At 35.9% G+C, this 121,896-nt stretch overlaps 2 protein-coding genes across 2 annotated transcripts; both read right to left on the bottom strand.

The window, feature by feature from the left end:
• Window positions 1-2,096: 2,096 nt before the first annotated feature.
• On the bottom strand, window positions 2,097-87,854 carry LOC129743267 (uncharacterized). The gene is made up of 3 exons (XM_055735247.1): window positions 87,660-87,854; window positions 83,866-83,997; window positions 2,097-3,401 (listed from the first exon to the last, which is right to left on the bottom strand). The coding sequence occupies exons 1-3, from the start codon at window positions 87,852-87,854 to the stop codon at window positions 2,097-2,099; spliced, it is 1,632 nt and encodes a 543-aa protein (XP_055591222.1).
• A 12,084-nt stretch (window positions 87,855-99,938) lies between these two features.
• LOC129743265 (uncharacterized) lies at window positions 99,939-103,361 on the bottom strand. The gene is made up of 4 exons (XM_055735246.1): window positions 103,304-103,361; window positions 102,077-102,213; window positions 101,304-101,429; window positions 99,939-99,968 (listed from the first exon to the last, which is right to left on the bottom strand). Exons 1-4 carry the CDS (start codon window positions 103,359-103,361, stop codon window positions 99,939-99,941), a joined length of 351 nt encoding a protein of 116 aa, XP_055591221.1.
• Window positions 103,362-121,896: the final 18,535 nt, after the last annotated feature.

The following is a 121,896-nucleotide window of genomic DNA, read 5'->3' as shown; positions in this document are numbered from 1 at the left end:
AGTTTCTAGCGCCATTGAAGTTGGTTCCATTGTCAGAATAAATATCTGAAAGCTTTCTTCAACGTCCCAGGAATCTTCTAAGCGCCTGTAGAAACCTATCTGTTGTAAGGTCAGTCACCAATTCTAGGTGCACTGCCTTCGTGGAAAAACAAATAAACACCGCTACATAAGCCTTTACCGAAGGTTTACGCGGCGCATGGCGTAAATAAACCGGGCCAAAATAATCAACCCCGGTTTTAGTGAATGGACGTGATTCTCTAACTCGTGCCGCAGGCAAGTTTCCCATGAATTGCTTCATAGGCTTCGGGCGCACTCTGAAGCATTTCATGCATTTGTGAATTACATTTCTAATCACGCTCCTTCCTCCCAGGGGCCAAAACCGCTGTCTGACAGCGCAGAGTGTAAGCTGAGGTCCAGCGTGCAGCAATTTTTTGTGGTACGATTCGAAAAGTAGTTTGGTGAAATTATGATTCGCGGGTAGAACCATGGGGTTTTCTGGGAACAGCTTCGCCCTTTGAGCTTGACTTTAGCTCATCCTGGAAGCATTCTCGCTAACTAGGCGTACCATAACCATTTCTGTCTCTGACAACTCCGCCGCTTTTAGAAACCCAGAAATTGGACCTTCTTTTGACTTTCGAAGGACTCGAATTAAGCGAATCCAAATAGCAGTGGAACGGATAAGTTTCGTATAGTCGGAAAAGTGGGAAATATACCAATTGTTAAACTCTCGGCTAACCGAGGTGGTTGCAGTTACCTTTTTGTGCCTCCTTTCGTCTTCGCCTTCTTCTTCAAGCGTGCTGACCGAGGCGATAGGCCAGCTCTCCATGCTTTCCGCTAACCATTGTGGACCATTCCACCAAAACTCTTTGTAAAGAATCTCCTCGGGTAGAATACCACGAGAGATTAAGTCCGCAGGGTTCTGCTTTCCTGCTACATGGTTCCATTGACACCCTTCGGTCATGGTTTGAATTTTGCTTACCCTGTTGGCCACGAAAGTAGTCCAGGTTGACGGCGTAGAGGAAAGCCAGCGTAGAACACATGTAGAGTCAGTCCAAAAGAATGTCGTGACTTCGTCTTTGAGGGCTTTTTTCACATTGGCTACAAGCTGGGCCCCAAGCAATGCTCCACACAACTCTAACCTCGGAATACTTTGCGACTTCAACGGTGCTACGCGTGACTTCGATGAAAGGAGAGTTGTTTTCAGTTGACCTTGGGAGTTCTGGCTGCGGATGAACGCACAAGCCCCGTACGCCTTTTCTGACGCATCAGAAAAACAGTGGATCTCAAACAGAACAGGGTTAAAAATGATAACGCATCGATTTATTCGGACCTCATTGCGCGAACTGAGTTGCTGGTGATATTTTCTCCAAGCTTCTTCAATCATCAACGGTACTGGTTCATCCCAGTCCAATCGTTATAATTTTTTTTTTATAATTTCTTAGCGGCCCGCCACACTCCCCCACACCAAGAAGCTCAAATGAGTCCCCTGGTAATGGACACTAACTGTTCTCAGCATGTCTGACAGCAAAAGGAAAAACACAAACGCGAACAAAAATTTACTCATGCTGAGAACTTTAATAATATTGTTACTTAGTGCGAGGAGATGTTACGTTACAAAACTTAATAACAACATGAATCTCAGTGGAAATAATATTTCCTTTTTATCGTTGATCTTTAGCATCCCTTAACATCCAAATTTTCTGCATAAAAATCTTAGCAGTAGCAATTACGGCTCCAATGAGCCCCAGAGGATCGAAAAGCATAGCAATAACGGACAGTATTCGCCTTTTAGTTTATGGTCCAATAGATTCAATGGCCGGAATACTGAATTGAAAGCTGAAAACATCTGATGTGGGCATCCATGTCAAACCGAAAGTCTTGACCGATGGATCAGGATCCAGGTTTATACCTTCCGGGCATTTGATTGCCAAATTGTCTTCAGAAACATTCTTCAACACATCAGGGCTGTTTGAGGCGTATTTTCTCAAACGAAACCCACCAGAACTCATCAACGCATCAAGCTGAACTTGCAGCTCACTCGCTTCTTCCACGGTATCCGACCCTGTAATGACATCATCCATGTTAGTAGGTGTCATTCAAAACAGCCCTTGCTGCAAGTGGAAAAACTCTTTCTCATCCGTGGCTAAATGTTGTAACGTTCTAGTGGCTAGAAATGGAGCTGGTTTGGTTCCGTAGGTGACTGTTCGCAGTTCATAGATCGATAATTCTGCCTTGGGAGATGATCGCCATAAAATGGATCGGAGAGGACGATCATCTTCAGCGATATTGATTTGCCAGAACATTTTCTCAATGTCGGCAACAACCATAACCTGTTTGGTTCGACAACGGAGGATAATCGAGCATAAGTCATCCTGAATAACAGGGCCATTCAAGAGTCCATCGTTTAACGATACTCCACTTGAAGTTTTACAAGAGGCGTCAAAAACAACCCTGACCTTTGTGGTGGTACTGGCCTCTTTAACAACTGGATGGTGTGGCAAAAGACAACGCTTGACAACTGATTTCTGACATGACTCATCTTTCAACTCAACTATCTTTTGCATGTGACCCAAATGAACATATTCCTCCATGAATTGTTCGTACTGCTTCCTTAGGTTTTCGTCCCTAGAAAGCCTCCGTTCCGTCGCCAGGAATCGTCGCATAGCGATCTCCTGTAACTCGCCTAATCGATCTATAATGTCTTCATTTCGCGGTAGAGAAACTGTGTATCTTCCGTCTGATTCGCGTTTCACAGTTTTCGAGAATAAGCTCTCGCATCTGGCTTCCTCTGTCGAAAGAAAATTGGTTGACTCGACCTTCTCACAGAACCAAAATCGAGCCACCATGGCTTCCAGAGGGTCTTCAGTAATCGAAGTATTCGAGATTACTTGTATGGCTTGCCGTGGGGTCGGCAAACCTTCGCAGACTACCCAACCAAACACTGAATGATTCAGTGAAGGAAGTTGATCGCCCAAATCGATCTTTTCTCCAGTATGGAAGAAATCGAAGAATGATTCGATTCCTAGAACAATGTCCACCTCACTAGACACTGAAAACGAAGGATCCGCCAATTGGATTCCGTCTGGAAATCTCCAGCCTTTTGTTTGTACCGTTGTTGTAGGCAAATTAACCGTCACCTTGGGTAAGACAAGAAAGCTTATAGCTCGCAAAAACTCTGAAACTCGTGATCGAACCGTGGCATGAATTCTCTGCTTGACCTTCGTTGCTGCCTGACCTATTCCTATTACGCAGATTTCTACCCTTTCTCTTGTGGTTTTCAACCGTTGGCTCATTCGCTCCGTAAGAAGATTGCTCTCTGAGCCAGAATCTAGAAGAGCTCTTGCAGGGTACTGATTACCAAAATCATCTTCCAAAACAACTACTGCTGTAGCTAAGAGAACCTGTGATGAGCGTTGAGGCGCAGAGTTAGAGGACAAAAGATCTGTAGCTGCCAGGTTCGTTACTTGAAGAGCTGATACCAACTGTTGTTCTTGGGGTTTCGATTCCTCTGTACCTTTTCGAAATCTAGAACCTCTAGATTCTTCCTTGTCTGACCTAAAACAAACCAAACTATGGTGGCGACCCTTACAATGGCGACAAGAATACCTCGATTTACATTCTTTGGCCCTATGACTCTTGCTAAAGCAATTTCTACAGAGCGAATGACTTCGTAGCAACCCCTCTCTATCCTCAATATTCATGCGCTGAAAAGCCTGGCATTGAAATAATGGATGATTCGCTTGACAAGCAACACACGCTCTACCAGACGATTGGAATGAACTGAAGCTACTCCTAGTAGGGTAGGTGTACCCTCCTCCGTCGTATCCCTCTGATTCGTCGCAATTCAAGAATGCATGTTTTAGAGCCGAAAAATCACTTTCCACTTGAATTGGCTACTTCACATGATAAACTTAAGCTTGTGAATTTATTTTCTATCACAAATTTGTCACTTTTAAAACTATTTCTTAATTTATTTGATATTGAAATCGCGAAGTGAATTGAATTATTTGTGCACTCCGCCATATTGTAAAACGAACTTAGTGATCCCCCCAACGTGTTTCTTTATTTTATCGCTCCCTGTCAATGCATATAACGATCAAAATCATAAAATTCGACAGAAAAGTGTTGAAATAAAATTAGAAAAATGGTTTCAAACTAAGCTGAACTATATAAATTTGTCAATATTCGATTGAAATCGAATCGCTCGGGCCCCATAATTCGTCGTAATTTTGCGACAGGAATAGGAAACCGTTTTGCAAGAATTGGAATTAGACCGGTTCATTTTTACTATTTTTTGCTGAACACAGTCGGACTCATAGAAAATGGAAATAATGGATTTCCAAGTTATCACAACACAATACAGTAATTTTGTTTATTTTGAAGCTAGGAACTTGATGCGCTGGGAGATAAGTGCAAAAAGTCTATTTATATTGATAAATTACTTGAATGTATTCAGCATTGCTTATAATGCATGGTTTCAAATGAACAAAGAATTGATGGATTTTTTAGCTTAGTGGTTGGTGTTTTACAAATAATTTACTAACAGTATCGTGCATAATTTAATAAACGTTTGAGTGCACGCAAGAATATCTCCAACTTTACACATTTCTAACGTTCAACTCCAATGAAATTGTTTCTTCAAAATTATTTCATATTTTAATATTTGATTATTTTTGGTTCTTTTATCTGATGACACTAAACCTTTAACAAGTGTTTGAAACTTGAGATACATCAATTATTTGAAAATTAGACTTTTTAAGCTTCTTGCATTCAAACTGCAATATCGCACATACGACCAAACGCTTTGCTCAACAGAATGGTCTCTGAGAGATCCTTGAAAACTAAAACTAAAACTTCTCCAGTTTTCAGAAATTCTCTAAATGGGGATCAACTCGAGGAAAAAATTTCAATTCCTGGACCGAAAACCTCGATTTTTATTGAATCTTTACGATGCATGGAAAAACGATGAAAAAAATTCCCGTTGAAGGTCAAAATGACAAGAGAATTTGGATGAATGAATCATTTAAACTTTGAAATAAGAGTTCATGAGTCTCTGGTTTGGATCTCAATACAAGTTTGGATAAAAAATCGGTAGATATGATTTTTTGTACATATAGTCGTTCAAAATTCAACAAAATCAAAATCAATATTCTTATTTCTACCATATAAGTTTTAATACATGACTCATGTTTGCTGCATTTTTATAAATTCTCAGTAAATTTTCAACAAAAGATGTTTTGTCGTTTTTGACATATTACAATTTGAATGAAAAAAGTCGAAAAGTTTAATTTCAGTTGGATTACTCTACGTCATTTCCCAAAAATTTGAACCCAAACAACGAAATGTTAGCATAACGAAGCGTCAATTTCCGAAAAAAACATTCTTGCAAAAACTTTTATCGCTCGCAAAAAAACTTGAATAGATGAGCTGAACCAGTCTAATGCGCATTACACGCATCAACGTGGCTTTGCTTTGTGTCGATATCCTTCGCCAGGGTTCCCACATGCATAAGAATACACATGTTGACAAAACGCAAATGTGATTCTGCCTCTCCTCAAATGTCTTACTATTCAGTCTCATTGCGTAGAAAAACATATAGTACTATTAAAAGTGTTGATGTTCTTTAAATATATGCAATTACTTTGTAAATTTGTGCCATGTAATTTGTGAAAAATGTCTGTTTGAATGTTATAATATCATATTTTACGGACAATTCCTGGATCATGGCAGCCCAGTCCGTTGGAGAGTGTGTTGGTACAAAATACATTTGCAGGGTGGATTCAATTTGTAAGGTCTAATATTGTGCTGCCTGCAATTGCCTTAGCCAAGCAATGGTACCTAGATACAAAAACGCTACCTTGGGATTTCTTGGCAAGTCCATTTTATTGCGACTCAGATCTGATTGGAACTTTGCAGTTATCCTGCGCGGTTGATCCGTGCGAAGTAAATAATCGCATTTGTATGAACCGCAACCGCAAAATTTCAAATCCATCCCTCATGAGGGAGGAATAGTTCGAGACAATTTCGGTAGAATTGAATAGAAGGTATAATACTTTGCTGCCTGCAGATGGATTAGCCAAGCAATGGTAGACCTTTTTACAATAAAGCTATCCTAGTTTCATAGCTTATTGCGACTGGTTACTCGAGAGAACTTCTGCTGTGATCCTGCGCGGTTGATCCGTTCGATGTAAGCTGATGCTAATTGCATGAACCGCAACCGCAAAATTTTAAATGTATTTCTGAAGAGGGTGGAATAAATTGAGACAATTCCGGTCTCCTTGTACGACGGAATTAGGAACCTGGTACGACAATGGAGGATCTTGAATCAGAAAAATAAATCATAAATTGACTCAAAAGTACGTAATGGATTGATCTATTTCCTACATAGTTTCATAAAACAGTATTCGAAATAAAGTTTAATGAATAAATATCAGTTTCAAATCAACATGCAAGGCAATTCTATTGAATTAATGAAAAAAGCTTCCTTAAGCCGTTGTCTTAGGTACACTTACCCTAGTATGCTTAATCCTTGGGGCTGACTGTGGCTGAGCTGACTTAGGCTCTACAACCTTAACTGGAAATGACTCTAAGACTCGCACTCTTCTGCGAAGAAACTCCGTCAAATCTTGTACAACATCTTGGTCCTTGGCGGCAGAACTTTCTTCGCATCATCTGCGTGTCGCAGGATCGAGACGCGAGGAGAGAAGGTGAACCAGAAGAAGATCCTTGTATTCTTCAGGTTGTATGATCTGATCTAACGTCTGCACAATTCTCTCGAATCCTTCCAAGAGAACTTGCAGATCACTGACGGATTCCTTTGTCAAAGAAGGGAGCTGAAACAGACCTTGAACTTGGTAGACCCAAGCGATTTGGTAATTGGTTTTTGTGATCTTGATAGGGTCAATAAGAGCTTTTGGTTTACAAGGTTTACAGCCTTTAAGATAGTGAAACTTTTCCACTTCCGGTAAATCAGTCTTCCAATGAATGAGCGAAATATATAAATCCCTCAAACTTAACCATTCTTCAATATTTCCATTAAACGTTTGAAGTTTGATCTGAGGAAGTCGAACATGATCAAGAGTTGGTTGCAATAAGGAATCATTCACCCTAGCTGTACTACTCAAGTCCGGTAATTGAGTCCGTTCCTTAAGTTTTTCCAAGAAAGGCCTTTGAATGGTAGTATTTTTCGCTAAACGTGACTCTTTCACGCTCGAAAAAGGTTTCATCTAAGTCGAAATCATCATGATATTAAATTTCAATCAAGGTATCATTTAGTTTTTCCCACAGATTATCAATTTTCTCCAGTCGAATCTCAATTTGAATCGACGAGGAATCTTCTTGAAATGTTTCAACAAAACGCCAAATGTCACTAAACGAGGACTGAATTTGTTTAAATCTCATGTTCAAGACCTTGAAGCTTGGAGCCACGAACGATACTGATGGTTTCTTTGTGCTAGGCATGATTGGTATTGAGAACTAAATAATCCTTTTTTTAAATTCCGTAAATTTTAAGTTCTGACTCAATCCGATTCAACCTCTGAATCGATTATTACCGACCATTCAAATTCCGAAAATACACAATTGAATTCCGGAGCAATCCGATTCTAATTCAGAATAGATTCAATTTCTGTCTATCCAATTCGACCTCAGAATCGATTCAGTTTCTGATCACGTAAAATCAGACCCAATACTGACGTGTAACACAGTTGATTCTGATTGAAGTAATCACTGACAATATTAAACCAACTCAATTCTAATGCTGGTCAAACAATTCCAACTCAATACAGTCACCAAATGATCAAATTTGGACTGAGTAAATCCCAAAGGATCAATTTCAGCTTGATTACCAACACTTCCAGTCAAAATCTGACTCCAAACACAAAATATATAGTTCAAATTTCGAACTCAACAAAGTATAACAGCTCACAATTCGATTCAAACATTCACAAAAATATGCGTGATTCAATTAACCATTGATTAAAATTATGATATTCCAATCACCCTTTAGTTTGATTTCTTATAATTTAATTATTTGCCAATTCGTATAAAATACTACTTACCCTCGGTCCACTATCTAGCGAGCGACCTTAGTTTTGATCAGCAACACCAATAATAATGAGATACTTCCTCTCACTATAACCATTGAGCAACTTCAATTCATGAATCTCAAACAGATGATCAATCACACAATTCAAGTAGCAGGAATTGTTAACTATGTAGGTGCTATCCCATGCACGAACAACTACAACCAGGGTAGCGGCACCACTAGTAGGCTCGATCAGACCTTCTGAACAGCAAGCGAACTAATTTCAACCAACCAGGACACAAAGTCCTCAATGTCCAACAGACACAATCTGACAAAATGGAGTCAAAGGCCTCCAGCCAATAACGACAGGGATACGGTGGTTATTAATGTTGGAAAAGGAATTACTTATCGTTAAAAATTGTATTTTTGGAAAAACCAACCAACAATATTTGTTTTTGTAAATGCACTTACACGATCCAAATCGCAATGTAGTTGTTCCTCTCAGTTGTAACCAGATTCCAAGGGGTTGGTGGAGGGAAGGAGGGGGCCGGCGATGTTCCAATCACCGGGTAATTCTAGACCAGTCGACCGTCAAATTTGGCGATGTTCCAATCGCCTTGTTCCGACCTCTTCGGAATCGTGTTGGCCGACACCGCACATGCACCGATGTCCTAGCCCGTATGTAGATGGCCAACCAAGGATGGATGATGACCGCGAACCACACTTTGTTTAATTACGATGGCGCTACCCAAGCCAAGCCCATCGATAAAGCACAAAGGATGTATTGTTGCTTCGCGTGAATAGTTCCAGCCGGGATTCTCGATGGCGTCTTTCCCGGGAACCCGGGAACCCGGGAACAATAGCTTCACGGACGTCTTCCGAAGGCAATCGTGAATCCGGAATTTAACGTTGATTGGCCCTCATCCGGCTCGAAGGACCATAATGTTGGGGGATTGCCGAAATACCTTCCTTTGTTGTTCCTGGTTCCCTTCCGATAGCAGCCGGGGAAGTGTTATTCAACAATCCAACATCGAAACGGGCGGGGGTTGCTGAACGGGACAATAGACGTATATTCCGGGTTCTTTTCTGGTCCTAGTTGGGGTTCCGGGTCATCACTAACAAATAACACACACGGCAGATAAACTCACAACATATATTGAACTTAAATTACAACAGTAAACTTATAAACTATTGAAATAAACTGGCCAGGCGAGGATTGCCTCAACAAACGCTGACGGTGATGGTTCTATGCATAGTGATTGCTGCTGGTTTGGGGTGGCGTCGCCAGACCGATGTGCGATGTTTTCTCATCGGCGCCAATCGATTGCTCTCCTCTCGGTCGCGTTCACTCACACAGGTCAATGCCGAACATGTCAGACTGCAATGCTCTTCGTTGCTCTTCCAGGCCGACTGAGTAGCTTAGAGAGCTTTGGTTATGTTTCATATCCAGTAGCGTACCGAGGGTTGGTTATTTGCTTTCGAACAGAAACCTTAATTGCTAAAGTATCTTCATGAAACTTAGACCGTTTTATAATCATTTTTGAATATTTGTTTAAATTCATTTAAATTCATTGCAAACATTCTTCTAACTAACAGCGAGCTAACTTGCTTTGATTTTTCTTATTTTCTGAAAAACTGTAAAAAACATCCATTACCGTTTAATTTGGTGGGACCTTCTACATTACTTCCATCTGAAAATTGCTGCCTTGTAAGTAGAGTTGCCTACCCGAGATTTCCAGGAGATTGATCAAGAATTTCCCGGGAATAAAAAAAACAGGAATTTTCAGATCCCGAGATATGTTTAAAAATCTTGGAAATTCCCGAAGCAAAAAAAAAAAACTGACAAAGATTCTTTTATATCAAACAATTAATAAATGACATATTTTGAAACAAATCATCTTACGATTGGCAAATTACACTAGTCTACAGCATTTTTGAACTCAGTAAACTGAAGGTCATTTCCAATGTGAAATCGGGCGCTGAATCCGAAAATGAAATTCAAAAAAATCTCAGTAGAACCGTTTTTGAGTTATGCTCCAAATATGAAATTTCGAAAAAATTAAAAAAGTTCTTGTACTTAGATTAAAATATCTCGGACGGCATAACAGTAACGTGAAATCTCTCTTTTGCATATTGAAGGTGAATAAGTTTTCTATCGATCATCTGAACACTGTTTTTGCGTTTGACCAACAGTATTGTTGATATTAGTGACTTTATGAGAAAAAAAATTATAAAAAACGCATTTTTTTAGAGAAAATTTTGTTTCAACGAAAGTTTTACACTCGATGGTAGCATTTAAAAAATCTTTTTTTTTTGCGCTTAAATGTCAATTTAAAACAAAGATTTCAAGTGGTTATTTATCAAAATCGGTTGAAAATTGAAGAAGTTATGGCTACTTTACCATAACTGTAATGTTTGCAGTTTTTAATAATTTAACGAACCGCAGTACACTTATCATAGTATAGGAAGAATGAAACATGATTAATCTCACTCGCTTCTAGTCAAAATTATTTATTAGCATACCAGAAGGTCACATGCCAAGTTTCAGGAAGATCTGACCATAGGGAAGGGTTGCTTGAGTCACAAACTTGAATAAAATTTTGAGGTATTTTGCCCGGAAGGAACGAAAAATACTGGTTTTTCATCAATAACTTGTTTCATCACTAGCTGATTGTTTTTTATGGTTGATTTTCTTGAAGCCCAAGTTGATACAAATATTTCACCCGAAGACTGCAACTCGATTGGATTTGAAACAGAAAAGTTATTGCGGTTCAAAGATTGTATTTTGGTCGAAAATTGTCGTATAAAACGCAATGCGTAAAAAGTACTCATTGCGTGTTGGACAAAATTTGCGGCGCTTCAAGCGCAATAACTTTTCTGTTTCAAATCCAATCGAGTTGCAGTCTTCGGGTGAAATATTTGTCTCAACTTGGGCTTCAAGAAAATCAACCATAAAAAACAATCAGCTAGTGATGAAACAAGTTATTGATGAAAAACCAGTATTTTGCGTTCCTTCCGGGCAAAATACCTCAAAATTTTATTCAAGTTTGTGACTCAAGCAACCCTTCCCTATGGTCAGATCTTCCTGAAACTTGGCATGTGACCTTCTGGTATGCTAATAAATAATTTTGACTTGGAGCGAGTGAGATTAATCATGTTTCATTCTTCCTATACTATGATAAGTGTACTGCGGTTCGATAAATTATTAAAAACTGCAAAAATTACAGTTATGGTACAGTAGCCATAACTTCTTCAATTTTCAACCGATTTTGATAAATAACCACTTGAAATCTTTGTTTTAAATTGACATTTAAGCGCAAAAAGAAATAAGATTTTTTAAATGCTACCATTGAATCTAAAACTTTCGTTGAAACAAAATTTTCTCTAAAAAAATGCGTTTTTTATAATTTTTTTTCTCATAAAGTCACTAATATCAGCAACACTGTTGATCAAACGCAAAAACAGTGTCCAGATGATCGATACAAAACTTATTCACCTTCAATATGCAAAAGAGAGATTTCACGTTACTGTTATGCCGTCCGAGATATTTTAATCTAAGTACAAGAACTTTTTTATTTTTTTCGAAATTTCATATTTGGAGCATAACTCAAAAACGGTTCTACTGAGATTTTTTTGAATTTCATTTTCGGATTCAGCGCCCGATTTTACGTTAAAAATGTTGGTCAGTTAATCAAGTTCACGTTTTTTTTTTTTGAAAATTTTGTAAACTTGTGTTATTAGTATTCGATTTAAAAAAAAATGTAAATAACAATAATAATTTCTCACTGTTTGAGTTCTCAGTTCATTGGGATGAATTTAACTGATTGTGACGTAGTAAAAATAAGCGTGTGATCAAAAAATGTCTTTCAGGTATCATCATTCTCTCAACGATATTCGTGAGGACTGGTTTTATCGCTTCTGTCGCGAACTATAAATAAAATATTGAAAAAGGATTTACGCGAGTTTGAAGGAAACGGGCGGATGGAGTTACCACAATCTGAAAATCAACAAGCTTTTTTGAAAATCCTGAAGTCTAACTAACAAATTTCTATCGATAGTGAAAAATCTTTCTCAATTATTTAAAAATTTTGCAGCAAAAATCAGTCAAGTATGTCTGTTTAAAGTTTTGGGTTTTATAAATGCTAATCGAATTTTAGAGGCATTAAAAAAGTTTGAAATTTTTTGCAATACTACTCCCTAAAGAAAAATAAAAATCCATAAAGAAAGATAAAGTTTCGAATGCAGAAGAGTGGTTAAATCTTCATTTTCAATTTTCCGCGGGATCTCGAGGATTCTTGGGAAAAAGATCGTTAGATTATGTGATTCCCGAGGACGCTAAAATAGCCGGAAAATGGACACTCTTCTTGTAAGGGACCATTCAAATATTGCGTAACGCTTTAAGGGGGGGAGGGGGTATAGCAGTTTGTTACGCTTTGTGGATTTTGCTCGCGAATTGCATTACGTTATATTTGAACGGCCCCTAAGCGTAAGACCTTGAATCGTTATTGTGATTTATACCAAGTGTTCTTTATTTCTGTTGGAATTTTGAAAAACATATATCCACTTTATAAATCAGCCCTCGAAGCCCATCCCAAGCAACCAAAAGTCACATATTTACTTGAATGAATGCATTGAAAGTTACATATTGGCTGACAAAGAGAATCAACTGCCCAATTCCCTTTAGTGAACTTTATGTACTCATTAATAAACTTGAAAGTTGAAAAACTGATTACTATGTACGTTGTATGTGACTTGTTTTGCCCAATTCCCAATAGTGAACTATATGTGCTCATTAACGAACTTGAAAGCTGCAAAAGTGATCTATACGTACGTTATACGGGACTTAAGTCACATAAAGGGCACAAAAGTGCTCAATACGGGATTTGGTAAGTCACATAAAGGGCACAAAAGTGCTCAAACGGGATTTGATAAGCCACAAAAACTGTATTGATGTGCTTTCGAATCAAATCACCTCTTCGAGTTTTAGTTTCAGTTAGAACAACATCTAGGCGTGGTCTTGTGGTAGCGTGTTCGATTCACACCACGAAGGTCGGGGTTCGATCCCCAAGCCAGGCAAGTTTTTTTCAACAAGTAATTTTGTTATCTTATTTTGATCGCCGCTGGGATATATTCTTATCTAAGTTTGTGGCATATCGGCAAATTGAAAATCTAATTAGAGAGCAATTAAGACAGACATGAAAATTGATAGGTGGAAAGGTCAAAGCTAGAGCGCTTTGGGTAGAAGAAACGAATAGATGGTGAAACTGTGAGCTTAGGGCATTGTTTTTTATCGACAGCATGAAACTGCTTGTGTGATTCTTTACCCAGCACCTGCTGGCTGTTTGTAGTAAGTGACGAAGAAGCCACATTGCTACCCACAACCAGCTCAGATGGGTCGAACACATGAGGTTGCGTTTCTTCTACCCAAAGCGCTCTAGCTTTGACCTTTCCACCTATCAATTTTCATGTCTGTCTTAATTGCTCTCTAATTAGATTTTCAATTTGCCGATATGCCACAAACTTAGATAAGAACAAGTAATTTTGTACTTGAGTAACCATTCTGATGCGATACATGTAGGAAATTTAGGAAAGAAGCAATTGAGCAATTTGTCGAGTTTGAAATCCGGCGCGTGGCATCATGGCGGCACCGGTACAGAACACATAAATAATCAAGAGAAAGTGATATGAACCGAAGTCAACGGTTCAGTTGAGATAGAGAGAATTTTTTGCTTATTTTGCGATTTTTTGAAAGCTGAATTAAGAGGCCGCTGGAAGCTGAATAGAAGATCATTAAGACTTGTTTTGGAACTTGAAAGTATCAATAGGAACTTAAATTTTGAGCTGCATAGAACGTACTTCATATCAATGATGGGGCTGAGTAAGCGTTTTTGTACCTGTTTTATGGGACTTTTGGTTGCTTGGGATCTTTAAACACAAAAACAAATTTCGACAAAGAGTGTAGATTACATTTAATGTTGTCGATTTCATTTATAATTTTTATTTTCTAATACAAATGAAATAGCATTCCGAGAGTTGATTGACGAAAGTTTTTTACATTAGTCATGTGATTTTCTATTTTTCAGTTAAATTGCTCAGTTTTGAAAAGTTTGTCATAACCTTTCGAAGAAACTTAGAAAAATAACCTCAAAACCCAAAAATCCTATACCTACTTGAACGTGTGCTTTCAAAGTTTGAATTTCGCTGAACAAAGGTTCGAAAGGGAATCGATTCCGAATGTTCTCGATTGCGAACATAAAAGTTAAAAAATGTTCCTCAAATAGCCTTTTTGTGACATGTTAATCACATTCACTATATTCAGCTATATTTGTTTGGCTTGTAAGTACATCCAGAATTAATCAAAAATATAAGCAAACCCACAGCTTGAAAAATAATTTCATTTTTCATTTTTTAGAAAATTTGGGCCATATAGATTAGCGGCACGAAACATATTCTTTGACTCCAAACAGCCGGGTACATCAAGATGTAAAATTAGGTACCATTTGCGACTTAAGTTATGTGCAGGTATTTGAAATATAATTACAAAAAAAAATTTTTGCTGAGTATTTTGTTTTGCTTCCCCTCTCTAGTAATAAGTTATTTTCTGAGCTACTATCGGTAACCATCAAACAATCATCATTCGATCTTAATGAAAATATTGCGAATAGACGGTGTCGAATCATTCGACGCTTTCTCAAACTCGCTGACGATCATGCTAAAAATGATAAAAAGGTTTTTTAAGCAAAAATCATACAGAACTTGAGAAGTTGAGTTGACTTGCCAAGATTTTATAATTTGCTCTACAGAACCTACTGCAGAAGAGCCTTTTTAGGCTACTTAGTGTAGTATTGGAGTTAACTTCTTTTTGTTGGAAACGTTCCAATCGGTGTGACACGAGGAACGTTTCTGGAGAAATTCTGGTCACAACAATTCCAACTTCATGCATACATACGACATACATTTCCATTTCACCTTCCAGCCATGTCTCGGGGAGGCTTTTATTGGAACTAATATAATTCATAGCAAAACATGAGCATATTATTGAAAATGCCAAACTCTTCACCTCTCTCAATTGAACCCGAGTCGTATTCAATATGACGGTGAGAATGATTCAAAGACATTTCGAGCCTTGGATAGCGATTGTTATAAAAAATTATTGAATGATATTATTTTCGTTAAATATAGTTAACTTAGAAATAGTTTATCTATATATATAAAAATGAATGTTTGTCTGTCTGTCTGTTCCCTATAGACTCGGAAACTACTGAACCGATCATCGTCAAAATTGGCATCTGAGGGTTTTTGAGGCCGGGGATGGTTTCTGTAATAGTCAAAACTCCATCCGACTTAAGGAAGGAGAGGCTTCCATACAAAATTTGTAGTTTTTCGAAACAAATTAAAGTCATGACATCCATTTTCTTGAGATTTTTTTTCCTTTGGGCGGTTTGTTTTTCGTCTCTATGGTAGAGGCGTCGCGAGCCAACGTCGCCAAAGGAAAGTAACCCAGGCATAGCATACTGATCAGTAGGAATATTTTGGCGCGTATTTCTCAACCAAGCATATTTTCTTTGAGGTGTTTGTTTTTCGTCTCCATGGGCGAGCAAACGTCGTCGCAAGAGGATAGTAACCAAAGCACACTGTTCATTGATTGCTGGAAAATTTAACAATAAGGCGCCTGTTTCTCAAACACGTGGGGCGATATGCAACCTAGATGTGTTTTTTTCTTGCTTATTTGATTTGTACACAGCACGTGGTAATAAATGACGCCTAGATGTGACACGGATTGGTATTTTATCAATCGAATCAAAACCAATTGAAAGATTTGCAAAAATACTTCCATATTTTGTTCGTGTTAATGTAGGTAGCATTCGACTTTTCATTCAAGGAACATTAGAACATGTTTAAACGTTCAACTTTTTCCGTTAAAAAAAATTAAAAATTATGTTTTCTTCTAGAAATTGTTACTTCGGCCAAAATAAACAACTGAAACGAATTTAGAAATAAAAATGGGAGCTTTTTATTTTAAATAATTCTGAAAAAACCATCGTACTTTTTGCTTACATACCAATTCAAGTACGTACTTAACATGAAAAGTGTTTTTGTGTTACATGGCTGCATAAAATAAACTTTTGATCCGCTTCGTTTTTGAAAAGCAAGTCTTTAGAACTGATATTCAACTGGACGCAAAAATTTTAAGAGAACACACGGTGGGGCAAGGGCAAACGTCGAACTTTTAACAAATTCATCTTCAAAATGATTCAATAAGATTCAATGGAAAGACCAGAAGGGGTATTCCGAATGTTGAAACTGCAGCGGATATTGAAAATTCTTAAATGTCTTTGTAAATGAAGGTCATTTGCTTTGAACAGCATTCGTTAAAAGTGGAATAACAAACATGAATTTATATTGCAGGAATACTGCAGATATATCAGTGAAATTTGATAGAACAAAAAACAGGAATTCGTATTAAATCCATTTTAAAGCCATTACTCTGACACATCTGTAAATAAGCTTTGCATTGACACTTGCCCCAATATACGGGACAAATGTAAACTTAGAAATTTGTTTTTGCCTACATTTTTGAATATTTGACTTTCAAAGAGAAAATAAAAAAAACGCTGAGAACTTATTTAGTGATGCAACTGATATTTTTTTTTAAATATTTATATGTTTACCGTAGTAAATTTATTTAAAAAAAAAAGAAATTTGCACTGTATTTAATACATAACTAATTTAATATATTTTTCATTACCATGATAAGTGCTGCTTGGGTATCGAGCCTGTTTAATTTGCCTACCTTCTTCAAGCAGTGGGAGACAAAATTGAAAAAGATGGGAGAGCTCCCAAAAAGTTTTTTTTGGGTACAGAGTACAAATTTCAGATCTTGAAAAACGAGTTTAGAGTTCAAGTTTCAGTAAATAATATATACCATCGTTGAATTGCAATTCAGAACTGCAGCTGCAGCTCTCATTTCAAAGTTGTTGGTTCTGAAGTATGATGAGGTTTGATTTAAAAATATGCTCTCTAAAATCTAAATTTGAATAAATTTTTACAAATTACATTTATTTCCGGAAGGTGTAGCAAAGCACAACGGGTCAGCTAGTACATCGATAAATAATTCTGAAAAATGAATCACTCTAATATTGAGTAAAATATTGTACCCGAACACGTACAAAGTAACGCAGCCTGGGAAATGATGTCTTGATTTTGTTTCTGCTACCATTCATTCATTTCCGAGACTGTGTTCCATTGAACTGATGTATGGGTCCCAAGTGTTCTGACTGATTGCTTACATACTTGCTTGCTTGCTTGCTCCATCATCATCGACATCATCGTTTCGGGTTCACAATTTAGTTTCTTCATTAGAGAGACGTTGGCATTCAATCAAGGTGTTCGAATTGAGCACACAAAACATTCGGAGGACAAGTTGAATGCAAAAAAGAGCTTCAGCTTCGGTAATGAATAAGATATGATTTATCATATTTTTGCATCTCAAATGCAAGTTCTTCTGAAAGCAATGATTTCCAGATCCAGCGATTGGGAAGGGACGCAAAAAAGGGAAAAATAAATTCACTCACTTAAATGTCGATGTCGATGTCGATATATTTTGCCTTTGGGAATAGGTATTTCAATTTATTCTTGTCTTCAGATGATGACTCGCATGCCATTGATTAGCATGTTGTTAGCAATGCAATGATGTCAAGTGGAACATATCTCCACAAAAATTGTTCATCAATGAAATATGTAAAGACATTCAAGACTTCACATTCCCATGTCTAGCTTATTTTAACTTGAGTCGAGAAAATATAGTTTTCATTTCTATTTTATCTATTTTGCTATGCTAAAAAGGCCGGAATAAATATCGAACTCCTCTTATATCCCCCCCCTTCGATTTTTTCGAAAATCACGAAGGAGGGATAAATAAAGCTGAATGTTTTTTTTAATGAAAATTTTGATGAATTCTCCAAAAATTCAAACACTTTAAAGAGCGAAAGTAAAATTGTAGAGAATGGAGATTGTATCACTTTTGTATTAGAAATTTTTTTTTAATTTCGACCTGAAATAACTTATTTTTTCGGTTTCTTATAATTTTGATTGCAAATTTATTGCATGCAAGCTGTTACGCATTTTTTTTTAATTTATTGAAAGTTTGGATTATTTGTTATTTTATTGTAATGTTTCAACTCCAAGTGAAAAAAGAAGGATTTGAAATATGTTCCGGATTAAACTGTTGATTTCAAGTCTTAAAGTTTCTAATAGATTATCTCATGAATATTTCTGAAAAAAAAATTACCCACGGAAATTTGAAGAATTCGGAATAAGGTGAAGTAAAATGAGATAACTTAAAAAATTTTTTTTTATTCATAATCACAATTTCTCAATTTCTCAATTTGTCCTTTTCTTTAATTCTCAATTACTCAATTTCCACATTTCTCAATTTTTCAATTTCTCAATTAATCAATTTCTCAATTTCTTAATTTTTCAAATCTTTTTTAAATTTAACAATTTGTCAATACATATCTGATTAATTTTCCATTTTCTCGTTTTTTCGTTCTCTCATGTTCTCATTTTCTCATTTTCTCATTTTCTCATTTTCTCATTTTCTCATTTTCTCATTTTCTCATTTTCTCATTTTCTCATTTTCTCATTTTCTCATTTTCTCATTTTCTCATTTTCTCATTTTCTCATTTTCTCATTTTCTCATTTTCTCATTTTCTCATTTTCTCATTTTCTCATTTTCTCATTTTCTCATTTTCTCATTTTCTCATTTTCTCTTTTTCTCATTTTCTTTTTTTCTCATTTTCGCATTTTATTTATTATTTAAAACTGAAATTTGAGTATTCTGGGTTGAATAATTCAAGTTGGATATGAGTAGTCAAATTTAAGCCTAGTAGGGCAGAAAATGTATCACTCAGTGAGCCGCTGCGCTCGTTATTCAAACGATGCAATTTCCGTCAATATTTTATCCACGGCAGCTATTCGCCAGACGTTTGCCGAAGCGAGTAAACGCGTGACGTGACACATAGCAATGCAATTCAACTCAACTCACAGTATGGAAGGACCAAAGTTTTGCTTCAATAAAGCTCTCTCTCTCTCTGGTATGTGCGTGTGCACTGTGCATGTGGTGCATTTGCGCCATTTGCGGTCGAGACAACTGCCACCATGGCACTTAAGACCAGATCCATCCACAGACCCACCGGAATTCCATCGCAATGCACCGAAATACGCGGGAGCTGTCGAAAAGATCCACTCTATCCACTGAATGGAAGCAAGTTTGGCGCTCCCTGGTTCACGGAAAACAACAAATGCATCGCAGGAAAAAGAAAAAAAGAGAAACAGTTTGTTTCCCGGGAAACGGAGCACGGATTTGACAAAATAAGGTTTCGAGGGACACATCCTTACCCACATACCTACATATAGCTTCCACTTAGTTAAGCCAAACTAACCACTGCCACTCGAGGGACAGGTGCTGACAGTTATCTGTTCCAAAGAAAGTGGCGAGAAATTTCGAAAATGTCCTTCCTCCTTCGCTTAGAAACTTCTCCAAAACAACTCGAACGTATCTTGGATGCGGTTAAACGTGATGTTGATGTTTGACTAAAAGTTTTTTCCCCTACCGGTCGTCAGATATTCAGATTATTTGTGGATAGAGTGACATTTTCAAATGCATTTATAAATATGGAAAAGTCATCATCAATGTTTTATAGCTGGTAGTTGAAAGGGAAATCACTCTCAAGCCATAAGATGATTGTAGTTTTTACAAAGTGTTGATAACTTTTAAAAATGTTTATTTCACCTTAATTTATGACCACTTATCAACATATTTTTGCATTATAACCTGTTCTGCAGAAATTTATAATAATTTAACAATAAACTGTGAGTTTTATGATTAAAAGTTGCAATGCAGTTCTGAGAATCAACCCACACTCAGCCTTTTTTCTGGCATTTTTGGTATAATTTGTGTACACACCAAAAATTTTATAAAATAAACATGCCAGAAACGCTTGAAGACATAATAATTTTTTGATGTAATCCTAAACGAATCTAATTTTAAATCAATTTGAACTTAAAACACCCAAACATGATAATAACAGTGGCTAGTGAACGGTAGACAATGTGCAACTCGAGGCCCCATACACTCAACCTTCGGGTAGTGGTCATATCACCTCTTGTCTGCAACTCCGATTCTCTACCTCCCCGTGGTGCTAGCTGGGGTGCGAGCAACCTTAGCGGAGATCGGGTACCCAACCCCGGTGGATGCTTTGGTCGCATGCAGACTGAGTCAGGGGGCTTCGTACGCGTCTGTTCTCCATGTCAAGGGCGGCGTGCGGAGTGCAACAGCGTCCTGGTGGTGTTCGGGACCCAAAACAGCAACATCACAACGGTCCTCCTGCGAGATAGTGGGGTCAGCTGCGGGCCTTGCGAGCCTGTGACTACAAAAAAACATAAGCAACGAACAACGAACAACAAATTTCGGATGGAAATCAGCAAAGACCCATGCGACGAAAAGGGACTAGCGATTGGAAACTGCCAATCTCTACATTTTGTGGGCAGTACCCACGTGCTCTCCAACGAATTGCAGAGCCGCATATTCGACATCGTAGCGCTGCAGCAGGTATGCTGGAAGGGCTCCACGGTACAAACGTACCCAGATGGTCGTGCCATCTACCAGAGCTGCGGCAACACACACGAGCTTTTATAGTGATGGGAAAGATGCAAAAGCGCGTGATCGGGTGGTGCCGATCAACTCACGAATGTGCCGGTTGAGAATCAAGGGTCGGTTCTTCAACATCAGCATCATCAACGTGCACAGCCCTTACCTCGGAAGTACCGGTGACGACAAAGACGAATTTTACGCGCAGCTGGAGCGTGAATACGACCGTTGCCCAAAACATGATATCAAGATCGTCATCGGGGATTTCAATGCTCAGGTCGGCCAGGAGGAGGAATTCAAACCGACAATTGGAAGGTTCAGTGCGCACCAGCTGACCAACGAAAACGGCCTCAGATTAATAGATTTCGCCGCCTCCAAATGAATGGCCGTACGTAGTACCCTTTTCCCTTTTCCGCCTCCCACACAACTATACCTGGAGATCACCGTACCAAACTCAATCACAGATCGACCACGTGATATACAGCCGGCACTTCTTGGACATCATCGACGTCAGATCCTGTCGGAGCGCCAACATCGAGTCGGACCATTATCTGGTGATGGTGAAGATGTGCCCGAAACTCTCCGTAGTGAACAACACGCGAAACCGGCGCCCGCCTCGGTTAAATATCGCGCGACTGAAGCAACCTGAGGTCGCGGCAGACTACGCGCAATCGGTCGAAGCAGCGCTGCCGGCAGAGGGCGAGCTTGACGAAGCCCCTCTCGAGGACTGTTGGGATACCATCAAAACAGCCATCAACAGTGCTGCAGAGAACGTCATCGGTTATGTAGAGCGATCTCGACGGAACGACTGGTTCGGCGAGGAGTGTAGGAGGGTAATGGACGAAGAGAATGCCGCGCGGGCGGCAGTAGTACAAAGAGGTACCCGTCGAAATGTGGAAAATCACCGACAGCGGAAGAGGCAGCGAGTCCGAATTTTCCAGGAGAAAAAGCGCCGCCTGGAGGAGGAGGAGGAGCTCGAGGAGCTGGAGCAGCTGCATCGTTCCCAAGAAACACGAAAGTTCTATCAGAAACTCAACGCATCCCGCAAAGGCTTCGTGCCGCAAGCCGAAATGTGCCGGGATAAGGACGGGGGTATTTTGACGGACAATCGTGAGGTGATCAAAAGGTGGAAGCAGCACTTCGATGAACACCTGAACGCACATGCAGGAGATCAAGACGGTGGGGGAAGGTACATCGCCGGCGTAGCCAACGACGAAGAGGAGCCACTACCAACGATGAGTGAAGTTAAGGAAGCCATTCGCCAGCTGAATAGAAACAAGTCGGCTGGGAAGGATGGCATCGCAGCTGAACTCATCAAAATGGGCCCGGACAAGTTGGCCGATTGCCTACACCGGTTGATAGTCCGGATCTGGGACATAGAACAGCTACCGGAGAAGTGGAAGGAGGGGGTTATATGCCCCATCTACAAGAAGGGCGACAAATTGGACTGTGAGAACTACCGAGCGATCACTGTCCTCAATGTCGCCTACAAAGTGTTGTCCCGAATCCTACTCCGCCGCCTAACGCCACAAGCAAACAGATTCGTGGGAAGTCATCAGGCCGGCTTCATGGAGGGACGGTCTACGACGGACGAGATATTCACATTACGGCAAATCCTCCAAAAATGCCATGAACACCAAGTCCCTACGCACCATCTATTCATCGACTTCAAAGCCGCATACGACACAATCGACCGTAACGAGCTATGGAAAATCATGGACGAGAACGGCTTTTCTGGGAAGCTGATCAGACTGATCAAGGCGACGATGGATGGAACGCAGTGCTGTGTGATCCTGCATGATGTTCAACGTGGCGCTAGAAGGTGTTATTCGACGAGCGGTGGGCGAAATGCGGGGCACGATTTTCAACAGATCCAGTCAACTTATCTGCTTTTCCGATGACATTGATATAGTCGGCAGATCATCTGCGGCGATGGGGGAGATCTATCTACCGCAAACTGAAATGCGAAGCAAGAAGGATTGGATTGATGATTAATACGTCCAAGACGAAGTACATGCTGGCCTGCGGATCCAAAACCGACCGAACCCGCTTGTCCAGTAATAACAAGGTCATGATCGACGGCGACGAGCTGGAGATAGTCGAAGACTTTGTCTATCTCGACTCACTGGTGACCGCAGACAATGACACCAGCCGTGAGATCCGGAGGCGCATTATCAGCGGAAGTCGTGCCTACTATGGACTCCACAAACAACTTTGGTCGAGAAGACTTAGCCCTCGCAAGAAGTGTAACCTGTATATGACGCTTATTAGACCGGTTGTTCTCTACGGGCACGAGACATGGATATTGCTCGAGGAGGACCTGCGTACACTCGGAGTATTCGAGCGACGAGTGTTAAGAACCATCTTTGGCGGCGTACAGGAGAACGGAGTGTGGAGGCGAAGGATGAACCACGAGCTCGCGCGACTCTACGGCGAACCCAGTATCCAGAAGGTGGTTAAGGCTGGCCGGATACGCTGGGCGGGACATGTTGCGAGAATGCCGGACGACTGTCCTGCAAAACAGTTGTTCGCTATGAATCCGGTAGGAACAAGACGAGCGGGGGCGCAACGAGCAAGGTGGTTAGACCAAGTGGAGCGTGATCTGGCGAACGTGGGGTGCCCGAGAAATTGGAGAACGGTTGCTATGAACCGAGTGAATTTTAGGAATTATGTTCGTCAAGTTATGTCGTGAGACGGAATACTATGTAAATAAATAATGATAATAACATTTAAAAATAAATATTAAAACTTAAAAAATTATGCCAAACATAAAATTATGTTTTTAACTATTTAAAATCCTGCGCTTCAAAGCATTAATGAAGATGATATCTTGAGATTGTCACCAAATATTATATGGGAGAGTGGGGAATCATGGGCCACTTTTTTTTCGTTGTTCCATAACTTCTTTATTAGAGAAGATAAAATGAAAATAAAAAATGGTATGATTTTCTTCATTTTCAATGTATCATAAGGTATTTTTTAAAAATTTTTAATAAGTTATTTTCCCCAAGTTCAGACTGTTTTAAAAAAAGCTATATTTTTTAGATTTTGAAAAATTGTGGGGAATCGTGGGCCACTAAAGCCAAATTGACCAAATAACATGCAAAGTTTATGAGTTGACCCAAAACTATGATTTCATAATTCATTTCGTTATTTTAAAGGAATTTCAGATGATGATATAAAAAAGAGAGCTGTGTATGATCGAATAGATTCCAAAACCTGGCTCGCGAACGTTTTTGCAAAATTCCTTATGAAGGATGGACAACATATTTTTCATAACTCTTCATTTGGCATGAGAAAACTTGACAGATAGAGAAAACGTATTTTAAGTTCTGAATGTGTATAAAAACCTAAAAATATAGGTGATTCAAGATGTGTGGCCCACGATTCCCCACAAGCTATGATTTACAAATTGGTTGCGATTGTGTGACTTATTGATGTTTCATCAAAAATTCCTTTTCCACGTGAAAGATCATGACAAAACAAAGATCATAAGCGTATGAGCATATTTTTGTTATGAACTTTAGGTTCCCCATCGATGCAATTAGCGGATGTATTTTTAATTAAGAAAGTAAATTTTTCTAATTATTTTCAGCTTGATAAATAAAAGAAGCATATAATGCGTATTTAAGTCAACAACATATAGAAATATATGCTCACGCAAAGCGACGACGATGACAGTTGTTTCGAGATTTTTATCTCAACACACATCTGAGATATTAAAAGTGGCCCACGTTTCCCCATGGCCCTCGATACCCCACTCTCCCCTACACCTTTTCTTTACGTTACTAGATAGCTTCACTGAAAATTTCATCAATTTTTATCCATGAATTCATAAGTTATTCATTAAACTAATGTTGATTTTTTTTTTGGAATACACTCCTTGAGAGTTCCATATCAAAATTCTAAAATTCTCTTCAAATAGTTTATCCTGCCCAGCGAATCGATTGTTTCTAATGCCATAAACTTAAACATTGGTTTGGAATTCTGAAGATGAATAAAAAAATCAATAGAGAAGATGTTAATTTTATAATTCCAGCTAACATGAAATCGTAATAGAAATGAAAATCCAAATCGACCATCATAATCAAGTTGGTATTGAGTGATTTTCTATCATTCATTTAAGACAAGCTTTGCCCAAAAAAAGTTGAATCGGATAGCAGTTTATTCAATTCGTAAATATGTCTCCAAAAAGTTAAGAATCTGCTAATTCGACATTTACGATTTGAGCGAACTGATTTACGATAAATGGACGGTCCTTCAATTGACAATCTATCTGATCTCTCCCTTTTTTTTCTTTGACCGGTTCTTTAAAAGAAAATCTCACCTATAGAGCTATAGCGTGGATCATATCAACTGATGATTTGGCATCGTGATAAGATATCGGACAGACAACTCGGAGGACTGGAGTTCAAATCTAGTTCGAGGATTTTTTTTTCGTTTTACTAAAATTAATTCAAATCGTTTATTTTGCTCTTTTTAGGGAAATCAAATCGTTGGAATCTTGTCATTGTAAATATATCGCTTCCATTTTTGTGGCTATATGCTTATTTGGTAAATTTAATACAACCTTTTCATCTGGTTTATTTGTTTGAATAATTCTGTTGTTCCTGCGATATAACTTCTGAAATGTTTCCTGGGATTTCACTGTACACTAGATTAGGTCATCGATTTTATATATTCATTGTTTATCTATGTTTTATTAAGTTCATATCATTAAATATGAGTCTTATATTTGAGCCAATATGAAACCTATTTATTAAATCTTAATTCAAAATATGCAACTTAACTTGATATTTTAAATATGAAAATAGTTTTTAACTAATTAGATACAATTTGAAACTCCAATGCCAATATCAGAGATCCAACCATAGCTGAGGTTTTTTCTTTCCAAAATCCTTGCAAAATCCAGACATTTGATTTTCAATGTTTTTCAAATAAATATTACAAAAAAGAATTCCATCCGAACAAAATTATCTTCAAATAGTTTATTCGGCTTAGCGATCCAACTGTTTCTGAATCCAAAAACTGAAACATCAATTTGGAATTCTGAAGCCAAATAAAAAAAAATCTATGAGGTAGATGTCGTTTTGTAATTTAACTTTACACTAGATGAGGTAATCGATTTACTATGAGAGAGCACTGCCAAAATATTAATGGCATTTCAAATGCAGAAATAACTACAGGCACATTTTGTTCTCATCAGTCTATATGAATCTTATAATTGAACAAATTTGATTCTTGTAAATTGAATCTAAATTCAAAATTTGCAATAAGACTAGAAATTTCAAATTACTAGTCAAATTGCATATTTTGTTCAATAGCCCACCTTTGGTCAACAACCTGAAATTGTTCAACAACAAAAAAAATTCAAATATTATTTCAATGAAACACACAGACTTTAATTCATATTTTATGCTTTTGAAAAACCATCATGATTATTTTGTTAAAATTTGCTGAAAAAATCAGTTTTTGACGCAGAAATAACAAATTACTAAAAAAATTGGGGGTAACAAAGCTACCAGGTTGGTCAGAAACATTTTCCAAATTTATATCAATTATCCGGACAAGCCTAGATAAATTCAAGCAACCTTGAAAGCTTTTGTTATTATATAAGGAATCTGTTCACAAAATTACGAAACTAACACTCAAATCCGATTTCACTTACTCAATCATTAATAAATCGGATACATTTTCTAGTTTGATTCTATTTTGAACTGATACTGGATTTCATTTTTGAAATCTACTTCAATTCTTAAATCTTCTCAAGTCAATGAACATATTGTTTACACAACAACTCAAACAAAAAAAAATTTAAGATTAAAATAAACCCCTTCAAATTGAAACAACTTGATATCAGGCTTTTAAACATATTTCATTTGTTGAGCAAAGGAATTTTTTATGAAACTTTTTTTCCCTCCAATCATAGGCTTCGTTCTTTTCAAATGGATACAAAAACGCTTCAAATCAAATAATTGATCGTACTTCTTTAACTTGCTTTAAATCCAATGAATCGTTTATAATATGTGAAGAAAGTACATTTTGTATCATTGCTTATCAAAAACATCAGCCCGTTGCTCAAGATCTTAGCACTTTCACTTTCGCTCATTCAAATATGTGACGAAGAGAAAAAAATATAACAGCAAGCACAAAAACAGAATCGGGCGGTGCGGCACAGCAGAGAAAAATAAACTTCCGAGAGCGATAAGGCTGCATTCTTTCACACCACGACGGTCCCGGACTTCCCATTCATTTCATTGACTTTTACGACCGGAAGAATGCGAATCCGAAACAGTGACTGACGACTGCCTCAAAGCCGAGCCAACGCGCAAAACATTCGTCGCGTCTACGTCGGCAAATCTGAACGAATTAATGACATCATATTTTTTTGCACCCAAACGATGTCATTTTTTCCTTTTTAGGCTGGGGATTGTCTGATGCTTGAATTTATTTTAATCTCTTTTTCATGTATTGACTGGGTTGGGAAAACTTGAAACCTAAAGAGATCCAAAATGATAGGAAAGAGTCAGAAAGTATATGTGCGCCACAGCTTTGGTGGAAAACTTTATTTAATCTTCTCTCAATAGATGCTGGAAAATGCTGGAAAATCACCCGCCCAGATTGACGAAGTCGTCACATCGATGCAAGAGGCACAGACAGAGCAGAGAAAAGTAATTTTAGAGTTTTTGCTTTGAAATTCCATTTTTTCATTCCTGCTGACGATGCGGTTCCATTTTCCGAGAAAAGAAAAACAGTAATGTTTTCCTTTCACTTGTACTCGTCTTCTACGGTGCTACAGAGCAAATTCATTGAATTTTCAAGGCGGCGAAGAATATGGATGAAAATTTTTAAGTCCCCCCCAAACTTCCAAACTTGAAAAAGTCCTGGGAAAAATCTCCCGCTGCCAGGAGGAAAGGGTGCCGGAAAATAAACCATCAGCAGCATGACGCAAAATGCGTACTATAGGCACAGCAGTTGAGTTGAGTGTATCTGTTTTGGTTTTTTTTTTCGCTGCTACAAATTGGAATAAGTTTTGATCTCAACTTGGGTCGCTCCGAGACTACCCCAAAACGAATTTCAGTGCGACCAGCAAGCAGCAAATCGTGTACGTAAATTGGGTTTCGTTCGTGGAAATTGGGCAATGGGAAACGTCAAAATGATTTTGGTTGTGGAGAAAAAGGAATGCACACGAGAGAAGAGAAAATGTTTGGAAAATGTTTGGTTTTCTCGGAGCGGAAATTGATCGCAGCGCCAAATTTGCAAATGGTGGTGGGAAATGGAACTAGTTTGTTGCAGCTTCTGAGAAGTTGGGCAGATTTGATGGTTTGTTAAACCCTGATGAAACTTGTTTGGTAAACTATTGCTGGTCATAGAAATTTCTCTTTTCATTTCAAATTAATTTATCCGTTTCTTCAATAAAAAACACTAACGATATCGCTTCTCTGACCCTTTAATGCATGACTTTTTTTAAATGAGAATAACAGTTATTGATTCAGTGATAAAGTAACATTTTAATTCGAATAACAACAATCAACAGCTTTTAAGACGTTGTTTTGAGTATTTTCAAAGTAATGGCCCATCAAAGTTGAAAAATAATTTTTTAAATTCTTGATTCATTTATATGCAATTTTGAATATTTCTTCAAAACCTTGTTAATTTGGTGAAGGAAGGTGTTTGTGATTGATTAAGATTAATAAATTTTATAGAATTTCAAAGCTGAAGAATTAAGAGCGATTTTCCAAAAACAATTGTTTTCAAAAAAATCAATGATTTTGATTTTTGCTATTTTTTGCATACTACGGTCGATATCTCACACTACATTTAAATATCGCAATAAAAACTATGTGGACTAATTTCTTTTGATCTCTTAAATAATTTTTGTGAATACATCACTCAAAAATATCCACGCGTTTTCAAGATATTTTGAACTTGATTAGAGTTGTTTTAAATCAACATTATGCATTGATGGGTCAAATGAAAATATTACATACAAGCTGGATGGCTCTAACTCACAATTCTTTTATTATTTTTTTTTTGTTTGAAATTCATATTAACTATTATGAAGAATCCAAGATAAAAGGTTAATCACATGTTGAATGGTATCAAGTAGGGGAGAATGAAGTATGATGGGTCACTTTTTATCCCATAACATTTTAATTATAAAAGAAAAATTGAAAAAGATTAATAGTCTGAGTTTTTACATTTCAAATGTATCATTTGACAATTTATGTTATTTTTTAACAAATTATTTACTCCGAGTTCTGAATGTTTGAAAAACAGTTATTATGATTTTTTTTTCATTTTAACAATGATAGAATAATGTGGGCTACCAAAGCCAAAATGAACAAATAACATGCAAAGCTTGTGAATTGACCTAAAACTGCTATTTTTTAATTCTTTTATTTATTCTTTAGCAATTTCAAATGAGGAAAAAGAGAGTTGTGTATGGTCGAAAATTTTTAAAAAACCTGGTTCGCGAACGTTTTGGCAAAATTTCTTTTATAAGATTTTTGATCTTCTCTATGGCGTTAACAAAATTGACAGAATATCTTTCATAACTCTTTATTTGGTCAAGATAACTTCACAGATAGGAAAAATGTATTCTATGAATGTGCATCAAAAAACCAAAATATAGGTGGCCAAAATACCCCAATAGAACGTTGCAAAAAATGACTTTTTGCTCCCATATGTTTTTTCGATTACATTTTGGGTCACCAAGCATCAACCAAGTCAGCCAAGGGTACACCTGTAGAGAATATTGATAGATGTATAGTTTAATTTGAGTTAACTGTATAGAAATAATATAAACTGTTTAGAACCTTGATAATTAGCTGAATGCTATAAGATAGTGAAAATACTAACTAAAATAAACATTTAGGGAAGCAGTACATGAAATTAAGTGTGTACGAAAGTTATCAATCATGCTGCGAAAGCTCAATATACCCCGAAACGTGGGCAAGTATAGGTTTCGCACGTTTCTATCATCGTGAGAGAATAAATCCGAGAGAGTCATTGCGTATGGGATGCTTCCATATGAGCTTTTGAGCGTGACTGTTCTTGTTGGTCGACCGGCTTAAAGTCAGTTTGTAAAGAGCTGTAATAAAGCGCGGATCGATTTCGTCGTCGAGAAGCGATAATTTTAGTGAGTCGAATATTTAGGAAGTTGATATTGACGTGTTGATGTTGTAATAATTGTGAAAAAAGAACCATCAGTCACGACAACACCAAGTGTAAAATTTGAGATGATTTGGTTGATTCCAGAGTTGCCGCAATTGTTTCAAATTGGGTAGAAATTTGTTTGGAAGAAGAAATTTTTTAACATCAAATCATCCAGAAAATTCAAATAAGCTTGTAATGAAGTTGGTCTTTGATTTTTGGTTTTGCCTATTCTTAAACTTAATTTTTTGGTAACATGGCAAGAAGCTGAACTCTTCATGAAAAAAAGTGATAACTATTTCGAAATGAAAAATTTGAATCCATTGAAAAGTTAAAAAAAAGGGAAGCCATTGATTGTAAGGGCTATTAATAATTTCATGAAATGTTTTCGGATAGGTTGTATAAGTCCATAAACTCCCTGGCTATGCAAAGCAGTATTTTGAGATTTTTCAATCTCATTATACGGTTACACAGCTTTCAAATAAGAATTCAAAAACACTCAAATTAAAAAAGTTAATCGAAAAAACAAAAAAAATGTATGACATGTTCAGCTCAATAATGAACTGTTCAGAGCCCTATAGTTAACTAGATGGTAAAAAATTATTTATAAGATTTAAATTTGCTGAGCGCAATCAAGTATTTAATGTAGGAGAACATCCTGTAATGGCAATAATATTTTAAACTTAAAACTAAACACTATCCTAAAATTAAACTAATTATAAAGAGAACGAATCTCTGCGATGGAAGACTGCATCGATTTGCCTCTGAAATTGGAGATGATGTTGTTGGCCATCTCTTCGATAGATTCAATGCCCGCAATCCGATGAACATCTTCGGTGCTGTGCCAAGGTGGAAGCCGCAAAATCATTTTCAGAACTTTATTCTGAATACTCTGGATGGCTTTCTTCCTCGTCGTGCAGCAGCTAGATCAAATCGGAACTGCATACATTATCGCTGGTCGAAACACTTGCTTATAAATAAGCATCTTATTCTTCAGGCACAGTCGGGATTTCCTGTTGATGAGAGAATAAAGAGATTTAGTATATTTATCACATTTAGATTGAATATCTTCAATGTGATTTTTAAAAGTAAGATTCCGATCAAGTGTAAGTCCCAAGTACTTCACGTGATCAGACCATTCTAATGAAACCCCATTAAAAGTTATGAAATGATTTTCATTAGGTTTTAAAAATAGAGCTCTTGGCTTATGGGGAAATAAAATAAATTGAGTTTTGGAAACGTTAGGAGAAATTTTCCACATTTTCAAGTAAATCAAAAAGGAATTTAAATTTTGTTGCAATCTACTGCGTACCCCCCGTAAATTTCGACCTTTGGCTGAAAGCAAAGTATCATCAGCAAATAATCTTCTACCCTTTCTTTCTGGTACATCAGGAAGATCAGAAGTAAAAATATTGTATAAAATTGGCCCAAGTATACTACCCTAAGGGACACCAGCTCTAATGGGTGTCCTTTCAGAGCATGAATTTTGATAGCTTACTTGTACAGTTCGGCTAGTCAAATAAATTTGAATAATTTTGGTGAGATATACAGGAAAATCAAATCGAGCTAATTTAGCTACTAAACCTTTGTGCCAAACACTGTCAAAAGCTTTTTCAATATCAAGAAGAGCAACACCAGTTGAACAACCTTCAGATTTGTTAGCGTTAATCATATTAGTTACACTCATAAGTTGATCTGTAGTAGAATGTCCATGACGAAAACCAAATTGTTCATCAGGGAAAACAGAATTCTGATTAATGTGGATCATCATTCTATTCAAAATAACTCTCTCAAATAGTTTACTTAACGGAGGGAGCAAACGAATTGGTCAATAACTTGAAGGCTCTGAAGCACTTTTTCCAGGTTTCAAAATTGGAGGTACTTTGGCATTTTTCCATTTATTGGGAAAATAAGCCATGTAAAAACATTTGTTGAAGATTTTAACTAAAAAATTTAAAGTGCATTCAGGCAACTTTTTAATAAGAATATATAAAATCCCATCTTCACCCGAGGCTTCATATTTTTAAATTTTTTGAAAATCGATTTAAGTTCATTAATATTTGTCTCACAAGAACAAGCATGAAAAACCTGGAATTCGGACGTCAAATTTCGATGATTTAGAAATATTAATCAAGACTAGAAATCTTGACTCAAAACTTATTCCAAAACCTCGAAAACCCATTTCAAGTTCAGAATTTTGCAACGGGGTTTCAAAATTTTCTCAATAGTTTATAGGAGTTCAGTTCTGAATATTTAAATTTAACCCATTTCCAGGGTTCTTGATACATATTACCATACTCAAAATTGCATTTCTATTTTCATATATCGGATTCTGTATCCGGTTAAGGAACCTTGATTTTAAGTTCAAGTACCCATATGAAATTATAAACAAAAGGCTACTTTGTAATCCTGATTTATTTTTTAATAATTTTCTATTCGTGGGTTTATTTCAGCTTTCAGTCACAAGTTTTTGAGTAAAATAATAATATACCAAAAATAAAAAACAAATTTTTTGTTTCATATTCAAATTCAAAGTCCTTTAGCTTAGATAATTCTTATGATAAATTCTTTTATAACGAAACTTCAAAATGGCGATCCTAAATTGAAAACTAAAAATCAGATTCATGATTCGATATTCATATTTTAATTTCGATTTAAAATAAATAATTTAAATTATGAACTCATATTTAAAGCCACAATTGCAGAATTTAAATTAAAGATACATGAATTAGGGCCCTGAAACTTGTTCTTTTAAATTCTGATCGTGAAGATTCGGAAATCAAATTTTTGGCGATTTCAGAAATCGTTTTGAAATTCGGAAACATATTAAAAACTCTTATATAACATTCAGGTTCAGAATTCAGATTTAGTAAGCAGGTTTAAAATTGAGAATATGATTTAGCTTGTAAATGATTTTTACAATCATGATTAAAAATATCAAATGGACTGTTTCGTGGAGTAATTGACAGATCACGAACTTATGAATTTGTTTGTTTAATGAATTTCAAAGCTTCAAATTTTTTATCAAATTTAGTTTTGTACACACAATTTAGCTGAAAATCACAAATATTTAGTATATTTTTAGTTTATGTTTTTTAATTTACAAGTTTTGTTATTGAAAAAAATCTTATTTGTATTTAAACTAAGGTTGCCAGATTTTTTTTTCCTCTCCCATCTGGGCCTAGCAATTAAGGGCATTTTTTCAAAAAAAAAACCTGGAAAAATCCGGCCATGGATTTCAATTTTTCAAATCCAAAACCGGGCAAAAACCGGGCAAAATCTAGGTGTTTTATAAATAAAAAAGCAAAGAAAAAAATGCAAAAAAATTTAAACTAATATTTTATTAAAGCAATAAAACAATGCTCGATTAGTCTTATATATTAAAATGGAGGCGTTTTCTTTGAAACACCATCACGTATAAACGGTCGATCGGAATGAAGTGAAATTTAGTATCCGGGGTTTTTTTTGGGTCAGAGATGATTTGTAAGCAGTCTTCACGGTACAACTTGAGTTCGAAGTGCACGCAAGTTTTTGCACTTACTTGCACACAACTTTCGAGGCGCAAGTTCAACACGCACCCATTTAAACTCACCGCACTCAAAGTGCAGGGTACAAGTTCGAGCTCGTTTTCGAACCCGGGTGCGAACCCGTGTGCGCGCATCCATGTTCAGACTTAAGGAAAAGGAATATAATGCAGAAAGTGTAAGCGCTTGACCATCTTAGGTAACTTTTTTGTTTCAATTCCAATCATGATGCTGTCTTCGGGTAAAACATTTGTCTTGATTTAGGCTTTGAGAAAATTATTTTAAAAAATCAATCGGCTAGTGGGGAAAAAAGTTATTAATGAAAAATTTGTTTTTTGTGCATCTTCCGAGCAAAATATTTTTTAATCTCATTCACGCTTGAGGCTCAATCTCAACCCCTTCCGTTGGTCAGATTTTGCTTAGTTAAAATAGTGACCTTCTGGTAAGCCAATGATTAATTTGAGTTCAAAGCGGGTTAGATTTACCATGTTTTATTCTTCCTATACTAAGATTAGTAACTCTATTTTGCGCTGTGGTTTGTTAAATCATTTGAAAATACTAATATTATTATTATCGTAAAGTAATGTTTGAATACGATTTTGTAATGTTTTAATACGATTTTCACTGAAAAAATGTCCTATATGCTTATTTTTACAATAAATATCGAAAATGTTAACTTTACAACATTTTCATGAATTTGAGTCAGAATCCCAAAGTAAATATGGATTGAATTTTTTTTGGAAAGACACACCAAATTTGAAAAATCTGTGAATACTGTATTCTATAACACAGGATCTGTGACGAAAATATGCTCGAAATGCTCTGAAATTATAAATTATTCTGAGATTTCGGCAACCTTGGCCATAACTTCTACAATTTTTAACCGATTATGATAAATAATCACTTGAAATCTTTATTTTATATCAACATTTGAGTTCCGTATAAAACAAACAATTTTATAATGTTACCATCCAAATCTAAAATCATCAATAAAATTTCTGTCGATGAAATAAAATCCGATTTTTATCGTTTTTTCGTTCATAAATTCATCATTATCATCAACACCAGCCGTTTCAAATAAATAATTTACAAAAAAAAATAAAATCAACAACTACTGTTGATCATACGCTAAAACGATGTTCAGATGATCAGTACAAGTTTGTTCACCTTCAACGTACAAAACAGAGGTTCAAAAATAATGTTTTGCAGTCCGAAATTTTTAAAAATTTGATTACAAATAAATCGTTTTTTTATTTTCAAAATTCGCTTTCCAGTTCGCTGTTTGTTGTATCTCAAAATTTAACAAAATGAAAATAGTTTTAATCGTTCATTTGAAAAATGATTATAAAATTTGTATAGTTTCGATGTTTATTTCAATAATTTTCTTTCAACTTCCATATAACTGAGCTACACATTGAAATGATTGATTTCATTTTTATGTGAATTAGTTAAAAATAAATTGAATCATGATCAATTATTAATAAACCGATTAAAAACTTAAACGAAGTTATAAAGACGGACGCTAAAAACATTTTTTCATGTACGACTAATCCAGTCTACAAACACTCGAATTATCTACTACGGCCTGTTATGAACTTTTGAGTATGATGAACATATTTTTTCTATAAAGGAATTGTGTAAAAAATCAATAAAATAAATAAATGATGCGAAATACAACTATAAAACCAATTTATAAAAATTGTATTAAAAGGGCCTGTAAACTTCATATAACAAATTAATTATAGAACAAATAAAACAAAATATATGTAATTCTCAATTTGGTAGGTATTCAATAAAATGAGGTATTTCAATTTTCTAACATCTTACCAGTGGTAAGTTAGCACAATGAAATCCATCCAACGAATCTTCTAAATAATTCTGAGTTTTATTTATTTTCCTGTTTTGTCAGTTTCAAAGTGAAAATATTTTATGTCAGTTTTAACCCTCCTAAGTTGTTCGGGTCAATATGAACATCATGCCAATATACTGAAAAACTGGGATTATTGAAAGACCAACTATGTTCTATCAAAATGATAATCAAATTAACGACAAAAAACTAAAATTTAATTTATCAAAATCGGTTCATTAAAAAGGAAATACAGCTAAGCAAAGCCAAAATTGGATGTCGTTTTTTAAAGTAAGACTTTTTTTAAGCGGAAGTTACTAAATGGCGGTCAAAACATTCATTGCATCCCAACATATCTAAACATCGTCGGATAGATGTACACTCTTGACAAGTCCAAACATCAATTAAACATTCAAATACAGAAAAGCTGCCACAAGTTATGAGTATTTTAAAAATATATATTTTTTAAATTTTTTTCTTTCTGAACCAGTTTCCTCAAAGCTTGTAATACATATCGCCTTAATTTTGAAATGTTGAGTAGCTTGAATAAATAACCTACACAATGAATATAATATCATAAAAATCGGATAACATTTACGGCCGGGGGAACGTCATTAAACTGCAACTCAAATTTCCCAGAAACGGATGTTTTGCGAACAGCTTTGGAAGGTTAATATTTTGCTCATTTATGCCATTTGTGATATTTTTGCCATTTTTGAATTTTCATCTTTTTTTGTCAATTTAGCTATTTTTGATATTGATTGTTTGGTCGTTTTTACATTTGTGTCATTTTGATAGTTTTTTCATTTTTTTTTCATTCAAATTTTTCAAAATTTTCCATGTTTTCTACTCGCCATGCGATGATTTATCCATTTTATGATTGCATTTTTTAATGCCTCAGAAATATAAACATTGTTTTATGAGATTTGCGGAGCGAGAGTTGCAATGGAAATTTCCAAACATTTTATCAAATCACCGGTTTTCTGAGAAACAACCTAGTTCCAGAAAAACAAATTTTCGGTAAAAAATTTTTTTTTAAGAACCAACCATATATATTTGAATCGGTTTTATAACCCCATACATAACTCCAAAAATGTTCAAAAAACAGCAATGAAATTGATTTACATACGCACAAACGATAGAAAAACTAACTGAAGAAAATAATTCATACCACATTCAACACCCAGGCATACACAGGCAGACACATTCAATTTCAGTTCAGCCAGCCACTGTGAGTACAAAACTCGGTACGAACCCGAAGCGAACCAGAGCACGAACATCGGGGAGCGCACTCGGGTACAAAAAATGTGCTCGAGTTTAGGTTCGAACTAAACCCAAGTACAAGCTTGTGTGCAAGTTCAGAGAAAACTTGCGCATGGATTTCCGCACTCAAGTTGAACTCGGTACATGTTTTCGTGAAGACTGTTTGTAAGTAATAGCCTCGAGAATCTCACTTTTCATGGAAGAGGGGATATCATGCAAAATCAACTTGAAATGGCACACAACTCGAACAATTTTTTAACGATTTTTAACAAAACTCACGATCACCAAGAAGTTAAAGACGTGTAGATGAAGTTATATATTTGCCAGCGATTTATGAAGTAAAAGGTAAAACGAAGTTTACCGGAGCAAGTTTAATATAATTGTAGACTTCCAACAACTTTTTGGAACACTTAAATATTTAAAGTAAATCAGCAAAATTATTCGAAACAACCGTTGAAAATTTCCATACTCTTAATCGATTTTGCTGAAACTTACTTCAAAACTTTGATTTTTGTTGGTTTCTTTATGAAAATTGTGAAAAAACCGGGCAATATCCGGACATTTTTCACGATATCCGAGCAACCAGGCCGAACCGAACTTTCTCGATATTTTGCAACAAATATCCGTGCAAACCCGGATAAAACTGGGCAATCTGGCAAGCTTAATTTAAACAAATGTCTTCCGTAGAATTATTACTATGCAATTCATTTTTAATACCAAATATTTGTTGGTAAAGAAACGTGTAGCTGATCTTCTACTTAAATATCTGCTCAAATTTTTTTATTTTTCCAGTGGATTTTGAACATTATTAAAACAAAAGTTTTTTCAAAAACCAAATTTCCTACTGGAATCATTGAATTAATACTTTTGGATCAAGCTTGTGAGAACCAGATTCGAATCGAAAAAATCAAACACTTACTTTTATTATTGAAACTTTGATTTGTTTTCATCGATATATTGAAAAGGTTTGAGTTTGCTGAAGAGTTTGGAAGATTAAATTTATTAAATTTTGTTAAAGAAAAAACTTATTTGAGCCTATCCAACAGGCTCTTGAACAAAATGATCAAAACCATCCACGAAAGTTTTTTTTTTGTTTCGTTTAAAGTCGTTTTACCATCTTTATGGCATTCGCGACTTTATCAGCGTTGCAGTTGGCGGATCGTTATTGAAAAACTATCCGGTACAACTGTGTTCGATGTTTACTCTTGGGCTCGAACTCGCGGACATCGGCTCAGGAGACAACAGACTTGCCAACTGAGCTATATCACAAGCCACATACACGAAAGTGAATGGTGTATTTTGTTACGAAGTTTCATTACATAAATTAAGCCAACTAAAGCTTAGTTCTTTTAGAAATGGGACAGTTACAAATGCCTGTATCTCAAAAACCATTCGTTTGAACGAAATACTTTCTATGAAGGAAAAGTAGGCAATGTTATGATATTTCATGAAAAAATTTGAAAAAAAATATTTACCGTTTTTTGTAAAAGAAATTTCTACTTTATTCTTGGTGTCTCCCATTGGCCGGCGCACACTTTTTTCTGTCATGGTATTGATCAGTTTCTCCAACTTATATTTTGTAAAATCTATATTTTAGGTGGCTTCACCTTCCTTCTTCAATTTCTGATACTTTTTGGTCCAATACTTCTCTGGAAACTGGAAACTGGAAGCATTTTAGTGGATACAGTTGTTTCGAAATGAACAAATTTGGTTATTTTTTATCACATTTTTGAACGTTTTTTTTTCGGTACCGGTTTTACAGCTTAAGAGCTTTGGAACTATCAAAAAATGGCTGTTTGAGGTTGGATTTCAATGAGTCATCACTAGGCAACACTTTCAGCTTATCGGAGAAAATTGTTTTGGACATTTCAGCGATCTACCCTTAGCTTTTCGTTTATTGAAAATTAAAAATGCTGGTATGAGACTTGCATTCCTTGATGATCCTTAACCGTTGTTGCCGATCATCTGCTTCACTCCAATGCTTGATTTGAACTTTGTGGACATTATTGACAGTGTTTGCATACTTATCCACCACATAAACTCAGTAATTCTTTGAATAATCAACGGTTTTTTCAGCTATCAATTTGATAATGACGAATTTTAAAGGAATCTGTGCAAAAATTTTTTTTTCTTTTTCTCAAGCATCGTACATATCTCAAAAACGCGTAAATTTTAAATTTTGAAAAAAATAGGTCGAATAGTACTTTTTACAGGCAACAAAATGCTGTTCAAATTTTTAATATCCAATAACTAGTTAACGAGCTATTAGCAAATGAAAGTGTCCCATTTCTAAAAGAACTAAGCTTTATTTAAAAGATTTATTACGTACTTTCTAAAGTTACGATTTTAATTTAAAAAAAAACCCAATAATTAATTGTTTTAGAGTAAATGAAATATGTATTAGTTTTTTTTATTCATGCATTGTTTGGGCAAAAAATTATAGATTTTCAATAATTTTTTAAAGTATGTCTGATACAAGAATATCTAGGCCAGATTTGAATCCTTAATTGAATGTAGGAAAATAAAATAATTCAAAATTTGTTTATGTTTTTGTTTTAATGTAGCTTTATTAGTACAACAGTAATCTAAGAGCGATTTTACCCAACACTGACCAAAGTTTCTTATTTTTTAACGCCATATCACCTAAAGTTGACAGACAAAGTTGACAAATGTTTTTGATTAAATACGACCAAATCCTATAAAATCACTTATTAAAACATATGCACTAAAAATGCTGTCCTCCTGTGTTATTAATATATGTTTTAAATTAAAATAAATTTTAAGGTTCGTATGATTTTTTTTCCATCATTTCAAGAGTCACAATTTATATAAAGTCTTAATTTCTTTGTCTGAAACAGGCAAGTTTAATATCTTCATTCTCAATCCAGAGTTTATAAAAATGGATTTATTTTTTTCTTCAGAAGCCTTTTATATATAAAAAAAAATTCATCAATATTTGTGGAGTTCATTTTCGAAGGAATTTTCATACACCACAGCTAATAAACGGAAAAATTGAAGTTTTTAAGAATAATTATAAGTAAAAATTTAAAAAAAAAACTGGATCATGAATAATGTTAATAAAACTTGAAAAAATGTTCTAGACCCACCCTTCCCCATCAATTTTTTCCTGAATAATACTTTAGAAAGGAGTCTTTTTTAATGTGGAAAATTTTCAGAGATGCAGATTTTTTTTTTCTGTAAACTCCTTCTTTCATCCTCCTACACCCAATATTCAGCCAGTTCCGATTGGCATTGGAATTTTTTTACGTTTACTTTGGGTGTATTGAGGAATACTTTGCACAGGCCTGCCAGAAACCCTAACAAGTGATGAGATTTCTTTGAATTTTAAATTCCAAAATATATGTACAGCTAACGTGCCAGCAACAATTTTATTCAAGATATTCAGATTTGAAAAACTATAGAGATCAAAGTCATTCCTCTACATGAAATATAGTTGTGGTGGGTTAGACATTGCATTTCAGTAATGTACTTTTTTCATGTGAAAAACTGCAATGAATGATTATTTTTTATACTCCATATCACAAGTAGTGATTAAAAACTTTCAAGGTTTATGTAAAGAAATCCCTTTCAAAATATTAATCTTCGTAAAATATAGACAAGAGAAGCAGCCAAATAAGTCGTGTCGAATTTTGAACACCGACGATAAACATTTTGGGATTGACCTAAAAAACTGACCTGTGCCAAATTTTAGCTCAAGTGGGCTTAATTTAGTGGTGCCTCAAAGCGCTCAAAGTTTTAGTTTTTTGACTCTCGATGACCGCCCAAGTGGGAATCTGGTCTGTTGTATGTAGTATGTATGTAGATAATCCACCATGGGTGCACGGATTCACCGCAGTTTCGCCAACGTATGCGCTAACTTGCATCCTTTAGATTTTTAGTTCGGTCAATCTTCAATGCAAATCATCACATACCCGACACCATGGCTTCGTGTGAACTGTCATGAAATGAAAATGTTTCGTGTAGGTGTTTGTCTTATTTGTAGAACGAGCAAACAGTTTCGCAACCGTATAAAATTCATAACATATTAGTTAAGAATCTACGACAGGTATTCCGCATTCGTGTAGATACCTGCCCAGCCGCCAACTGTTTGTCCGTTCTTATAAAATATATTCAATCAATGAAATAGATGTATGGTAAAATAATCTTACTTTTTTACCTATCTTACCTCTAGACACTCTCAGCTTACCTGTAGCTGGAACCAACCTTGTTCAATTTTATAACCAATTCAATTTCCATCCGATCTTTCACTTTTCCTTACCGCACCTATACTCAGCTCTAATTTTACTGCAGCTTCGCATGGAGAATCCTTCAAATTTTCACACAGATGCCTTTAACATCCCTTCGAACCCGAATAACCACTGAGGTTAATAGGTCTTCGTAAATATCATCATCATCATCATCAATTTTTTCAGACATTTTAGAAGGTCTTCCTACATGTTTTCAAAAATAGGCAGTTATCGCAAACAAATCCAGTGTTCGAAATTTCAAATTTTCAAATTTGACAACTTTGTCTAAACGTCTAAACTCTCGTGTGAAAAAAAAAACTAAATTGTTTTGTTTTAAGATGAAAAAGTTTCAAATTTTCTTATAATGTACTTATTTGAAATTTAAAAAGTCTCGAGCAGTTTTTTTTTAAGTTTTATTTAAGCTTAAGCTATTCCATCACCCTGCGACGGGATACGCGAATCTGATTGTTTCAACTTGTTATAGTTCCCCCACACTGCTTGGGAGGTTTGAGGCATACAATTTGTAGTTTTGGAAAATACACAGATAATTAAAACATAGCAACATTAGGGTTATCAAATTCGTAACGTTACTTAGCTGAATATGAAACTACCATTATAACTTTTTGAGACGCCTTAATATTTCACAATTTACATAATATGTGGAAAGAACATGAGATTAATAAGAAACTTGCTTCACCATCTAGTTTCAAGTATTCGGAAGTAAGAGAAGAAAAAGAAGTAGATTGGAAGTTTCACACCAATTTTCCGTTTCGCCTTGACACACGCTAAAACGAATTTAAAAGTATCAACGCCTGCTTTAATTCGACTTTAAGCCCAGAGAATCACTTCCATCTGTACCGTTGAGCCGTCAACACGTACGCCGGAGCATCGTATCGTTGCTGTGTACCTGCAGGAACATTTTAAATTATTTATTTTTTCCTTACCTGTATTTCAATCAGCACTTTTCAGTGCTAAAATTATTTTCATTTTCTTTTATTCATATTTTCTCTTTTCTTTCCAGCATGGGGAAGTCTTCGGCCGGCTCAAGGGCCGGAAGAAAACGGATTGCTGAACCTAATCCAGGGCCATCTGCCAAAAAAGTTGAAATTTCCAATTCATTCGATGTCCTTCATAACATTGGTGATGAGGAAATATTCATATTTAATTCTGATAAGAGTACTAAGAAACCTTCTTCTTCTTCTTATACTCTTAAAAACGAAAAGATTCCACCAATAACGGTCACGATTCCTGACTTCAATGCCTTTCGAAAAGAAATCGTCACTTCCGTCAAGGATGTGAAGATTTCTTTTCAGATCGGTCGAAGGGGAACTGCTCGTATATTGGCGGAATCTTTTAATGATTTTCAAAAAATTTTAAATTATTTGAATAATAAAAAACACCAATTTTTTACGTACGACACTAGAGGTGATCGTCCTTTTAAAGTTGTACTTCGTGGTCTCACCGGCGATCAGACACCGGATGAGATCACAAATGAATTAAATTCTTTGTTAGGTTTTTCTCCAATTCAAGTAATTCAAATGAGGAAAAGAACCAACACGAATAATACCAGTAGTGTTGGTTTTGCTCCTGAACTTTATTTGATCCATTTTAAAAAGGATCAGGTCAATAATTTGAAAATTTTGGAAAAGGCTCGTCTTATGTTTCATTGTCGAGTAAAATTTGAACCTTTTCGTAAATCCCATACCAATTTTTTACAAAATATTACGCAATGTCGTCGTTGTCAAGCTTTTTGTCATGGCACTAAAAATTGTAGAATGAATGCCAGATGCATGTTTTGCGGCTCATTCGATCATGAAAAATCTAAATGCCTTTTTGGTGGTGATAAGCCAAAAACAGAATTTTTTAAGTGTGCGAATTGCGCAGGTAATCATTCCTCGAATTCTCTAGATTGTCCCGTTAGGGCAAAAATTGTTGCTTCTAGGAAAAACCCCAAAGTTTCCAGAAAAGTTTCTTCTCCTCCTTCCTCTTTTTCGTCTACACACGTCAGACCGGCAAACAACCTGCCTGTTCGCAGTCAGCCTCGGCCTACATTGGAATCACGGCTGGGTAATACCCGAAGTGATTTTAATGTTACCTGGGCTGATTCTGCGCCACAGACTCGTTGTTTATCGTTCTCAGAGGTGGTTGAAAATGGGTTGCCTTCTCCAGGCATAAATAATAAAAATGGGAAAAAACCAAGTCTCAACGTTCATGCGAAGGCTTGGGAAAATCCCCGAAATTCAAATACTTTTTCTTCTCCTTCCTCTTCTGATTCTAACAATTTTGTTGATTTGGGTGAGATTACTGAGGAAAAATTAAAATTTTTGCATCAAAATTTAATGGAAATGATGCAAATTATGTTGAAAGCAAATTCAATGTTTGAAGCTTTCCAAACTTCTTTTAATTATGCTAACAAAATTATTATGACTTTACGATTCCCTCATGGATCCAAATAGATGTTTAAATATTATGAATTGGAACGCTAGATCTTTGCTGGCTAACCAAGACGAGTTCTTTTTATTTTTGAAAACTCAAAACATACATATTGCTGCCATCACTGAAACTTTTTTAAAGCCAGACAATAACTTGAAAAGCAATGCTTTCTTTAAAATTTTACGAAATGATCGACTTGATCGACAAGGTGGGGGTGTAGCTATTGTCATCAATAGTCGTCTCAAATTTAGACTTCTTCCTTCTTTCAATACAAAAGTCTTAGAAACAATTGGAATTGAATTAGAAACTTCTATGGGGAAAATTATAATTGTTGCCGCATATTTGCCTTTTCAATGTAGCGGTGAACAGAAAAATTTTTTGAAGGGAGATTTACAAAAACTCACCAGAAATAAATCTAATTTTTTTATTATTGGTGACTTTAATGCAAAACACCGATCTTGGAATAATATTTCATCAAATTCTAATGGGAATATTTTATTTAATGACTGCTCTTCAGGTTATTATACTGTTGAATATCCTAATGGGCATACTTGTTTTTCTTCAATTAGAAATCCCTCCACAATTGATTTGGTTCTAACGGATTTAGGCGAGCATTGTAGTCAATTAGTTACTCATGCGGACCTCGATTCAGACCACCTTCCAGTAACTTTTTCTTTATCCCAAAGTCCCATTGAAAACCCTTTAAAATCAGCTTTTAATTTTCAAAAGGCTAACTGGGAGCGATATATGAATTTTATTGAACGTAATTTAGATGTAAACGTTCCATTGAATTCAATAGAAGATATTGATTTGGCTGTAGAAAATTTGACAACTTCAATAGTCAATGCTAGAGCCGCTTCAATACCTAAAGTTAAACATAAATTTAATCAACCTTTAATTGATGATGATCTTCAGTTTTTGATACGACTGAAAAACATTCGTCGACGCCAATATCAACGTACTAGGGATCCTTATTTGAAATTAATTTATTGCGACCTTCAAAAAGAGATCAAACGTCGTTTAAATTTCATTCGTAATGAAAATTTTGCTAAAGCAGTAGAGGACATAAAACCCTACTCAAAGCCATTTTGGAAATTAACTAAAATTCTAAAAAAGCCCCAGAAGCCAATTCCTACTTTGAAAGATGGGGATAAACTTCTTTTAACTAATTCAGAAAAAGCTCAAAAATTAGCCCAACAATTTGAGTCTGCTCATGATTTTAATTTAAACGTTGTAAGTCCAATTGATGCTCAAATTTCCCTAGAATTTGATGATATTCTTTCTAAGCAAATTGTGTTTGAAAGTTCTTGTGAGACAAATATTGATGAACTTAAATTGATTTTCAAAAAATTTAAAAATATGAAAGCCCCGGGGGAAGATGGGATTTTCTATATTCTTATTAAAAAGTTGCCTGAAAGCACTTTAAATTTTTTAGTTAAAATCTTCAATAAATGTTTTCACTTGGCTTATTTTCCCAATAAATGGAAAAATGCCAAAGTAACTCCAATTTTGAAACCTGGAAAAAGTGCTTCAGAGCCTTCAAGTTATCGACCAATTAGTTTGCTTCCTTCTTTAAGTAAACTATTTGAGAGAGTTATTTTGAATAGAATGATGATTCACATTAATCAGAATTCTATTTTCCCTGATGAACAATTTGGTTTTCGTCATGGACATTCTACTACACATCAACTTTTGAGTGTAACTAATATGATTAACGCTAGCAAATCTGAGGGTTATTCAACTGGTGTTGCTCTTCTTGATATTGAAAAAGCTTTTGACAGTGTTTGGCACAAAGGTTTAGTAGCTAAATTAGCTCGATTTGATTTTCCTGTATATCTCACCAAAATTATTCAAAAATATTTGACTAGCCGAACTTTGCAAGTAAGCTATCAAAATTCATGCTCTGAAAGGATACCCATTAGAGCTGGTGTCCCTCAGGGTAGTATACTTGGGCCTATTTTATACAATATTTTTACTTCTGATCTTCCTGATGTCCCAGAAGGAAAAGGTAGAAGATTATTTGCTGACGATACTTTGCTTTCAGCCAAAGGTCGAAATTTACGGGTGGTACGCAGTAGATTGCAACAAAATTTAAATTCCTTTTTGAATTACTTGAAAATGTGGAAAATTTCTCCTAACGCTTCCAAAACTCAACTTATTTTATTTCCCCATAAGCCAAGAGCAAATTTTTTAAAACCTAATGAAAATCATTCCATAACTTTTAATGGGGTTTCTTTAGAATGGTCTGATCACGTGAAGTACTTGGGACTCACACTTGATCGGAATCTTTCTTTTAAGAATCACATTGAAGATATTCAATCTAAATGTAATAAATACACTAAATCTCTTTATTCTCTCATCAACAGGAAATCCCGGTTGTGTCTGCGAAATAAGATGCTCATCTACAAACAAGTTTTCCGACCAGCGATCATGTATGCAGTTCCGATTTGGTCTAGCTGCTGCGCGACGAGGAAGAAAGCCATCCAGAGGATTCAGAACAAAGTTTTGAAAATGATTTTGCGGCTTCCACCTTGGCACAGCACCGAAGATCTTCATCGGATTGCGGGCATTGAATCGATCGAAGAGATGGCCAACAAAATCATCTCCAACTTCAGAGGCAAATCGATGCAGTCTTCCATCGCAGAGATTCGTTCTCTTTATAATTAGTTTTATTTTAGGATAGTGTTTAGTTTTAAATTTAAAATATTTTTGCCATTACAGGATGTTCTCCTACATTAAATACTTAATTGCGCTAAGCAAATTTAATTCTTACAAATAAATTTTTAATATCTAGTTAACTATAGGGCTCTGAACAGTTCATTATTGAGCTGAACACCTAATTGAATGAAATAATGTAATATAAATGTAATGATGAATTGATACAAATAAAGACATATTTAAAAAAAAAGCCCAGAGAATAAAGGTAACATGCGAGTCGCTGCCCGCTTCCGTCTCGAGAAAACATGTTGCAACATGCACTTCGGTAGGCGCCGTTTCCTTCGAAATTGGTTTTCTTTCTCCACAAACAATCACAAATTCCCCCGTCAACACTTCATTTTTCGAAGATCTTCCAAAAAATTTCACTATGTGTTTCCGGGAAACATGATTCCGAGCAAACCCTTTTCACCCAGCTCACGCAAATCATTAATTTTCGGTATGAATTTGACTAATTCCCCCGGACCAACTAGGCGCGCGTTGCTACCGAATTCACACAAACTTCACAAATCGATTACTAACTTGCATTTTTGGTTCCCAATTTCTTCGAATATTTGACTCGCCAAACATGATTCACTATTTTAAATATTGAATTCATCTACTCGAACAGCAAGAACGACGACAAAACGGGCGCACACCGAAAAAACGACCGCTCGCGGAGAGAGCACAACACAGACTCCTCCCAAGTGGGAATCTGGTCTGTTATCTCTTAAAAAACAATATTGGCCAAAAATCTACTTTCTAGGATTTGTCGTTTTCCGATAACCGGCCAAGCCTCAGATAGTCCATTTCAGACCAAACTATAACTTTGAGTGCTTTGAGGAACTCCTTGTTCAAGTTCCGATGAAATTTTACGAAGGTATTGGATCAATTTACGAAATGCATATGGTTTCGAAAATAATTTATATGTTGATCACATACAACCCAATGATTAAACAGATTTAATAATGGAATACAATTAAAAAAAAATTCTGTTCGCCACCAAATACCAGTCGAAAAACATTAATGTTTCCATGGGGTTTTCCTTTCAGAAACTGAATTTTTTCGCTCCAGGAACACTTAGAATTAAATCAAATCCCGAGATACAACTCGGCTGATTCATTTGCCACTGTGTTTACTTTCGTTTCAAGGAGTTGGAGTTTTGGTTGAGCTGATCTATACTTCTCAAACGAATCCAACAGTTTCGGTTTCTCTTGTAATAAATTCGACCTTAAGCCATGGAAGACAATCTGTCGAAGTATCTTGTAAAGACTTGTTTTGAAAAGGTTCCTGTCTGAAACCCTCCTTATTGTAATGTTTTCGAAAGCTAGATGTGGAATATTTTTTCTTAATATTTCCAACGATTCCAAAACACAGATTCGATAAAAGTTTGAAAAAAATCTCTCACAACTCTTCAGCCGGTTGCAAAAATCCTCATAATTAAAGATTCATGCTCAACATAATCCGTAATCGGCAGCGTTTTCTTCCGGAAGAAAAAAAAATGATCCGTCTGGGGTTGATTTTTTTTTATTTGCTTTGCTCTGCCAACCGAAACCCAGCCATCATCGTTCAAACGGGCAGATAAACCGGTGAAACAACATTCCGGCACCGAAAGTTGAAAACCATTGACACGGATTCGACTCGAAAGATTTAATGGTTGAACCTTAAGCCGCCCGGCATCCAGTCAAATAGGGTTCACCGAAGCTCGTCATTAAAATTTCAAGAGCCTGGGTACCGACCGAGTCGTAATTTCCGCATCGGCCAGGTCAGGTGGGAATTTTCGACAACGTTTGCTCCGGTCATAACTTTGGCAATGTTCTTCGTTTTCACCTACTTTCAATTAAGGACAAAGTTAGAATTGTTGATTCCATTTGCGAGAGGTGCGATAAAAAGTTGATTTGTGAGCAAGGAACCATTACAATGTTTGACATATTCAAAGTCCGGATTTGGAGCTGTTCCAACTATGGTTCCCAAACAATTTTGGCACAGATGTGAAGTCAATGGCAGAGATTTTGGGGTATGGAGGCGGGATACTTTTTGTTTTGTAGCTCCGCTCGCTTAAAGCAGAATCGGAGAAAAAGAGGGAGTTCATTTGCCGAGGCAATATTTCAAAATTCAAAGCCTGGCCGAGAGTGTTCGAACCTGCCTCCCGGCTCTCTGAGGCTGGAAAACAGCTTCCGAAATTCGGTGAAGTCCACCGGAGAACAATTGTTCTTAGGTCCTAGTTTTTCATTCCCAAAGTACCATACACTTTAGTTCGGATTCGTTGAAACCCCCCGAGAGTCAGCAATCCGCAATGGTTGGCCCAGTCAAAAAGCCTCATTGATATTCACCATTGAATTCGAGTATCCGTGATGCCATTATAAAGTATTGCTTGTGGAAAACGTTCCGTAGCCCAGGAGTTTTGGTTTGCAGGAATCCATAGAAAAAATAAAAAAACAACCTGTTATTGATATGCTAGTGTTGATTTTTTCCCCATAACCCCTAAAAAAATCCAATTGAAGAAAAATGGTTCCCCTCAATCCTCCAATCCGAGCACCGATCATCGGGGGAAACTAATGAAATCGGCTCCCGGGGACTGAATGCATTGTACGGTGAATTTATCGTCCTGCATAGTTTTCCTGTTCAATATTCATAACGTGCCGAGCTTTGGCGATTGAATTTTACTTTCTTTTCCCCGAAACCTGGGCGCTGTGCTTCGCTGTGGCCGCCCTTCTTCTTCGATAAACAAACGGTTCATTGAAAGCCCTTTTTGGATGAGCCATGTTTTGTTTGTTTATTTGGGGATTTTTTCAGAGGGTTCTATAGCTCAACTCCGGGGCACTACAATGGCACGATTCTACAGGTTTTGTTTTAAGATTAGATTGTTCAAATTTGAATTGTTTAGAATTTCAATTCGATTGTGCCCCATCGTCAAACGATAGAAGTTCATTTGGAAGTTCAAAGAGTATAAAATGGACCCAAATTTAGGTGTGAGTCAGATATTTTCTGTTTAGGGTTGGAGTGTTACAGCAAGTTTCGAGAAAAATTGAAATAACGCAACGGTAGTAAGACCCTAAATTTGAGAACCGTAATTTGACAGCTTTTCTGATAGGTTGCATTTTTGTCAGTGTAAAGGGTGATGCGGTCACAATTTGGTCAAGGGAAAACGCGTGTAAATCGGTGAAATCGTTTATTTAACAAATCAAATTAAATTTCTTTTTTCAGTTTAATTAGTAAAAATTTAGGAAAAATTTTCAGTTAGGCTTCCACTTTTCCAAATTCGAATTGCCGGGCCTTACGCTTTACCCCTGCCATCAAATTTTGTACAGCCACCTTGTCCACCTTCTTCGCCGCAGAAAGGCAGTTTGCCTTGAACTGCTGCTCGTCCTCAGCAGTTTTTTGGTCTTATTTAGGTTCCGCTTGACAATAGCCCAGTTTTTCTCAATTGGGCGGAGCTCTGGCATGTTGGGAGGGTTCTTGTCCTTGGGAACCACCTGCACGTTGTTGGCGGCGAACCAATCCATGGCCTTTTTACCGTAATGGCAAGATGCCAAACCCGGCCAAAACAGTACGGAACAACCGTGTTTTTTTTTGAAACGAACACACACATTTGGGTCTCAGTGAAACTTCATGTTTCTTTGAAGAGATCTAAATTTTACTTAAGACTAATCGTACATCTTTCAATGATATAATGGCTAACATTTTACTAATGCTAACACCACCAACCCACAGAAAGAGTACTATGTTTGCCGTGACCAAGACTTGATCTCATGACCTCTGGCTTAGAAGACATGAACGCTATCCTCTAAGCCACGGTCGGCGGCTTCAGTTCCTTCAGGAATGGCAGCAGACGTTTATTCAAACACTCTGTTAAAGTGAAAGATGATTCCAATTTTTTAACCTCACTTTGATTTATTTTCCGCAGGGTTAAAAAGTTTCTACGGTATGAGAATGACAGATTATTCATTTAGTTAATAGGTAGGGTTTTATATAAATTAATTAACTAAATTATCACTTACGTTTAGTGCCTTTGTAAATTTTATCTTGGTTTACAAATAGGTGCTGTAACTGTGTAAAGGATAAGGTCAACCTACAATGTGGTTCGATAACAAGATAAGTTTTTAAGTTATTACCTCGGTCGTAGACCACTCTTACTTATTCAACTCTATAGCAAATTTGATTTGTGGTGTTTAATGAGAAACACTTTAGTAAATAAAGAAATATAAAAAGGGGGAAATTCACGTGAATTTCTTGGTTGACAGTCCCGGAAGATATGAAAATGCTGCTTTTCAAGCCACAGGTACAGATGGCTTGCCAAACCAGATATTTCTTCGCAAACTTTGACAGTTTCATGTGCTTGAAAATATCTGCTACCTTTCCCCTTCCATTTGCCGTAAAAAACTCATGTCCTGGAAGCTGCTTGTAGTCGGCTTTGACGTATGTTTCGTCGTCCATTACCACGCAGTCAAACTTCGTCGACATCTTCGTATACAGCCTCCGGGATCGCGCTTTGGCCGTCGTATTTTGTTTATCATCGCGATTTGGAATCACTACCTTCTTGTAAGTCGATAGTCCGGCTCGTTTTTTGGCTCGATGAACGGTTGTAGACGATACACCCAGAAGTTTCGCACCCGTTCAACAATACGGATTTTCCGTATGAGTTAAAGATCCAAATTTTCGTTCGTACATATATCTGATGTGAGCGCTAAATGATCCGGAGACTCGCAAATGCAAATCGGGCTTTTCTGATCTGGGTTTCGATGTCTTTCTTGAAATCCCCACCAGGAGTTATCTGGCTACCAAGATACTGAAAGCACTCCATTTTCTCAACCTGTTGCCCAGCTACCATGAAACTTGAGAGATTTCCTGTGTTGATCTTCATCAACTTGGTCTATCCGACATTGACTTTGAGACCGGCTGCCTTGGAACTTTGGTTGAGGTCTTTGAGTTCGCTCTACATATCCGGTTGTGTTTGGGCGAGCAAAACAATATCGTCTGCCTGGTCAAGGTCGTTCAGTTGCTCTATTGTTGAGGGATTCCACGGCAATCCTCGGTTCGGTGCACAGTCGATCGATCCAGTCAGAGTCTCATCCGTTACGATTAGAAAAAGCAGCGGTGATAGGATACATCCCTGTCTCACTCCAGCAATTAACGGGATTGGATCGGACAAGACACCGTCGTGCAAGATCTTGCACGAAAATGCCTCGTACTGTGCTTCGATGAGATTGACTACGTCGCCTTAGAGCCGCCGGATGTTTTCGTTGTACAGTTGGTCGAAAGAATTTGTTGATTTGTTCCTTACATGATCGTCCGGATCGGAATCCAGCTTGTTGCCGTCGGAGTGTAGCGACGATTTTCTCCTGGATAATGTTCAGAATCACTTGGCAGAGTACTTTGAGGATTGTACAGATCAACGAAATGCCTCGCCAGTTACCGCACTCTGTCAGGTCTCCTTTCTTTGGGACCTTTACGAGGATACCCTGCATCCAGTCGGCCGGGAATGTTGCAGTATCCCAAATATCAGCGAAAAGACGGTGCAACATTTGTGCTGACAAGGCAGGGTCGGCTTTGAGCATTTCAGCAGGATAATCGATGCAATCGATCCCAAGGGCTTTGTTGGACTTCATGTCTTTGATTGCAGCTTCTATATCAGCCAGCGTGGGCGAGTTGACGCCATTTATGCGACTTACAGTTGGCGCCTTGAGTTGCGGATTCTGTTGATCATCGCTATTCGTGACTCGGAAGAGTTGTTCGAAGTGCTCAGTCCATTGTTTAAGCTGATCTGTTCGATCGATCAATAACTGACCTGCTCGGTCTTTCAGCGGCATTCTTGCATTAGTCCTTGCACCACTAAGGCGGCGAGAAATATCATATAATAATCGGATCTCTCCAATAGCGGCGGCTCTTTCTCCTTCTTCGGCTAGGGAGTTTGTCCAGGCTCTCTTGTCTCGTCTACAAGCTCGTTTAACTGCCTTTTCGAGCTCCGCATATCGTAGGCAGGCGGCTGCTTTGGCTGACCCGGTACATGCCACGTGAACACGACCGCTGCCCAAAACATGCTATCAAGATTGTCATCAAGGATTTTAACACTCGGTCGGTCGGTCAGGAAGACGTATTCAAACCGACAACTGTAAGGTTCAGTGTGCAACAGCTGACCAGACGGCCTCAGACTAATAGATTTTGCCACCTCCAAATGACTGGTCGTTCATATTACCTTTTTTCAGCATCGCCTCTCAAACAAGTACACTTGGAGATCACCGTACCAAACGCAATCACAGATCGTCAACGTTTTGATCGACAGCCGGCACTTCTCGGACATCATCGACGTCAGATCCTGTCGAGGCGCCTACATCGAGTTAGACAATTATCTGGTTATGGTGATACAAAACCCGAATCCCTCCTCGGTTGAATATCGCACTACTGAAGCGATCTGAAGTCGCGGCTGACCACGCACAATCGCTCGAAGCAACGCTGCGGGCAGCGGGCGCGCTTGACGAAGCCCCTTCTCTGTTGGGATACCATCAAGACAGCCATCAACAGTACTATGGAAAGCGTCATCGGTCATGTGGAACGAATTCGACGGGACTTTTGACGAGGAGTGTAGGAGGTTGATGGACGAAGAAAACGCCGCGCGGATGGCTGTAGTGCAAAGAGGCACCCGTCAAAATGTTGGAAATCACCGTCAGTAGAAGAGGCAGCAAGTCTGATTTTTTTATAAGAAAAGCGCCGCATGGAGGAGGACAAGCTTATAGAGCAGAAGCAGCTGAAAAGATTCACAAGAAACACGAAAAGTCTATCAGAAATGTGCCGGGATAAGGACGGGGCAATCTTGACGGACAATCGTGAGGTGATCAAAAGGTGGAAGCAGCACTTCGATGAACACCTGAACGGCGCACATGCAGATGCAGGAGATCAAGACGGTGGGGGAAGGTACATCGCCGGCGTAGCCAACGACGAAGAGGAGCCACTCCCAACGATGAGTGAAGTTAAGGAAGCCATTCGCCAGCTGAATAGAAACAAGTCGGCTGGGAAGGATGGCATCGCAGCTGAACTCATGAAAATGGGCCAGGACAGGTTAGCCGATTGCCTACACCGGTTGATAGTCCGGATCTGGGACATAGAATAGCTACCGGAGGAGGGGGTAATATGCCCCATCTACAAGAAGGGCGACGAATTGGAATGTGAAAACTATCGAGCGATCACCGTCCCTAATACCACCTACAAAGTGTTGTACCGAATCCTACTCCGCCGCCTGAAGCCACAAGCAAACAGATTCATAGGAAATCATAAGGCTTGCATCATGGAGGGACGGTCCAAATCTTCACACTACGCAAATCCTCCAAAAATACCGTGAATTCCAAGTCTCTACGCACCATCTATTCATCGACTTCAAAGCCGCATACGACAAGATCGACCGTAACGAGCTATGGAAATTCATGGACGAGAACGGCTTTTCCGGGAAGCTGATCAGACTGATCAAGGCGACGATGGATGGAACGCAGTGCTGTGTACGGATTTCGGGTGAATTGTCGAGTTCATTCGAATCGCGCAGGGGGCTTCAACAAGGTGATGATCTATCCTGCATGATGTTCAACGTGGCGCTGGAAGGTGTTATTCGACGAGCGGTGGGCGAAATGCGGGGCACGATTTTCAACAGATCCAGTCAACTTATCTGATTTGCCGATGACACTGAAATAGTCGGCAGATCATCTGCGGCGGTGGAGGAGATCTACCGCAAACTGGAACGCGAAGCAGGAAGGATTGGGTTGATAATTAATACGTCCAAGACGAAGTACATGCTGGCCTGCGGATCCGAGACCGACCGAACCCGCTTGTCCAGTAGTAACAAGGTCACGATCGACGGCGACGAGCTGGAGATAGTCGATGACTTTGTCTATCTCGGCTCACTGGTGACCGTAGACAATGACACCAGCCGTGAGATCCGGAGGCGAATTATCAGCGGAAGTCGTGCCTACTATGGACTCCACAAGCAACTGCGGTCGAGAAGACTTAGCACTCGCACGAAGTGTAACCTGTATATGACGCTTATTAGACCGGTTGTTCTCTACGGGCACGAGACATGGATATTGCTCGAGGAGGACCTGCGTACACTCGGAGTATTCGAGCGACGAGTGTTAAGAACCATCTTTGGCGGCGTACAGGAGAACGGAGTGTGGAGGCGAAGGATGAACCACGAGCTCGCGCGACTCTACGGCGAACCCAGTATCCAGAAGGTGGTTAAGGCTGGCCGGATACGCTGGGCGGGACATGTTGCGAGAATGCCGGACGACTGTCCTGCAAAACAGGTGTTCGCTACGAATCCGGTAGGAACAAGACGAGCGGGGGCGTAACGAGCAAGATGGTTAGACCAAGTGGAGCGTGATCTGGCAAACGTGGGGTGCCCGAGAAATTGGAGAACGGTTGCCATGGACCGAGTGAATTTTAGGAATTATGTTCGTCAAGTTATGTCGTGAGATGGAATACTATGTAAATAAAAAAAAAAGTTCTCTATGATGTGTAACAGAAATTTCGATCAAAATATTTTGAAACCATTTAGGCCACTATCTGCGAAGTTGAACTGAGTAAAAAAATCTAATTAAGTTTGTTGAAAAATTACTCCACAATGTTGCAAAATGCTACCATCATCAAGTTGAATGGTTTCTGATCAAAGGTTGAATCCAAACGCGGGAAGAAAACGACAAACGCCAGTAAATTCCCCTGATGGAGTAGCATAACGAACTGGTTTCCCGTGTCCTTTTTTCCAATCTTGTCAACCGAAACCAAACGCGATGAGCATGCAGCAGCAGAAATCCCCATTTGCAGTTTATCACGGTCAGCTAAGCTGCTCAAATTATGAGCTCCCATGATATTGTTCTTGATTTACAACTACTGGCTTCTGAGCGTGGGTGGACGACTGGGCTGAACTGAGCTGGTGTTGCAGTAGAGCAGCCTCCAAAAGCCGATCTCAGCCGTTTTCATTAATCCTGTGACAATCAGGCCAGTAGTGACCACCGATAAATACTTCCTTTCATTCATGTTCCGAAGCCTACAAAAGTGCTGTCAGTCACTCAATGTCACTTTTGATGAGCTTTTGCCAAAACCGCGACCGGTTAGGTTGGATCAAAGCTTCAATAGTTCAACGTTGCATTGAACAACTCAAACATACTAATTTGGTCAGTTGAACTTGCCCATTGAATATATATATAAATTAGATAAACATGAGAAATAATTACGAAGCACAGACGAAATTCAATTTGATCGAATTTAAAGAATCTCTGGAGTAGAAATTAAATAAACTGAGAAAAGATCAATTTTTATGTCTGATTTCTTTAAACTTTTAGTGTTTGTAAACAATAAAAAATAAGATTCCAATAACACATTGGCAGACAACATTTTCAAAATAACAAAAAAAAATCAGATAGGCTCAGACTTCAGTGTTTGATAACAAGAAAAATTCAATGATGAGTCTCCATTTTCTCCAAAAAGAAGGATTTTTTAAAAAAATGACAAAAATGACAAAAATGACAAAAATGACAAAAATGACAAAAATGACAAAAATGACAAAAATGACAAAAATGACAAAAATGACAAAAATGACAAAAATGACAAAAATGACAAAAATGACAAAAATGACAAAAATGACAAAAATGACAAAAATGACAAAAATGACAAAAATGACAAAAATGACAAAAATGACAAAAATGACAAAAATCTCAAAAATGACAAAAATGACAAAAATGACAAAAATGACAAAAATGACAAAAATGACAAAAATGACAAAAATGACAAAAATGACAGAAATGACAAAAATGACAAAAATGACAAAAATGACAAAAATGACAAAAATGACAAAAATGACAAAAATAACAAAAATTGCAAAAATGACAAAAATGACAAAAATGACAAAAATGACAAAAATGACAAAAATGACAAAAATGACAAAAATGACAAAAATGACAAAAATGACAAAAATGACAAAAATGACAACAATGACAAAAATGACAAAAATGACAAAAATGACAAAACTGACAAAAATGACAAAAATGACAAAAATGACAAAAATGACAAAAATGACAAAAATGACAAAAATGACAAAAATGACAAAAATGACAAAAATGACAAAAATGACAAAAATGACAAAAATGACAAAAATGACAAAAATGACAAAAATGACAAAAATGACAAAAATGACAAAAATGACAAAAATGACAAAAATGACAAAAATGACAAAAATGACAAAAATGACAAAAATGACAAAAATGACAAAAATGACAAAAATGACAAAAATGACAAAAATGACAAAAATGACAAAAATGACAAAAATGACAAAAATGACAAAAATGACAAAAATGACAAAAATGACAAAAATGACAAAAATGACAAAAATGACAAAAATGACAAAAATGACAAAAATGACAAAAATGACAAAATTGACAAAAATTACGAAAATGACAAAAATGACAAAAATGACATATTTTTGTCATTTTTGTCATTTTTGTCATATTTGTCATTTTTGAAAAATGACAAAAATGACAAAAATGACAAAAATAACAAAAATGACAAAAATGACAAAAATGACAAAAATGACAAAAATGACAAAAATGACAAAAATGACAAAAATGACAAAAATGACAAAAATGACAAAAATGACAAAAATGACAAAAATGACAAAAATGACAAAAATGACAAAATTGACAAAAATGACGAAAATGACAAAAATGACAAAAATGACATATTTTTGTCATTTTTGTCATTTTTGTCATTTTTGTCATTTTTGTCATATTTGTCATATTTGTCATTTTTGTCATATTTGTCATTTTTGTCATTTTTATTTTTTTCACAATTTTTTCATTTTAGTAAATTTTCTCCGATTGATTTGATTAGTTTCGTCAAATGGATCCATTTTTTTGTTTTGTTTTGATAGATTTGTTCAAATTTTTATTTTTGTCAATGTTGTCTTTTTTGTCAAATTTGTAGATTTTATCAACTATGTCATTTTTGTTGTCAATTTGTCCATTATGTCATTTTTGTCACTCCTAAGAGTTTGGTCATCTTTTCCAATTTTTTACAGTCATTTACATTGTCATTTCTGGTATCTTTTTTTACCTTCATGAAAACTTAAAGAGATTTAGAATATTTTTACTTTCCTTTATTCCATCAGGGATTAAGATCTTGTCTTGATATTTATGTTTGAAAGAAAAAATAACTTTTACTATTTTCAAAGTATTGAATAAATATCTTAACTTTTAACTATTCCAATGCATATCTAGCAAAATAGAATAAGAGAAAAAGAGACATACAGAAATGATTTAAGAAATATCAAACATTTCATCTGGTTAAAATCTGCTCTAAAATATAGATACAAAATAAAGTTACAAAATTACAAAAAGAAAACTTTTAAAACTTTTTCTCAAGAGTTTAAATTACTCATGGTCTTTGGAAAAAATGATTATAATATTGAAATGTACATTTTCTAAATTTTTGGTTTGTTATTTAGTTTTATTTTTTTCATTTTTCACTTATTGCCTATTTTGAATCAGCGCCTTCAAATCTTTAAAATAAGTATTTTAAAATGAAAAGGTAAATGAAAAGTTCATATACCAGTATTTCGATAGCAACTTACTACCTTCTTCAGTGAACGTTTTCGATTGATGAATGTGTATCGTTTCCCTCCCTTATATTGTCCGGATTAGGTAAGCTACTACTAGGTAGTAAAAACCTCCGAATGCTCGGCAGTTGTGCCGTTGTCTGTTTTTTGGGTCTACCTACCCTATTCTGGGTGTTTTCTGGTAGTGCTAAATTATTTTCTACCCGTTTTTGGGCATTGTCAGGTAAATTATTGTATTTCTTTTTACCTAAGAATTTGAACAACCAAGTGTGCCCTGGTCCGGTGTCTCCGTTTAAGAGATGAACTGATTTTTCATTGAAGATTTCAATGCTTTCAGCAACATCCAATTTAAGCGAATTACTATTCAAAGACCGGATCAGCGAGACATTTCCTCGATCAATAGAGTGACCAGATTCACACGTGTGTAAAGCTACTGCAGATCTAGGATTCTGTGAAGGGAGAATTTTCTTCTTTGAGTCAGATCTAGCTATAGCCATGTGTTCCTCGAATCTATCAATCAACTTCCTTTTGGTTTGTCCAATGTACACTTTATCACAGTCGGAACAACTGATTTTGTACACACCAGATCTATGAAGGAACTCCACTGGATCTTTTGTCGATCCTAAGATGGATTTCAGTTGATTATTAGAACTGGTGAACACTAGTTCAATATCAAACTTTGTCAACCTGTGTCGCAATTCGACTGCGTTGACACTGTTGAACTCCATGGACCTTCGTTGAAACTCCTTCTGAATAGGAGTTAAAGTAGTGAAAGATTTCCGTTGAAGCAATCTTTCTTTTTTCCTTATAATGGCTTGAATGGATCTACTTTGGTATCCATTTTTATTAGCCGTTTGGAAAATATATTGAAGTTCCTTTTCTCTTCCTTCAGTTGATAGGGGGATGGAGTTCATCCGATGGATCATGTGGTGGAACGCCGCCATCTTATGCTGGAACGAGTGGTTCGAGGTGCTCGGTATTACCCTCATGGTGTTTGTCGGCTTTCTGTAGACTTCGAATTGGAATAGGCCATCATCTCTCCTTACCAGAACATCCAGGAAAGGTAATTTCCTGTCTTCTTCTATTTCGCAAGTGAATTTAATATTCTTATGCAAACCGTTTATGGATGTTAGAAGTTCCTCTAGAAAATCTTTGTTTACTACACAAAAAATGTCATCGACGTATCTCCACCATTTTTCGGGTAATAAATCTTGATTTTCAAGAGTCTCTTCCAAATGAGCCATAAACAGTTCACACAAGAATGGAGACAGAGGATTTCCCATTGGTGCCCCCTTTGTTTGTCTATAGAACAAATCTCTAAATTTAAAGAAGGTTTGTCCCATACACAAGTCCACCAATTTCTTGTAGTTTCTAACTTTGAGTTTCCAAGTGCTCCCATTGTGTTGTTGAAGCAACCAATCTTCTAACAGATTAGAAGCTTCTTTAACGGGAACACTTGGAAACAAAGCTGAAACATCAAAAGAAACCATGACCTCGTCCTCTTCTATGCCTCCCGACGTAGAAGGTAGTAAGTATTTCACTGGTATATGAACTTTTCATTTACCGTGGTTGAATTAAAAGGAATCTTTCGATTGCTTTGATTCAGTTGAATCATTCAACCAAGTAGGCTCATACCACAACAGAGTAGAAATTGAAAGTTTAAGAATGCAATTTTCAGTTTGGAAAATTCTGGAGGCAAAATTCTACGTTCTCTACGACTTCTCTTTTTCAAATTTTGCATTTTCAAAGAACTTAAAGTTATTCCGCAATATCCCTTAATCCGTAGATTTAGCAGAAAACAGCTTGTTTCTCCAACACGTGTAGAGAAATTTCCCGGAAGTACACAAATGTTCTGTTTATTAATATCCATAACAAAGATTTTCCTTGGTCACATTCCGCCGTGTAGCAATCAAAGATAAAAGAAGGACGACCTGGGAGAGGATAATTACCCAGCAAAGGGATCATAAAAGTGGAGGGGAGCCACGAGCGACCGGAAGTTGGGGAAACGGCCATATGTGAATGGGACCGATGACATGATATTGCGTTATCACATACCTACTTTACAAATTGCTTCCAGTTCCGTCATATTCTCCCGGCATTGTTTCATCTTTGAATGGCACCTTCACTTTCTCAAGTTGTCAGACATTTCATATCAATTCAAGTATTTGCTGATGAGGACAACCCAAGTAACAATTTAAGTTTTATTCCAACCTTAACAGTCCGCTTAAGACTATTTCCTAAAGCTATTTTATAAGCCAAAGCGCATTCTACGCTATTAGCACAACTACTTTAAAGCTAACATATGGCCAAAAGGGACCATTTTGTTAACGTTTTTAAAGCTTATTCTATACGCTATAATAAAACATCCAACAGAATAGTTTTATTCGACCTTATAGACATAGCCTTAAGAAACCTTTTAGAGCTCTTTTAAGACTATCCACAGCTCCTTTAAAACTACGTCAAGAAATCTGATAGGAATTACTGTGGGAGCTCTTTGTTCCGTTTTTTTTTGTCGTGTTATCACTTACTCTCTCAATCATTTGGTGATTGGTAAAGATTCCATTTGAAATATTTTTAAAAATATTCTCATTTTCATTTTCAATACATCTTAGCATGAAACTTCCTGCAACCTCAGATTTCTGGTGAAATATAGACGAAATAGCATTAAAACATAAGCGCGCCTTAAAGAAAATCAAGATTGACTACATATTGAGCATTTTTTTTAATTGAAAAAAATAATCTAAGGAAAATATAAATTTGCTCAAATGATGCAATTTTTGTTTTGCATTGAAATGTATGACCTATACAACAAATAGTACTACCAACATTGTCAAATTTGTTGACGATGTCTAGTTTATAGTATTTAAGTATAATTTCCATCAAGATGGCGTCAGTAATTTCGATTCAATTTCACAATCAATATGGCGATCAGTAAATTAATATTGAAAATCTTAAGGCAGTTGTAAAGCAGTGTTAAAATGGTTTTATGCCGGTTAGAAAAATGTTGTAATAAAACAATTTCAATTAACAGTTTTAAAATGGTTTTAAGAGACCTTGAATCACTGCTTCGTTTGACGTTTCCCTAAGTGGAATACACGCTCATGATGGATTCATCCATCTTTGAGGAAAAGGAGTTTTTTGCAAAAAATGAGAACATTTGCTTGGCAAAAAGTGTTCATGCAACTTTTTGTTTTGTTTTCTTTTGGCTATGATTAGAGGGTGGTCGATTATCTTTAAATACCAAGTAGGTATTGTTATCAAATAATCTCAGACTGTTATGGAATAGATAATTTACTGTTATCAAAAGCCTGGCCTCAAAGCTAAATAATAACCCGCATAAATGAGGATTATAACCAAACGATTTCTGAAATCGTCAAACGACAATTTATGAAACGTAAAAAACGTTTAGCAAATGATTATAGAAATTGTAAAATACATTGCCTTTTAATTATAATATGCAACATATCAAACTATAATGGTTATTGTTGCAATTGGAAGCGATAAAACGATTCTATAAAACGTGCCTCGGTCGGATATTTTGCTAACGATAACCAGAACTGCGTTACGCTTTAAATAAATCGTAATTTTTAATGATCGACCAATGCTTGTGGTCTTCATTCTGAATATATCATCTGAAACATGTTGAGGCTGATGAAAGCTTAGAATGAACATTTTAGCTAGTGATGAAGCTCAATTTCTCCGTCTTTGCTGAGGAGAAGCCGGTGGCTGCAGTCTTCTAGAAATTTTCAAGGGCGTTTCATCCGAAAAGAATTTTGTTAACTCTGGATTGGATGACTTAAATATAGATTAACTTCGCATTGAGAGACAGATGGATAAATAGAACAAGTATTTTATTCGGCGTACTTGTTAATTAATTGTCTTATACATTTATTCTTATCGAATTACAAAAAACGTTTATTCGCAGTGTGTTTTTATTCAATCCCTAAGAATTCAGCGATTAATGATGTGGACTGATTTGCGGTTGATTTGAAATATGAATGCGGATCCAACAAAGTTGTTTTTATTTTTCAGATGAATTTGACTGTTTTAATTTATATCATTTCTCATCATTTCCCCGTTTTTCTCATTTTTGAGTGATAATTCTTTCAAAACAGATTATGCTATCTCAAAAAGAGGTAAAAAAGTTTAAGCGTGTATAAGTTCTTCTCGATTGTCAAATTATCTGTCACTTAGTTTTATCATGCCTACATTGACTGTTCCAATAAAACAGTTTTTCAACTTGGCTTGAAGGCTAGTTTTAAAAGCGCATTGAGCGCATTTTTAAAACTGGTACCTAAGCTCTAATAAAAACAGGATAGTATGTGTATTATTGATGCTTAAGCAATACTTTTGCAACGTTTTTACAACAATCTTAAGATAGTGTTTTATTAAAGTTTTAGCAAAACTTTCAGGGCTCTTTTAAAACACACGATAAATGAAGCATTTCCTATGTTACAATAGAACCGTTTCAAAAATTTGATGCCATGGAAAAGTCTTCACAAAGCAATATTAAAACTCAAAAAAGCCAATTGGCTTAATCTATGTTACTTGGGAACTTTGTCAATTGACCTGAACACGTGTGCATCGCATTCCTATTGTCGTTATTCCAAGGGCAGCACTGCTGATTGCTAACCGATGCGAATGTCCTTCCTTGGCAGCACCGAGGTTCTTATCGCGGACAAATGGAATTTAGTGATGACAATGAAAGATGATGAATGGCATGGATTGTCGCTCCAGATTAACGGGCGGCTCGAGATAAACGGAAACGACCTCGAATGTGCGGGCTAAGTAGAAAAGCAATTGATTGCGTCAATTGTTAGCTTTGGGAGGCTTTCGCGGTGAGAAGGCAAATTAGTGAGCTCGAAACAAATAATTTGAAAATAGCGAATACAAAACAGGACAATCCTTGCAACAAAAAGGTATATTTAAAATCTTTTCAAAACTTCAAATTAAATTGAATTTATAAATGCAAATCTGATTTCCTCTCAGTGGCATTGACCTAGGTAGTTCTACAGACATTTCACGACCTTTGCGATTTCCATAGTCAACAAATTAACTTACGTTCCGTGTGTTTGCTCAAACAATTTTCCACCTCATATGGTGTGGAACTCTGATTCGAAAAATCATGCTTGCACAAAACATAAATCGTCAAAGGTGGTCCCAGAGCCATAGACATCGCATTGCTTCAAAAATCTCGCCAGCAGAAGACAGTTAATGTTTTCACTTCCTATATTGTTTTTTCCGGATATTCCCGAGGAAAATGAGGAGATTTCCGGTTCACACAAAATTGTTCCACCTACTGCTGTCAGTTACGAATGGGTAACCGGTCTAGTTTCAAACCGTCTCCAAAACATAGGTATATTTTGATAGATTTTGAAAATTTGTGAAGTATTAAGTCAATTCTTCCAACACAAATTTGTTCTTGAAAGCGATTTCTTATAATTTCAAAAAATATATTGCCAGAAATTCAATGAAACGCGAATAACAATCAATTTAAATTTTATGCTGGCTATTCATCACTAATGTCGTAAAAAATAAGGAAATAAAATAGGATTTTACGCCAAGGTGATTGCTCAAAACATCCTTACCATTGATTATATTGGATGTTCAAAGAGTATATTCAAAATAACAATTGGTAAAATACTACAGTTGTTTAATGATAAACTGAAAATTTATCAAACTTTAAATATCCGATCAAAATTCCCCCATCGAAGTTTGGACAAGTCGACCTACTCTCAAGGTGCTCAAGATGTTTTCAACTTTTGCACAAAATTTTGTTATTGGGTTTTGAGAAGTAAAGAATAGGGATTCTAATGCCATTTAGATTCGTGGGAAGTCATCAGGCCGGCTTCATGGAGGGACGGTCTACGACGGACCAAATCTTCACATTACGGCAAATCCTCCAAAAATGCCGTGAACACCAAGTCCCTACGCACCATCTATTCATCGACTTCAAAGCCGCATACGACACGATCGACCGTAACGAGCTATGGAAAATCATGGACGAAAACGGCTTTTCCGGGAAGCTGATCAGACTGATCAAGGCGACGATGGATGGAACGCAGTGCTGTGTGCGAATTTCGTGTGAATTGTCGAGTTCATTCGAATCGCGCAGGGGGCTTCGACAAGGTGATGGTCTATCCTGCATGATGTTCAACGTGGCGCTAGAAGGTGTTATTCGACGAGCGGTGGGCGAAATGCGGGGCACGATTTTCAACAGATCCAGTCAACTTATCTGCTTTGCCGATGACATTGATATAGTCGGCAGATCATCTGCGGCGGTGGAGGGGATCTACCGCAAACTGAAACGCGAAGCAGGAAGGATTGGGTCCAAGACGAAGTACATGCTGGCCTGCGGATCCGAGACCGACCGAACCCGCTTGTCCAGTAATAACAAGGTCACGATCGACGGCGACGAGCTGGAGATAGTCGAAGACTTTGTCTATCTCGGCTCACTGGTGACCGCAGACAATGACACCAGCCGTGAGATCCGGAGGCGAATTATCAGCGGAAGTCGTGCCTACTATGGACTCCACAAGCAACTGCGGTCGAGAAGACTTAGCCCTCGCACGAAGTGTAACCTGTATATGACGCTCATTAGACCGGTTGTTCTCTACGGGCACGAGACATGGATATTGCTCGAGGAGGACCTGCGTACACTCGGAGTATTCGAGCAACGAGTGTTAAGAACCATCTTTGACGGCGTACAGGAGAACGGAGTGTGGAGGCGAAGGATGAACCACGAGCTCGCGCGACTCTACGGCGAACCCAGTATCCAGAAGGTGGTGAAAGCTGGCCGGATACGCTGGGCTGGACATGTTGCGAGAATGCCGGACGACTGTCCTGCAAAACAGGTGTTCGCTACGAATCCGGTAGGAACAAGACGAGCGGTGGCGCAACGAGCGAGGTGGTTAGACCAAGTGGAGCGTGATCTGGCGAACGTGGGGTGCCCGAGAAATTGGAGAACGGTTGCTATGAACCGAGTGAATTTTAGGAATTATGTTCGTCAAGTTATGTCGTAAGACGGAATACTATGTAAATAAAAATAAAAATAATGCCATTTAAATTTTGAAATTTGGTCCACCCTATCCCGCGATGATCGGCTTTGAATATTGAGTGCGATTTTTTGAAAATATTCTTAATTTAGGTTAAGTTTAAGGTACAAAACTTAAACATTATTTCTGATCAAAATACCTCCGAAATAGCTATTGCTCATTATCTTTAACATGAGATCAGAAAAATATGAATGATCAAAATTTGCATGTTTTTTAGTGAGTGATCCCAAACTTTTGGCCGGCAGTGTATATTATTGAAAAAGGTTTTTAAAAAAAACTCTTGTTTTCATGTGAAGCAAAACTTGGAAAAAATATTTTTCACATTTATTTCTAAATTTATAAACAGAATTAATTTGTTTTCACTGTGAAAATTGTGTTGGTTCTTAGTCGTTTTGATCGTTTTGATCGTTTTGATCGTTTTGATCGTTTTGATCTTAACCCTTATTTCTATTACGTTATTACTAAATAATATTATTAGAAAAAATCATTCATGTCACTGCAAATTGATTTTTATATGAAATATTCTCCAAAAATCAAATTTTAGTCTTAATTTTATCATGTGTTTTTGTTCCTTAAAAATGTTCTTTACATTCAAATGGGTTTAAATAAATTCCACAAGGCAACTAAATTCACACTTTTTCCAGGTGCAAAGAAATACTGAGCTGATTTTAATTCATTTGTGTGCCCTGGATCCAAATATGCAATGAGTTTTTTTAACATCTTTGTGTTTGAAAATTGGTAGAGATCATTTAAGAATTTGAACACTTTTGTCAGAAAAGATCAGTAATTCATAAATTGTATAAAAATTTATAAACATTTAAATTAAAAGTTTTAAACTCATGATCAACTTTTCAGAAGACCGCCATTCGGCTTCCGAAATAAAAGTGAAGCAATTTGTTTGTCTACTTTGGTAAAAAAAAGGGAATTTTGATGAATTTTGAGGGGTTGTGGTGTGACATTTTTATTGAAAAGATTTCCTTCTTATTTCAACTTCATGTTTTGTATTTATTCTCAAATAAAATAAAGGAATTGAATAATTCTACTGTAATTTTTTTAATTTTTTTTCGAAGAGTTTGTTTTTGTGGTTAATGACATGGATAAGAAAAACTCTTTCCCATCCGGTGGAAAACACGAACAGCAATCTTGCTGTTGGACAAAAACGAAATCGACTAAAACAACAGACAAAAAATTTCATTGACGAAGACTAAAACTAGTCCAAACGTCGGGTATTTAAAATACAATCGTTGTTTTATATTCATCCAAGACCGAAAAAAAATATTATTAATCTAAATAATTTAAACATTTTATAAAAAAAAGTCTTGTTGAATATTATATTCTTTTTCACGACATTGTTCTCAGTTGAAAGATTGAAGTATGAAATTTGAAACATTAAAATTTACTTTGGAGATTTTAAACGTTTCACTTATTTTAATTACTTTTAGTCCTTTATGTTTATTGATCATAATTTTTTAATAAATCTAAGAAAAGATCGAAAAACTATTCGAAGAAGCAACTTTAAAGCTAACTTGCAATGCGTAATGTGAATTAAATGTTGGAAAAAATTGGAAGTTCATATTTTCATTTTTATTAGTTTCTAAAGAATACGGTCGCAAGGAATTAAATATTTCCACATATAGTTTAACGGTATTAACTTTCAATGATGGACTAAAATATATATTATTCATTTTGTGAATTCCAAAAATAACATTTTACTTTTATAAATGTAAGAATTTGCAATAAAAAAATTATTTTATCTCTGGCTTTGATCAATGGTATTCTAGGCATATCATCAAACTTTTTTTTTTTCAACTTAAATTCAATCATCAACCATGCGTTTTGAACTAATTATCTTCCGTTAAAAGTAGATAATAATTTTTTTTCTTAATCGAGAATTCACATTTCAAATCGTGGTTGAATGTTTTTCCAAATTCAAAATATTATAGCTGAATTTTTCAATTAACTCTTCAATCAAAAATTTTGGAAAGAAATGTTATTAACTTGATTGATAACTAACGATTATTTCTTTATCGATAAACAATTTTCAAACATGGATTTAATTTTTTTTATGTTGGTGTTATATTCAAAAAAAATCTTACTTCTGTGCTTTGGTTCTCATGTCCGAACTTGAATAGGTGGTTCGATAATATTGATTTTAAATTTGTAAACTACACTGCTCCAAACTTATTTTCAAGCAAATTTCTAACTCAGAATAAGGAACTTTTATTATTTTTTGGAGTTTGTGTTATGGTCATAAGTAGGAAATCGGTTACAAAATTAATTTCCTTTTTTATTAATTAATATTTGGGAACTCCCCACGTGGCCTCCCTCCCATGGAAAGGTCCTTCACTTGAGCCTGATTTCAAAGGGTTTTATTATAATTACGAATAGTGTATGAATCATTTTTCAATTTGCTTTTATTTGAAACTAGTTGATTTTACCCGGCCTTGCTCGGGTTCACATAAAATATAAATCAAATTGAATCGTTTGACTTTTCGAAATTAGGAAAGTTTTATATTCATCATTATAAGAAATTTGGTCCAAGTTTGGCCATGTTAGTTTTGTTATTCTTTTTAAAGTTTTTTATTGAGAATATTCACTGTTAATCGTTTTCATATAGTCGAAAAATTTATAGTATAAGATTTTAATTAATGAAAATTAAAAAAAAACCTGGAATGCTAATTCATCTTTTCATGAAAAACATTTTTTAAAACCATTATTTCTTAGGAAGATTGAATAGATTTGGCCTAATAGTTTTATCTTATAAAGATGAAAATGCTTTTTTATCTTTTCCATCCCCTATCTAATGAAAATATCTTTTGAAGATTATCCCACTTTTCAATATGGATGATCTCCCTGTAGAATGGTATATTTAAGTTTCATTTACTTGGAAATTTCTTAAAAAACCTCCGGCCCATGGCCCATGGTGATGGTGAAAATAATCTCGCCAACGAAACGAACGGAAACGAAAATCGGTTCGCAAGATGGGTGCCATAACTTTTGGTTCGTGGGAATAAAACCGTTGTTGTATGGACGACCCCCTTCAAAAGGGGTCATCCGAAAATCTAAAAACATTTATCATCAATCCTGGTCCTAATGAGCACCCATGCCAAATTTCAGCTCTCTAGCTCTTATGGCGGCTGAGCCTATTGAAGACAAACAAACAAACGAACAAACAAACAAACAAACGGATATTACTTTTTCTATATAAGTATAGATTATGTTAAAGTTTATATTTCAACTAATTTCAGCACGCATAAAAAAACATTTAATAAATTTACACATGATTTTGAAACTTAATTTATTTTATTTTCGAATATTTTGGAAGGAATTGCTTTTTTGTAACACTCAATTTTTTTTTTAATACTTACCGAAATAAGGAAAATGAAGTATGATCATTAATAGCAGAATTGTCAAACCCCATTACTGGCTATAACTAAATGTTTGTTATTAAACCAGACTTCATGTTTCGGGTTAACTTAGATCACTATGGTTTTAACGTATCTTAACATTTTCAAAATTACTGTTTTAATGCCAATTAGCACAGAAGGCTTAAAACACCAATAACAGATATTTTTGGTTTAGACTCAATTGAATTTTTTGACGTTTTCTTTCCAAAACAAATATACTCAACAGATGGAAAATGTTGCGGCACACATTTAGGGGCAAAAATTATAAACATTTCTCAATTTATTTTGGCCTCAAAAACATATCAAATTTTATTATCATACAATTCCCTTGGTCCTCCCAAAGTTATTTTTTTTTATTGAAACTTATGACAATGTTAGGGGTTTCAGCCATTTGTTCTATACAGGCTTCCTCATTGAAAAAATCCCTTTTTTTTTAATATCTCAGAATTATCATATAACAACCATAAAAATAAAAGAAAAAAAGTTAAACTTTCATATTAAACACTAAATTTGCTTCTAAATGCTATCATTTTCTCAGGAGATGTGTTTATTTGTGAGTCTTCTAAAAAAAACAGATATTTTGAAACTTTAAAACTAGATTTTAAGGAGCATAAAAAAATTCCAACTACAAACCAAATTAAGCCTTTTTGAAACTCAATGTATAGGCTCTCAAACTTAGAAAACAGTTTTCAGATATTTTAACTTCAGACTTAGTAAATGATGATTATCTGCAAAAATTTCATGCTGATCAAAGTTCCCCCAGTTTACTTTATTTGCATTATGATTTTTTTTTTAAATCATTTTAGGCTTAAAATGATTAAACATTTTTCATTTTCCAATTTCTCATATGATAATATTTTCAAACAGAATTTAAGTTTTAAAATAATAGGTTTAAATTGATTTTTGTGATTTAACCCAAAATATCAGAGCATTTTTCTTGAATCAATTCTAAAATAAAAAACTTTATGACTCAAATGATGGCTTCATATCTTTTAAAAAGCCATTAAAAAAAAGTATATTCAAAGAATCTTTCATAACATTTATGATTTGTGGTAAACGTCTGTTAAGAAATGTTGCGTAGAGTCAGCTATTGTAATATTCAAAATTTGCAAAAAAAAAACATCTTTATGTTTACGAAAAAAAATAGTTTTCTAACACAGCGTTTTTAATCTTAGCAAGGTATATTTGTAAATTCAACTTGCAGCGCTTTTCAATTTTGGGGACTGAGATTTCTTTTACACGTAAAATCGATGACTGAATCCAAAAATTTGTGCTCAGAAAAAAAGTTGAAATAGAAATATAAGAACTTATTTCAATCGTTTCAAAAAAGTTTTAGTAATCATTGTTGTTTAAAAATAAATGAATTTAAATTTTTTTATATGATATTTTAAACAATTCCTTCTAATGTTCAATCCAAACCATTGCATGAGGCGGTTTGTTGTTGATTACGACTAAAATGTTTTTAAGAATTTCCAAATCTGTAGATAGTAAGTAGAATGGTAATTTATCAAATACTTTTTTTCCAGAAAAAATATTTAAATTTATTTTTTTTTCAATTTTTTGCATATGAGACCCTTGGAGCAAGAGGGATATAAGTTAAGGTGGCCAGATTTTCCTCAATACGTATCCAGGCCAGATAAATCCGGGCATTCGATTTAAAAAAAAGACCACCAAAAATCCGGCCAATATCTGGGCGAATTTTTTTAAAGGCTAGAAATCACTCAATAATAATCAAGGAAAAATTTTTTTTATCGTTTTCAAGGTTTTCAAAAAACTGTAAGTGATTATTTCTATGAAACTCAATAAAAAATTTCGCTTTGAAAGCAGAAGTAAAATTTTTTGCAACACAATTTGTTTTTTTTTAGTTTGATTTGACAAAAAGTTTACTCACGTACAAAATGTGGGCATTTTCCACTGGAATTTGGGCAAATGGACTGTGCTGGACTGTCCCAAATTTTGTGTCCGGACATATTAGGATAAAGCCGGGCATTCTAATAAACTTTAGTGTTTGGCCATTTTACATAGATTTTTCAAAAATAAGTATTTTTCTTTCGAACATAAAAATATGTAAATAAAATTTTAAAAATCTAAATAAATAACGAAATATAGTTGGTATTGTAAAGATTCGTTTGGCATCTTTAACCCAAAAACGATCTTTTATGCACATATATCCTTTTTTATCTCAGGACTTTATACCTTTTCTGACCTAGGTAACACAAATTGACATTCAAAATCTGTTTTGACAATACACAGCAAAAATTATTTCCTATAAAAATACGGAAATGTCCTGTAACAAAAGGAGCAGGACATGTACCGTAATTCTACAGGTCGAAAAACGAATAACGTGACATTTAATTTTCAGTGTATAACTTTTTTACAGGACATTTGCTGTAATAATAAATGAATCATCGTTAACATTCAAGGAAAACAATTTAAAATTACAGGTTTTGTTAATTACAGATTGATTTATTTTAAAGGTTGCAGTTTCAGTGAAACGTAATAGTCAAAAAAAATTTCTGTGTACTTCAAGATTTGAAGTGAAGGGTATCACGATTCTTCTCATGCATATTTGAATGTAATTGTTGATTTTTATAAAAATCTATATCGCTGAATTTTTAACAGCTTTATAATTTTTTAGCAATAATTTTATGATTCTTATAAACACTTACCTTTATCAATCAATTTACATTATAAGACATTTTTCATAAACTTTTTTTACCAGGAATTATTTGTCATTTTTTTCAGATCAGATTTCTACGTTCTTTAAACATTTTGACTAACTACAACATACTTAAAAGTTTTCCAATAGGCAATCCTGAACAACGTTATGTAATTTGATAAAAGAAATGAGTTGTTAAGATGAAAACATTTTCAAACTCATCAAAAACTCAGCACTGTACCTCATTCCTCAAAAACCGTAAGTGAAAGTTTTAATTTCGGGTACAAACATCATTGTGTACCGACCGACACTTGGAGGCAGGGACCGAAAACAGCACGAACACAGTAAGTGCAACACAATTTGATGACACAGCACTTCCGAAACGAAACTGTGCTGTGTCTGTGTCAATCTAAATTTGTTGCGTGTCGGCCGCAACACAGCACAGTATGCGACACAGTTGACGACACAGTGTGTTCGTGTGCCGGTCCCGATACGATTATCATTGTTCAGCTTTTTTTTTTCAATTCGTCGCCTACTTGCTAGCAGCCGAACTGGATAAATTTTTTTCTTTTGCTTTTGCTCAACACAATGTAAGTGAAGAGCTTCGCCATTGAAAATACGGAGAAATACTGTCCAGTCAAGTGCGACGGGTGAAAAAATAGCCTTGCTCGTAACAACACTGTGCTGCGTGCTGTGTTATCCTCGACACGACACAACTGGGAACTGTGTCGTGTTGATTTGATGCAACACAACACAATTGAAGTGCTGTGCCAAACCAAAGTGTCGCACACAAAAATTTATGTGTCAGCACTCCAGGATTTGTGTTGCACGTTATGTACTGTGTTGTGTTTGTGTTTTTTGTCGGTCTCTGCTTGGAGGTGACCGAAATCGTCATTCCTCAAGTAGGAATGTGGTAGGTTTCGGTCTAACAGTGAATGGAAGAAGGATAAACACAATCAGCAAAGAAACAATCCTCATATGCAAATTTGGGTGGCGGTAGGAACGCGTTTTTGCTTCTAAAGGTTTTCAGGGGAGTGAAAGAACTTTCATTACTTTGAGGTGCTTTTGAAGGATGGGAGGAAAATTATTTGAAGACTACCTTCGTTCAAAAAATGAAAATTAAAACTTTAAATCAAAATTTGGTTCATTGTTAAAAAAAATCAAATCCCTTGATAAATGAGAGTTTAAGTAGATTGTGAGAAAAAAATTCATTGAAAAAATGGTCGGTCGAGCCCTTTTCATTCATCCGCGTCGACATCTGCACTCAAGTCTGGGAGGCACCCCAATAAGGAAAAGGATATACTAACGATGACGATGCGGTAATGCTGATCCAGCTTTTGGCGCCAAACATCAACCCCAGCCTGAAGGGTTGGGTTTCCCTAATTCGGTTGTGCCATTTCAGTAAAGCTCACACATATCGTCCCAAACCTATATAGGGGAAAAGTTCATATAACGCCCCATGTGGCTAATACCCGCCACCTTTGTTTTGAAGAATCAGAAACATTTTAAGCCTGCAAAATATTACCAATTTGTTTTAAATGCTGTGATTGGTCATGGCAAATGTGAATTTTTCCTTAGAATGCCCCCGTGTCGTGATAATTTCACAATTTAGGTTTTTCATCATTTTGATCTAAATTTTAAAACACTTTCAATAAGGTGTCACCAAGCAGAGAAAAACGAATAAGACAATATTTTCTGACACATCGATAGAGGAGAATCTAAACTATGATTTTATGCTTAAAAATCATGCTGAACTCGCAAAGGTATGCTTTTTATGGGTATGTTCTATCACGGCCCATGCGTTCGTTATAACGCGCAAATCGTAGTAGGCTGAAAATAGCATTAAATTTTCAAAAAGGCCAATTTTCATTGAAAATGAACTAAATGTCTAAAACCATATTTGGAGCGTTAATTCAGCCCAAAAAATCTACTTTTCATTTTTTTTCAAAATTTTGATTAGTCCATTTTGATTTTCTTTTCAGTCAAAGTGTCTGTAAGTATTGGTGTGTTTTTGGTCTTCGGCTGCTTTCGGGTGTGTTCGGCTGCTAGGCGCATATTGAATACACAGCGGCGCGTATTTGCAACACAGTTTTGTTCTGTGGCTTTGAATATGGTCTTTAAAAATCAAGGTTTTGAAGCAACTATAGCAATTTGAGTAATAAAATATCATAGGCATTTGCAGAAAACACTTTTCTTCAACGATTGCACCCATTTCCAACACAATTTGTACGTGGAATAGGGGAAAAGTTCATATAACGCCCCATGTGGCTAATACGCGCCACCCTTGTTTTGAAGAATCTGTAACATTTTAAGCCTGCAAAAGATTACCAATTGGTTTTAAATGCTGTGATTGGTCATGGCAAGTATGAATTTTTCCTTAAGATGCCCCTGTGTCGTAATAATTTCACAATTTAAGTTTTTCTTCCTTTCGATCTAAATTTTAAAACACTTTCAATAAGGTGTCACCAAGCAGAGAAAAACGAATAAGACAATATTTTCTGACACATCGATAGAGGAGAATCTAAACTATGATTTTATGCTAAAAAATCATACTGAACTCGCTATGGTATGCTTTTTATGGGTATGTTCTATCACGGCCCATGAACTCGTTATAACGCGCCAATCAAAGTAGGCTGAAAATAGCATTTATTTTTCAAAAAGGCCAATTTTTATTGAAAATGAACAAAAAGTCTAAAACCATATTTTGAGCGTGAATTCAGCCCAAAAAATGTACTTTTAATTTTTTTTTTTAATTTTGATTAGTCCATTTTGATTTTCTTTTCATTCAAAGTTTCTGTAAGTATTGGTGTGTTTTCGGTCTTCGGCTGCTTTCGGGTGTGTTCGGCTGCTAGGCGCGTATTGAATACACAGCGGCGCCTATTAGCAACACAGTTTTGTTCTGTGGCTATGAATATGGTTTTTAAAAATCAAGTTTTTAAAGCAACTATAGCAATTTGGGTAATAAAAATCATAGGCATTTGTAGAAAACACTTTTCTTCAACGATTGCACCCATTTTTAACACAATTTGTACGTGGAATAGATAGAAAATCAGCGATTCGCTTAGCTGGCGCATAATAGGGCATGTTCCCCTACATAGAAAATCAGCGATTCGCTTAGGTGGCGCATAATAGGGCATGTTCCCCTACTTAAGAACTCTAAAACTCTCTTGAATGTGGTGGCCAGACCACCACAAGTCAACCAACATTCCATCCGGAAGAGAGTTGATCCGAATAATGGCGCTTCATTCACACAGCACAGCTGACCGATGAGAGGTGAAATTTTATGGCCCCAGAAGCTGGTCCTGACGATGGTTCCTTTTTCCTACCGAATAAGAAGCATTCGAGAGGAAAGTTCAAACCCCCAAAAAGAGATTCAAGTTCAGGGCCCCGAAAAATCCTGGTCCTGCTGGTGGTGTGGTGGTCGAGATCATCGAAGCGGCTTTTATGAAGTGGCATATTCTCATCGAGCTAAGCCAAATGGGATCCAGCCCAGGTTTCTGCCTCGTTTGTGTAATTAGTGATGGTAATAAGGGTTTGGGTGATAGTTTTCTTGTTAAAGGGCTCGAGTTATTCTCATCGTCTGACGAATTTTTATCCTTGAGATGAAAGCAGTTGGAGGATTGAGTGATGTGGCTAAACGAACATAATTCTTTTCCGTGTCATTAGATCTAATTTGAAAAATATGAAACACAATTCAAAAGCCATATTTTTGAAAAATAAACTCATGAACTGGATTGAACTATTGAACATTATTGTAATGATGAACTTGCTAAATATAATATTGGGAAAAGGCGTTTTGTCCTCATCTAGTGCACCAGAAATAATTTTGAGTTTCATAAATTTTTCGATTGGAAGTACGAAATTGATCCTCATGAAAATTTATGCAATAAAAACGTACTTCTGTAGAAAAGAGAAGTGCTTACTTTGCCCCGGGTGCTCGTTATACCTTTATCACCCATATAAGTAATAATTGTAATATTTTGCAATCTCTTTTTTTAAATTAAGAGAATTTTATTTTTTTAAACCAAATCTCTGAAACAGGAAAGTCTTGGCGAATTCTGAATCTTTGATTGAATGATAGATAGTAAATGTATAAAAAACATTTTTTTATTTGGGATTTGTTGTCATAAGGCTATGATCATTTAAAATGCGGGCAGTTACAAACGTATGTATTTTAAAAACTATTCATTTGATCGAAAAACTTTATATGGAGGAAATGATGCTGTTGATATGACATTTAATGTAAAAATATTAGAAAAAATATTTATCAATGATTTCAAGAAATACTCTTACTTTTTCATAAAACCTCTTTTTTTATTTTTGCACACTTTTTTCAGTCATGTATTTATTTATTTTTTCTACCACAGAAGCAAAACTATTGCAAAATCATGACATTTTACACAAACTCACCTGGAAAAAGCAATTGGAATCTGGTTGGAACCTTTTCATGGGTAGGCATCTCGAAGAATTTCATCTCTTAAATCCGGATTTAACATAAATTTTTTGTCCATCAGAACACATCTGTCATATTGCGTAAAAACCAGATGTACAGATTGCGATCTTTGGAACTGATCATTATTAGTTATTTACTTGGTGTCTACTAGTCAGGCAACACTTTTTGCCTGCCGGAAATGGAATTTTTGCATTATTTAAGGAGTCTGCATTCAGTTATCCCCAATAACCATAGACTTTTTACCATATTTCAGATCAAGGGTTGCACTCCAATTGTTGGTTTGAACTTTGTGTGGATCCTAGAGTGGCTCCTTATACTTCTTAACCGTTTGGTTAGAAAAAAAACAGAAAAAATCAACAGTTTATGAGCTTTCAAGTCAACAATGAAGATTTTTCGAGGCGCAAAATTACTTAAAAGGAGCAAATTTGTGCAAAATTATTTTTACCATGTCTTTTTGCATCGTGAGTATCTCAAACACACGTAAACTTAAAATTCTATCAAAAATAGGCAAGATAGTTCTTTTCATAACCAACACAACGCTACTAAAGTTTTGTATATCCGAGCTCTATTAACGTCGCTATCACCGAAATAAAGTTCCCGGATACTAAATGATCATAGCCTTAAAAGATAGATTGCACTTAAAATTGATACATTTTAAAGTTTCATAACTAACGCAGTGCTGTTCCCCTGTGTTAGTTATGAAACTCGATAATGAATAAGTTATGAAACTCGATAATGAATAAAATTCACGAGTGTATTCGTTTAAGATAATTAATCCATAATTTAAAATTTGGTTTCAAATTTCCTATTCCCATTTTAAATCTTTCTCATCATTTACATCAGCAGCGTTTTGACTGCTATAGCTAAACAGAAACGGAATATAAAATTTTATGGTTATTATTTTTTATTTAACTATTAAGGATATCGTCCGATTGATCTTGATATTGTTCCCAGATATTTCACACAATGTTTACTGAAACAAAGTTTCAGATTTGACAAAAAAAAGTTGACTATACTAGTTAACCAAATTTTTAAAAATCGCAAACTTTATTGACCGCCCCATATTTCTAATGTGAAATCGGGTGCTGATTTCACAAATTAAATTAAAAAAAAAATCTCAGTAGATCAGTTTTTGAGTTATGCTTCAAATACGAAATTTTGGAAAAGGGAAAAAAGGATTTGTAATTAGATTCAAATATCTTCAATCACATGACAACAATTTGAAATCTGTTATTTGCATATTAAAGCTGAATAAATTTGCAGTATTGTTAATTTTAGTGAATTTATAATCGAAACAACGATTAAAATACATTTTTCAAGAAAGTTTTGTTTCATAGACGGTTTCGAACTCGATGGTAACAATTGTAGTTATTTAGATTTAGATTTACCGGTTTTACATTAAAAATTATTTTCAGTTTGTTAAGTTAAAAAAAACTAGAGTTATTTTAACTGCAATTGATATGAAATGCTTAAGAACCTGATTTTGAAATATTTTGGCGTCATAAATTCGATTCTTTTTGCAGATTTTTTTTATCACCTCTTGTTTAAGCGCTTTTACTCGTGGAAATTTTAAAATAGACCATTTTTCTTCTGAAGTTAGTCATTAATAGCTGATAAACTAAAAAATCTGCCCTGAAACTAAAAAATTTGAATAATTTTTCTATCCTTGTTTAAATGACGAATACAGATTTTGACTAGATTTTTGTTTTAAACAATTCTTTAAAAAGTGTATTTTCTAGAAATCTGGCAAAATCAGTTATAATTCAGTACTCATAGGTTTTTAAAATATCTCAAAATATATCACAAAATCTAAACGATCAGAGCTTAGTTATATAGATTTTTGAAATTCTTATTATACAATTATTACTCATTCAGATAGCATAGTTTGATACCGAGCGGAACAAAATCTAACATATATTTAAATCTTCCAGATATGAATGCTTCGAGCAAGGCCGTGCGAACGGGGGGGGGGCGGGGGGTTAGGGGTTTAACCCCCACCCCCACCCTCATGGAGATTTTTTACAAGCGAAAATTTCAGTTCAAGAAATAGAAAAGGTGTTTCAAAAACAATGTTAGCAGACATGTCAAAAAATTGGCTCGCCTCCGGCGGTATTTCATCCTATCTCATTCCAGACCTGAGGCATTTCTTTCAATGTTAATCTATGACGTTCAAGTATTGAAATAAATTTTGAACTCTCCATTTCAATTTACAATTAAAAAAAACCTTTCGTATTTAAACTCAAAACTGTGATATGAACCCTACTTCGTCTTAAATATTGGTTTTTACTTAAAAATGTATTGAAGTTTATCCATAAATGTATTATCAATAACTTGGAAAAAAAAATCGTTAATATCATTAAAAGTTTCATGTGGATATGAAATATTCTTTGAGAAACCAATTTCAACCTCAGTTTTGTTTTGTGTTCTTGTTTTTCATAACCCTTAATTCGAAATTCGAATAGATTTTCATAAATTACTAAAGGCCACACAATTAACATTTTTCTGAGGTAAAATTAATTCAAGAGTATATTTCTAATAATTTTCGTAAAGTTTGTCATCAGAAGAATGGAATCTTCTCGCATGAGACTGAGACAAAAAAAAGATCGACTCACCTGAGGTTTAACCCTACCAGTTGGTTCCGAATCGACCGGGTTCGCGATCAGCAATTTTAACGACTTTCCACCCGTTTTCTCCAAGCCCGGGAATAGGAATCAAAGTTTCACAAATTAAAATGAGAGAAAGTTTAGCATTTCAAAATAAATAATTCGTTCGTTATGAGTGTCATGCTTTTATTTAAAACTTACCCTAACTACTTATAAACTAATTTTAAAACTTAATTTATGATTGAAAATTAAAACTTAAAACTATTTTTGTGTATGTGTGTAAGTGTTTGTGTCTTAAAATTAGTGTATCCCACGACGTCAGCCTTGTTGTCTAGCATGCACATGCAAATAAAGCCAACACCCATTTGGCTTGGGTAGGTTTCTGGCGCCATTGTGCTAGAACTACCACTCTGGATGCATATTTGAAGATTAATTTCGGCTCAGGAATCAAAATAGGTCTGCAGAGGACCAAAGGTGGATTTAGTTTAATTTCGTCACAATTTATGATAAGCCTTACCGATCTCATCTCCACCTTACGTAGCTTAGTCCCGCATCGTTGAATTCAACCAGACCAAATTTAACAAAAGATACAAAGGTTTCTTTGTTCTATCACTGGTGACGACCTATATAAATGTGGGACTGTAAGATGGACCTTGACTTATCATGCCCGTGTAATTTACCTCAACGATCTTTATATTATATGCACTAATCGCGCGAATATCCCAATGTCAGCCTAAAAGCTGCGTTACCGGTCAGGCAATTGTGAAGATTTTATTCAGCTTGCTAATCTTCTGATCACCATATAGGTAAAATAGGAAGATCACTGGTGTATAAGTACACTTAGGTACAACCTGTTTGGCGATTAACCGATAACTGATGCCGCTGCATGGTTAGGAGCGTGCTTCTGTGCTCCAACGAGAGCTCAGTGTATAAGTTCGATCGGAGTTCTACCTGAAACTGGTGAGTCCTTATCATTTTGTTGAGGACACCAACATCTCATGGTCACAAGTTGCTTGGGCACTCCTTGGGCACTTGCTTGGGCAGTGATGAGAGTGATGAAGTACCTACATTGAAGCAACAAGTGCCAAGCTCTGGCGGGAGTATTGGTCCTCTGCTGATATGTGCTTTGCACAATAGGTTTAATCATCAATTTTGATATAGCATTGTAGAGGAGATCTTCATTTTGAGTGGTTTGAGTGGATTCGATGACTTCTGATTTGTTATGTGTTGTGAGTGTGCTGAGAGTTGTGAGGGATGTGTATGAACAAGTTTCCTATAACGATGATGCCCTTCACTGGCTGGAGGAATAATTATTTTAGTAACGAATCTACAACCGTAGTCGACCTTCACCAATGAAGGGTTACAAGTTTTTGAAAATTGGTTGACAATTAGTAAAGAAAATTCTTAATTTTTCTGACAAACTTTAAAATATTAAAAAAGTATTTTTGAAATCAAGGTTCTTATTATTTTTCCACAAGACCCCATGAAATTTTGACTGCGAAAAAGTTAGAGGAGTTTTATATTTGTTTATTTTTCCCCAATTCTGTAAAAAATGTATTTCAGATACCTATTTAAAAAAGCAAAAATCAAATCGTTTAGCAAATTTCATCAAGTTTGTTTAGTGAAATAGAACTTTTGCTTTGAAAAACATTCTTCAGTCGTGCAATACTTGTTATTCCAAATTTTCAAAATCTACAGAATTCGATTTTTTTGAATCAAGAGGTGATAGTCAAAATCTTACAAAATATTCGAGTTCAACACATTATCATTTACTAAATCAGCCATTAAAACATCATCACGCATCAATATGCTGTCTCTTGAGTTATCACTCAAATGATATAAATAAGTTTTTGATATTGTCAGAGTTTTTTGTAAAAGAAAAATCTTGATATTATAAATCAATTTTTAAAGTCAGATTTTGTTTTTTTTATTTAATTTATCAACCCCACCGGTGAATGTTACGCCGATTTATTTGGGAAATTCCAAGATAATGAAAATTATAGGCGGATAGAAAGTTACAAGAAAATAAAAGATATTGAAAATGAGCGAAAAATTGGTTAGGTAATCTTTAAATGTTCTTACAAAAAGAGCATTAGTTTTACTGATAAGGCTGAGAAATTTAATACATTCGATTTGATTTTTCAAATAAATTTACCTAATTTTTTGTTTAATTATTTGAAAATTTTCAATTAAGTTTACCGAATTTTAGAGTCAAACTAATAAATTTTAAGAGAAATATCTTTACGTATAAAGTATTACGTATTTGTATTTCACCATAAATTTTTGTGGTCTGGAAACAAAATGTTCTTGGAAAATTCTTAATCTTAATTTTTATTATACAAAATATTCAGAGCATAACATTTCAAACAATAACTGCGCTTGAAAATTTAAGAACGTTCTAATTATTTTATTATTATAAATAACTAGCTGATCCCGTACGAACTTCGTTTCGCTTTCAACTTTAAAGCTGATGATTTTGTATTTGATTGGTAATTGGGACGCATTTTCACCAAAAAATTGCTTAAAATACTAAACAGAATTTGTAAGCGACCTACTTGCTTGTCTACCAAACGGAAATTTAAAATAAGAAATTGTCTAGATCTCATGCATAATACAACAATTATTGCAAAAAACATTAAATAGTTAATGTGGACAACTACTTTTTCTGTAGTCTAATAGAAAGTTTGTTATCAGGAATCGATTCCGCGTCCTGCAAAACTCTCGTTTTTTTTGCCTCGATATGATGTCTAACAACGTAATTATTGCAAAAAATTCGAAAATATTAAGACGAACCCTTATACTGATTCCTTATCAAAATTTGACATGTGAAATCAAGACAATGGGGCTTATTCTGAGTGTCACGATGTGCAAAATCGTCTCATCGTTGTGCCGACTCCAGAAACCATTCTAGGCTAGAAATCTCAGCTCAAATGTCCTGTGATCGATTTTTGGAGCTCATTCATACTAACGTTTCTTCTCTGAAACATTTCCTGGAGTCAGGATAAAAAAGTGAAATTTTATGAGTCACGTCACTCGACTCGCAGATTAACCCCCAATATAGCAAAAACAGTGAACAAATAATATGGACGACCATTTTTGCCGACCCCTGACTCGAGATTTGAAATCTGAAACAATTGAGCGTCCCTCAAAACTTCTATGTGAAAATTTTCCAATCCAATCCAATGCATAATAACGTCAATACCGCAAAAACATTGAACAGTTTATATGGACGACCCCTTTGACCTCTAAATAAAAATTCGCTTCCTGAAATCAATTACTCGTTCATTGAAACTCCCTGGTACCAAGTTTCCATCTTAATCCAATGTTTTTAAGCATTAATATCGCAGAAACAGTGTTAATACGGACGACCCCTTTGGCCGATATTTGACCCTGAGTTTGAAACCTGGAATCGAATCGTTCCTCGAAATACTCTTTTGCAAATTTTATCAAAAATAAATCTATAATAACGTCAATATCGCAAGAACATTGAACGGTCGATATGTACGACCCCTTTTTCCGACTCCTTCTTCAAAATTTGATAACTGGAATCGATTGTCCGTTCCTTAAAATCCCCGTCTGCAAATTTTCATCTCAATACAATGCATAATAACGCCAATATGGTAAAAACATTAAACAGTTGATATGGATGACCCCTTTGGCCGACCCCTGACCCTGAATTTAATACCTGTAATCGATTGCTCGTCCCTCAAAACACTCATGTGCAAATTTTCATGTCAATCCAATGCATAATAACGTCAAAATAGTAAAAACACTGAACAGTTCATATGGACGACCCCTTTTGCCGACCCCTGACACGAAATTCAATACCTGGAATCAATTTCTCAACTCTCAAAACTCCTATGTGAAAATTTTTGTCACAATCCGACAAAAAATAACGTCAATATTGCGAAAACAATATTTGTCTTATATGGACGACCCCCTTCAGAAGAGGTCATCCAAAAATCTGAAAACATTTTTCATCATTCCTGGTTCTAATAAGTATCCATGCCAAATTTCAGCTCTCTAGCTCTTAAGATGGCTGAGTCTATAGTGGACAAACAAACAAACAAACAAACAAACCCACAGAAATTGCTTTTTATATATATAGATATTTTTGATTCGATCATGTTTTTTTAATTAATCTATCCAAAGCACATTGAAAGTTTAATTTGGACAATTTTAACTTAATAAGTATTGCTTTGAGCTTTCAATATTTACTACAAAACTTGAAATTTCATATTTTTATTATTATCAGTTTCGTACCAGTTACAATATAAAAGAGAAAAGATTTTTACTTTTTTTTTAATTTGAGAGAATACAGAGAAGTATTTCAATCAATGGAAAATGAACAAAAGAAATATAAATAAATATGATTAGAATTAAAAATTTTAAGCAATTTTAAACAGTTTCAAAGCGTGGTCTCTGAATGGTCTATTTTTTTTTAAGAATTCGATTTAAATCTCTTTTTAAATCTGGTGTTATCTTTGATGTATTTCTGTGCACTGATTCTTATGTCCGAAGCTTCAAATTCTGGTTTTATTAGAAATATAAAATTGCTTTGGTTTTTGGTGTTTCGAAACAGTAAATTTAAGTAAAATTTAATCATTTTGCGAGTTTTTGTGATGGTTATGGGAATAAAAATGGTTCAAGAAAGAAATTTTTTTTAAATTTTTGGTATAAGTATTATTTGCTTAATTTGCATTTCGAAACCCCCCCCCCCCCCATTCAACGACCATTATTTCCATAAAGAAATGATTTTCAGAATTTTGAAAAAAAACAGGACATTTGCCAAAATCCCAGAAAAATAAATCAGAATAATAATAAAATTACAAAGATTTTAAAACAGTTCTTAATTAATATCAATTACTAGCAAAACCTTATTTAAAATATTTGCTATTTCAAACTAAGAGTTGTAATATGAATTTCATATAATTTTAGTTATTAGGATTCCTTGTGCTTATTTGAAAAATTCAGGAAAAATAATTGAAAGATTTCTTTTTTTTATTTTTTCTTTTGAACAACTTGTGCATTAATTTAATTAAAATAAAATACAATTATAAAAAAGATTCCTAATAAGCTTATGAGTCAATATTTTTTGACTCCTCGATATACAAGTATGAAAATCAATATTTTTTTTTTGCATGGAAAATTATTGGTTCGCAGATTGAAGTTGTATAAAACAATTTTTTTAACAGTTCCAGGCTTTTCAAGTAATTTATCCTGATGCTTGTGTAGCTATGTGTTTAAATATCGAACTAATCAAACATTGTCCATCAACTTGTAATAATGGTTGCTATACCTAATCGTCTCGCTAAATGCTTCATATTTTAGGTATGGTGGTGTGTGTACGTACACACATACATGAATGGGTGCCTTAATCGGCAATCTTCTTCACCCACCATGGTGCTGCTCCAGCAATGGACGATCGCTTACAAAAGTGATTTTATTGTTCCTTGATTGACTGTTATTGTGCTATTTTGTCGTATTATGCCGTGAAAGGGGGCGTGGGTGTTCTGGCGTTGAGATTCAGTTCAGTGGTAGCAGCTCCCCGAGGCACGAGCCAGCTGAATGACGTCCAACTTTGAATGGCTAGCTCATTATTATTATTATAACAACAGCAAAATGTGGCGAAAGGAAAACCGGAAACCGGGTGAGTTTATCACAAATCATCACTTGCTCGGTGCCAAATTTGTCGGTTTAACGAAGCTCGCATGTGGATTACAACACAACAGCGGCGATAACAGCCGGATGCAAAAACAAGATATCATAATTGATGAAAATTACGGCCGACGTTTGAGGTGATATGATATGTTTCTTCCGTATGAATTGTGTATATGAAAATTGATCTTAATGTGTAACGTGAAAAAGTATTTTGAAAATTTCCAAATCGATTTGACCTAGCTTGACCCAAAAGTTCTACAAGCTTCCATTGAAATCAATATCACTTCATCCACTGACCGCAAGTATTAACTAAAGATTGTGCCTTGTACTACATGGTAATTAGTAGGGCCAAACGGTAGCAAGTACTTAATATTTTACCTTCAACAGCCCAGAGATCGGTTGCCTTAACGCCCCCTTTTCGCTCGGTACTACATATATTGGTGCGTATTCTGAAGTATCATATCGAAAAGACTTGCAAATATTTTATCCTTGAAATTCATTCTAGAGATGTGTGAATGAAATGATAACACCTTTCGAAATGTTATGCTGCCGTTGCGATCGGGTAAGTACTTGTACCTATTTTGGCACATACTTACCTGTTCGGCAACACCGATGAACAGAAAACAAACGATGACACCCGGAGGCATTTCAGCGATATACAAACCAACTGGTTCGATCCCATAAAGACCATTTGCTGGAGGTGGCATTTCGAATAGTTGGTCGCTTCTCTGCGGGTGTTTCCCAAAAAAGGAAATGGTTGTTCAACATTCAGAATCTTGAAATGTTAACTGAATGCTTCAAATTTTCTAAATTCTTTAGAATTTAATAGTATTTGAAATTGAAAATGTATCATAGCTGCCGAATTCCACAGATAAATTCAAATCTTTGTGTTCTAAGGAGTGAACTAAAAAAAAAACATTTTGTTTTGTCAATAACTTCTGCATGCATGGATGAAAATTGATGAAATTTTCGGGGAAACTACCTAAAAGTGTCATGTTTACAAGTACAAATTTGTGTGACATTCTGTCACGTGGTTTTTGAGATATCGTGCAGACAGAAGGTAGGTGAATAAATATTTTGGGCAGGATCACGAAAAATTCCAGACGGTCCCAGTGGGAGACTCAAAAAAAGATGTAAATTCAACTATTTGACTCAAGTTTATATGGTAAATCGTTGAGGGAATCCAAAAGGCTTTGAAGATTCATGAAGTGAAGATGATTGATTTCATGAAAGTAGGAAATATAAGACGTTTTTTCTAGAGCATATAAAAAACTTTGATTGAGGAAGTGACAAAACAGCTAGCGGGGTTTTGGAAAAACTTTCGCGGGCACCTGGCAGGTTTCCAGCCAGAAACTTTTCATTGACAAGTCTCACCTAGATGTTCCGGAGATGGAAATAGAGAAAAAAGTTTAAAAAAAATTAATGTCCAGCACTTGAGATGGTTGACGATCTTAGAATGCTGCAAATCAGTCAGTTTTACATAACTATTGACAAAATGAATAGCTAAATATACAAAGAAGGTTACCTTTTTTTCTAAATAACACTTTTATTAATCCTTCAAAGTTGTATTGGTTGGATCTGGATTGGTGAAGCTACTTGAAATCAGAGGTGGAGCTATTAAAAGTCAAATATGTTGTCTTTGCGTCGAAGAAGGACAATCTGATAAAGTTGTCATAACTTCAATCAAATTAAAAGTTTTGAGTAGTTTTGAAAGTCAGGCTTCAGGAAACAGAAAAAGTAATAAAAAAATTAAATATGAAAAAATTGTGGTACCTAGTACAGTAGTTTTTCGATTTTATCACTATTCTATTTTTTCAATACTCGCCAAATTCATGCTCGATTTTATCACGCTTATTGTTTCGATAACGCTTTTTTGAAATCGTTCAGAAACCATTTTCAGAACCTTGATTTTTTTTTTCAAAAGCGTAGAGAACCTTTGTTTATGTAATTTTTTTATGGTTTTTGTTAAAAGTATTCAATAAAATGAAAATGTCATTGAACTCCTTACTTAAGCTGTATAGTTTTCAAAATCGTCATTAGGATTTTAAAAACATTTGTAATAATCGACTTAAGCATTTTAACGTCACGCTAATGCTAGTGTAGTTATTTGTGCTTGGTGAGCTGTTCTAAAAACTAAATTTTTTGCTTATGCGAACCATAAAAATATGTGGGTGAATTCAATTGTTTTCGAAAAGAGATAAGTGTCTTTGATTTCTTTTTTTTTAATTTTTTTTATTTGAAAGGGTGGCGTGTGCAATCCCGATTGGATAGCCTTTTGTATTGTCTGAATGAATAATTTTGGAATATCAAAATGAAACTCTGCTAGCTTTGCCTAAAAAAATGTAAAAAGGACTAAGATTTCTGATTTTCAATATAACAAAATGAAAGGATTATCTGCCCATAAAGCAAAATTCGAGAAATACACTTTAAAAGTTTGATTTGAGCACATTTAAAAATATTTTTCGAAAAGGTAAACTTTTCAGTTAATCAAAGGTGTGTAGATCGAAGTATTGAAATTTGAAATTTGCAGAAGATAATTTTTTGATGTAATTTTCTAAAAATTCTTTTTCAAAATGAACATAAGAGATAACGAATGTTAAATTTCCATAAAATACAATATAATTCACCTTGAGTAGATGTACACTATCCAATTGATATTCTACATGATTTAATTTCAATAAAAACAAATCTAAAAATTACTATAGACGAGAGTAATTTGAACTGAAATCGATAAAAATTGAAAATTGCATTTCATGATCAAAATTTATTGGTACAAAACGTTTTTACTACCGAAAACATTATAAATTATTGATTGAAGACCAAAAAAATACATTTTTCCAGATTAACTTTCATAAATTTCTATTTTATAAATTTCAAATCATGCATTTAAAAGTTATTAACAAAGCAACGTGTTGCATTTAGTCGAAAACACTCCAAAAATGTTTAAGCTAAACCCAACGCGTGTAGCTAAGTATTTTTCAAGCAATTTTTTTTTCTAGACTTCAAACCATTTGATTGTATTAAAATTGTTAATAAAGGTTTCATCGAAAACATTTACGCATCTTTGGTTTGTCTTTGAAATGGTCTGTACTGTGGTTGAATTCAAAGGATTTCGTCGACTATCTATAAAATCACAGTTTCTTTCAGCGAAGAGGTTCTTCAAACCATCTTTGACTATTATGTAGTAAAAGAATTCATTATTTTTCATCGAAATTCTCGTAGATCCGTATAAAATGACAGAAAAACTGTTCGTACCTGTCGAGTTATTTCCTATTTTCTTCATTCTCAAGAAGAATGCAAGCTCATTAAAGAAATTATCATAATTTCAAAAACGAAAGAAAAACTAAACGATAAAGGGTTCAAAAATGGTTTAAATTCGATTTGATTTTTTAAATGAACATTTAAACGTTTGAAGCTGAGCTTCAATGTTTGAGCAAATAATCCAACTAAAAAAGGTATGGTTGTCAACTCAGGCATGTTCCTTTGGAGGCAATGACGTCTTAACAAGATCACGAAAAAGTGAGGCTAAGGGAGTATTGCATCTAAAAAAAAACTGACACCATCAATGATCTGCTAGAACATATTGAAAGGGTAAGATGCATCGGATGTAGGTAGAGTGAAAAAGACGTTTCCAGGAAAAGCAATTTCATTCAGGGGAGGCGACGCTGTGTATGCAGCAAGTAAATCATATAACGTGCACAGTAGACTAAGTCGATTTGGGGTCATTTTTTAATTTCTCAAACACTGGGGTATAGAAAGCCTCGTTTTGGTTCAATACTCATTCATGATTTTTTGCGGAATTTTTAAGTATCGTTTGCATGAGTGAATTTCAATTTTTATGTTTGGAAGGGTAAATTTTGTATTTTGCACCAAAAAATCAACATAATTTTTGTTTCTTCTGTGGAACCTGCCTGCTCATGGCTTTTGTGCTAATTTATAAATTTTCTATAGGAAGTTCTTTGCTTGAAAACTTTGTACACGATCGTAGCTTCGTATTTTATGAAGAAAAATATTGTAACGTGTTGAACGGGGGTATGTTTTTAGCATTGAAGAACAATAAATTCAATTGACATCACTGAAAAGTAGTCATGCAAGCGCAATACCTCGCTCTTTCTTGCCAATTTCAATAATTCTATTCCTAATTATTTTTCATACATTTTATCAGTTTCGAATACGATGAATCTAGAACAATTGATTTATTACCTTATGTATTCATCATTGTGAAACATACCGTTTGAATTCCAAACCTGCCAAAGCTGTTCAAGACAATTGTAACAGTATTCTGTACACCGTTTATTCGAATCACCTCAGTGTATATGAGCGGTGTCTTGGATAAATCTTTTAGTACAACTTGATCAACTGTGGCATTCTTTCTACCTTTCCCACTTACTCTTAGGTTCGACCGAAACCCATTGTGTGAGTTTGGAGGCTTATCCAAGGGATTGGTAAAGCCACGAGGAGCTGACTCAAGCCTCTTTGTTCGTTGGGCTTCATCGAGAGCAGTTGAAGTTTTGTGCACGCAGCAGATTTTAAGTGTTTTCGTTTCAGTTCGATACAAATGGTAGGCTGCGGTGAAATACCACATGGTGGAATAGTTTGTAACGATTTATTATAGTATTTCCAGCCTTTATTTACTGTCGCTAAATGTATCATCGGTACATGCGATGAATAGCGTGTTTGAAAGTGAGTGATAAGAATTTTGTTAAACAAAAACGAAACTCTAAATGATATCCATTCTGTACTAGAACTGCTCTAACAATACCACATTAAAGCTACAGCAAAGAGATCTATCCGTTAGATTAAAGAAGATCATCAGGTATGACCATTGTCCGTTTTGTCCGTTTTTCGTGTGATACATAACCTAATCGTACACGTGTGTGTAGATTAAACCTTCACACGAAGGTTTTTTTCTGTAGATTCTACAGTTCCGTCGTCTCGGCCAGTCGGTTCGAATCCAGCCTCTTGAACCGAGTCTGGCCAGTGGGAGAAAACAACGTTTGGGCCGAGTGATCGGCAATAGCGTGGCCAAGGTCATCCAGGCAGCTTGCACGTCCGTAGGAGGTACCAGCAACCACCTCCGAGCCAAGGGACCCCGGTCGGTTAGTGGTCGAAGACGCAAGCCATCTGGCTAGCGTAAAAGCTGTGCTCACCAGCCGAATCAAGCTGTAGGAACTCCCGTTAGGGTTCCGAGCCAAGGGTTTCCGACACTTCCGGGTCGGCATTGCATGCTGTCATCCGTCCGTAGGGGCACCAGTCTCTGCCCTGAGCCAGTGGACACGGCTACCGTGGATTCCCCATCGGGTTCTCCGATCGGCGATCCGAATCTAGCTCACAGATTAGGCCAGGTCAGTAGGAGCTCACATCCGAGCTCTGAGTCAACCAGACCAAGCCTCGGTAGTCGCTGAAGCCGTTCGTCTGTGGCTCGACCACAAACATTGTCACCATCGAAACGGAACCGTGGACAACAATCCGACTACGTCGGCAACAAATAAGGTCAGATCTTCTCTAGACTATAAGATATACAAACATTATTATACGAAATATTTACAGTTTAGTTCGACCAAATATTTATAATATGGTTTGCAAACCCCCCTCAGGTTACAATTACGGATATAATATTGTATTCATGTTATGTTTTGATTGAGAGCTACCGAATATAAAGCTAAAATGGTATTTTGTGAGCATTTTGATTAGTAAGCGAAGCTAATTTGGACAAAGTAAGTTTTGGGTTGGTTCGTCTCGTATTGCAAATTCTATACGTTGCGTTTTGGGTTTCGCGTAAGAGTATTTATCCTTTTCCGTCCGCTTGACCCGCCCTGAGAGAAAGTTTTACTAGCTGGGCATCCAACACGCCGTCTCACATCGGCGGATGAACTCCGTCGTTGGCGCACAAGTGAGGTGGTCATTAGCAGTGCAGGTTTGCGGGACATTTCGGGTAACAACTTACTCTATACGGGTTACATTCTCCCCCAGAGTAAATGTGATTACACAATAAAACCTAAAAGCGTAGATTCATCGCTTCTGTATCATCATTCCAATGTACTGAAGAACTGAGAATTATTAGAGACCAAGTACATATGGTCGATGGAAATGATGATGAAATTACGAAAAAAAAAAAACTGAAATATGAGTTTAAAAAATCGGATGATTGAGATATGAGAAGCAGTGAAGCAAATCTAATGTTGAATGTCTTTTTTTAACACGTTCGTCACAAAGCGCATTTTGGTAGTTTTACTTGCCGGGCCCAAAGAAATTCTTGGAACGGGAAAGTAAAGAGAGAGAACTATAAGATTTAAAACGCCTAGCAAACTGAGCGGCTAACTTGAGTGAGAAAGCGTCACTCGTTTTTGATGTGACGGAGTCCCCCGGGAAAAAAAAACCTGTCACCTGTAAGATTTTTCTCTACCGGAAAATCCAGGATGGAGGTCAATTTTTCATCGAACCCCGACAAACTTATATATTGTCAAATAGATATGTTCTTGAATCTTGACAATGGACCACTGGAAAAAGCAAATTTTTCCGAGAGGAGTCACCACTAGCACGCAGAGTTGTCAAACCTCACGATCTAACTAGCAAAGAAAAATCAGAAGAATCTAATAAACATTGCACTGTGTTGCACTATGAGAAATCACGCGGACAAAAATCTGAAGAAAAAAATTTCATTTTAATAGAAGATAGTCACTTTGTTTGAGCAAAGTTCAAATTTCAGAACTTTCCCATTCTTAAGAAATTATGAAATGAAGGAAAACGGCAAAAAATATGTATGTTTGAAACAAAAGGAACTTAAAATTTCACTGGTTTGAATATGAAGATGCATATTTGAGAACCGGACCAGACAATCGTCTTGCAAATAGTGTTTTGATTTGTTTCCCTCGTCTTCAGATTGGAGGACTAAACCGCTTGAGTTGTGAATTGCTTCACTTTGGACTTATGCTGTCTCGGTTTTACAGTTTTCAGCATCTGATAGGTTTGACTTACCGGATGATAGCTTATTTAAGCCTTGTTGTATGATTGTGATAATTTACCAATTTCTCTGAATTTATTAATAATGGACCCTTCTTTAACTGGCCGAATAATCACCAACGTAGTCCTTCATATTCACCAATACGCTCTCTATCTTAAGGGGGGAGTAGGGTTCACCGGTTAAAAAAAACATCATTTTCACGAATTTTTTAGAGCTATCGTTCAAACAAATTTATTCAAATTTTTTGCATTATACAAAGCATTGTTAAAAGAAGATTTAGTAATTTTTTCGTAGAAAAATATTGAAAAATGAGCCGGTGACGGAGCTCTTTCGAGGTTGCCTTTTAGAAAACAGGATTTGCGGTGGACACTGTATCTCAGCACAGAATCTCTGAAGTCAAAAAATCAGAGCAAAATATTTTTAATAGATATTTGTCTGGACCCCAACGATTTTATTTAACTTAAAAAAAAATTTTATGAAATTTTTGTGGCTGTTTGAAGTAAAAACTACGATTTTTCACGAAAAAATCCGCCATTTTTTATCTGTAAAATCTCTCCAAAGTAAAAAAAAAAAGAAAATCGTTGGGGTTTGGTTTGAAGTTTCTGCTTTCTCTCTTGCAGTATTAGATAAGAGGAGATAAAGGCCTATAATTTCCACAGTTTAGCTTCGATTGACTTGAAAATTTGACACAACATTCTTGAAATGTTTTACAATAAGAAAATAAAAAATAAAAAAAAATCGATCTTTGAAAGTGTTAAACCCTACCCCCCCTTAACAGCTTTACCATGGTTTGAATCTTAATATTTCCAAAATGAATTTAATAATGAAACCCATGGAAAGCAAATTTAGCTTACACAAAAAGCATATAACTAATTCATTTACAGATTTTCACAGAAATATCAATTTCGCAAATAATATGTATTCACAACCAGATCGGTTGGCATTGGTCTGAACCCCATTCAGAAGGAGTTTCAACTTAGATCCATGAAGTTCAACAGTGTGTAAATGCTTGATGTTGAACTAGTGTTCATTTGCTCAAATAATCAACTGAAATCCATTTTACGATCGACCAAAAATCCAAAAGTTCTCCTTCATAGATCTGCAAAACAGAAAAATTGGAGAACTTTTGCCGTGGACCGAGTGGATTTAAGGAATTATGTTAATGAAGTTATGTCTTTTGCTTTTAAGATCTTTTGTTCTTTTGCGGATTTTCAAATAAACTTCAAAAGGCTGAAAATCAAATCAGAAGCACTTTTTAAACACACGCTTGTTTCGATTATAACAGGGCCGTAGGTAGAACGGCCACAAGGGGAGCGGTTTTGGTGACCAATTTTTTCTATGAAATATTTCTTTAAAGAATACACGAATTGAAAATCAAAAAATGACTTCTTTTTACATAACCATTTTTAAGTATTTTTTCATTAAAAGTTTTATATATTACATAGAACATTTAAAAAAAACATTCGAACTCCTGTAAAAGTGTAAACTAGATTTGAATAATAAATCTTTCAGTAACAAATTAGAAAAATTATTTCCATCGATGGTTTGAATCTTTGACTTTGCTTTAAAATCTAGTGAATTCAGCTTAATAGAAAGCCTTCGATTTGTTCCTATTCTATGCTCAAAAAAGCTGAACCTACCAAACTCCTGAGAAAATTCCTAGATTTTATCATTCATGAAAATTGATAAAATTTTCTAAATAAAATCATTGTATTACAATTTTTCGGTTCAAAGTTTAATAATATTTTTAATTCTTTTTTAATGTTTCTTTACTCGCATATACTTTTCTTTAAATTGAATTCCTAAAAAAAATTTAAAAAAATCCTTAAATAAAATCCTGAGGATGTTTTTTTTCCTAAAATAAAAACTGAATGACTTTGTTTAAAAACTTGAAATTTTGAAATTGAAATAACAATCTAAATTTTAAGTCTGTGATTCTTTAAAAATTGTAATTGAATAAATTAAATTTTGAAAATTAATTTTGTATCTGAGCTTTGAACCTAAATACGAATTCAGGTTCGTTTCTTTTTTGTTCGTCCGCACTGCAACTGCAAGTTTTCCCTTGTGGGGCGGACCACGCTTGGCCTACTAATGTGTGGTGGTAGATGCAACTCTATCTGTATCTACCGTTTCATAGTATTAGGCCCGTGAGGAACAAAAATTTGATATGTGATGATATGCTTCTAAATAAATTCTACCCGCTCATTTTCAACATCTTTCATTTCATCTAACCTTCTATCCACCTATATAAAAACACTTCATAATCTTTCGATGTTCCTACTAAAAAGGACATCACTTTTCACCGCTAGGCCGATAAATTAAATCTACAAGAATTCAGGTTCAGAATTCTGATACAGTTTGGCTCATATATGACTTAAAATTATCAAAATCACTAAATATGAAATTTAAATTTTGGATCTTTTCCCGAGTTTTAATACGATTTCTGTAAGGAAAAAAAAACAATTTCTGAATTTAGATTCCAGATCAATATTCCAATATGAGCCAAGAATTGAAATTTGTTCAAGAGCCATCAATCATCAATCTAGTAATTTCTTTTAGATGTTTTGTGTTTCATTTTGAATTTATTATATCATTACTTTATTTTTAATCTGAATTTGAATATGAATCACAAATGATGAATTTTATTTTGAGTTTTCAATCCTGGATTGCCATTTTGAAGTTTAGAATCCTGCAAAAGTACTATGTTTAAGCACTTTTTATCTGAATATGAAAAAAAACTCAGGATGATCATGCAAAATTTTGGCAGCGTTGTGTTGATAATGAAAAGGACTACCTTGACTATTTTTGCAGATGACTACCCAAGTCACAATTTTAGCTTTATTATGGTCAGCAAAATTTCGTTTGCACTATCGCATTAATCTTCATAAAATGCTAAAGCGCATTCTATAACATCACCTGGACTCTAATAAAGCCAAAATCAGGCTATTTGGCCCTACCCTAGAAACGTCATTAAGACGTATCATTGTTGGTCATCAATGTTGGTCACCAAAGCTTTTAAAAAGCTATTATTAAACATGTTAGAAATTTTTGTTTTTTTCGATTCTGTGAGTTCTCGGTGTTTTTTTTTTATTTTTTCCAGCAACCATAATGGTTGATGAATGATTCATTATTCAGATATGGTCTGGTAAAATTAATAGCTAAAAAACCAATGTTTTAACCATATAATGAGCGTCTTTTCTACTGCCAGTCAAGATTTTAGGTAAAATGTATATGAATTAGTATCTTAAAATAAATGCGCCTCGTCGAATCTGATGGTCAATCATGATGGAATTGATGAAAAAAAGGCCTGAAAAAATATTTTCCAATGCTTGCATTGTGAATCCATCAACATGGCGTCATTTTGTGCCCTTCGATATTGCAACCAACATGGCGTGAATCAATTCATAGTTTTATTATGGTTTAATGATGACCCCAAAAAAAGCTACGATTTGACGTTTCTCTCGCAAGCCAACCAATTACACGCTAAGGTTGAGTTCCTCATTTCTGAGTTGTTAATCATTAGTACAGTAAATGAGGACAGACTTTTTGAATGAAAAGGGATTGGTTTTGAATGACCCGTGGAATAAATCATAAGTTGAAGTCAAATTTCGTTGTCTGACGCCATCTTGAAATCCAAGATGGCGGCTTCCGCTGAACTTTAAAATGGTGTAAATGACTTGAAATCGCATGAAACCCCAACAAAATGGGTATCGGGTGAAAGGGCTAAACGAGTAGAAGTTGAATTTCGCTATCAGACGCCATCTTGAAATCCAAGATGGCGGCATCCGCTCAACTTTTAATGCTTAATGCTGACAAAAAGTCACATTAAACCACCACTATACGGGTATTGAATGAAAAGGCTAAGCTAGAAGATGTCGATTTTTTTCTTTCCGACGCCATCTTGGAATCCAAGATGGCAGCTTCCACTGAATTTAAAATGCTGTTAATCGATGAAAATCGCTTGAACACAACTTTTTTTCATGTAATACTAGATTAAAACTACTATTTTAAGACAATTTAGATCATTTTAAATCACTTTTATTATTTTTTCATTATGTGTCTAATGCATTTAGAACTTTTCATGTTTTGTTTATAGTTTTTGATTTTTTTTTTGCCATTTATGTAATTCTATTAATCCTATCATGCTATTATGTCTAAATTGTATTGGTCTTATTCTAGCGAAAACTATAAGGTTATGTTGTTTGTGTTAACCGTCTGATTTAGGCACATGTGCCAAATTCGATGTTGCCAAAAACGAACGGGTCTATATTGTGGTGGTTTTTGTGGGATTTTCAGTCACTTACAGATTTTCAAAGAAACGCGAAAAGAGATATTTGACTTCTATCATTTAGCCTTAGCACCCAATACAATATATTTGGGAGTTTCATGCTACTTTCATTCATTTACAGTATTTTTAAGTTCAGCTGAAGCCACCATCCTGGATTTCAAAATAGCGTCAGAATGCAAAAATAAACTTTTTTTAGCTTATCCCAATTGACAAATACCTATATTTTGGAGGTTTCATGCGATATTCAATGATTTAGAGCATTTTTAAAGTTTATAGAAAGCTACCATCTTGGATTTCAAGATGGCGTAAGATAGCAATACTCGACTTCTACTCGTTAAGCCCTTTCCCCCACTACCAATTTGGGTTTCATGTCATTTTAAGTCATTCACTACATTTTAAAGTTTAGCGGAAGCCGCCATCTTGGATTTCAAGATGGCGTCAGATAGCGAAATTCAACTTCAACCGGTTGATTTCTTTCAACTTATACCCCTATAATATAGGTTTTCTGCGATTTTCAGTCATTTACAGTATTTTCAAGTTGAGTGTTAGCCGCCATCTTGGATTTAAGATGGCGACGGGCAGCGAAATTTGACTTCTACTCGTTTATTACTTTCACCTAATAACCATATTGTGAAGGTTTCACGATATTTTCAGTAATTTACAGCTTTGAAAATAAAAGCGGAAGCCGCCATCTTGAATTAATGATGGCGTCAAGCAACATTTTTTTTCGTACTATTTGGGCCCTTTCACTCAATACTCATATTGTAAAGATATTCATACCACTTTCGGTGATTTCAAGTTTTCAAAGATGTATTTTTTTAATTTTAACTCAAAACCAACACGCATAACTTACCAAAATTGTGTAAAAATGGGAGTTCCAATTCAAATATGTGCTATCTAATCGGAGCGTGTCCTGTTCTGACATCTTGATCGAGAACTGTCACTAAGTTCAGTGTTCGGCATCGCTAATTGAAAAATTAGCGGCGCTAATTAAATCGCTAACTCATTCAAATTTAGCGATCGCTAATTAAAACCGCTAAATGAGCGGAAAAAGTTATCGCTTCAAGCTCAAAGCGCTAATCGCTAATCGCTAACTGTTGATAAACAATAACGTAAACAGGATGGTAACAGCATGGATTATGGTTGTATCTCAATTCGTTTGCTCAAATACTTTACAAACATAGTGAAGATTGTTTATTGTGCCCAGTCTGTTGAAAAATCTTTAACCAGGTTTCAGTTTTTTTTCAAACTTTCAAAATAGTATAATGCAAAATTCTCATGATAGGAGCATTACCAAACGTGTATCTAAAAAATTTCAACATTTCAACAAATCACCGCATGTGGACGACCATGCTTTAGTCATGTAAAATATTGATCAAATAGGCCGTTTACTGTACTTTTGCAAGCAAAAAACAGTTTCTAAAAATTGACCTTCCAGCTTTGAATTATATAAATGATGTTTAAAATAGTTTAATACTGTTTAACAATATTTATTGAATTGATTGTCTGAGAATGTTGAGAAAACAAGTACTTAAAGAGAGAAAAAAAAGTTAATCTGTATGAGGCACTCTGCCCTGAGACCATTCGAAGTGACCATTTCACTTGGAGCGCATATTGGTGTAAGAATGATGCCCGATGTCTCTTCCACTTGTCAATTGAAAAAAGTCTACTTCTATCAGTAATAATTTGTGAATTTGAAACAAGTAAATGGAAGTTAGCGTTCTTCATTTAGCGGAACCAAAAAATAGCGGAACTTTTTAATTCGCTAGCTCATTCAAAATTTAGCGGCAAAATTAAATCGCTAACAAAAAGTTATCGGACTAACTAGCGATTAGCGGTTTAGCGTTTTTGTTCCGAACACTGACTAAGTTTTATGGCGGTTTAATAATCAGGCACTGAGTGCTATTATAGAACATGCAAAAGAAAGCTTGGAGCAAACTTCTAAGTTAAGCATTCATAACTCTTTCAAAATAACTAAAACAGTATGTTTAATAAAAGTTTTATTAGCGTTTTCAAAACCATCTGAAAACATATGGTCGAAAAAAAAAATAAGCATTCTGCATGACCATAATAAAACCGTCATAAAACGAGCTGCACAAAAAAATGCCATAATTAAACCATAATAAAACTTCCTAATGCTATTTGGCATAATCTGTGTTACTTGGGTAAGTTTACGTGTTTTTAAGAAATGTTCGATGAAAAAAGACCTGGTAAAAATATTTTTGCGAATTCACGTCGTAAATCTCTCATTGTTGGCTTGACAAGTCATGAACTGTTTATTTTTGCTGATTTTTTTGGCCCAAATAGGAAGTGTAAGGGGACTCACTAGAATGCACACGTTTTTTGATCAAACGAAGAGTTTTTAAAATACATGCCTTTGTAACTGCCCAAATTCTAAATGATCATAGCCTTATTATTGTGTATTTTTTATAATTGAAAATAATTATTTAAATGCATTTGAGTTTCAAAAGTTATGGATAAAATTTTAAGAACAATTTAAAAACACCTTTTCAATTTTATTTGCTAATGATGCGAACAGAAAATCAAGAATCCTTAGCTAGATACATTTGAAAACAGAAATACAATTAAGATTTTGAATAAAGGAATCCAGAATCCTAAAATAAGTTTAATCTATTAAAATTCAGTATTCAGAAATTAATTTGTATGATCAAGTGAGAAAATTTTGGAAATCTGTAGCAATTCTGAACCTGGGATTAGTTTTCGAGGCTTTGGCATTAGTTCTGAGTTAAGATGGTTAATTTTGAATAATCTTACTCAATCATCAAAATTTGAATAAATATTTAAAAAATCAATATAGAGTTGAACAGCTCGCTTGCTTTTTTAACTCCAAAAGCCCCCCGTAGGGCCATGATTGATTCGTCTCGCTTAGTGGTTGATACATTTCTATAAAAAATTATCCTCGAAAACCTTTAGAAAAATTCGATTATTTTGTTCATTCAGGCTTGGAAAACAAACTTTCATAATTTTCTAAGAATACAAATCTAGAATTCCATAAGCACATTCTATAAATCTTTCATAAAGATTTCCTGAAAAATACGTTAATTATGTTTCGTGTTCTTATTGTGATTCAAAAATAAACCTTCAAGTTTTTGACAGTTTGCTTGAACGGCCCTCAAATTCATTACAAATTCAATGTTATGCAGAATATTAAAAGTTCGATTTAAAAAAAAAATAAAAATTTATCCCAAAATCAATTAATAAAAAATAGAAAAAAAGCGTTGATGAGTGTTTTTTTAACAATTTATTCATAATATTAAATTGCGACAATCATGACTGGATTAGGAATAGTGAGCATTATTTTTAGTTGTATTTCACTAACGAAGAATTTAGGCACAAAAATGAATTTCCTTCAATATTCTAATATCTTGTGAATCTCTGAAAATTGCAATTGAACTCAATTACTCCCCGAGTCCTTATAAAATGGAAGGTACCACTAGCAATGGAACCCATCGAATATATTAAGCCGCGTACACTCGAACAGATAGACAGCTCGAATTTCACACCAACTCTGCCAACAACAACATCTATCGACTAGGCGTTCATATCCCTTAGCCCATTATTAGCATCACCAACTCCAGGTAGCCTACCCATTAACGAAAGGGCACACCTTAATGCTGTTTGGAGTACTTTGGGTCAAAATGCTGCTTGAAAGTGATTTTTTCCCTTAAATCATGAAACTTTAAAAATCTATATTTTTGGATATAAATAATTTCCAAATATTCAAATTTTTCAAAATAACTTTTTTACCAATTTTAAAAGCTTGAAGTCATGAAAAAAAGCATTGCTTATCAACCTAAACTATCCTTTAGAAAAAGCGCGGAAAAAGCGATATTCATTATTGGTCGAACCTGACTGCCGTTCTGTGCAGAGAGCAGCGGAAGGGCAATAAAAACATTTTCCGATAATGTTTCACGGAGGAACAAAATGGTAATCAAATCATCAAGCTATTTAGCAGCAAACTAAACGAGCTGCGGCCCCTCCACCAGAATAAGGGCATAAATTGGGGCTAGAAGCTTGCACCCGGAAGGAAGTTTTCCAATGTAGGGGTGGGCGGCTAGAAAAGAATGCTTCCCCCTTTCTTCGGGAAGGGTAAACACATTCAACTTGAAAGTGAGGGTTTTTACCGGAAATTTGAGCATCAAGGCTGGAATGGGACTTGTTAGATATGATAGCGATTCCGAGATAACGTCTAAGGAGAGGAAACGGAATGATTATGTTGGTTCCGGGAAAGGGGAAGGGTTCGAAAAATATTGGTTTATTTTCACGTGATAGCTGTCGGGGGAATAATTTAAAATTTTAATTTCGATCCAACCTAGCAGGAAACTATTTCCTCATGTACAGAATACATATGGATAGAATATCAGATAATTAACAGAATAAAAATATTCAGAGGGACCACCATTTCTATTGTACAATGGATAGAAAAACAATATAAATCCTTTTTTCAAAAATCCTGTTCCGAATCTTTCGATTTAACTTTACACAAAAGAATTCATTTTTCGAACAATTAGATGAATGACTGAATTATGCGTTTATACAAGGAGAAATAGCAGAAAATGATGAAAATAACAAAAGAGCAAAAGAGCAAAAGAGCAAAAGAGCAAAAGAGCAAAAGAGCAAAAGAGCAAAAGAGCAAAAGAGCAAAAGAGCAAAAGAGCAAAAGAGCAAAAGAGCAAAAGAGCAAAAGAGCAAAAGAGCAAAAGAGCAAAAGAGCAAAAGAGCAAAAGAGCAAAAGAGCAAAAGAGCAAAAGAGCAAAAGAGCAAAAGAGCAAAAGAGCAAAAGAGCAAAAGAGCAAAAGAGCAAAAGAGCAAAAGAGCAAAAGAGCAAAAGAGCAAAAGAGCAAAAGAGCAAAAGAGCAAAAGAGCAAAAGAGCAAAAGAGCAAAAGAGCAAAAGAGTAACGTAAAAGTACAGAATAGCAAATAAAAAAATCGCAAGAGAGCAAGAATTTAAAATTTGTTTGATTCAACGTATTTTTTTATGAGTAGAGTTGAAAAATGACTGGAAATACTTCAGTTTTTCACTTTGATGCCAATCTATTTTTAAATTTCATCACTTTTTGTGCTTATCAAAAAAGTTTTTACAAATTATCAAAAATTCCTAATACAAATTGCGTATAAATCTTTTTTATTCGTGTTGAATGTTAGTGTTAGCAGCATACCACAGAAACATGGTCCGAGTAGACCCGTTTCTTGATTGGTTCCGGTTTTCCCCGGAAAACCACAGCTGACAAAAATGTCACAAAGTTGGATATTTTATTAATTTCGGAACCAAAATCTCCGCCTTTCAAAAAGCACAACAACAATGCATATCGGTTGATCCCCGGAAGAAATATCCCGTCCGTCCCACACAGCTGCCATTATTAATCAATGCAAAATTAATGACAGCCGGAAAAGTTCAGTAGGATCCTACTTCTTCTTTGTGTTTCTGTGAAGGGAATGTAGCAATGAAATTGTTTTCCATTTTTAGCCGAAGGGGGTCTGGAATCGATATGAAGGATACACGAGCCCCCACCTTTCGGAATTAAAACGACAACATTGAATAATGGATCGTTTTCAATCATCAGGAATATGTTTTGGCATCAAAATGTGTGGGTGTGTCAGAACGATGTGAGATTTAATAGGCTTTTTCTAGGTAAGCACCATACATCAGTCAAAATCACGCATTATTTTTCTTTGTTCTGTAGAATGAAAAAAATTGGATTTTTCGGAAAATCGATTTTATTTTCTGTTCCAATTCTGTATACTAAATCATACGCTTGGATTTCTGGAGCTTCAATGTTTTGGAAGTATAGCAAGATATTAAATTATTTAATCAATAAAGTTGTTATTTTTTAGAAAGTTTCAGTTCAAAATCAGGTTCAATGTGAAGATTAAAATTTCATATTAAATCATATTTCAAAACACATTTTAAAAATTTGGAGGCACCGCTAAAAAAATCCTCTTGACCTCTTTTTTGGTTGATGAAACTTTCCCTTGCTGGAAAAAAATCCTCCAAAACTTCACCAACTTTCAAAAGCAATCAAATAACCATTAGGGTGCACAAAAAATTTTTAAAACAAGAAATCCCTTCAATCGAGCCGTGTCCCCGGAAAGCCAAAAACGAAATTAGAGACCGGGAAACATGAAAGTATTTCGCTGCGCGTACACCTTCTGCCTGTGACATAGTTTCATAAAGCAAAACATAATTTGTTTTAATTTTCTTCATTTTTTGTTTTTCCTCTCTCAAAACCCTCGATTAACCTTGCTTGAAGTTGGCCAGCGAGCGTTTGAAGGAAAAATCACGGGTCGTTAGCGTTGCTGCCCGGTCAAAACTTTTCCAATTGCCATGTCTTTCGAAACTGGCTCCGAAAAGATTCAGGGTCGCTGCTGACCTCTTCTAGAGAGAAAGTGGCGCTCTGTTGCCGATTGGGGTAAATTGTTTTCCTTAAGATGTTGCAATTTGTTTGCACCGGAAGTTGATCTTTTGAGTTTTGCATAGGTACAAATGCGGCTTTGAATAATGTCAGAAATAATTGAATATTCTATAATTCTTTTGCTCTTTTGCTCCTTTGGTCGTTTGCTCGTATGCTCGTTTGTTCTTTTGCACTTTTGCTCTTTTGCTCTTTTGCTCTTTTGATCTTTCGATCTTTTGCTTTTTTGCTCGTTTGCTCATTTGCTCTTTTGCTCTTTTGCTCTTTTGCTCTTTTGCTCTTTTGCTCTTTTGCTCTTTTGCTCTTTTGCTCTTTTGCTCTTTTGCTCTTTTGCTCTTTTGCTCTTTTGCTCTTTTGCTGCTTTTGCACTTTTGCACTTTTGCACTTTTGCACTTTTGCACTTTTGCACTTTTGCACTTTTGCACTTTTGCACTTTTGCACTTTTGCACTTTTGCACTTTTGCTCTTTTGCATTATTGTTTTTTTATCTTTTGCTTTTTTGCTTTTTTTCACTTTTGCTCTTTTGCTCTTTTGCTCTTTTGCTCTTTTGCTCTTTTGCTCTTTTGCTCTTTTGCTCTTTTGCTCTTTTGCTCTTTTGCTCTTTTGCTCTTTTGCTCTTTTGCTCTTTTGCTCTTTTGCTCTTTTGCTCTTTTGCTCTTTTGCTCTTTTGCTCTTTTGCTCTTTTGCTCTTTTGCTCTTTTGCTCTTTTGCTCTTTTGCTCTTTTGCTCTTTTGCTCTTTTGCTCTTTTGCTCTTTTGCTCTTTTGCTCTTTTGCTCTTTTGCTCTTTTGCTCTTTTGCTCTTTTGCTCTTTTGCTCTTTTGCTCTTTTGCTCTTTTGCTCTTTTGCTCTTTTGCTCTTTTGCTCTTTTGCTCTTTTGCTCTTTTGCTCTTTTGCTCTTTTGCTCTTTTGCTCTTTTGCTCTTTTGCTCTTTTGCTCTTTTGCTCTTTTGCTCTTTTGCTCTTTTGCTCTTTTGCTCTTTTGCTCTTTTGCTCTTTTGCTCTTTTGCTCTTTTGCTCTTTTGCTCTTTTGCTCTTTTGCTCTTTTGCTCTTTTGCTCTTTTGCTCTTTTGCTCTTTTGCTCTTTTGCTCTTTTGCTCTTTTGCTCTTTTGCTCTTTTGCTCTTTTGCTCTTTTGCTCTTTTGCTTTTTTGCTCTTTTGCTCTTTTGCTCTTTTGCTCTTTTGCTCTTTTGCTCTTTTGCTCTTTTGCTCTTTTGCTCTTTTGCTCTTTTGCTCTTTTGCTCTTTTGCTCTTTTGCTCTTTTGCTCTTTTGCACTTTTGCTCTTTTGCTCTTTTGCTCTTTTGCTCTTTTGCTCTTTTGCTCTTTTGCTCTTTTGCTCTTTTGCTCTTTTGCTCTTTTGCTCTTTTGCTCTCTTGCTCTTTTGTTCTTTTGATCTTTTGCTCTTTTGCCCTTTTGCTCTTTGCTCTTTTGCTCTTTTGCTCTCTTGCTCTCTTGCTCTCTTGCTCTCTTGCTCTCTTGCTCTCTTGCTCTCTTGCTCTCTTGCTCTCTTGCTATCTTGCTCTCTTGCTATCTTGCTCTCTTGCTCTCTTGCTCTCTTGCTCTCTTGCTCTCTTGCTCTCTTGCTCTCTTGCTCCCTTGCTCTCTTGCCCTCTTGCTCTCTTGCTCTCTTGCTCTCTTGCTCTCTTGCTCTCTTGCTCTCTTGCTCTCTTGCTCTCTTGCTCTCTTGTCCTCTTGCGTTTTTGCTTTTTTGCTCTTTTGCACTTTTGCGCTTTTGCACTTTTACACTTCTTCACTTTTTCACTTTTCCACATTTTCACATTTTCACATTTTCACATTTTCACATTTTCACTTTTGCTCTTTTGCTCTTTTGCTCTTTTGCTCTTTTGCTCTTTTGCTCTTTTGCTCTTTCGCTCTTTTGCTCTTTTGCTCTTTTGCTCTTTTGCTCTTTTGCTCTTTTGCTCTTTTGCTCTTTTGCTCTTTTGCTCTTTTGCTCTTTTGCTCTTTTGCTCTTTTGCTCTTTTGCTCTTTTGCTCTTTTGCTCTTTTGCTCTTTTGCTCTTTTGCTCTTTTGCTCTTTTGCTCTTTTGCTCTTTTGCTCTTTTGCTCTTTTGCTCTTTTGCTCTTTTTCTCTTTTGCTGATATGATCATGGTTTGTTTATTTTCTTAAATGTGTTGACAATGTTGAAATTGTAAAATATTTTAACTTATCCCACCAGAACGTCAAACAATAATCAGCCATTTCCACAAACTAGCTGGAAAACAGCGCCCAAACAAACAGTGAAATTTGCTCTATTCGGGGGAAAAGACAAGCACAATTGCCACAAAATGCCATTCGAACAAACGATGAGCTTTGGGGGTTCTCTACTCGTTGATGCTGGGAAAATACAACATACTTGCGTTCTGATGGTCAAAAGCTCTACAACTGGAAGATTTTCCCAACATCATGCACATTTTAGGGATGATATACACTGTGGAGCTGTGCAGTTAAATTTTAATTAATTTTTCAAAGTACTTCTGATGGAAAATAAGTAACTAAAATAAATAAAACTCCATGTTAATTGAGAGGATTTGTTTTTGATCGTTGTTGAATATGAGTGGATCGTACATTTATTTTAAATCAGCATTTTTTGAATGGTTCTTATTTCGAATATCATTTTCGACTGCCCCACTGTGCCCCGAATCGAACTGTAAATGGTCCGAAAAGTGACTTTCGAAATTCTCACTAAAAAGGTAAAATACACAACTACGGCACAACACATTGCCGGCAAGAGTCAGTTGTTCCGCAAAAGCCTGGTGTGACAACGTTGTGGTTTTAGGGGCTTCTATCTGGTATCGATTGGTAGCTTCCGTCAGGACAACCAGGGCAACAAATGGCTCCGAAAATGGGGTCCACCCAGGGAGCAAAATTCTGGCCATCGGACATTTGACGGGATGTTGGACTGGACTGTCGATTTAAATTTATTTCGCCATGTGCCCGAGCATAATGCAATCAGGACCAGCTGTTACGAACGCATGTTATTCTGGCAATTAACCTGTCGTCCAAACCGCCAAACATGGTGACGCTATTTGTTTGGCGACCTCTTGATGGGCCAATAGGCGAGGCCCCACGCGAAAGACACCCTCGAGTTTTGCACCCAATCTCACGATTAGCTTTTTAATACATCCGTCTATTGCCGTTGAATCGCTGGTAATGGATTGACATGTTTCGATAGCCCGTCTAATAAATTTTGGGATCAAAATCTGAGAAAAAGTATACAATATGATTTTAGTTTTATAAAAAAAATACTCCAAACTTCTACTTCCCTAGAGTAAATTAATTTTGTGAGCGAAAATTATTTGATATTTGAACGAATTTTATTAACGATACTGGTCGGACTTAATAATAGGTTGCAGATGGAATCAAGTGACAGTTATGTTCTTGTGTGAATGGTCAATCATTACACTAGTTTACAAAATTTAAAAAAAATCGTGAACTTGATTAACTGACCAATATTTTTAATGTAAAATCGGGCGCTGAATCCGAAAATGAAATTCAAAAAAATCTCAGTAGAACCGTTTTTGAGTTATGCTCCAATTTTGAAATTTCGGAAAAATTAAAAAAGTTATTGTACTTAGATTGAAATATCTCGGATGGCATAACAGTAATTTGAAATCCCTCTTTTGCATATTGAAGGTGAATAAATTTTCTATCGATCATCTGAACATTGTTTTTGCGTTTGACCAACAGTATTGTTGATATTAGTGACTTTATGAGAAAAAAAATTATAAAAAACGCATTTTTTTAGAGAAAATTTTGCTTTAACAAAAGTTTTAGACTCAATAGTAGCATTCAAAAAATCTGATTTTCTTTTGCCCTTAAATGTCAATTTAAAACAAAGATTTCAAGTGGTTGTTTATCAAAATCGGTTGAAAATTGAAGAAGTTATGGCTACTTTACCATAACTGTAATTTTTGCAGTTTTTAATAATTTAACGAACCGCAGTACACTTATAATAGTATAGGAAGAATAACACATGGTAAATCTCACTCGCTCCAAGTCAAAATTATTTATTAGCTTACCAGAAGGTCACATGCCAAGTTTCAGGAAGATCTGACCATAGGCAGGGGTTGCTTGAGTCTCAAACTTGAATACAATTTTAAGGTTTTCTGCCCGGCAGGAACAAAAAATACTGGTTTTTCATCAATAACTTTTTTCATCACCAGCCGATTGTTTTTTATGGTTGATTTTCTTAAAGCCTAAGTTGAGACAAATATTTCATCCCAAGACTGCAACACGATTGGACTTGAAGTAAAAAAGTTATTGCAGTTCAAAGGCCGCAAATTTTGTTCAAAACGCAATGAGTACTTTTTACTCATTGCGTTTTATACGAGAATTTTCGACCAAAACACAATCTTTGAACCGCAATAACTTTTCTGTTTCAAACCCAATCGAGTTACAGTCTTCGGGTGAAATATTTGTCTCAACTTAGGCTTTAAGAAAATCAACCATAAAATACAATCAGCTAGTGATGAAAGAAGTTATTGATGAAAAACCAGTATTTTTCGTTCCCTCCGGGCAAAATACCTCAAAATTGTATCCACGTTTGAGACTCAAGCAACCCCACCCTATGATCAAATCTTCCTGAAACTTGGCATGTGACTTTCTGGTAAGCTAGTAAATAATTTTGAATTGGAGCGAGTGAGATTTATCATGTTTCATTCTTCCTATACTATTATAAGTGTACTGCGGTTCGTTAAATTATGAAAAACTACAAAAAATACTATCATGGTAAAGTAGCCATAACTTCTTCAATTTTCAACCGATTTTGATAAATAACCACTTGAAATCATTGTTTTAAATTGACATTCAAGCGCAAAAGAAAATGAGATTTTTTAAATGCTACCATCGAGTCTAAAACTTTCGTTGAAGCAAAATTTTCTCTAAAAAAATGCGTTTTTTATAATTTTTTTTCTCATAAAGTCACTAATATCAACAATACTGTTGGTCAAACGCAAAAACAATGTTCAGATGATCGATAGAAAATTTATTCACCTTCAATATGCAAAAGAGGGATTTCAAATTACTGTTATGCCATCCGAGATATTTCAATTTAAGTACAATAACTTTTTTAATTTTTCCGAAATTTCAAAATTGGAGCATAACTCAAAAACGGTTCTACTGAGATTTTTTTGAATTTCAGTTTCGGATTCAGCGCCCGATTTCACATAAGAAATGACCTTCAGTTTACTGAGTTCAAAAATGCTGTAAACTAGTGTTATTACCCCACTAATTGGCAGTGGTTGTATCAACACGTGGTCGGAAAAGTATTCAATTTTTTCAAAACCGCAGAAGCTCGTCGATGAAATCGAAAACCAAATGCAAACAGTGTATGTTAACGAATTTATTTAAAGCAAACCGACCATAATAACAAAAACCGGAAAGTTTTTTTTGTTTAGCTTATTGAACTTCAGTTGTTTTTTTTTTCAATTTTATCAAATTTTACAGGCTGAAAAAGATCATTTATTTTTCATTTCAATAAAAATCATAAATTTGTACCCTAAAAATGATAATTAGAAAATGCATTGTGTATCTATGTTATACAAGTTCACCTTTTTTGCAGATTAAAGTAGGGATTGTTTGTTTTGTATTTCTGAATGCAGTCCTCAATATTTGTACGGTTCGGTTTTGAATTCGAACGGTTTTTTAAACAACTTGACCTTATATTAACCGCACTTACAGGACCATGTAATGTACAAAAATGCCATAAATTTATTTGTACGTTCTTCAATGTTGAACAACAAAAATAAATATAATTAATGAATAAATAACTCCAAAATGAGCCAGAATATTAAAAAAAAAATTGATGACGCGGCCAACAATAGCTAAAAAATGACAGGTGAGAAAAGAAAGCCTTAACATGACATGTTTCTTCTCTTCACATGTGAAAATGCAATTAGGGATCAATAAGTTCAAATACATATTTATACAAATTTTTGGTAAATGTTTTTGGTTTGATGGAAGAGATTATGTTCATCAGAGATTTTTAAAGGCAATATTACACTGCTCCTACCCCCTTTTATAAATCTTTTTATCAAAATAACAAATTGTTTAAATTCTAAGGCAACCCCCAAAAGCGTTGAAGTTGAAAATTTATGAATAAAAGGTATGAATTTTCCATAAGAAAATCATAAATAGCTCTGGCAACACTGTAAAAATTCAAGTAAAGATAATAATGCTCAGAAAAACTTTTCAGCTGATAATAAATATGTTTGGAATAAGCGAAACAAGTTATGGACATTTTTTTTTTATTTTCTCCAACATTTTGTAAGGGAATATATGAGAGATCGAAAATTAAACAAAATATATATATATATATATATATATATATATATATATATATATATATATATATATATATATATATATATATATATATATATTATATATATATATATATATATATATATATATATATATATATATATATATATATATATATATATATATATATATATATATATATATATATATATATATATATATATATATATATATATATATATATATATATATATATATATATATATATATATATATATATATATATATATATATATATATATATATATATATATATATATATATATATATATATATATATATATATATATATATATATATATATATATATATATATATATATATATATATATATATATATATATATATATATATATATATATATATATATATATATATATATATATATATATATATATATATATATATATATATATATATATATATATATATATATATATATATATATATATATATATATATATATATATATATATATATATATATATATATGTTGGTAATCCACCATGGGTGCACGGATTCACCGCAGTTTCTGCCAAAGTATGGGTTCACATGCATTCCTTAGATTATTAGGTTCGACAAATCTCCAATGCAGCGCGCCACCATACCTGGACCCCATGGCTTCGTATGAACTGTTATGTGGTGAATGTATTGCGTGTGTTGATGTAGGTTTATTTTGGAAGAACGAGTCAATCAGGTGGGCTAGTTTACTTACAGGTATTCCGGCATCCGTGTATATACCTGGCCAGCTGGCAACTGATTGAACATTCCATTTATATAGTCAGTTATATAATGAAACACATCTTACCTGTCGGCCCGCTTATGGGATTCGAACCCAAAAGTTTTTCTTGCCGATACCGGGAATCGAACCCGGTACGCCTGGCGTACCAATACCAGACTCGCGCCAGCCTATCCACTAGACCACATCGGCGCTCATAGTTTGAATTATTTTTTCTACATTGAAAAATTTTCTCCCATGTTTGAAATCTCATAGACTACACAACATTTGCACCAGATCGAGATCGATATATTTTGTACAAACAACCCTCTGCGGCATGCTGTATGGTGCTGTTTGCACAAAATTCAGGCCATTTACTCAGCCGCAGCCAGGGTAGAGAGGTTTTTTTTGTTGCTTTTGCTGTTTTTGCCAGTAATTGTTTGTGTTCGCGTGAAATACGTGTGTGAGCCAGCATAGAATCAAACAATCGTCGTAAAATCATCGAATTTGCACAAGCCATTTGTGTAGTTTATGGCCCGCTTAAGTAACGTGTGCTGTTGGTAATTTTTCGCTTTATCCTGTGTATTTATTTTAGTAATCAAAGCAGGCGTTGATTTTCAATTTCTTTGAAGGCAAAGTGGAGGTTTTGGATGAATCTTAGTGAATTTCATTCATCGATTCATCTATGAATCGATCAACGTTGCCGAGTCCTCTTTGCTGCTGTGCTCGCGGAGTTGAGGAGTCTAGATAGTATTTTTTACAGGCAACAAAATGAGGTCAAAGTTTTGTTTATCCTTTAACTAGGAAATAAACAATCAGCAAAAGAAAGTGTCCCAATTCTAACTATGCTTTATGCCTAGGCTTACCAGGCGTACTCTTTTTGTAGTACATGCACTCTTTTTTACCTAAGAAAATCGCGTACTCCTCTTTTTTGAAAATTCAATTTTATGTACTCTTTTCGCAGAAAGTTTATTCTATTTTTGTAAAAAGCCAACATTATCGTTTTTTTTTATTTTGATTGTCTTTTGTTTTATTTTGCATAATTTACAATCTGAGTGCATTGCATTGATATATTTCGAAGTAATTTGTCTTGTCCCTCGTTTGAATTTTGTTTTATGACGTTTGACGGGTTATGTAAACAGGAAAAAACGAGAAGAATTTTTCGCGGTCAAACGATAACTGTCAAATAGCCAAGTTGAAGACATGGATCGGATCGTAAATAAAAGTTTTTGATTTGTCCGAACTGAAAATTTGTTTTTAAGTGAAGTTTTACATATTAATTCCAGAAACGTTTGCCTGTGATAGTTTTGGTTTGTATTAAACCTATATTTTATCTCAATTATTGATATTAACAATCAACTGCAGTCCTTTTAGACTTCCATCATGTCCATGTCTCGGCGGAAGAACAAATTTTCCGATGGCCTACAGAAAGAGTTTCCGCAATTCAAACCAACCACAAACGACATGGAGGTTTTTTGTGTAATTTGCCACTTTCTATTGCAAAAATAGGAAGAGCTGCTCTGGATCAGCACTTGGCATCCCAGAAACACCAGGCTAGTGTGCGAGCAGCTGGATCGTCACAAAAAACGAACGAGCTCTTTGTAGTGCAAAGATCACCACTGGATTTGAAGGTTCTGGCAGCGGAAGCGACCATGGCATACCATACACGCTCTTTTTTTAACTCAAAATTAAGTATGACCGTAGTTCAACACATAGTTCGATTCTATGAATTTAAAGTTGAGTACCCTTTTTCCTCCTTACAATGGTTCAAAACGGAGTTCGAACTGCGAACTCATAATTGATCCCTTTTTTTTCCTTCGGCGAGGGAGCAAAGCTGAGTTGGACCTTATGAACTAAAAATTGAACTCTCTTTGTTAAACTGAAAACACTTAGCGAGTCCACTTCAAACCGGAACAGCAACCAACGAAAAATTTTGTCACTCCGGAACAATTACCGGAAGACTATATGAAGGAACGTCATATTGGAATGTCCACCGTGTCAGCATGAAATTCTGTCCGTCATTGTCATCATATGGTGAGCGGCTTGGAATGTCCGGGAATTTCCGGATGTTATTTACTTCCCGTGGGAAGTAACATCCGGAAGTTTTCTTTGACCGGGAGAGTCAAAACTTTCCACCGCTCTGTAAATGCAATGCAATGTACCGGAACAGCAACATCCGGGTACAAAAAAAAAAAAATTAACCATCCTTTAATTCCCTGAAAATAAACCACCCTCGTAAAAAAGGATAAATTTTAGTTCGGCTGACGAACTTGGTATCGAGAATGCCTATCAGAATTTAATTTTGCGATCGTACTCAAAGTTGAGGGCTGCCACTGAAGTGATGTTTTGAACCAAAACTACTTAATTTTGAGTTTAAATAAAGGAGCGTGTACGGTGCAACACAATTACAGTTACCTGAGTTGTGACTGTGGAAATAAACTTGTTAAAAAGCTGTTTCCTGACTCCGCCATCGCTACGAAATTTTCCTGTGCAAGAACCAAAACGGAGGCGATTGTGAACAACGTATTGGCGCCACATTCAGTAAACATGTTTCTGGAAGAGAACCGGTAACAATCAACGCCATGTGTCGGGGTCAGTACGTTTATTTTTATTTACATAGTATTCCGTCTTACGACATAACTTGACGAACATAATTCCTAAAATTCACTCGGTCCATGGCAACCGTTCTCCAATTTCTCGGGCACCCCACGTTCGCCAGATCACGCTCCACTTGGTCTAACCACCTCGCTCGTTGCGCCCCTGCTCGTCTTGTTCCTACCGGATTCGTGGCGAACACCTGTTTTGCAGGAAGTCATCCGGCATTCTCGCAACATGTCCCGCCCAGCGTATCCGGCCAGCCTTCACCACCTTCTGGATACTGGGTTCGCCGTAGAGTCGCGCGAGCTCGTGGTTCATCCTTCGCCTCCACATTCCGTTCTCCTGTATGCCGCCAAAGATGGTTCTTAACACTCGTCGCTCGAATACTCCGAGTGTACGCAGGTCCTCCTCGAGCAATATCCATGTCTCGTGCCCGTAGAGAACAACCGGTCTAATAAGCGTCGTATACAGGTTACACTTCGTGCGAGGGCTAAGTCTTCTCGACCGCAGTTGCTTGTGGAGTCCATAGTAGGCACGACTTCCGCTGATAATTCGCCTCCGGATCTCACGGCTGGTGTCATTGTCTGCGGTCACCAGTGAGCCGAGATAGACAAAGTCTTCGACTATCTCCAGCTCGTCGCCGTCGATCGTGACCTTGTTATTACTGGACAAGCGGGTTCGGTCGGTCTCGGATCCGCAGGCCAGCATGTACTTCGTCTTGGACGTATTAATCATCAACCCAATCCTTCCTGCTTCGCGTTTCAGTTTGCGGTAGATCTCCTCCACCGCCGCAGATGATCTGCCGACTATATCAATCTCATCGGCAAAGCAGATAAGTTGACTGGATCTGTTGAAAATCGTGCCCCGCATTTCGCCCACCGCTCGTCGAATAACACCTTCTAGCGCCACGTTGAACATCATGCAGGATAGACCATCACCTTGTCGAAGCCCCCTGCGCGATTCGAATGAACTCGAAAATTCACCCGAAATCCGCACACAGCACTGCGTTCCATCCATCGTCGCCTTGATCAGTCTGATCAGCTTCCCGGAAAAGCCGTTCTCGTCCATGATTTTCCATAGCTCGTTACGGTCGATCGTGTCGTATGCGGCTTTGAAGTCGATGAATAGATGGTACGTAGGGACTTGGTGTTCACGGCATTTTTGGAGGATTTGCCGTAATGTGAATATCTGGTCCGTCGTTGACCGTCCCTCCATGAAGCCGGCCTGATGACTTCCCACGAATCTGTTTGCTTGTGGCGTTAGGCGGCGGAGTAGGATTCGGGACAACACTTTGTAGGCGGCATTGAGGACAGTGATCGCTCGGTAGTTCTCACAGTCCAATTTGTCGGAGTCAGTACGGATGGAAGTAACAATGGAGCAATCAAAATGTTTCCGGTGTTGATTTAGTTTTTCAACCCTGAAAAAAGGTATCAGGCTGAAAGTGCTCTCATTTGAATCTATGGAAAACGAAAATTCGGTCAGAATCACTGAATTGCTGACGAGTACGTTGAAGAGACATGGGTTGATGGACAAATGCGTTGCATTTTCTGGAGACAACTGTAATACCAACTTCGGAGGGATGAACCGCAAAGGCAAAGACAATGTTTTTCATCATATGAAGGAAGCAACACATCGAGACCTGATCGGCGTTGGGTGTCCGGCACATTTACTCCACAATACGGCCAAGCATGGATTCGACCGCTGGATATCGATATTGAGACTCTGGTTTTTTAAATTTACGTTTTTTTTTATTTATACTGTTCGTACTGCAGAACTTAAAAGTTTTTGTTTATTTGTTGAAACAGAATATAAATCTGTTCTCAAACGTTCTAAAACTAGATGGCTATCGCTCAAGCCTACAGTAAAGCGCATTCTGCATTTTTACAAGGCTCTGAAAAGCTACTTTTGCTCTATCAACAGCCCACCAAAGTGACTTGAATTTTTTCAAGGATGATGTTAACGAAGCTTATTTGTGGTTTGTTCATTCATTGATGTCTATGTTTCATAATAACATTGTCCAAATTGAAGCTACAGATATAAGTTTGATAAAAATCTTTTGTGTTCTAGAAGACGTCCGAAGGCAGCTATCAGAACGCTATAATGAAGAGTTTCGTCATTCTGAAGTGGACAAATTTTTTCAAGCAAGTCTTGATCCTGCACAAACACAGAAAATGAAGAAAGCTCTCATTCAGGTTTACAAGATTTGTATGGAATACTTGGACACATGGATGTAACATCTCTCACGGAGCTAACGTACCGAACGTCATATGCTCCCGGCTGTCTAGTAACGACTGACTTTCCGTGCTGCTGTGCTACGCTCAGCAAGTATGTACACAATCACATACGCAACCGGAATTAGACTAGGGGCAATGGAGTATAAAATGCAGTGTCACCTGAGTACGATACTACAATGGACTGGTCATTTATCGGAACTGAAAGTTTTCCGTTGGATGACTTTTTCCAAGCAGCCAGAATGGAAAGAAGTTAAGGAATGTCTCGAGTTTTTGAATGAAAGAGGAATAGCTGTTGATGATAGTTTGCTATTCGATCAAACCTCGAATCTCAAAGCTTTTGTTGAGAATAAACAGGTCGATGAGGATTTTAAGAAGCTGCATGCGGCGAATAAATGGGTACTTTACTTCCAGTCGATTGTCCCCAGTGCATACACGGAGCTACTAAAGATTTGCCAGTTCTTTTTCGCTATTACTGGCCAGAATGCCAACGTTGAAAGGATCTTCAATTACATGAACAACTTCTGGTCGGATGATTGCAGTCGATTGATACCAGAATCGGTGCAAGCATTGATTATGGTCAAATTCAATTATCAGTATGACTGTTCAATAATTTTCTGCAAAGTGTTAGGAATAATGACAAGTACGAGTACCGTGTTAGCAAATAAGACAAGTTTTTCTTCAAGTTTTAAATAATATGTATTGTTGTCCAAAAAAACATGTAGTAAGCGTTAATAATGTTTTTTATATGATTATCACGAAAATTTTAATTTAATTTTTTTCAAAACGAATTTGTACTGTTAAGTACTCTTTTTATAGAACAATTATGTGTACTCTTTTTTATAAAGTCCTATTTATGCCTTAATAAATATGAAAAATTTTAATAAATTTACGTGATATGTTTAATAGACCTCATACTATGGAATCTTTAAGCTCAAAGTTATGAAAACTGATTGTATAATAGAAAATTTTATTATTTTTTGTTTATTAAAATCCTTGACAAAAATGCATATTATTTTGAAAATTGAATGAAGCACGTACGAAAGTGTTGTAATCACTTTTTGCTTTGACAGAAAAGAAATTATATTAGCTTTGTTAAATTAGTGAAGCCGTTTTTTTACTGAAGATACTGAAGATTTTCAAATCTCATGCGGTATAAAAAAATTTGTTAGAAAAAATAACGATGAAATGAGCTTCTGTTATGTGCTATTTGTACGAACATTGATGCATTTCCAAAAGATTATCATTTACAACAAACATTTTATTTAAGTGCGCTCCTATGACTTAAACGGTGATCCGGATTCTAAAGTTACCTAACAGGCTGATTTAAGATATTCTTCAGAACGCTGAAGCAATGGTATGAAATTCTGCTTACCAAAGCCTTCAACCAATATTTTTGCGGTAATAATTGTATTTATTTTTTTTAAATAAATAAATAATTTTGATAATTTACTTTTGAATGTGATAGCAGGTACATATCCTTAAGCTAAAAATCCATAATTGAAGTTTGTAATTGCTCTTTTTTCGAACTTTCCGGAAGCAATTGAGAAAAAAAAACCGTAAATTTGATTGACGGAGCTTTGCCATTCAATCATCAGGTAGGTATATAATTTGGTAAGCTCAGCAATTTGAAGCGACTAGTAGAGTCCCAGTTTCCCGGACTGGAAGGTGAAGTTGAGCCGGGAAAATTACGGGGAATAGTCTCTCACTCACCGCCAATGATTGATGACCATTGATTATGGAAATTTCCTTTTCCCTTGTTGGCAATGCACGAGCCCCCGAAGAGTGGCGCTTGGACATGTTCTGGTCGCGGGGATTGTCTCCTCCTCGTTTTGGGACTACTCGTGGATGCGACACATATAAATCGCTCGTTCGTTGTACTCGACATTGGAAATCTAATGGGAAATCCATACAGAATCCGTTCGCTTCCATATGTTTTCGCAAAAACCACCGCTCTATATATCATATAAATATCATACCCTTGACAATCGCAATGTGTCATTCCAAAGCAACTCGGTAGTCGATTGCCGATTTAAGCGCATTTAATCGATAGGGATCATCTTTTATACAGAACATCCGACGGTATATTTATTCTCACTCTGCTCAGCCAATCATCGAAATGGCGAGCTGCCAAGCGACGTTTGTTGTTGAATTGTTTGTATCAACATTAATTTAATTTGCATGCGATAGAACAAGGCCAATTTGTATGTTCGGCTCACCATTATCTTAGGTGAAGATTTTCTCACGAAACCAGTCTTGCCAGACCTTGAAAGGCGCGCCACCAGGAAGGGCGTTAATTGGGTTGTACTGCGATTCGGAAGACACGTTTATGTGTTTTGCTCAAAGGAAAGAGCACGTGTTTCTGACCACCAGCAATGGTGCTTTATTAGGTCAAGATACTTAGAAATGGATGCGATCCAGGAGGAATCTAACGAGCAGCACTTTGGCGGAATTGCTTTGGGAGTACAAGATATATTACATGTTTGACCAACTCAAATCTGATTTATTTGTAATGAATATGTGGATCAATATCACGTGCTGTTGGTTGGGCCGGGAATGTAGGTCAATACCGAACATTGGAAAACAAAGTATCTCTGGGAAAATACTAAAATTTCTTCATAGATCGTTAAAATTTAGAATGCTTGTTTATGTTACAGTATCCTTTTAAAAACTATTTAAAATATTTTTTTTTAAAATTCATTTCAAACAACTTAAAACTCAAACCTTATACAGATACCGTAAAACAGGGTAAGATTGGTCACTTTTTTTCAATTTTTTTTTAATATGTCTTTATTCGTACCAATTCATCATTCCATTTATATTACATTAAATAAGGTGTTCAGTTCAATAATGAACTGTCTAGAGCCCTATAGTCTATTAATCACTAAAATTTATTTATTCGATTTAAATTTGCTGAGCACAATCAAGTATTTTTATGTAGGAGAACATCCTGTAGTGTCAAAAAAATTTTAAACTTACAACTTAAAATTATTCTAAAATTAAACTAATTATAGAGAGAACGAATCTCTGCGATGGAAGACTGCATCGATTTGCCACTGAAGTTGGAGATGATGTTGTTGGCCATCTCTTCGATAGATTCAATGCCCGCAATCCGGTGAAGATCTTCGGTGCTGTGCCAAGGTGGAAGCCGCAAAATCATTTTCAGAACCTTGTTCTGAATCCTCTGGATGGATTTCTTCCTCGTCGCTAGCTAGACCAAATCGGAACTGCATACATTATCGCTGGTCGGAACACCTGTTTGTAGATGAGCATCTGATTTCTCTGGTTCAGTCGGGATTTCCTGTTGATGAGAGAATAAAGAGATTCAGTATATTTATTACATTTAGATTGAATATCTTCAATGTGATTTTTCAAAGTAAGATTCCAATCAAGTTTGAGTGCCAAGTACTTCACGTGATCAAACCATTCTATTGAAACCTCATTGAAAGTTTTGGAATGATTTTCATTAGGTTTTAAAAAATTTGCTCTTGGCTTATGGGGAAATAAAAAAAGTTGAGTTTGGAAGCGTTAGGAGAAATTTTCCACATTTTCAAGTTATTCAAAAAGGAATTTAAATTTTGTTGCAATCTACTGCGTACCACCCGTAAATTTCGACCTTTGGCTGAAAGCAAAGTATCATCAGCAAATAATCTTCTACCTTTTCCTTCTGGTACATCAGGAAGATCAGAAGTAAAATCTATATATATAAAAAGCAATTATCTGTATGTTTGTTTGTTTGTTTGTTTGTTTGTTTGTTTGTTTGTTTGTTTGTTTGTCCTCTATAGACTCAGCCGTCTTAAGAGCTAGAGATCTGAAATTTGGCATGGATGCTCATTAGGACCAGGAATGATGAAAAATGTTTTTAGATTTTTGGACGACCCCTTCTGAAGGGGGTCGTCTATACAAGACAAATATTGTTTTCACGTTATTGACGTTATTTTCCGTCGGATTGTGATGAAAATTTGCACATGAGTGTTTTGAGAGACGAACAATTGATTACAGTTGTCAAATTTAGGGTCAGGAGTCGGCCAAAGGGGTCGTCCATATCAACTGATTAATGTTTTTGCGATATTGGCGTTATTATACACCGGATTGTGATGATAATTTGCACATGAGTGTTTTGAGAGACGAGCAATCGATTACAATTATCAAATTTAGGGGTTGATGTCGGCAAAAGGGGTCGTCCATATCCACTGATCAATGTTTTTGCGATATTGGCTTTATTTTACATTGGATTGTGATGAAAATTTGCACATGAGTATTTTGAGAGACAAGCAATCGATTACAGTTATCAAATTTAGGGTCAGGGGTCGGCCAAAGGGGTCGTCCATATCCACTGATTAATGTTTTTTGCGATATTGGTGTTATTATACACCGGATTTTGATGAAAATTTGCACATGAGTGTTTTGAAAGACGAGCAATCGATTTCATGTTTCGAATTGCGGATCAGAAGTCGGCTGAAGGAGTCGTCCATACCCAACTTTAATGTTTTTGCGATTTTGACGTTATTTCCGCATAGGAGTTTTGAGGGACGCTCTTTTGCTTTCAGGTTTCAAATCTTGCCTCAGGGGTCGGCAAAAGGGGTTATTATCTGTTCACTGTTTTTACGATATTCTCTTGATTGAGCATAGAATTGTAATGAAAATTGGCACATGGGAGTTTAACAGAAAAGAAAATGGATTTCAGGTGTCAAGTTTTGAATCGTGGTCAAAAAAAAGCCGTTCATGTTAGTTGCTCACTGTTTTCGCGATATTGTCGTGATCATGCATCGGATTGAGATGAAAATGTTCAGATGAGGGTGATAAACTATGAGCAATTGACTCCAGGAAGCATGTTCCGTGTCAAGGGTCGGCGAAAGGAGCGTCTATATTCACTGATCACTGTTTTCAAGTTCCTGACGTTATTTTACATATAATTTTAAAAGAAAAAATGGCACAAGGGAGTTTTGAGGAACGTAAAATTGGTTTTAATTATCGAATTTCGGGCCATGGGACAGAAAAAGAGGGTTTCATTGATAGTTCAGTGTTTTGTGCAATAATTTTGTTGGAGGCAGTTAATTGATTGAAGGTCAAGCAAAAGAGTCGTGCACACAAACAAATAGTACATGGGGCTTATTCTACGACTCGAGTGACGTGACTTACGAAATTTCACTTTTTCGTACTGACTCCAGAAAAAGCACCAGAAATGAAATTTGTGTATCGATGAGCTCTGAAGACCAATAACAGCTCATTCAAACGAAAATTTTGAGGCTAGAGGCTATTTAAGCCAGCAAAACGATTTGAAATTTCGTGAGCCACGTCACTCGAGTCGCAGAATAAGCCCCCATGTTTCTGCCATAATGTCTAGATTTTGCAACCGATCGAGAAGAAAACACTTTCACATAAATTTTAATAAAAAGCCAACCAACCGTTTAATTGGAATTTCAAGTAATAGTAATAGTAGCGACTTTAAACACTGTTGAATTTTTTCCCCAAAATTGTCGAATGAATGTTTCGAATTCATTTTCTAAACTCATTTTAACGTACCAATGATTTAAAGCGAAACGAAGTTCGTACGGGATCAGCTAGTATTGTATAAAATTGGCCCAAGTATACTGCCCTGAGGGACACCAGCTCTAATGGGTGTCGTTTCAGAGCATGAATTTTGAGAGCTTACTTGCAAAGCTTTGCTTGTCAAGTAATTTTTAATAATTTTGGTGAGATATTCAGGAAAATCAAATCTAGATTATTTTGGTACTACATCTTTGTGCCAAAGATTGTCAAAAGGTTTATCAATATCTAGAAGAGCAACACCAATTAAATAATTTTCAAATTTGCTAGCGTTAATCATATTGTAGTTACACTCAAAAGTTGATGTGTAGTAAAATGTCCATGACGAAAACCAAATTGATCGTCAGGAAAAATATAATTCTTATTAATCTGAATCACCATTCTATTAAAAATAACTCTCTAAAATAGTTTACTTAAAGAAGGAAGCAAAATAATTGGTCGATAACTTGAAGGCTCTGAAGCAATTTTTCCAGGTTTCAAAATTGGAGTTACTTTGGCATTTTTCCAGTTATTGGGAAAATAAGTTAGGTGAAAACATATATTGAAGATTTGAACTAAAAAATTTAAAGTTCTTTTAGTCAACTTTCTACCTACCTAAGGGTCCAGCGCCGATTGACCGGCGCATAGGGCTGAGAAAAAAAATCTCCACTGCTGACGATCCGGAGCCAGCGTCTTCACTTACTTTTGGGCCTGCCTCTTCTTCGATGCCCATCTGGATTCCAGTCAAGCGCCTCTCTGCAAATCTCGTTTTCATCTCTTCGCAGCGTGTGTCCAATCCATCTCCACTTACGTTCCCGAATCTCGACTACTAGCGCCTTTTGATGACACTGGCGATGAAATTCCACGTTTGAGATCCAGTTGCCAGGCCACCAAGCGCGGATGATGTTCCGCAGGCAGCGATTCAAAAAAACTTGCAGTTTTCGCGTCGTCACCGCATATGTGCACCAAGTTTCACACCCGTACATCAATACGAATTTGACGTTTGAGTTGAAGATTCGGATCTTAGTTCATAGAGAGATCTTGCGTGAGCGCCAGATGTTTCGGAGACTCGCAAACGCAAATCGGGCTTTTCTGATCCGGGTTTCGATGTCCTTATTGGTACCACCATCAGGCGTTATCTGGCTACCAAGATACTGGAAGCACTCCACTGTCTCAACCTGTTGTCCAGCTACCACGAAATTGGAACGATTTTCTGTATTGATTTCTATCGACTTGGTCTTTCCGACATTGATTTTGAGACCTGCTGCCTTGGAGCTTTTGGTGAGGTCGTCGAGTTTGCTCTGCATATCTTGTTATGTTTGGGCGAGCAAAACAATATCGTCTGCCAGGTCAAGGTCGTTCAGTTGCTCCATTGTTGAAGGATTCCACGGCAATCCTCGGTTTGGTCTACAGTCAATCGATCCAGTCAAGATCTCATCCATTACGATGTGAAAAAGCAGCGGTGACAAAATACATCCTTGTCTCACTCCAGCAGTTACCGGGATTGGTTCGGACAAGACACCGTCGTGCAAGACCTTGCACGAAAATGCCTCGTACTGTGCTTCGATGAGATGGACTAGTTTCTCTGGGACCCCTCGTCGTCTAAGAGCAGCCCAGATGTTTTCGTGGTTCAGTCGGTCAAATGCTTTTTCGAAATCAATGAACACCAGCTGAAGAGAGTCCTGGAATTCGTTGATTTGTTCCAATATGATTCGTAGCGTTGACATGATCGTCCGGATCGGAAACCAACTTGTTGCCGTCGGAGTGAAGCGTCGATTTTCTCCTGGATCCTGTTCAGGATCACTTTGCAGAGTACTTTGAGGGTTGTACAGATCAAAGTTATGCCACGCCAGTTACCGCACTCTGTTAGGTCTCCTTTCTTTGGGACCTTTACGAGGATACCCTGCATCCAGTCGGCCGGGAATGTTGCAGTATACCAAATGTCAGCGAAAAGACGGTACAACATTTGTGCTGACAGGGCAGGGTCGGCTTTCAGCATTTCAGCAGGGATGCAATCGATCCCAGGTGCTTTGTTGGATTTCATGTTTTTGATTGCCGCTTCTATTTCAGCCAGCGAAGGCGCTTCCGAGTTGACGCCATTAATGCAACTTACTGTTGGCGCTTCGAGCTGGGGGTTCTGTTGGCCATCGCTATTCGTGACTCGGAAGAGTTGTTCGAAGTGCTCGGTCCATCGTTTGAGCTGATCTGTTCGATCGGTGAATAACCTTTTTTCTTATTCGGCTAGGGAGTTTGTCCAGGCTCTCTTGTCTCTTCTACAAGCTCGTTTAACTGCCTTTTTCAGCTCCGCATATCGTAAGCGGGCGACTGCTTTGGCTGACCCGATACATACCTGCTCAATTCCGACTTTCGCCTTTCTCCGATATCGACAATCTTCCAAGTTTCATCCGACATCCATTCACTTCTTCTTCCACAGACTTGAACCAGCGTCAGTTGGGCAGCGATTGCGTCGTCGCTCATCAACATGAGGATTCCGGCATATATCTGTAGGATGGTGGAGTGTTACTTCCGTGACCGCCAACTACAGTATATGACCAGCGAGGGACTGGAAACAGTGAGAGTCTCGGCAGGGGTTCCACAAGGATCGATACTTGGCCCGGTATTGTGGAACATCGTCTACGACGAACTGCTGAGACTGCGTCTCCCCACTGGAGTGAGACTCGTGGGATTCGCCGACGACGTAGTTCTCCTGGCAACGGGCCCGTCCACGGAGGAAGTACAGCTACTTGCCACAGTAGCTATCGAGAAGGTGGAAAACTGGATGCGCTCTAAGAGCCTACGCCTAGCACACCACAAGACCGAGATGGTGCTGATCACTAACTTGATTTCGGCACAATCCGGGACGATCGCAGTTGGACCGTGTGCAATCGAGTCCAAACGTGCGGTGAAATACCTGGGGGTGATGATCGACGACCGGCTGAGCTTTACGGCCCACGTCGACTATGCCTGCAAAAGAGCGGCAATGGCGACAGCAGCCCTCTCACGGGCCATGTCGAACAACTCGGCGATCCGCTGCAGCAGAAGGAGGGTCCTGGCGAGCGTGACCTCGTCCATTCTGCGTTACGGAGTGGCAGCCTGGAAGGCAGCCTTGAGTAGGCAGTGTAATCTGCAACAGCTCTGCAGGGTGCAGCGGCTGATGAACCTGCGTGTAATCAGCGCATACCGAACGGTGTCCTCGGTAGCTGCTGATGTTGTGGCGGGGGTCATGCCCATCTCGGTCTTGCTAGAGGAAGATGCCTTCTGCTACGAGAACAGGCACGTGCCCGACGTGCGGAAACATGCCAGAGAGAACTCGCTGTCCAACTGGCAGCACCAGTGGGACAGCTCGGAACGTGGCCGGTGGACCCATCGCTTGATCCCTAATATCGGATCCTGGATGGATCGAAGACATGGTGAGGTGGACTTTTGCATGACACAGTTCCTGACTGGCCATGGATGTTTCATGCAGTACCACCATCGGTTTGGACACGTGGATTCGCCATCCTGTCTAACCTGCGGAGACATAATTGAGACGCCAGAACACGTAGTGTT

The sequence above is a fragment of the Uranotaenia lowii genome, chromosome 2 (assembly GCF_029784155.1).
Source record: "Uranotaenia lowii strain MFRU-FL chromosome 2, ASM2978415v1, whole genome shotgun sequence".
Classification (NCBI taxonomy): Eukaryota; Metazoa; Arthropoda; class Insecta; order Diptera; family Culicidae; genus Uranotaenia; species Uranotaenia lowii.
This window is presented reverse-complemented; position numbering and strand designations above follow the sequence as displayed.

Bases quoted from the DNA above. Each gene is read 5' to 3' on its own strand.
- LOC129743267 (XM_055735247.1), bottom strand. From the start codon at position 87,854: ATGTGGTATTTCACCGCAGCCTACCATTTGTATCGAACTGAAACGAAA. The intron at 83,998-87,659 runs GTAAGTGGGAAA...AAACACCCGCAG, and splicing joins GGTTTCGGTCGAACCTAAGA to AGAAGCGACCAACTATTCGA. The intron at 3,402-83,865 runs GTAAGTATGTGC...CGCTCATCACAG, and splicing joins TCATCGGTGTTGCCGAACAG to GTTCTCTTAGCTACAGCAGT.
- LOC129743265 (XM_055735246.1), bottom strand. From the start codon at position 103,361: ATGTGCATGATGTTGGGAAAATCTTCCAGTTGTAGAGCTTTTGACCAT. The intron at 101,430-102,076 runs AAAGAGCAAAAG...GATAAAAAAACA, and splicing joins AGCAAAAGAGCAAAAGAGCA to ATAATGCAAAAGAGCAAAAG. The intron at 99,969-101,303 runs GCAAAAGAGCAA...TTCCCTTCACAG, and splicing joins AGTGCAAAAGCAGCAAAAGA to AAACACAAAGAAGAAGTAGG.